This window comes from Chiloscyllium punctatum, chromosome 39 (assembly GCF_047496795.1).
Source record: "Chiloscyllium punctatum isolate Juve2018m chromosome 39, sChiPun1.3, whole genome shotgun sequence".
NCBI classification, from domain to species: Eukaryota; Metazoa; Chordata; class Chondrichthyes; order Orectolobiformes; family Hemiscylliidae; genus Chiloscyllium; species Chiloscyllium punctatum.
The window spans coordinates 30,263,046-30,395,200 of NC_092777.1; positions in this window are offsets into that span (position 1 = coordinate 30,263,046).

Sequence of the window (132,155 nt, forward strand, 5' to 3'; positions counted from 1 at the left end):
CTAAACTCTTCTTTTCTTTTCTCTCCTTTCTCTTTCTCTTCTTTTCTCTTCCTTTCTCTTCTTTTCTCTTTTCTCTTTACTCCTCTTTTCTTTTCTCTCCTTTCTCTTTCTCTTCTTTTCTCTTCCTTTCTCTTCTTTTCTCTTCTTTGCTCTTCTTTTCTCATTTCTCTTGTTTGCTCTTCTTTTCTCTTCGGATCACTTTTCATTTCTCTTCCTTTCTCTTCTTTTCTCTTTTCTCTTTACTCCTCTTTTCTTTTCTCTCCTTTCTCTTTCTCTTCTTTTCTCGTACTTTCTCTTCTTTTCTCTTTTCTCTTTAATGTTCTTTTCTTTTCTCTCCTTTCTCTTTCTCTTCTTTACTCTTCTTTTCTCTTTTCTCTTTACTCTTCTTGTCTTTTTTCTTCTTTTCTCTTTTCTCTTGTTTTCCCTTCTTTTCTCCTTTCTCTTCTCTCTTCTTTTCTCTTCATTTCTCTTTTCTCTTGTTTTCTCTGCTTTACCCCTATCTCTTTTCTCTTTTCTCTTCTTTTCTCTTTTCTCTTGTTTTCTCTTCTTTTCTCTTTTCTCTTGTTTTCTCTGCTTTACCCCTTTCTCTTTTCTCTTCTTTTCTCTTTTCTCTTGTTTTCTCTTCTTTTCTCATTTCTCTTTTCTCTTCTTTTCTCTTCATTTCTCTTCTTTTGTCTTTTCTCTTGTTTTCTCTTGTTTTCTCTTTTCTCTTGTTTTGTCTTCTTTTCCCTTTTCTCTTCTTTTCTCTTCTTTTCTCTTTTCTCTTTTCTCTTCATTTCTCTTCTTTTCTCTTCTTTTCTCTTTTCTCTTCATTTCTCTTCTTTCTTTTTCTAATTCTCTTCTTTTCTCATTTCTCTTTTCTCTTCTTTTCTATTCTTTTCTTTTTCTCTTCTTTTCTCTTCTTTGGCCCTTTCATTTTTCTCTTTTCTCTTGTTTTCTCTTCTTTTCTCTTTTCTCTTTGCTCTTGTTTTCTTTTCTTTTCTCTTTTCTCTTCATTTCTCTTCTTTTCTCTTTTCTCTTCTTTTCTCTTCTTTCCCCCTTTCTCCTTTCTCTTCTTTTCTCTTCTTTTCTCTTCTTTTCTCTTTTCTCTTTTCTCTTGTTTTCTCTTCTTTCACCCTTTCTCTTTTCTCTTTTCTCTTATTTTCACTTTTTTCTCTTTTCTCTTTTAGCTTTTTTTTCTCTTTTAGCTTCTTTTCTCTTCTTTACCCCTTTCTCTTTTCACTTCTTTTCTCTTCTTTTCTCTTTTCTCTTTGCTCTTGTTTTCTCTTCTTTTGTCTTTTCTCTTCATTTCTCTTCTTTTCTCTTCTTTACCCCTTTCTCCTTTCTCTTCTTTTCTCTTCTTTTCTCTCCTCATCTCTTCTTTTCTCTTTTCTCTTGTTTTCTCTTCTTTCACCCTTTCTCTTTTCTCTTTTCTCTTCTTTTCACTTTTTTCTCTTTTCTCTTTTAGCTTTTTTTTCTCTTTTAGCTTCTTTTCTCTTCTTTACCCCTTTCTCTTTTCTCTTCTTTTCTCTTTTCTCTTGTTTTCCCTTCTTGAACCCTTTCTCTTTTCTCTTTTCTCTTCTTTTCTTTTCTCTTCTTTTCTCTTTTCTCCTCTTTTCGCTTTTCTAATTTCATCTTTTCTCTTCTTTTCTCTTTTTTCATCTCTCTGCTTTTCTCTTCTGTTCTCTTTTCTCTTTTCTATTCTTTTCTATGTCTTCTCTTTTCTCTTTTCGCTTGTTTTCTTTCTATTTTCTCTTTTCTCGTCATTTCTCTTCCTGTCTCTTCTTTTCTCTTTTCTCTAAACTCTTCTTTCCTTTTCTCTCCTTTCTCTTTCTCTTCTTTTCTCTTCCTTTCTCTTCTTTTCTCTTTTCTCTTTACTCTTCTTTTCTCTCCTTTCTCTTTCTCTTCTTTTCTCTTCATTTCTCTTCTTTTCTCTTCTTTGCTCTTCTTTTCTCATTTCTCTTGTTTGCTCTTCTTTTCTCTTCGGATCTCTTTTCTCTTCATTTCTCTTCTTTCCTTTTCGAATTCTATTCTTTTCTCATTTCTCTTTTCTCTTTTCTCTTCTTTTCTATTCTTTTCTTTTTCTCTTCTTTTCTCTTCTTTACCCCTTTCATTTTTCTCTTTTCACTTCTTTTCTCTTCTTTAACCCTTTCTCTTTTCTCTTTTCTCTACTTTTCTCTTCTTTTCTATTCTTTTCTTTTTCTCTTCTTTTCTCTTCTTTACCCCTTTCTTTTTTCTCTTTTCTCTTCTTTTCTCTTCATTTCTCTTCTTTTCTCTTTTCACTTCTTTTCTCTTCTTTACCCTTTCTCTTTTCTCTTTTCTCTTCTTTTCTCTTCATTTCCCTTCTTTTCTCTTTTCTCTTCTTTTCTCTTCTTTACCCCTTTCTCCTTTCTCTTCTTTTCTCTTCTTTTCTCATTTCTCTTTTCTCTTGTTTTCTCTTCTTTACCCTTTCTCTTTTCTCTTTTCTCTTCTTTTCTCTTCATTTGCCTTCTTTTCTCTTTTCACTTCTTTTCTCTTCTTTAACCCTTTCTCTTTTCTCTTTTCTCTACTTTTCTCTTCTTTTCTATTCTTTTCTTTTTCTCTTCTTTTCTCTTCTTTACCCCTTTCTTTTTTCTCTTTTCACTTCCTTTCTTTTCTTTAACCCTTTCTCTTTTCTCTTTTCTCTACTTTTCTCTTCTTTTCTATTCTTTTCTTTTTCTCTTCTTTTCTCTTCTTTACCCCTTTCTTTTTTCTCTTTTCTCTTCTTTTCTCTTCATTTCTCTTCTTTTCTCTTTTCTCTTGTTTTCTCTTCTTTAACCCTTTCTCTTTTCTCTTTTCTCTTGTTTTCTCTTCTTTTCTCCTTTCTCTTCTCTCTTCTTTTCTCTTCATTTCTCTTTTCTCTTTTCTCTTGTTTTTTCTGCTTTACCCCTTTCTCTTTTCTCTTTTCTCTTCTTTTCTCTTTTCTCTTGTTTTCTCTTCTTTTCTCATTTCTCTTTTCTCTTCTTTTCTCTTCATTTCTCTTCTTTTGTCTTTTCTCTTGTTTTCTCTTCTTTTCTCTTTTCTCTTCTTTTCTCTTTTCTCTTGTTTTCTCTTCTTTTCTCATTTCTCTTTTCTCTTCTTTTCTCTTCATTTCTCTTCTTTTGTCTTTTCTCTTCTTTTCTCTTCTTTTCTCTTTTCACTTTTCTCTTCATTTCTCTTCTTTTCTCTTCTTTTCTCTTTTCTCTTCTTTTCTCTTCTTTACCCCTTTCTCCTTTCTCTTCTTTTCTCTTCTTTTCTCTATTCTCTTTTCTCTTGTTTTCTCTTCTTTAACCCTTTCTCTTTTCTCTTTTCTCTTCTTTTCACTTTTTTCTCTTTTCTCTTTTAGCTTTTTTTTCTCTTTTAGCTTCTTTTCTCTTCTTTACCCCTTTCGCTTTTCACTTCTTTTCTCTTCTTTTCTCTTTTCTCTTGTTTTCCCTTCTTTAACCCTTTCTCTTTTCTCTTTCTCTTCTTTTCTCTTTTCTCCTCTTTTCGCTTTTCTAATTTCATCTTTTCTCCTCTTTTCTCTTTTTTCATCTCTCTGCTTTTCTCTTCTGATCTCTTTTCTCTTTTCTATTCTTTTCTATGTCTTCTCTTTTCTCTTTTCGCTTGTTTTCTTTCTATTTTCTCTTCTCTCGTCATTTCTCTTCCTGTCTCTTCTTTTCTCTTTTCTCTAAACTCTTCTTTTCTTTTCTCTCCTTTCTCTTTCTCTTCTTTTCTCTTCCTTTCTCTTCTTTTCTCTTTTCTCTTTACTCCTCTTTTCTTTTCTCTCCTTTCTCTTTCTCTTCTTTTCTCTTCTTTTCTCTTTTCTCTTTACTCTTCTTGTCTTTTTTCTTGTTTTCTCTTTTCTCTTGTTTTCCCTTCTTTTCTCCTTTCTCTTCTCTCTTCTTTTCTCTTCATTTCTCTTTTCTCTTGTTTTCTCTGCTTTACCCCTTTCTCTTTTCTCTTTTCTCTTCTTTTCTCTTCTTTTCTCTTTTCTCTTGTTTTCCCTTCTTGAACTCTTTCTCTTTTGTCTTTTCTCTTCTTTTCTTTTCTCTTCTTTTCTCTTTTCTCCTCTTTTCGCTTTTCTAATTTCATCTTTTCTCTTTTTTCATCTCGCTGCTTTTCTCTTCTGTTCTCTTTTCTCTTTTCTATTCTTTTCTATGTCTTTTCTTTTCTCTTTTCGCTTGTTTTCTTTCTATTTTCTCTTTTCTCGTCATTTCTCTTCCTGTCTCTTCTTTTCTCTTTTCTCTAAACTCTTCTTTCCTTTTCTCTCCTTTCTCTTTCTCTTCTTTTCTCTTCCTTTCTCGTCTTTTCTCTTTTCTCTTTACTCTTCTTTTCTTTTCTCTCCTTTCTCTTTCTCTTCTTTTCTCTTCATTTCTCTTCTTTTCTCTTCTTTGCTCTTCTTTTCTCATTTCTCTTGTTTGCTCTTCTTTTCTCTTCGGATCTCTTTTCTCTTCATTTCTCTTCTTTCCTTTTCGAATTCTCTTCTTTTCTCATTTCTCTTTTCTCTTTTCTCTTCTTTTCTATTCTTTTCTTTTTCTCTTCTTTTCTCTTCTTTACCCCTTTCATTTTTCTCATTTCACTTCTTTTCTCTTCTTTAACCCTTTCTCTTTTCTCTTTTCTCTACTTTTCTATTCTTTTCTATTATTTTCTTTTTCTCTTCTTTACCCCTTTCTTTTTTCTCTTTTCTCTTCTTTTCTCTTCATTTCTCTTCTTTTCTCTTTTCACTTCTTTTCTCTTCTTTACCCTTTCTCTTTTCTCTTTTCTCTTCTTTTCTCTTCATTTCCCTTCTTTTCTCTTTTCTCTTCTTTTCTCTTCTTTACCCCTTTCTCCTTTCTCTTCTTTTCTCTTCTTTTCTCGTTTCTCTTTTCCCTTGTTTTCTCTTCTTTAACCCTTTCTCATTTCTCTTTTCTCTTCTTTTCTCTTTTCTCTTCTTTTCTCTTCATTTCTCTTCTTTTCTCTTTTCACTTCTTTTCTCTTCTTTACCCTTTCTCTTTTCTCTTTTCTCTTCATTTCTCTTCTTTTCTCTTTTCTCTTCTTTTCTCTTCTTTACCCCTTTCTACTTTCTCTTCTTTTCTCTTCTTTTCTCTATTCTCTTTTCTCTTGTTTTCTCTTCTTTGACCCTTTCTCTTTTCTCTTTTCTCTTCTTTTCACTTTTTTCTCTTTTAGGTTTTTTTTCTCTTTTAGCTTCTTTTCTCTTCTTTACCCCTTTCTCTTTTCACTTCTTTTCTCTTCTTTTCTCTTTTCTCTTGTTTTCTCTTCTTTAACCCTTTCTCTTTTCTCTTTTCTCTTCTTTTCTCTTTTCTCCTCTTTTCGCTTTTCTAATTTCATCTTTTCTCCTCTTTTCTCTTTTTTCATCTCTCTGCTTTTCTCTTCTGTTCTCTTTTCTCTTTTCTATTCTTTTCTATGTCTTCTCTTTTCTCTTTTCGCTTGTTTTCTTTCTATTTTCTCTTCTCTCGTCATTTCTCTTCCTGTCTCTTCTTTTCTCTTTTCTCTTTACTCTTCTTTTCTTTTCTCTCCTTTCTCTTTCTCTTCTTTTCTCTTCCTTTCTCTTCTTTTCTCTTTTCTCTTTACTCTTCTTTTCTTTTCTCTCCTTTCTCTTTCTCTTCTTTTCTCTTCATTTCTCTTCTTTTCTCTTCTTTGCTCTTCTTTTCTCATTTCTCTTGTTTGCTCTTCTTTTCTCTTCGGATCACTTTTCTCTTCATTTCTCTTCTTTTCTCTTCTTTTCTCTTTTCTCTTTACTCTTCTTGTCTTTTTTCTTCTTTTCTCTTTTCTCTTGTTTTCCCTTCTTTTCTCCTTTCTCTTCTCTCTTCTTTTCTCTTCATTTCTCTTTTCTCTTGTTTTCTCTGCTTTACCCCTTTCTCTTTTCTCTTCTTTTCTCTTTTCTCTTGTTTTCTCTTCTTTTCTCTTTTCTCTTGTTTTCTCTGCTTTACCCCTTTCTCTTTTCTCTTTCCTCTTCTTTTCTCTTCTTTTCTCTTTTCTCTTGTTTTCTCTTCTTTTCTCATTGCTCTTTTCTCTTCTTTTCTCTTCATTTCTCTTCTTTTGTCTTTTCTCTTGTTTTCTCTTTTCTCTTGTTTTGTCTTCTTTTCCCTTTTCTCTTCTTTTCTCTTCTTTTCTCTTTTCTCTTTTCTCTTCATTTCTCTTCTTTTCTCTTTTCTCTTCATTTCTCTTCTTTCCTTTTCTAATTCTCTTCTTTTCTCATTTCTCTTTTCTCTTCTTTTCTATTCTTTTCTTTTCTCTTCTTTTCTCTTCTTTGGCCCTTTCATTTTTCTCTTTTCTCTTGTTTTCTCGTCTTTTCTCTTTTCTCTTTGCTCTTGTTTTCTCTTCTTTTCTCTTTTCTCTTCATTTCTCTTCTTTTCTCTTCTTTTCTCTTTTCTCTTCTTTTCTCTTCTTTACCCCTTTCTCCTTTCTCTTCTTTTCTCTTCTTTTCTCTTTTCCCTTTTCTCTTGTTTTCTCTTCTTTCACCCTTTCTCTTTTCTCTTTTCTCTTCTTTTCACTTTTTTCTCTTTTCTCTTTTAGCTTTTTTTTCTCTTTTAGCTTCTTTTCTCTTCTTTACCCCTTTCTCTTTTCACTTCTTTTCTCTTCTTTTCTCTTTTCTCTTGTTTACCCTTCTTTAACCCTTTCTCTTTTCTCTTTTCTCTTCTTTTCTTTTCTCTTCTTTTCTCTTTTCTCCTCTTTTCGCTTTTCTAATTTCATCTTTTCTCTTCTTTTCTCTTTTTTCATCTCGCTGCTTTTCTCTTCTGTTCTCTTTTCTCTTTTCTATTCTTTTCTATGTCTTCTCTTTTCTCTTTTCGCTTGTTTTCTTTCTATTTTCTCTTTTCTCGTCATTTCTCTTCCTGTCTCTTCTTTTCTCTTTTCTCTAAACTCTTCTTTCCTTTTCTCTCCTTTCTCTTTCTCTTCTTTTCTCTTCCTTTCTCTTCTTTTCTCTTTTCTCTTTACTCTTCTTTTCTTTTCTCTCCTTTCTCTTTCTCTTCTTTTCTCTTCATTTCTCTTCTTTTCTCTTCTTTGCTCTTCTTTTCTCATTTCTCTTGTTTGCTCTTCTTTTCTCTTCGGATCTCTTTTCTCTTCATTTCTCTTCTTTCCTTTTCGAATTCTCTTCTTTTCTCATTTCTCTTTTCTCTTCTTTTCTATTCTTTTCTTTTTCTCTTCTTTTCTCTTCTTTACCCCTTTCATTTTTCTCTTTTCACTTCTTTTCTCTTCTTTAACCCTTTCTCTTTTCTCTTTTCTCTACTTTTCTCTTCTTTTCTATTATTTTCTTTTTCTCTTCTTTACCCCTTTCTTTTTTCTCTTTTCTCTTCTTTTCTCTTCATTTCTCTTCTTTTCTCTTTTCACTTCTTTTCTCTTCTTTACCCTTTCTCTTTTCTCTTTTCTCTTCTTTTCTCTTCATTTCTCTTCTTTTCTCTTTTCACTTCTTTTCTCTTCTTTACCCCTTTCTCTTTTCTCTTTTCTCTTCTTTTCTCTTCTTTTCTCTTTTCTCTTGTTTTCTCTTCTTTTCTCTTTTCTCTTGTTTTCTCTGCTTTACCCCTTTCTCTTTTCTCTTTTCTCTTCTTTTCTCTTTTGTCTTGTTTTCTCTTCTTTTCTCATTTCTCTTTTCTCTTCTTTTCTCTTCATTTCTCTTCTTTTGTCTTTTCCCTTGTTTTCTCTTCTTTTCTCTTTTATCTTGTTTTGTCTTCTTTTCCCTTTTCTCTTCTTTTCTCTTTTCTCTTTTCTCTTCATTTCTCTTCTTTTCTCTTTTCTCTTCTTTACCCCTTTCTTTTTTCTCTTTTCTCTTCTTTTCTCTTCATTTCTCTTCTTTTCTCTTTTCACTTCTTTTCTCTTCTTTACCCTTTCTCTTTTCTCTTTTCTCTTCTTTTCTCTTCATTTCCCTTCTTTTCTCTTTTCTCTTCTTTTCTCTTCGGATCACTTTTCTCTTCATTTCTCTTCTTTACTCTTCTTTTCTCTTTTCTCTTTACTCTTCTTGTCTTTTTTCTTCTTTTCTCTTTTCTCTTGTTTTCCCTTCTTTTCTCCTTTCTCTTCTCTCTTCTTTTCTCTTCATTTCTCTTTTCTCTTGTTTTCTCTGCTTTACCCCTTTCTCTTTTCTCTTTTCTCTTCTTTTTCTATTTTTCTCTTTTCTCTTGTTTTCTCTTCTTTTCTCTTTTCTCTTGTTTTCTCTGCTTTACCCCTTTCTCTTTTCTCTTTTCTCTTCTTTTCTCTTCTTTTCTCTTTTCTCTTGTTTTCTCTTCTTTTCTCATTTCTCTTTTCTCTTCTTTTCTCTTCATTTCTCTTCTTTTGTCTTTTCTCTTGTTTTCTCTTTTCTCTTGTTTTGTCTTCTTTTCCCTTTTCTCTTCTTTTCTCTTCTTTTCTCTTTTCTCTTTTCTCTTCATTTCTCTTCTTTTCTCTTTTCTCTTCATTTCTCTTCTTTCCTTTTCTAATTCTCTTCTTTTCTCATTTCTCTTTTCTCTTCTTTTCTATTCTTTTCTTTTTCTCTTCTTTTCTCTTCTTTGGCCCTTTCATTTTTCTCTTTTCTCTTGTTTTCTCTTCTTTTCTCTTTTCTCTTTGCTCTTGTTTTCTCTTCTTTTCTCTTTTCTCTTCATTTCTCTTCTTTTCTCTTCTTTTCTCTTTTCTCTTCTCTTCTCTTCTTTACCCCTTTCTCCTTTCTCTTCTTTTCTCTTCTTTTCTCTTCTTTTCTCTTTTCCCTTTTCTCTTGTTTTCTCTTCTTTCACCCTTTCTCTTTTCTCTTTTCTCTTCTTTTCACATTTTTCTCTTTTCTCTTTTAGCTTTTTTTTCTCTTTTAGCTTCTTTTCTCTTCTTTACCCCTTTCTCTTTTCACTTCTTTTCTCTTCTTTTCTCTTTTCTCTTGTTTACCCTTCTTTAACCCTTTCTCTTTTCTCTTTTCTCTTCTTTTCTTTTCTCTTCTTTTCTCTTTTTTCATCTCGCTGCTTTTCTCTTCTGTTCTCTTTTCTCTTTTCTATTCTTTTCTATGTCTTCTCTTTTCTCTTTTCGCTTGTTTTCTTTCTATTTTCTCTTTTCTCGTCATTTCTCTTCCTGTCTCTTCTTTTCTCTTTTCTCTAAACTCTTCTTTCCTTTTCTCTCCTTTCTCTTTCTCTTCTTTTCTCTTCCTTTCTCTTCTTTTCTCTTTTCTCTTTACTCTTCTTTTCTTTTCTCTCCTTTCTCTTTCTCTTCTTTTCTCTTCATTTCTCTTCTTTTCTCTTCTTTGCTCTTCTTTTCTCATTTCTCTTGTTTGCTCTTCTTTTCTCTTCGGATCTCTTTTCTCTTCATTTCTCTTCTTTCCTTTTCGAATTCTCTTCTTTTCTCATTTCTCTTTTCTCTTTTCTCTTCTTTTCTATTCTTTTCTTTTTCTCTTCTTTTCTCTTCTTTACCCCTTTCATTTTTCTCATTTCACTTCTTTTCTCTTCTTTAACCCTTTCTCTTTTCTCTTTTCTCTACTTTTCTATTCTTTTCTATTATTTTCTTTTTCTCTTCTTTACCCCTTTCTTTTTTCTCTTTTCTCTTCTTTTCTCTTCATTTCTCTTCTTTTCTCTTTTCACTTCTTTTCTCTTCTTTACCCTTTCTCTTTTCTCTTTTCTCTTCTTTTCTCTTCATTTCCCTTCTTTTCTCTTTTCTCTTCTTTTCTCTTCTTTACCCCTTTCTCCTTTCTCTTCTTTTCTCTTCTTTTCTCATTTCTCTTTTCTCTTGTTTTCTCTTCTTTAACCCTTTCTCATTTCTCTTTTCTCTTCTTTTCCCTTTTCTCTTCTTTTCTCTTCATTTCTCTTCTTTTCTCTTTTCACTTCTTTTCTCTTCTTTACCCTTTCTCTTTTCTCTTTTCTCTTCATTTCTCTTCTTTTCTCTTTTCTCTTCTTTTCTCTTCTTTACCCCTTTCTACTTTCTCTTCTTTTCTCTTCTTTTCTCTTCTTTTCTCTATTCTCTTTTCTCTTGTTTTCTCTTCTTTACCCCTTTCTCCTTTCTCTTCTTTTCTCTTCTTTTCTCTATTCTCTTTTCTCTTGTTTTCTCTTCTTTAACCCTTTCTCTTTTCTCTTTTCTCTTCTTTTCTCTTTTCTCCTCTTTTCGCTTTTCTAATTTCATCTTTTCTCCTCTTTTCTCTTTTTTCATCTCTCTGCTTTTCTCTTCTGTTCTCTTTTCTCTTTTCTATTCTTTTCTATGTCTTCTCTTTTCTCTTTTCGCTTGTTTTCTTTCAATTTTCTCTTCTCTCGTCATTTCTCTTCCTGTCTCTTCTTTTCTCTTTTCTCTTTACTCTTCTTTTCTTTTCTCTCCTTTCTCTTTCTCTTCTTTTCTCTTCCTTTCTCTTCTTTTCTCTTTTCTCTTTACTCTTCTTTTCTTTTCTCTCCTTTCTCTTTCTCTTCTTTTCTCTTCATTTCTCTTCTTTTCTCTTCTTTGCTCTTCTTTTCTCATTTCTCTTGTTTGCTCTTCTTTTCTCTTCGGATCACTTTTCTCTTCATTTCTCTTCTTTTCTCTTCTTTTCTCTTTTCTCTTTACTCTTCTTGTCTTTTTTCTTCTTTTCTCTTTTCTCTTGTTTTCCCTTCTTTTCTCCTTTCTCTTCTCTCTTCTTTTCTCTTCATTTCTCTTTTCTCTTGTTTTCTCTGCTTTACCCCTTTCTCTTTTCTCTTTTCTCTTCTTTTCTCTTCTTTTCTCTTTTCTCTTGTTTTCCCTTCTTGAACTCTTTCTCTTTTGTCTTTTCTCTTCTTTTCTTTTCTCTTCTTTTCTCTTTTCTCCTCTTTTCGCTTTTCTAATTTCATCTTTTCTCTTCTTTTCTCTTTTTTCATCTCGCTGCTTTTCTCTTCTGTTCTCTTTTCTCTTTTCTATTCTTTTCTATGTCTTCTCTTTTCTCTTTTCGCTTGTTTTCTTTCTATTTTCTCTTTTCTCGTCATTTCTCTTCCTGTCTCTTCTTTTCTCTTTTCTCTAAACTCTTCTTTCCTTTTCTCTCCTTTCTCTTTCTCTTCTTTTCTCTTCCTTTCTCGTCTTTTCTCTTTTCTCTTTACTCTTCTTTTCTTTTCTCTCCTTTCTCTTTCTCTTCTTTTCTCTTCATTTCTCTTCTTTTCTCTTCTTTGCTCTTCTTTTCTCATTTCTCTTGTTTGCTCTTCTTTTCTCTTCGGATCTCTTTTCTCTTCATTTCTCTTCTTTCCTTTTCGAATTCTCTTCTTTTCTCATTTCTCTTTTCTCTTTTCTCTTCTTTTCTATTCTTTTCTTTTTCTCTTCTTTTCTCTTCTTTACCCCTTTCATTTTTCTCATTTCACTTCTTTTCTCTTCTTTAACCCTTTCTCTTTTCTCTTTTCTCTACTTTTCTATTCTTTTCTATTATTTTCTTTTTCTCTTCTTTACCCCTTTCTTTTTTCTCTTTTCTCTTCTTTTCTCTTCATTTCTCTTCTTTTCTCTTTTCACTTCTTTTCTCTTCTTTACCCTTTCTCTTTTCTCTTTTCTCTTCTTTTCTCTTCATTTCCCTTCTTTTCTCTTTTCTCTTCTTTTCTCTTCTTTACCCCTTTCTCCTTTCTCTTCTTTTCTCTTCTTTTCTCGTTTCTCTTTTCCCTTGTTTTCTCTTCTTTAACCCTTTCTCATTTCTCTTTTCTCTTCTTTTCTCTTTTCTCTTCTTTTCTCTTCATTTCTCTTCTTTTCTCTTTTCACTTCTTTTCTCTTCTTTACCCTTTCTCTTTTCTCTTTTCTCTTCATTTCTCTTCTTTTCTCTTTTCTCTTCTTTTCTCTTCTTTACCCCTTTCTACTTTCTCTTCTTTTCTCTTCTTTTCTCTATTCTCTTTTCTCTTGTTTTCTCTTCTTTGACCCTTTCTCTTTTCTCTTTTCTCTTCTTTTCACTTTTTTCTCTTTTAGGTTTTTTTTCTCTTTTAGCTTCTTTTCTCTTCTTTACCCCTTTCTCTTTTCACTTCTTTTCTCTTCTTTTCTCTTTTCTCATGTTTTCTCTTCTTTAACCCTTTCTCTTTTCTCTTTTCTCTTCTTTTCTCTTTTCTCCTCTTTTCGCTTTTCTAATTTCATCTTTTCTCCTCTTTTCTCTTTTTTCATCTCTCTGCTTTTCTCTTCTGTTCTCTTTTCTCTTTTCTATTCTTTTCTATGTCTTCTCTTTTCTCTTTTCGCTTGTTTTCTTTCTATTTTCTCTTCTCTCGTCATTTCTCTTCCTGTCTCTTCTTTTCTCTTTTCTCTTTACTCTTCTTTTCTTTTCTCTCCTTTCTCTTTCTCTTCTTTTCTCTTCCTTTCTCTTCTTTTCTCTTTTCTCTTTACTCTTCTTTTCTTTTCTCTCCTTTCTCTTTCTCTTCTTTTCTCTTCATTTCTCTTCTTTTCTCTTCTTTGCTCTTCTTTTCTCATTTCTCTTGTTTGCTCTTCTTTTCTCTTCGGATCACTTTTCTCTTCATTTCTCTTCTTTTCTCTTCTTTTCTCTTTTCTCTTTACTCTTCTTGTCTTTTTTCTTCTTTTCTCTTTTCTCTTGATTTCCCTTCTTTTCTCCTTTCTCTTCTCTCTTCTTTTCTCTTCATTTCTCTTTTCTCTTGTTTTCTCTGCTTTACCCCTTTCTCTTTTCTCTTCTTTTCTCTTTTCTCTTGTTTTCTCTTCTTTTCTCTTTTCTCTTGTTTTCTCTGCTTTACCCCTTTCTCTTTTCTCTTTCCTCTTCTTTTCTCTTCTTTTCTCTTTTCTCTTGTTTTCTCTTCTTTTCTCATTGCTCTTTTCTCTTCTTTTCTCTTCATTTCTCTTCTTTTGTCTTTTCTCTTGTTTTCTCTTTTCTCTTGTTTTGTCTTCTTTTCCCTTTTCTCTTCTTTTCTCTTCTTTTCTCTTTTCTCTTCATTTCTCTTCTTTTCTCTTTTCTCTTCATTTCTCTTCTTTCCTTTTCTAATTCTCTTCTTTTCTCATTTCTCTTTTCTCTTCTTTTCTATTCTTTTCTTTTCTCTTCTTTTCTCTTCTTTGGCCCTTTCATTTTTCTCTTTTCTCTTGTTTTCTCGTCTTTTCTCTTTTCTCTTTGCTCTTGTTTTCTCTTCTTTTCTCTTTTCTCTTCATTTCTCTTCTTTTCTCTTCTTTTCTCTTTTCTCTTCTTTTCTCTTCTTTACCCCTTTCTCCTTTCTCTTCTTTTCTCTTCTTTTCTCTTCTTTTCTCTTTTCCCTTTTCTCTTGTTTTCTCTTCTTTCACCCTTTCTCTTTTCTCTTTTCTCTTCTTTTCACTTTTTTCTCTTTTCTCTTTTAGCTTTTTTTTCTCTTTTAGCTTCTTTTCTCTTCTTTACCCCTTTCTCTTTTCACTTCTTTTCTCTTCTTTTCTCTTTTCTCTTGTTTACCCTTCTTTAACCCTTTCTCTTTTCTCTTTTCTCTTCTTTTCTTTTCTCTTCTTTTCTCTTTTCTCCTCTTTTCGCTTTTCTAATTTCATCTTTTCTCTTCTTTTCTCTTTTTTCATCTCGCTGCTTTTCTCTTCTGTTCTCTTTTCTCTTTTCTATTCTTTTCTATGTCTTCTCTTTTCTCTTTTCGCTTGTTTTCTTTCTATTTTCTCTTTTCTCGTCATTTCTCTTCCTGTCTCTTCTTTTCTCTTTTCTCTAAACTCTTCTTTCCTTTTCTCTCCTTTCTCTTTCTCTTCTTTTCTCTTCCTTTCTCTTCTTTTCTCTTTTCTCTTTACTCTTCTTTTCTTTTCTCTCCTTTCTCTTTCTCTTCTTTTCTCTTCATTTCTCTTCTTTTCTCTTCTTTGCTCTTCTTTTCTCATTTCTCTTGTTTGCTCTTCTTTTCTCTTCGGATCTCTTTTCTCTTCATTTCTCTTCTTTCCTTTTCGAATTCTCTTCTTTTCTCATTTCTCTTTTCTCTTCTTTTCTATTCTTTTCTTTTTCTCTTCTTTTCTCTTCTTTACCCCTTTCATTTTTCTCTTTTCACTTCTTTTCTCTTCTTTAACCCTTTCTCTTTTCTCTTTTCTCTACTTTTCTCTTCTTTTCTATTATTTTCTTTTTCTCTTCTTTACCCCTTTCTTTTTTCTCTTTTCTCTTCTTTTCTCTTCATTTCTCTTCTTTTCTCTTTTCACTTCTTTTCTCTTCTTTACCCTTTCTCTTTTCTCTTTTCTCTTCTTTTCTCTTCATTTCTCTTCTTTTCTCTTTTCACTTCTTTTCTCTTCTTTACCCCTTTCTCTTTTCTCTTTTCTCTTCTTTTCTCTTCTTTTCTCTTTTCTCTTGTTTTCTCTTCTTTTCTCTTTTCTCTTGTTTTCTCTGCTTTACCCCTTTCTCTTTTCTCTTTTCTCTTCTTTTCTCTTTTGTCTTGTTTTCTCTTCTTTTCTCATTTCTCTTTTCTCTTCTTTTCTCTTCATTTCTCTTCTTTTGTCTTTTCCCTTGTTTTCTCTTCTTTTCTCTTTTATCTTGTTTTGTCTTCTTTTCCCTTTTCTCTTCTTTTCTCTTTTCTCTTTTCTCTTCATTTCTCTTCTTTTCTCTTTTCTCTTCTTTACCCCTTTCTTTTTTCTCTTTTCTCTTCTTTTCTCTTCATTTCTCTTCTTTTCTCTTTTCACTTCTTTTCTCTTCTTTACCCTTTCTCTTTTCAATTTCTCTTCTTTTCTCTTCATTTCCCTTCTTTTCTCTTTTCTCTTCTTTTCTCTTCGGATCACTTTTCTCTTCATTTCTCTTCTTTACTCTTCTTTTCTCTTTTCTCTTTACTCTTCTTGTCTTTTTTCTTCTTTTCTCTTTTCTCTTGTTTTCCCTTCTTTTCTCCTTTCTCTTCTCTCTTCTTTTCTCTTCATTTCTCTTTTCTCTTGTTTTCTCTGCTTTACCCCTTTCTCTTTTCTCTTTTCTCTTCTTTTCTCTATTTTTCTCTTTTCTCTTGTTTTCTCTTCTTTTCTCTTTTCTCTTGTTTTCTCTGCTTTACCCCTTTCTCTTTTCTCTTTTCTCTTCTTTTCTCTTCTTTTCTCTTTTCTCTTGTTTTCTCTTCTTTTCTCATTTCTCTTTTCTCTTCTTTTCTCTTCATTTCTCTTCTTTTGTCTTTTCTCTTGTTTTCTCTTTTCTCTTGTTTTGTCTTCTTTTCCCTTTTCTCTTCTTTTCTCTTCTTTTCTCTTTTCTCTTTTCTCTTCATTTCTCTTCTTTTCTCTTTTCTCTTCATTTCTCTTCTTTCCTTTTCTAATTCTCTTCTTTTCTCATTTCTCTTTTCTCTTCTTTTCTATTCTTTTCTTTTTCTCTTCTTTTCTCTTCTTTGGCCCTTTCATTTTTCTCTTTTCTCTTGTTTTCTCTTCTTTTCTCTTTTCTCTTTGCTCTTGTTTTCTCTTCTTTTCTCTTTTCTCTTCATTTCTCTTCTTTTCTCTTCTTTTCTCTTTTCTCTTCTCTTCTCTTCTTTACCCCTTTCTCCTTTCTCTTCTTTTCTCTTCTTTTCTCTTCTTTTCTCTTTTCCCTTTTCTCTTGTTTTCTCTTCTTTCACCCTTTCTCTTTTCTCTTTTCTCTTCTTTTCACATTTTTCTCTTTTCTCTTTTAGCTTTTTTTTCTCTTTTAGCTTCTTTTCTCTTCTTTACCCCTTTCTCTTTTCACTTCTTTTCTCTTCTTTTCTCTTTTCTCTTGTTTACCCTTCTTTAACCCTTTCTCTTTTCTCTTTTCTCTTCTTTTCTTTTCTCTTCTTTTCTCTTTTTTCATCTCGCTGCTTTTCTCTTCTGTTCTCTTTTCTCTTTTCTATTCTTTTCTATGTCTTCTCTTTTCTCTTTTCGCTTGTTTTCTTTCTATTTTCTCTTTTCTCGTCATTTCTCTTCCTGTCTCTTCTTTTCTCTTTTCTCTAAACTCTTCTTTCCTTTTCTCTCCTTTCTCTTTCTCTTCTTTTCTCTTCCTTTCTCTTCTTTTCTCTTTTCTCTTTACTCTTCTTTTCTTTTCTCTCCTTTCTCTTTCTCTTCTTTTCTCTTCATTTCTCTTCTTTTCTCTTCTTTGCTCTTCTTTTCTCATTTCTCTTGTTTGCTCTTCTTTTCTCTTCGGATCTCTTTTCTCTTCATTTCTCTTCTTTCCTTTTCGAATTCTCTTCTTTTCTCATTTCTCTTTTCTCTTTTCTCTTCTTTTCTATTCTTTTCTTTTTCTCTTCTTTTCTCTTCTTTACCCCTTTCATTTTTCTCATTTCACTTCTTTTCTCTTCTTTAACCCTTTCTCTTTTCTCTTTTCTCTACTTTTCTATTCTTTTCTATTATTTTCTTTTTCTCTTCTTTACCCCTTTCTTTTTTCTCTTTTCTCTTCTTTTCTCTTCATTTCTCTTCTTTTCTCTTTTCACTTCTTTTCTCTTCTTTACCCTTTCTCTTTTCTCTTTTCTCTTCTTTTCTCTTCATTTCCCTTCTTTTCTCTTTTCTCTTCTTTTCTCTTCTTTACCCCTTTCTCCTTTCTCTTCTTTTCTCTTCTTTTCTCATTTCTCTTTTCTCTTGTTTTCTCTTCTTTAACCCTTTCTCATTTCTCTTTTCTCTTCTTTTCTCTTTTCTCTTCTTTTCTCTTCATTTCTCTTCTTTTCTCTTTTCACTTCTTTTCTCTTCTTTACCCTTTCTCTTTTCTCTTTTCTCTTCATTTCTCTTCTTTTCTCTTTTCTCTTCTTTTCTCTTCTTTACCCCTTTCTACTTTCTCTTCTTTTCTCTTCTTTTCTCTTCTTTTCTCTATTCTCTTTTCTCTTGTTTTCTCTTCTTTACCCCTTTCTCCTTTCTCTTCTTTTCTCTTCTTTTCTCTATTCTCTTTTCTCTTGTTTTCTCTTCTTTAACCCTTTCTCTTTTCTCTTTTCTCTTCTTTTCTCTTTTCTCCTCTTTTCGCTTTTCTAATTTCATCTTTTCTCCTCTTTTCTCTTTTTTCATCTCTCTGCTTTTCTCTTCTGTTCTCTTTTCTCTTTTCTATTCTTTTCTATGTCTTCTCTTTTCTCTTTTCGCTTGTTTTCTTTCAATTTTCTCTTCTCTCGTCATTTCTCTTCCTGTCTCTTCTTTTCTCTTTTCTCTTTACTCTTCTTTTCTTTTCTCTCCTTTCTCTTTCTCTTCTTTTCTCTTCCTTTCTCTTCTTTTCTCTTTTCTCTTTACTCTTCTTTTCTTTTCTCTCCTTTCTCTTTCTCTTCTTTTCTCTTCATTTCTCTTCTTTTCTCTTCTTTGCTCTTCTTTTCTCATTTCTCTTGTTTGCTCTTCTTTTCTCTTCGGATCACTTTTCTCTTCATTTCTCTTCTTTTCTCTTCTTTTCTCTTTTCTCTTTACTCTTCTTGTCTTTTTTCTTCTTTTCTCTTTTCTCTTGTTTTCCCTTCTTTTCTCCTTTCTCTTCTCTCTTCTTTTCTCTTCATTTCTCTTTTCTCTTGTTTTCTCTGCTTTACACCTTTCTCTTTTCTCTTCTTTTCTCTTCTTTTCTCTTTTCTCTTGTTTTCTCTTCTTTTCTCTTTTCTCTTGTTTTCTCTGCTTTACCCCTTTCTCTTTTCTCTTTTCTCTTCTTTTCTCTTCTTTTCTCTTTTCTCTTGTTTTCTCTTCTTTTCTCTTTTCTCTTGTTTTCTCTGCTTTACCCCTTTCTCTTTCCTCTTCTTTTCTCTTCTTTTCTCTTTTCTCTTGTTTTCTCTTCTTTTCTCATTGCTCTTTTCTCTTCTTTTCTCTTCATTTCTCTTCTTTTGTCTTTTCTCTTGTTTTCTCTTTTCTCTTGTTTTGTCTTCTTTTCCCTTTTCTCTTCTTTTCTCTTCTTTTCTCTTTTCTCTTTTCTCTTCATTTCTCTTCTTTTCTCTTTTCTCTTCATTTCTCTTCTTTCCTTTTCTAATTCTCTTCTTTTCTCATTTCTCTTTTCTCTTCTTTTCTATTCTTTTCTTTTCTCTTCTTTTCTCTTCTTTGGCCCTTTCATTTTTCTCTTTTCTCTTGTTTTCTCGTCTTTTCTCTTTTCTCTTTGCTCTTGTTTTCTCTTCTTTTCTCTTTTCTCTTCATTTCTCTTCTTTTCTTTCTTTTCTCTTTTCTCTTCTTTTCTCTTCTTTACCCCTTTCTCCTTTCTCTTCTTTTCTCTTCTTTTCTCTTCTTTTCTCTTTTCCCTTTTCTCTTGTTTTCTCTTCTTTCACCCTTTCTCTTTTCTCTTTTCTCTTCTTTTCACTTTTTTCTCTTTTCTCTTTTAGCTTTTTTTTCTCTTTTAGCTTCTTTTCTCTTCTTTACCCCTTTCTCTTTTCACTTCTTTTCTCTTCTTTTCTCTTTTCTCTTGTTTACCCTTCTTTAACCCTTTCTCTTTTCTCTTTTCTCTTCTTTTCTTTTCTCTTCTTTTCTCTTTTCTCCTCTTTTCGCTTTTCTAATTTCATCTTTTCTCTTCTTTTCTCTTTTTTCATCTCGCTGCTTTTCTCTTCTGTTCTCTTTTCTCTTTTCTATTCTTTTCTATGTCTTCTCTTTTCTCTTTTCGCTTGTTTTCTTTCTATTTTCTCTTTTCTCGTCATTTCTCTTCCTGTCTCTTCTTTTCTCTTTTCTCTAAACTCTTCTTTCCTTTTCTCTCCTTTCTCTTTCTCTTCTTTTCTCTTCCTTTCTCTTCTTTTCTCTTTTCTCTTTACTCTTCTTTTCTTTTCTCTCCTTTCTCTTTCTCTTCTTTTCTCTTCATTTCTCTTCTTTTCTCTTCTTTGCTCTTCTTTTCTCATTTCTCTTGTTTGCTCTTCTTTTCTCTTCGGATCTCTTTTCTCTTCATTTCTCTTCTTTCCTTTTCGAATTCTCTTCTTTTCTCATTTCTCTTTTCTCTTCTTTTCTATTCTTTTCTTTTTCTCTTCTTTTCTCTTCTTTACCCCTTTCATTTTTCTCATTTCACTTCTTTTCTCTTCTTTAACCCTTTCTCTTTTCTCTTTTCTCTACTTTTCTCTTCTTTTCTATTATTTTCTTTTTCTCTTCTTTACCCCTTTCTTTTTTCTCTTTTCTCTTCTTTTCTCTTCATTTCTCTTCTTTTCTCTTTTCACTTCTTTTCTCTTCTTTACCCTTTCTCTTTTCTCTTTTCTCTTCTTTTCTCTTCATTTCTCTTCTTTTCTCTTTTCACTTCTTTTCTCTTCTTTACCCCTTTCTCTTTTCTCTTTTCTCTTCTTTTCTCTTCTTTTCTCTTTTCTCTTGTTTTCTCTTCTTTTCTCTTTTCTCTTGTTTTCTCTGCTTTACCCCTTTCTCTTTTCTCTTTTCTCTTCTTTTCTCTTCTTTTCTCTTTTGTCTTGTTTTCTCTTCTTTTCTCATTTCTCTTTTCTCTTCTTTTCTCTTCATTTCTCTTCTTTTGTCATTTCCCTTGTTTTCTCTTCTTTTCTCTTTTCTCTTGTTTTGTCTTCTTTTCCCTTTTCTCTTCTTTTCTCTTCTTTTCTCTTTTCTCTTTTCTCTTCATTTCTCTTCTTTTCTCTTTTCTCTTCTTTACCCCTTTCTTTTTTCTCTTTTCTCTTCTTTTTTCTTCATTTCTCTTCTTTTCTCTTTTCACTTCTTTTTTCTTCTTTACCCTTTCTCTTTTCTCTTTTCTCTTCTTTTCTCTTCATTTCCCTTCTTTTCTCTTTTCTCTTCTTTTCTCTTCATTTCCCTTCTTTTCTCTTTTCTCTTCTTTTCTCTTCGGATCACTTTTCTCTTCATTTCTCTTCTTTACTCTTCTTTTCTCTTTTCTCTTTACTCTTCTTGTCTTTTTTCTTCTTTTCTCTTTTCTCTTGTTTTCCCTTCTTTTCTCCTTTCTCTTCTCTCTTCTTTTCTCTTCATTTCTCTTTTCTCTTGTTTTCTCTGCTTTACCCCTTTCTCTTTTCTCTTTTCTCTTCTTTTCTCTTCTTTTCTCTTTTCTCTTGTTTTCTCTTTTCTCTTGTTTTCTCTGCTTTACCCCTTTCTCTTTTCTCTTTTCTCTTCTTTTCTCTTCTTTTCTCTTTTCTCTTGTTTTCTCTTCTTTTCTCATTTCTCTTTTCTCTTCTTTTCTCTTCATTTCTCTTCTTTTGTCTTTTCTCTTGTTTTCTCTTTTCTCTTGTTTTGTCTTCTTTTCCCTTTTCTCTTCTTTTCTCTTCTTTTCTCTTTTCTCTTTTCTCTTCATTTCTCTTCTTTTCTCTTTTCTCTTCATTTCTCTTCTTTCCTTTTCTAATTCTCTTCTTTTCTCATTTCTCTTTTCTCTTCTTTTCTATTCTTTTCTTTTTCTCTTCTTTTCTCTTCTTTGGCCCTTTCATTTTTCTCTTTTCTCTTGTTTTCTCTTCTTTTCTCTTTTCTCTTTGCTCTTGTTTTCTCTTCTTTTCTCTTTTCTCTTCATTTCTCTTCTTTTCTCTTCTTTTCTCTTTTCTCTTCTCTTCTCTTCTTTACCCCTTTCTCCTTTCTCTTCTTTTCTCTTCTTTTCTCTTCTTTTCTCTTTTCCCTTTTCTCTTGTTTTCTCTTCTTTCACCCTTTCTCTTTTCTCTTTTCTCTTCTTTTCACATTTTTCTCTTTTCTCTTTTAGCTTTTTTTTCTCTTTTAGCTTCTTTTCTCTTCTTTACCCCTTTCTCTTTTCACTTCTTTTCTCTTCTTTTCTCTTTTCTCTTGTTTACCCTTCTTTAACCCTTTCTCTTTTCTCTTTTCTCTTCTTTTCTTTTCTCTTTTCTCCTCTTTTCGCTTTTCTAATTTCATCTTTTCTCTTCTTTTCTCTTTTTTCATCTCGCTGCTTTTCTCTTCTGTTCTCTTTTCTCTTTTCTATTCTTTTCTATGTCTTCTCTTTTCTCTTTTCGCTTGTTTTCTTTCTATTTTCTCTTTTCTCGTCATTTCTCTTCCTGTCTCTTCTTTTCTCTTTTCTCTAAACTCTTCTTTCCTTTTCTCTCCTTTCTCTTTCTCTTCTTTTCTCTTCCTTTCTCTTCTTTTCTCTTTTCTCTCCTTTCTCTTTCTCTTCTTTTCTCTTCATTTCTCTTCTTTTCTCTTCTTTGCTCTTCTTTTCTCATTTCTCTTGTTTGCTCTTCTTTTCTCTTCGGATCTCTTTTCTCTTCATTTCTCTTCTTTCCTTTTCGAATTCTCTTCTTTTCTCATTTCTCTTTTCTCTTTTCTCTTCTTTTCTATTCTTTTCTTTTTCTCTTCTTTTCTCTTCTTTACCCCTTTCATTTTTCTCATTTCACTTCTTTTCTCTTCTTTAACCCTTTCTCTTTTCTCTTTTCTCTACTTTTCTATTCTTTTCTATTATTTTCTTTTTCTCTTCTTTACCCCTTTCTTTTTTCTCTTTTCTCTTCTTTTCTCTTCATTTCTCTTCTTTTCTCTTTTCACTTCTTTTCTCTTCTTTACCCTTTCTCTTTTCTCTTTTCTCTTCTTTTCTCTTCATTTCCCTTCTTTTCTCTTTTCTCTTCTTTTCTCTTCTTTACCCCTTTCTCCTTTCTCTTCTTTTCTCATTTCTCTTTTCTCTTCTTTTCTCTTCTTTAACCCTTTCTCATTTCTCTTTTCTCTTCTTTTCTCTTTTCTCTTCTTTTCTCTTCTTTACCCCTTTCTACTTTCTCTTCTTTTCTCTTCTTTTCTCTTCTTTTCTCTATTCTCTTGTTTTCTCTTCTTTACCCCTTTCTCCTTTCTCTTCTTTTCTCTTCTTTTCTCTATTCTCTTTTCTCTTGTTTTCTCTTCTTTGACCCTTTCTCTTTTCTCTTTTCTCTTCTTTTCACTTTTTTCTCTTTTAGGTTTTTTTTCTCTTTTAGCTCCTTTTCTCTTCTTTACCCCTTTCTCTTTTCACTTCTTTTCTCTTCTTTTCTCTTTTCTCTTGTTTTCTCTTCTTTAACCCTTTCTCTTTTCTCTTTTCTCTTCTTTTCTCTTTTCTCCTCTTTTCGCTTTTCTAATTTCATCTTTTCTCCTCTTTTCTCTTTTTTCATCTCTCTGCTTTTCTCTTCTGTTCTCTTTTCTCTTTTCTATTCTTTTCTATGTCTTCTCTTTTCTCTTTTCGCTTGTTTTCTTTCTATTTTCTCTTCTCTCGTCATTTCTCTTCCTGTCTCTTCTTTTCTCTTTTCTCTTTACTCTTCTTTTCTTTTCTCTCCTTTCTCTTTCTCTTCTTTTCTCTTCCTTTCTCTTCTTTTCTCTTTTCTCTTTACTCTTCTTTTCTTTTCTCTCCTTTCTCTTTCTCTTCTTTTCTCTTCATTTCTCTTCTTTTCTCTTCTTTGCTCTTCTTTTCTCATTTCTCTTGTTTGCTCTTCTTTTCTCTTCGGATCACTTTTCTCTTCATTTCTCTTCTTTTCTCTTCTTTTCTCTTTTCTCTTTACTCTTCTTGTCTTTTTTCTTCTTTTCTCTTTTCTCTTGTTTTCCCTTCTTTTCTCCTTTCTCTTCTCTCTTCTTTTCTCTTCATTTCTCTTTTCTCTTGTTTTCTCTGCTTTACCCCTTTCTCTTTTCTCTTCTTTTCTCTTCTTTTCTCTTTTCTCTTGTTTTCTCTTCTTTTCTCTTTTCTCTTGTTTTCTCTGCTTTACCCCTTTCTCTTTTCTCTTTTCTCTTCTTTTCTCTTCTTTTCTCTTTTCTCTTGTTTTCTCTTCTTTTCTCTTTTCTCTTGTTTTCTCTGCTTTACCCCTTTCTCTTTCCTCTTCTTTTCTCTTCTTTTCTCTTTTCTCTTGTTTTCTCTTCTTTTCTCATTGCTCTTTTCTCTTCTTTTCTCTTCATTTCTCTTCTTTTGTCTTTTCTCTTGTTTTCTCTTTTCTCTTGTTTTGTCTTCTTTTCCCTTTTCTCTTCTTTTCTCTTCTTTTCTCTTTTCTCTTTTCTCTTCATTTCTCTTCTTTTCTCTTTTCTCTTCATTTCTCTTCTTTCCTTTTCTAATTCTCTTCTTTTCTCATTTCTCTTTTCTCTTCTTTTCTATTCTTTTCTTTTCTCTTCTTTTCTCTTCTTTGGCCCTTTCATTTTTCTCTTTTCTCTTGTTTTCTCGTCTTTTCTCTTTTCTCTTTGCTCTTGTTTTCTCTTCTTTTCTCTTTTCTCTTCTTTTCTCTTCTTTACCCCTTTCTCCTTTCTCTTCTTTTCTCTTCTTTTCTCTTCTTTTCTCTTTTCCCTTTTCTCTTGTTTTCTCTTCTTTCACCCTTTCTCTTTTCTCTTTTCTCTTCTTTTCACTTTTTTCTCTTTTCTCTTTTAGCTTTTTTTTCTCTTTTAGCTTCTTTTCTCTTCTTTACCCCTTTCTCTTTTCACTTCTTTTCTCTTCTTTTCTCTTTTCTCTTGTTTACCCTTCTTTAACCCTTTCTCTTTTCTCTTTTCTCTTCTTTTCTTTTCTCTTCTTTTCTCTTTTCTCCTCTTTTCGCTTTTCTAATTTCATCTTTTCTCTTCTTTTCTCTTTTTTCATCTCGCTGCTTTTCTCTTCTGTTCTCTTTTCTCTTTTCTATTCTTTTCTATGTCTTCTCTTTTCTCTTTTCGCTTGTTTTCTTTCTATTTTCTCTTTTCTCGTCATTTCTCTTCCTGTCTCTTCTTTTCTCTTTTCTCTAAACTCTTCTTTCCTTTTCTCTCCTTTCTCTTTCTCTTCTTTTCTCTTCCTTTCTCTTCTTTTCTCTTTTCTCTTTACTCTTCTTTTCTTTTCTCTCCTTTCTCTTTCTCTTCTTTTCTCTTCATTTCTCTTCTTTTCTCTTCTTTGCTCTTCTTTTCTCATTTCTCTTGTTTGCTCTTCTTTTCTCTTCGGATCTCTTTTCTCTTCATTTCTCTTCTTTCCTTTTCGAATTCTCTTCTTTTCTCATTTCTCTTTTCTCTTCTTTTCTATTCTTTTCTTTTTCTCTTCTTTTCTCTTCTTTACCCCTTTCATTTTTCTCATTTCACTTCTTTTCTCTTCTTTAACCCTTTCTCTTTTCTCTTTTCTCTACTTTTCTCTTCTTTTCTATTATTTTCTTTTTCTCTTCTTTACCCCTTTCTTTTTTCTCTTTTCTCTTCTTTTCTCTTCATTTCTCTTCTTTTCTCTTTTCACTTCTTTTCTCTTCTTTACCCTTTCTCTTTTCTCTTTTCTCTTCTTTTCTCTTCATTTCTCTTCTTTTCTCTTTTCACTTCTTTTCTCTTCTTTACCCCTTTCTCTTTTCTCTTTTCTCTTCTTTTCTCTTCTTTTCTCTTTTCTCTTGTTTTCTCTTCTTTTCTCTTTTCTCTTGTTTTCTCTGCTTTACCCCTTTCTCTTTTCTCTTTTCTCTTCTTTTCTCTTCTTTTCTCTTTTGTCTTGTTTTCTCTTCTTTTCTCATTTCTCTTTTCTCTTCTTTTCTCTTCATTTCTCTTCTTTTGTCATTTCCCTTGTTTTCTCTTCTTTTCTCTTTTCTCTTGTTTTGTCTTCTTTTCCCTTTTCTCTTCTTTTCTCTTCTTTTCTCTTTTCTCTTTTCTCTTCATTTCTCTTCTTTTCTCTTTTCTCTTCTTTACCCCTTTCTTTTTTCTCTTTTCTCTTCTTTTTTCTTCATTTCTCTTCTTTTCTCTTTTCACTTCTTTTTTCTTCTTTACCCTTTCTCTTTTCTCTTTTCTCTTCTTTTCTCTTCATTTCCCTTCTTTTCTCTTTTCTCTTCTTTTCTCTTCATTTCCCTTCTTTTCTCTTTTCTCTTCTTTTCTCTTCGGATCACTTTTCTCTTCATTTCTCTTCTTTACTCTTCTTTTCTCTTTTCTCTTTACTCTTCTTGTCTTTTTTCTTCTTTTCTCTTTTCTCTTGTTTTCCCTTCTTTTCTCCTTTCTCTTCTCTCTTCTTTTCTCTTCATTTCTCTTTTCTCTTGTTTTCTCTGCTTTACCCCTTTCTCTTTTCTCTTTTCTCTTCTTTTCTCTTCTTTTCTCTTTTCTCTTGTTTTCTCTTGTTTTCTCTTTTCTCTTGTTTTCTCTGCTTTACCCCTTTCTCTTTTCTCTTTTCTCTTCTTTTCTCTTCTTTTCTCTTTTCTCTTGTTTTCTCTTCTTTTCTCATTTCTCTTTTCTCTTCTTTTCTCTTCATTTCTCTTCTTTTGTCTTTTCTCTTGTTTTCTCTTTTCTCTTGTTTTGTCTTCTTTTCCCTTTTCTCTTCTTTTCTCTTCTTTTCTCTTTTCTCTTTTCTCTTCATTTCTCTTCTTTTCTCTTTTCTCTTCATTTCTCTTCTTTCCTTTTCTAATTCTCTTCTTTTCTCATTTCTCTTTTCTCTTCTTTTCTATTCTTTTCTTTTTCTCTTCTTTTCTCTTCTTTGGCCCTTTCATTTTTCTCTTTTCTCTTGTTTTCTCTTCTTTTCTCTTTTCTCTTTGCTCTTGTTTTCTCTTCTTTTCTCTTTTCTCTTCATTTCTCTTCTTTTCTCTTCTTTTCTCTTTTCTCTTCTCTTCTCTTCTTTACCCCTTTCTCCTTTCTCTTCTTTTCTCTTCTTTTCTCTTCTTTTCTCTTTTCCCTTTTCTCTTGTTTTCTCTTCTTTCACCCTTTCTCTTTTCTCTTTTCTCTTCTTTTCACATTTTTCTCTTTTCTCTTTTAGCTTTTTTTTCTCTTTTAGCTTCTTTTCTCTTCTTTACCCCTTTCTCTTTTCACTTCTTTTCTCTTCTTTTCTCTTTTCTCTTGTTTACCCTTCTTTAACCCTTTCTCTTTTCTCTTTTCTCTTCTTTTCTTTTCTCTTTTCTCCTCTTTTCGCTTTTCTAATTTCATCTTTTCTCTTCTTTTCTCTTTTTTCATCTCGCTGCTTTTCTCTTCTGTTCTCTTTTCTCTTTTCTATTCTTTTCTATGTCTTCTCTTTTCTCTTTTCGCTTGTTTTCTTTCTATTTTCTCTTTTCTCGTCATTTCTCTTCCTGTCTCTTCTTTTCTCTTTTCTCTAAACTCTTCTTTCCTTTTCTCTCCTTTCTCTTTCTCTTCTTTTCTCTTCCTTTCTCTTCTTTTCTCTTTTCTCTCCTTTCTCTTTCTCTTCTTTTCTCTTCATTTCTCTTCTTTTCTCTTCTTTGCTCTTCTTTTCTCATTTCTCTTGTTTGCTCTTCTTTTCTCTTCGGATCTCTTTTCTCTTCATTTCTCTTCTTTCCTTTTCGAATTCTCTTCTTTTCTCATTTCTCTTTTCTCTTTTCTCTTCTTTTCTATTCTTTTCTTTTTCTCTTCTTTTCTCTTCTTTACCCCTTTCATTTTTCTCATTTCACTTCTTTTCTCTTCTTTAACCCTTTCTCTTTTCTCTTTTCTCTACTTTTCTATTCTTTTCTATTATTTTCTTTTTCTCTTCTTTACCCCTTTCTTTTTTCTCTTTTCTCTTCTTTTCTCTTCATTTCTCTTCTTTTCTCTTTTCACTTCTTTTCTCTTCTTTACCCTTTCTCTTTTCTCTTTTCTCTTCTTTTCTCTTCATTTCCCTTCTTTTCTCTTTTCTCTTCTTTTCTCTTCTTTACCCCTTTCTCCTTTCTCTTCTTTTCTCATTTCTCTTTTCTCTTGTTTTCTCTTCTTTAACCCTTTCTCATTTCTCTTTTCTCTTCTTTTCTCTTTTCTCTTCTTTTCTCTTCTTTACCCCTTTCTACTTTCTCTTCTTTTCTCTTCTTTTCTCTTCTTTTCTCTATTCTCTTTTCTCTTGTTTTCTCTTCTTTACCCCTTTCTCCTTTCTCTTCTTTTCTCTTCTTTTCTCTATTCTCTTTTCTCTTGTTTTCTCTTCTTTGACCCTTTCTCTTTTCTCTTTTCTCTTCTTTTCACTTTTTTCTCTTTTAGGTTTTTTTTCTCTTTTAGCTTCTTTTCTCTTCTTTACCCCTTTCTCTTTTCACTTCTTTTCTCTTCTTTTCTCTTTTCTCTTGTTTTCTCTTCTTTAACCCTTTCTCTTTTCTCTTTTCTCTTCTTTTCTCTTTTCTCCTCTTTTCGCTTTTCTAATTTCATCTTTTCTCCTCTTTTCTCTTTTTTCATCTCTCTGCTTTTCTCTTCTGTTCTCTTTTCTCTTTTCTATTCTTTTCTATGTCTTCTCTTTTCTCTTTTCGCTTGTTTTCTTTCTATTTTCTCTTCTCTCGTCATTTCTCTTCCTGTCTCTTCTTTTCTCTTTTCTCTTTACTCTTCTTTTCTTTTCTCTCCTTTCTCTTTCTCTTCTTTTCTCTTCCTTTCTCTTCTTTTCTCTTTTCTCTTTACTCTTCTTTTCTTTTCTCTCCTTTCTCTTTCTCTTCTTTTCTCTTCATTTCTCTTCTTTTCTCTTCTTTGCTCTTCTTTTCTCATTTCTCTTGTTTGCTCTTCTTTTCTCTTCGGATCACTTTTCTCTTCATTTCTCTTCTTTTCTCTTCTTTTCTCTTTTCTCTTTACTCTTCTTGTCTTTTTTCTTCTTTTCTCTTTTCTCTTGTTTTCCCTTCTTTTCTCCTTTCTCTTCTCTCTTCTTTTCTCTTCATTTCTCTTTTCTCTTGTTTTCTCTGCTTTACCCCTTTCTCTTTTCTCTTCTTTTCTCTTCTTTTCTCTTTTCTCTTGTTTTCTCTTCTTTTCTCTTTTCTCTTGTTTTCTCTGCTTTACCCCTTTCTCTTTTCTCTTTTCTCTTCTTTTCTCTTCTTTTCTCTTTTCTCTTGTTTTCTCTTCTTTTCTCTTTTCTCTTGTTTTCTCTGCTTTACCCCTTTCTCTTTCCTCTTCTTTTCTCTTCTTTTCTCTTTTCTCTTGTTTTCTCTTCTTTTCTCATTGCTCTTTTCTCTTCTTTTCTCTTCATTTCTCTTCTTTTGTCTTTTCTCTTGTTTTCTCTTGTTTTGTCTTCTTTTCCCTTTTCTCTTCTTTTCTCTTCTTTTCTCTTTTCTCTTTTCTCTTCATTTCTCTTCTTTTCTCTTTTCTCTTCATTTCTCTTCTTTCCTTTTCTAATTCTCTTCTTTTCTCATTTCTCTTTTCTCTTCTTTTCTATTCTTTTCTTTTCTCTTCTTTTCTCTTCTTTGGCCCTTTCATTTTTCTCTTTTCTCTTGTTTTCTCGTCTTTTCTCTTTTCTCTTTGCTCTTGTTTTCTCTTCTTTTCTCTTTTCTCTTCTTTTCTCTTTTCTCTTCTTTTGTCTTCTTTACCCCTTTCTCCTTTCTCTTCTTTTCTCTTCTTTTCTCTTCTTTTCTCTTTTCCCTTTTCTCTTGTTTTCTCTTCTTTCACCCTTTCTCTTTTCTCTTTTCTCTTCTTTTCACTTTTTTCTCTTTTCTCTTTTAGCTTTTTTTTCTCTTTTAGCTTCTTTTCTCTTCTTTACCCCTTTCTCTTTTCACTTCTTTTCTCTTCTTTTCTCTTTTCTCTTGTTTACCCTTCTTTAACCCTTTCTCTTTTCTCTTTTCTCTTCTTTTCTTTTCTCTTCTTTTCTCTTTTCTCCTCTTTTCGCTTTTCTAATTTCATCTTTTCTCTTCTTTTCTCTTTTTTCATCTCGCTGCTTTTCTCTTCTGTTCTCTTTTCTCTTTTCTATTCTTTTCTATGTCTTCTCTTTTCTCTTTTCGCTTGTTTTCTTTCTATTTTCTCTTTTCTCGTCATTTCTCTTCCTGTCTCTTCTTTTCTCTTTTCTCTAAACTCTTCTTTCCTTTTCTCTCCTTTCTCTTTCTCTTCTTTTCTCTTCCTTTCTCTTCTTTTCTCTTTTCTCTTTACTCTTCTTTTCTTTTCTCTCCTTTCTCTTTCTCTTCTTTTCTCTTCATTTCTCTTCTTTTCTCTTCTTTGCTCTTCTTTTCTCATTTCTCTTGTTTGCTCTTCTTTTCTCTTCGGATCTCTTTTCTCTTCATTTCTCTTCTTTCCTTTTCGAATTCTCTTCTTTTCTCATTTCTCTTTTCTCTTCTTTTCTATTCTTTTCTTTTTCTCTTCTTTTCTCTTCTTTACCCCTTTCATTTTTCTCATTTCACTTCTTTTCTCTTCTTTAACCCTTTCTCTTTTCTCTTTTCTCTACTTTTCTCTTCTTTTCTATTATTTTCTTTTTCTCTTCTTTACCCCTTTCTTTTTTCTCTTTTCTCTTCTTTTCTCTTCATTTCTCTTCTTTTCTCTTTTCACTTCTTTTCTCTTCTTTACCCTTTCTCTTTTCTCTTTTCTCTTCTTTTCTCTTCATTTCTCTTCTTTTCTCTTTTCACTTCTTTTCTCTTCTTTACCCCTTTCTCTTTTCTCTTTTCTCTTCTTTTCTCTTCTTTTCTCTTTTCTCTTGTTTTCTCTTCTTTTCTCTTTTCTCTTGTTTTCTCTGCTTTACCCCTTTCTCTTTTCTCTTTTCTCTTCTTTTCTCTTCTTTTCTCTTTTGTCTTGTTTTCTCTTCTTTTCTCATTTCTCTTTTCTCTTCTTTTCTCTTCATTTCTCTTCTTTTGTCTTTTCCCTTGTTTTCTCTTCTTTTCTCATTTCTCTTGTTTTGTCTTCTTTTCCCTTTTCTCTTCTTTTCTCTTCTTTTCTCTTTTCTCTTTTCTCTTCATTTCTCTTCTTTTCTCTTTTCTCTTCTTTACCCCTTTCTTTTTTCTCTTTTCTCTTCTTTTCTCTTCATTTCTCTTCTTTTCTCTTTTCACTTCTTTTCTCTTCTTTACCCTTTCTCTTTTCTCTTTTCTCTTCTTTTCTCTTCATTTCCCTTCTTTTCTCTTTTCTCTTCTTTTCTCTTCGGATCACTTTTCTCTTCATTTCTCTTCTTTACTCTTCTTTTCTCTTTTCTCTTTACTCTTCTTGTCTTTTTTCTTCTTTTCTCTTTTCTCTTGTTTTCCCTTCTTTTCTCCTTTCTCTTCTCTCTTCTTTTCTCTTCATTTCTCTTTTCTCTTGTTTTCTCTTCTTTACCCCTTTCTCTTTTCTCTTTTCTCTTCTTTTCTCTTCATTTCCCTTCTTTTCTCTTCTTTACCCCTTTCTCCTTTCTCTTCTTTTCTCATTTCTCTTTTCTCTTGTTTTCTCTTCTTTAACCCTTTCTCATTTCTCTTTTCTCTTCTTTTCTCTTTTCTCTTCTTTTCTCTTCATTTCTCTTCTTTTCTCTTTTCACTTCTTTTCTCTTCTTTACCCTTTCTCTTTTCTCTTTTCTCTTCATTTCTCTTCTTTTCTCTTTTCTCTTCTTTTCTCTTCTTTACCCCTTTCTACTTTCTCTTCTTTTCTCTTCTTTTCTCTTCTTTTCTCTATTCTCTTTTCTCTTGTTTTCTCTTCTTTACCCCTTTCTCCTTTCTCTTCTTTTCTCTTCTTTTCTCTATTCTCTTTTCTCTTGTTTTCTCTTCTTTGACCCTTTCTCTTTTCTCTTCTTTTCACTTTTTTCTCTTTTAGGTTTTTTTTCTCTTTTAGCTTCTTTTCTCTTCTTTACCCCTTTCTCTTTTCACTTCTTTTCTCTTCTTTTCTCTTTTCTCTTGTTTTCTCTTCTTTAACCCTTTCTCTTTTCTCTTTTCTCTTCTTTTCTCTTTTCTCCTCTTTTCGCTTTTCTAATTTCATCTTTTCTCCTCTTTTCTCTTTTTTCATCTCTCTGCTTTTCTCTTCTGTTCTCTTTTCTCTTTTCTATTCTTTTCTATGTCTTCTCTTTTCTCTTTTCGCTTGTTTTCTTTCTATTTTCTCTTCTCTCGTCATTTCTCTTCCTGTCTCTTCTTTTCTCTTTTCTCTTTACTCTTCTTTTCTTTTCTCTCCTTTCTCTTTCTCTTCTTTTCTCTTCCTTTCTCTTCTTTTCTCTTTTCTCTTTACTCTTCTTTTCTTTTCTCTCCTTTCTCTTTCTCTTCTTTTCTCTTCATTTCTCTTCTTTTCTCTTCTTTGCTCTTCTTTTCTCATTTCTCTTGTTTGCTCTTCTTTTCTCTTCGGATCACTTTTCTCTTCATTTCTCTTCTTTTCTCTTTTCTCTTTACTCTTCTTGTCTTTTTTCTTCTTTTCTCTTTTCTCTTGTTTTCCCTTCTTTTCTCCTTTCTCTTCTCTCTTCTTTTCTCTTCATTTCTCTTTTCTCTTGTTTTCTCTGCTTTACCCCTTTCTCTTTTCTCTTCTTTTCTCTTCTTTTCTCTTTTCTCTTGTTTTCTCTTCTTTTCTCTTTTCTCTTGTTTTCTCTGCTTTACCCCTTTCTCTTTTCTCTTTTCTCTTCTTTTCTCTTCTTTTCTCTTTTCTCTTGTTTTCTCTTCTTTTCTCTTTTCTCTTGTTTTCTCTGCTTTACCCCTTTCTCTTTTCTCTTCTTTTCTCTTCTTTTCTCTTTTCTCTTGTTTTCTCTTCTTTTCTCATTGCTCTTTTCTCTTCTTTTCTCTTCATTTCTCTTCTTTTGTCTTTTCTCTTGTTTTCTCTTTTCTCTTGTTTTGTCTTCTTTTCCCTTTTCTCTTCTTTTCTCTTCTTTTCTCTTTTCTCTTTTCTCTTCATTTCTCTTCTTTTCTCTTTTCTCTTCATTTCTCTTCTTTCCTTTTCTAATTCTCTTCTTTTCTCATTTCTCTTTTCTCTTCTTTTCTATTCTTTTCTTTTCTCTTCTTTTCTCTTCTTTGGCCCTTTCATTTTTCTCTTTTCTCTTCTTTTCTCTTCATTTCTCTTCTTTTGTCTTTTCTCTTGTTTTCTCTTTTCTCTTGTTTTGTCTTCTTTTCCCTTTTCTCTTCTTTTCTCTTCTTTTCTCTTTTCTCTTTTCTCTTCATTTCTCTTCTTTTCTCTTTTCTCTTCATTTCTCTTCTTTCCTTTTCTAATTCTCTTCTTTTCTCATTTCTCTTTTCTCTTCTTTTCTATTCTTTTCTTTTTCTCTTCTTTTCTCTTCTTTGGCCCTTTCATTTTTCTCTTTTCTCTTGTTTTCTCTTCTTTTCTCTTTTCTCTTTGCTCTTGTTTTCTCTTCTTTTCTCTTTTCTCTTCATTTCTCTTCTTTTCTCTTCTTTTCTCTTTTCTCTTCTCTTCTCTTCTTTACCCCTTTCTCCTTTCTCTTCTTTTCTCTTCTTTTCTCTTCTTTTCTCTTTTCCCTTTTCTCTTGTTTTCTCTTCTTTCACCCTTTCTCTTTTCTCTTTTCTCTTCTTTTCACATTTTTCTCTTTTCTCTTTTAGCTTTTTTTTCTCTTTTAGCTTCTTTTCTCTTCTTTACCCCTTTCTCTTTTCACTTCTTTTCTCTTCTTTTCTCTTTTCTCTTGTTTACCCTTCTTTAACCCTTTCTCTTTTCTCTTTTCTCTTCTTTTCTTTTCTCTTTTCTCCTCTTTTCGCTTTTCTAATTTCATCTTTTCTCTTCTTTTCTCTTTTTTCATCTCGCTGCTTTTCTCTTCTGTTCTCTTTTCTCTTTTCTATTCTTTTCTATGTCTTCTCTTTTCTCTTTTCGCTTGTTTTCTTTCTATTTTCTCTTTTCTCGTCATTTCTCTTCCTGTCTCTTCTTTTCTCTTTTCTCTAAACTCTTCTTTCCTTTTCTCTCCTTTCTCTTTCTCTTCTTTTCTCTTCCTTTCTCTTCTTTTCTCTTTTCTCTCCTTTCTCTTTCTCTTCTTTTCTCTTCATTTCTCTTCTTTTCTCTTCTTTGCTCTTCTTTTCTCATTTCTCTTGTTTGCTCTTCTTTTCTCTTCGGATCTCTTTTCTCTTCATTTCTCTTCTTTCCTTTTCGAATTCTCTTCTTTTCTCATTTCTCTTTTCTCTTTTCTCTTCTTTTCTATTCTTTTCTTTTTCTCTTCTTTTCTCTTCTTTACCCCTTTCATTTTTCTCATTTCACTTCTTTTCTCTTCTTTAACCCTTTCTCTTTTCTCTTTTCTCTACTTTTCTATTCTTTTCTATTATTTTCTTTTTCTCTTCTTTACCCCTTTCTTTTTTCTCTTTTCTCTTCTTTTCTCTTCATTTCTCTTCTTTTCTCTTTTCACTTCTTTTCTCTTCTTTACCCTTTCTCTTTTCTCTTTTCTCTTCTTTTCTCTTCATTTCCCTTCTTTTCTCTTTTCTCTTCTTTTCTCTTCTTTACCCCTTTCTCCTTTCTCTTCTTTTCTCATTTCTCTTTTCTCTTGTTTTCTCTTCTTTAACCCTTTCTCATTTCTCTTTTCTCTTCTTTTCTCTTTTCTCTTCTTTTCTCTTCTTTACCCCTTTCTACTTTCTCTTCTTTTCTCTTCTTTTCTCTTCTTTTCTCTATTCTCTTTTCTCTTGTTTTCTCTTCTTTACCCCTTTCTCCTTTCTCTTCTTTTCTCTTCTTTTCTCTATTCTCTTTTCTCTTGTTTTCTCTTCTTTGACCCTTTCTCTTTTCTCTTTTCTCTTCTTTTCACTTTTTTCTCTTTTAGGTTTTTTTTCTCTTTTAGCTTCTTTTCTCTTCTTTACCCCTTTCTCTTTTCACTTCTTTTCTCTTCTTTTCTCTTTTCTCTTGTTTTCTCTTCTTTAACCCTTTCTCTTTTCTCTTTTCTCTTCTTTTCTCTTTTCTCCTCTTTTCGCTTTTCTAATTTCATCTTTTCTCCTCTTTTCTCTTTTTTCATCTCTCTGCTTTTCTCTTCTGTTCTCTTTTCTCTTTTCTATTCTTTTCTATGTCTTCTCTTTTCTCTTTTCGCTTGTTTTCTTTCTATTTTCTCTTCTCTCGTCATTTCTCTTCCTGTCTCTTCTTTTCTCTTTTCTCTTTACTCTTCTTTTCTTTTCTCTCCTTTCTCTTTCTCTTCTTTTCTCTTCCTTTCTCTTCTTTTCTCTTTTCTCTTTACTCTTCTTTTCTTTTCTCTCCTTTCTCTTTCTCTTCTTTTCTCTTCATTTCTCTTCTTTTCTCTTCTTTGCTCTTCTTTTCTCATTTCTCTTGTTTGCTCTTCTTTTCTCTTCGGATCACTTTTCTCTTCATTTCTCTTCTTTTCTCTTCTTTTCTCTTTTCTCTTTACTCTTCTTGTCTTTTTTCTTCTTTTCTCTTTTCTCTTGTTTTCCCTTCTTTTCTCCTTTCTCTTCTCTCTTCTTTTCTCTTCATTTCTCTTTTCTCTTGTTTTCTCTGCTTTACCCCTTTCTCTTTTCTCTTCTTTTCTCTTCTTTTCTCTTTTCTCTTGTTTTCTCTTCTTTTCTCTTTTCTCTTGTTTTCTCTGCTTTACCCCTTTCTCTTTTCTCTTTTCTCTTCTTTTCTCTTCTTTTCTCTTTTCTCTTGTTTTCTCTTCTTTTCTCTTTTCTCTTGTTTTCTCTGCTTTACCCCTTTCTCTTTCCTCTTCTTTTCTCTTCTTTTCTCTTTTCTCTTGTTTTCTCTTCTTTTCTCATTGCTCTTTTCTCTTCTTTTCTCTTCATTTCTCTTCTTTTGTCTTTTCTCTTGTTTTCTCTTGTTTTGTCTTCTTTTCCCTTTTCTCTTCTTTTCTCTTCTTTTCTCTTTTCTCTTTTCTCTTCATTTCTCTTCTTTTCTCTTTTCTCTTCATTTCTCTTCTTTCCTTTTCTAATTCTCTTCTTTTCTCATTTCTCTTTTCTCTTCTTTTCTATTCTTTTCTTTTCTCTTCTTTTCTCTTCTTTGGCCCTTTCATTTTTCTCTTTTCTCTTGTTTTCTCGTCTTTTCTCTTTTCTCTTTGCTCTTGTTTTCTCTTCTTTTCTCTTTTCTCTTCTTTTCTCTTTTCTCTTCTTTTGTCTTCTTTACCCCTTTCTCCTTTCTCTTCTTTTCTCTTCTTTTCTCTTCTTTTCTCTTTTCCCTTTTCTCTTGTTTTCTCTTCTTTCACCCTTTCTCTTTTCTCTTTTCTCTTCTTTTCACTTTTTTCTCTTTTCTCTTTTAGCTTTTTTTTCTCTTTTAGCTTCTTTTCTCTTCTTTACCCCTTTCTCTTTTCACTTCTTTTCTCTTCTTTTCTCTTTTCTCTTGTTTACCCTTCTTTAACCCTTTCTCTTTTCTCTTTTCTCTTCTTTTCTTTTCTCTTCTTTTCTCTTTTCTCCTCTTTTCGCTTTTCTAATTTCATCTTTTCTCTTCTTTTCTCTTTTTTCATCTCGCTGCTTTTCTCTTCTGTTCTCTTTTCTCTTTTCTATTCTTTTCTATGTCTTCTCTTTTCTCTTTTCGCTTGTTTTCTTTCTATTTTCTCTTTTCTCGTCATTTCTCTTCCTGTCTCTTCTTTTCTCTTTTCTCTAAACTCTTCTTTCCTTTTCTCTCCTTTCTCTTTCTCTTCTTTTCTCTTCCTTTCTCTTCTTTTCTCTTTTCTCTTTACTCTTCTTTTCTTTTCTCTCCTTTCTCTTTCTCTTCTTTTCTCTTCATTTCTCTTCTTTTCTCTTCTTTGCTCTTCTTTTCTCATTTCTCTTGTTTGCTCTTCTTTTCTCTTCGGATCTCTTTTCTCTTCATTTCTCTTCTTTCCTTTTCGAATTCTCTTCTTTTCTCATTTCTCTTTTCTCTTCTTTTCTATTCTTTTCTTTTTCTCTTCTTTTCTCTTCTTTACCCCTTTCATTTTTCTCATTTCACTTCTTTTCTCTTCTTTAACCCTTTCTCTTTTCTCTTTTCTCTACTTTTCTCTTCTTTTCTATTATTTTCTTTTTCTCTTCTTTACCCCTTTCTTTTTTCTCTTTTCTCTTCTTTTCTCTTCATTTCTCTTCTTTTCTCTTTTCACTTCTTTTCTCTTCTTTACCCTTTCTCTTTTCTCTTTTCTCTTCTTTTCTCTTCATTTCTCTTCTTTTCTCTTTTCACTTCTTTTCTCTTCTTTACCCCTTTCTCTTTTCTCTTTTCTCTTCTTTTCTCTTCTTTTCTCTTTTCTCTTGTTTTCTCTTCTTTTCTCTTTTCTCTTGTTTTCTCTGCTTTACCCCTTTCTCTTTTCTCTTTTCTCTTCTTTTCTCTTCTTTTCTCTTTTGTCTTGTTTTCTCTTCTTTTCTCATTTCTCTTTTCTCTTCTTTTCTCTTCATTTCTCTTCTTTTGTCTTTTCCCTTGTTTTCTCTTCTTTTCTCATTTCTCTTGTTTTGTCTTCTTTTCCCTTTTCTCTTCTTTTCTCTTCTTTTCTCTTTTCTCTTTTCTCTTCATTTCTCTTCTTTTCTCTTTTCTCTTCTTTACCCCTTTCTTTTTTCTCTTTTCTCTTCTTTTCTCTTCATTTCTCTTCTTTTCTCTTTTCACTTCTTTTCTCTTCTTTACCCTTTCTCTTTTCTCTTTTCTCTTCTTTTCTCTTCATTTCCCTTCTTTTCTCTTTTCTCTTCTTTTCTCTTCGGATCACTTTTCTCTTCATTTCTCTTCTTTACTCTTCTTTTCTCTTTTCTCTTTACTCTTCTTGTCTTTTTTCTTCTTTTCTCTTTTCTCTTGTTTTCCCTTCTTTTCTCCTTTCTCTTCTCTCTTCTTTTCTCTTCATTTCTCTTTTCTCTTGTTTTCTCTTCTTTACCCCTTTCTCTTTTCTCTTTTCTCTTCTTTTCTCTTCATTTCCCTTCTTTTCTCTTCTTTACCCCTTTCTCCTTTCTCTTCTTTTCTCATTTCTCTTTTCTCTTGTTTTCTCTTCTTTAACCCTTTCTCATTTCTCTTTTCTCTTCTTTTCTCTTTTCTCTTCTTTTCTCTTCATTTCTCTTCTTTTCTCTTTTCACTTCTTTTCTCTTCTTTACCCTTTCTCTTTTCTCTTTTCTCTTCATTTCTCTTCTTTTCTCTTTTCTCTTCTTTTCTCTTCTTTACCCCTTTCTACTTTCTCTTCTTTTCTCTTCTTTTCTCTTCTTTTCTCTATTCTCTTTTCTCTTGTTTTCTCTTCTTTACCCCTTTCTCCTTTCTCTTCTTTTCTCTTCTTTTCTCTATTCTCTTTTCTCTTGTTTTCTCTTCTTTGACCCTTTCTCTTTTCTCTTCTTTTCACTTTTTTCTCTTTTAGGTTTTTTTTCTCTTTTAGCTTCTTTTCTCTTCTTTACCCCTTTCTCTTTTCACTTCTTTTCTCTTCTTTTCTCTTTTCTCTTGTTTTCTCTTCTTTAACCCTTTCTCTTTTCTCTTTTCTCTTCTTTTCTCTTTTCTCCTCTTTTCGCTTTTCTAATTTCATCTTTTCTCCTCTTTTCTCTTTTTTCATCTCTCTGCTTTTCTCTTCTGTTCTCTTTTCTCTTTTCTATTCTTTTCTATGTCTTCTCTTTTCTCTTTTCGCTTGTTTTCTTTCTATTTTCTCTTCTCTCGTCATTTCTCTTCCTGTCTCTTCTTTTCTCTTTTCTCTTTACTCTTCTTTTCTTTTCTCTCCTTTCTCTTTCTCTTCTTTTCTCTTCCTTTCTCTTCTTTTCTCTTTTCTCTTTACTCTTCTTTTCTTTTCTCTCCTTTCTCTTTCTCTTCTTTTCTCTTCATTTCTCTTCTTTTCTCTTCTTTGCTCTTCTTTTCTCATTTCTCTTGTTTGCTCTTCTTTTCTCTTCGGATCACTTTTCTCTTCATTTCTCTTCTTTTCTCTTTTCTCTTTACTCTTCTTGTCTTTTTTCTTCTTTTCTCTTTTCTCTTGTTTTCCCTTCTTTTCTCCTTTCTCTTCTCTCTTCTTTTCTCTTCATTTCTCTTTTCTCTTGTTTTCTCTGCTTTACCCCTTTCTCTTTTCTCTTCTTTTCTCTTCTTTTCTCTTTTCTCTTGTTTTCTCTTCTTTTCTCTTTTCTCTTGTTTTCTCTGCTTTACCCCTTTCTCTTTTCTCTTTTCTCTTCTTTTCTCTTCTTTTCTCTTTTCTCTTGTTTTCTCTTCTTTTCTCTTTTCTCTTGTTTTCTCTGCTTTACCCCTTTCTCTTTTCTCTTCTTTTCTCTTCTTTTCTCTTTTCTCTTGTTTTCTCTTCTTTTCTCATTGCTCTTTTCTCTTCTTTTCTCTTCATTTCTCTTCTTTTGTCTTTTCTCTTGTTTTCTCTTTTCTCTTGTTTTGTCTTCTTTTCCCTTTTCTCTTCTTTTCTCTTCTTTTCTCTTTTCTCTTTTCTCTTCATTTCTCTTCTTTTCTCTTTTCTCTTCATTTCTCTTCTTTCCTTTTCTAATTCTCTTCTTTTCTCATTTCTCTTTTCTCTTCTTTTCTATTCTTTTCTTTTCTCTTCTTTTCTCTTCTTTGGCCCTTTCATTTTTCTCTTTTCTCTTGTTTTCTCGTCTTTTCTCTTTTCTCTTTGCTCTTGTTTTCTCTTCTTTTCTCTTTTCTCTTCATTTCTCTTCTTTTCTCTTCTTTTCTCTTTACTCTTCTTTTCTCTTCTTTACCCCTTTCTCCTTTCTCTTCTTTTCTCTTCTTTTCTCTTTTCCCTTTTCTCTTGTTTTCTCTTCTTTCACCCTTTCTCTTTTCTCTTTTCTCTTCTTTTCACTTTTTTCTCTTTGCTCTTTTAGCTTTTTTTTCTCTTTTAGCTTCTTTTCTCTTCTTTACCCCTTTCTCTTTTCACTTCTTTTCTCTTCTTTTCTCTTTTCTCTTGTTTACCCTTCTTTAACCCTTTCTCTTTTCTCTTTTCTCTTCTTTTCTTTTCTCTTCTTTTCTCTTTTCTCCTCTTTTCGCTTTTCTAATTTCATCTTTTCTCTTCTTTTCTCTTTTTTCATCTCGCTGCTTTTCTCTTCTGTTCTCTTTTCTCTTTTCTATTCTTTTCTATGTCTTCTCTTTTCTCTTTTCGCTTGTTTTCTTTCTATTTTCTCTTTTCTCGTCATTTCTCTTCCTGTCTCTTCTTTTCTCTTTTCTCTAAACTCTTCTTTCCTTTTCTCTCCTTTCTCTTTCTCTTCTTTTCTCTTCCTTTCTCTTCTTTTCTCTTTTCTCTTTACTCTTCTTTTCTTTTCTCTCCTTTCTCTTTCTCTTCTTTTCTCTTCATTTCTCTTCTTTTCTCTTCTTTGCTCTTCTTTTCTCATTTCTCTTGTTTGCTCTTCTTTTCTCTTCGGATCACTTTTCTCTTCATTTCTCTTCTTTTCTCTTCTTTTCTCTTTTCTCTTTACTCTTCTTGTCTTTTTTCTTCTTTTCTCTTTTCTCTTGTTTTCCCTTCTTTTCTCCTTTCTCTTCTCTCTTCTTTTCTCTTCATTTCTCTTTTCTCTTGTTTTCTCTGCTTTACCCCTTTCTCTTTTCTCTTCTTTTCTCTTCTTTTCTCTTTTCTCTTGTTTTCTCTTCTTTTCTCTTTTCTCTTGTTTTCTCTGCTTTACCCCTTTCTCTTTTCTCTTTTCTCTTCTTTTCTCTTCTTTTCTCTTTTCTCTTGTTTTCTCTTCTTTTCTCATTGCTCTTTTCTCTTCTTTTCTCTTCATTTCTCTTCTTTTGTCTTTTCTCTTGTTTTCTCTTTTCTCTTGTTTTGTCTTCTTTTCCCTTTTCTCTTCTTTTCTCTTCTTTTCTCTTTTCTCTTCATTTCTCTTCTTTCCTTTTCTAATTCTCTTCTTTTCTCATTTCTCTTTTCTCTTCTTTTCTATCTTTTCTTTTTCTCTTCTTTTCTCTTCTTTGGCCCTTTCATTTTTCTCTTTTCCCTTGTTTTCTCGTCTTTTCTCTTTTCTCTTTACTCTTCTTTTCTTTTCTCTCCTTTCTCTTTCTCTTCTTTTCTCTTCCTTTCTCTTCTTTTCTCTTTTCTCTTTACTCTTCTTTTCTTTTCTCTCCTTTCTCTTTCTCTTCTTTTCTCTTCATTTCTCTTCTTTTCTCTTCTTTGCTCTTCTTTTCTCATTTCTCTTGTTTGCTCTTCTTTTCTCTTCGGATCACTTTTCTCTTCATTTCTCTTCTTTTCTCTTTTCTCTTTACTCTTCTTGTCTTTTTTCTTCTTTTCTCTTTTCTCTTGTTTTCCCTTCTTTTCTCCTTTCTCTTCTCTCTTCTTTTCTCTTCATTTCTCTTTTCTCTTGTTTTCTCTGCTTTACCCCTTTCTCTTTTCTCTTCTTTTCTCTTCTTTTCTCTTTTCTCTTGTTTTCTCTTCTTTTCTCTTTTCTCTTGTTTTCTCTGCTTTACCCCTTTCTCTTTTCTCTTTTCTCTTCTTTTCTCTTCTTTTCTCTTTTCTCTTGTTTTCTCTTCTTTTCTCTTTTCTCTTGTTTTCTCTGCTTTACCCCTTTCTCTTTTCTCTTCTTTTCTCTTCTTTTCTCTTTTCTCTTGTTTTCTCTTCTTTTCTCATTGCTCTTTTCTCTTCTTTTCTCTTCATTTCTCTTCTTTTGTCTTTTCTCTTGTTTTCTCTTTTCTCTTGTTTTGTCTTCGTTTCCCTTTTCTCTTCTTTTCTCTTCTTTTCTCTTTTCTCTTTTCTCTTCATTTCTCTTCTTTTCTCTTTTCTCTTCATTTCTCTTCTTTCCTTTTCTAATTCTCTTCTTTTCTCATTTCTCTTTTCTCTTCTTTTCTATTCTTTTCTTTTCTCTTCTTTTCTCTTCTTTGGCCCTTTCATTTTTCTCTTTTCTCTTGTTTTCTCGTCTTTTCTCTTTTCTCTTTGCTCTTGTTTTCTCTTCTTTTCTCTTTTCTCTTCATTTCTCTTCTTTTCTCTTCTTTTCTCTTTTCTCTTCTTTTCTCTTCTTTACCCCTTTCTCCTTTCTCTTCTTTTCTCTTCTTTTCTCTTCTTTTCTCTTTTCCCTTTTCTCTTGTTTTCTCTTCTTTCACCCTTTCTCTTTTCTCTTTTCTCTTCTTTTCACTTTTTTCTCTTTTCTCTTTTAGCTTTTTTTTCTCTTTTAGCTTCTTTTCTCTTCTTTACCCCTTTCTCTTTTCACTTCTTTTCTCTTCTTTTCTCTTTTCTCTTGTTTACCCTTCTTTAACCCTTTCTCTTTTCTCTTTTCTCTTCTTTTCTTTTCTCTTCTTTTCTCTTTTCTCCTCTTTTCGCTTTTCTAATTTCATCTTTTCTCTTCTTTTCTCTTTTTTCATCTCGCTGCTTTTCTCTTCTGTTCTCTTTTCTCTTTTCTATTCTTTTCTATGTCTTCTCTTTTCTCTTTTCGCTTGTTTTCTTTCTATTTTCTCTTTTCTCGTCATTTCTCTTCCTGTCTCTTCTTTTCTCTTTTCTCTAAACTCTTCTTTCCTTTTCTCTCCTTTCTCTTTCTCTTCTTTTCTCTTCCTTTCTCTTCTTTTCTCTTTTCTCTTTACTCTTCTTTTCTTTTCTCTCCTTTCTCTTTCTCTTCTTTTCTCTTCATTTCTCTTCTTTTCTCTTCTTTGCTCTTCTTTTCTCATTTCTCTTGTTTGCTCTTCTTTTCTCTTCGGATCACTTTTCTCTTCATTTCTCTTCTTTTCTCTTCTTTTCTCTTTTCTCTTTACTCTTCCTGTCTTTTTTCTTCTTTTCTCTTTTCTCTTGTTTTCCCTTCTTTTCTCCTTTCTCTTCTCTCTTCTTTTCTCTTCATTTCTCTTTTCTCTTGTTTTCTCTGCTTTACCCCTTTCTCTTTTCTCTTCTTTTCTCTTCTTTTCTCTTTTCTCTTGTTTTCTCTTCTTTTCTCTTTTCTCTTGTTTTCTCTGCTTTACCCCTTTCTCTTTTCTCTTTTCTCTTCTTTTCTCTTCTTTTCTCTTTTCTCTTGTTTTCTCTTCTTTTCTCATTGCTCTTTTCTCTTCTTTTCTCTTCATTTCTCTTCTTTTGTCTTTTCTCTTGTTTTCTCTTTTCTCTTGTTTTGTCTTCTTTTCCCTTTTCTCTTCTTTTCTCTTCTTTTCTCTTTTCTCTTTTCTCTTCATTTCTCTTCTTTTCTCTTTTCTCTTCATTTCTCTTCTTTCCTTTTCTAATTCTCTTCTTTTCTCATTTCTCTTTTCTCTTCTTTTCTATTCTTTTCTTTTTCTCTTCTTTTCTCTTCTTTGGCCCTTTCATTTTTCTCTTTTCCCTTGTTTTCTCGTCTTTTCTCTTTTCTCTTTGCTCTTGTTTTCTCTTCTTTTCTCTTTTCTCTTTGCTCTTGTTTTCTCTTCTTTTCTCTTTTCTCTTCATTTCTCTTCTTTTCTCTTCTTTTCTCTTTTCTCTTCTCTTCTCTTCTTTACCCCTTTCTCCTTTCTCTTCTTTTCTCTTCTTTTCTCTTCTTTTCTCTGTTCCCTTTTCTCTTGTTTTCTCTTCTTTCACCCTTTCTCTTTTCTCTTTTGTCTTCTTTTCACTTTTTTCTCTTTTCTCTTTTAGCTTTTTTTTCTCTTTTAGCTTCTTTTCTCTTCTTTACCCCTTTCTCTTTTCTCTTCTTTTCTCTTCTTTTCTCTTTTCTCTTGTTTTCTCTTCTTTTCTCATTGCACTTTTCTCTTCTTTTCTCTTCATTTCTCTTCTTTTGTCTTTTCTCTTGTTTTCTCTTTTCTCTTGTTTTGTCTTCTTTTCCCTTTTCTCTTCTTTTCTCTTCTTTTCTCTTTTCTCTTTTCTCTTCATTTCTCTTCTTTTCTCTTTTCTCTTCATTTCTCTTCTTTCCTTTTCTAATTCTCTTCTTTTCTCATTTCTCTTTTCTCTTCTTTTCTATTCTTTTCTTTTTCTCTTCTTTTCTCTTCTTTGGCCCTTTCATTTTTCTCTTTTCCCTTGTTTTCTCGTCTTTTCTCTTTTCTCTTTGCTCTTGTTTTCTCTTCTTTTCTCTTTTCTCTTTGCTCTTGTTTTCTCTTCTTTTCTCTTTTCTCTTCATTTCTCTTCTTTTCTCTTCTTTTCTCTTTTCTCTTCTTTTGTCTTCTTTACCCCTTTCTCCTTTCTCTTCTTTTCTCTTCTTTTCTCTTCTTTTCTCTTTTCCCTTTTCTCTTGTTTTCTCTTCTTTCACCCTTTCTCTTTTCTCTTTTGTCTTCTTTTCACTTTTTTCTCTTTTCTCTTTTAGCTTTTTTTTCTCTTTTAGCTTCTTTTCTCTTCTTTACCCCTTTCTCTTTTCACTTCTTTTCTCTTCTTTTCTCTTTTCTCTTGTTTACCCTTCTTTAACCCTTTCTCTTTTCTCTTCTTTTCTTTTCTCTTCTTTTCTCTTTTCTCCTCTTTTCGCTTTTCTAATTTCATCTTTTCTCTTCTTTTCTCTTTTTTATCTCGCTGCTTTTCTCTTCTGTTCTCTTTTCTCTTTTCTATTCTTTTCTATGTCTTCTCTTTTCTCTTTTCGCTTGTTTTCTTTCTATTTTCTCTTCTCTCGTCATTTCTCTTCCTGTCTCTTCTTTTCTCTTTTCTCTAAACTCTTCTTTTCTTTTCTCTCCTTTCTCTTTCTCTTCTTTTCTCTTCCTTTCTCTTCTTTTCTCTTTTCTCTTTACTCTTCTTTTCTTTTCTCTCCTTTCTCTTTCTCTTCTTTTCTCTTCATTTCTCTTCTTTTCTCTTCTTTGCTCTTCTTTTCTCATTTCTCTTGTTTGCTCTTCTTTTCTCTTCGGATCACTTTTCTCTTCATTTCTCTTCTTTTCTCTTCTTTTCTCTTTTCTCTTTACACTTCTTGTCTTTTTTCTTCTTTTCTCTTTTCTCTTGTTTTCCCTTCTTTTCTCCTTTCTCTTCTCTCTTCTTTTCTCTTCATTTCTCTTTTCTCTTGTTTTCTCTGCTTTACCCCTTTCTCTTTTCTCTTTTCTCTTCTTTTCTCTTCTTTTCTCTTTTCTCTTGTTTTCTCTTCTTTTCTCTTTTCTCTTGTTTTCTCTGCTTTACCCCTTTCTCTTTTCTCTTTTCTCTTCTTTTCTCTTCTTTTCTCTTTTCTCTTGTTTTCTCTTCTTTTCTCATTTCTCTTTTCTCTTCTTTTCTCTTCATTTCTCTTCTTTTGTCTTTTCTCTTGTTTTCTCTTCTGTTCTCTTTTCTCCTGTTTTCTCTTCTTTTCTCATTTCTCTTTTCTCTTCTTTTCTCTTCATTTCTCTTCTTTTGTCTTTTCTCTTGTTTTCTCTTCTTTTCTCTTTTCACTTCTTTTCTCTTCTCTTCTCTTTTCTCTTTTCTCTTCATTTCTCTTCTTTTCTCTTCTTTTCTCTTTTCTCTTCATTTCTCTTCTTTCCTTTTCTAATTCTCTTCTTTTCTCATTTCTCTTTTCTCTTCTTTTCTATTCTTTTCTTTTTCTCTTCTTTTCTCTTCTTTGGCCCTTTCATGTTTCTATTTTCTCTTGTTTTCTCTTCTTTTCTCTTTTCTCTTTGCTCTTGTTTTCTCTTCTTTTCTCTTTTCTCTTCATTTCTCTTCTTTTCTCTTCTTTTCTCTTTTCTCTTCTTTTCTCTTCTTTACCCTTTTCTCCTTTCTCTTCTTTTCTCTTTTCTCTTTTCTCTTGTTTTCTCTTCTGTCACCCTTTCTCTTTTCTCTTTTCTCTTCTTTTCACTTTTTTCTCTTTTCTCTTTTAGCTTTTTTTTCTCTTTTAGCTTCTTTTCTCTTCTTTACCCCTTTCTCTTTTCACTTCTTTTCTCTTCTTTTCTCTTTTCTCTTGTTTTCTCTTTTCTCCTCTTTTCGCTTTTCTAATTTCATCTTTTCTCTTCTTTTCTCTTTTTTCATCTCTCTGCTTTTCTCTTCTGTTCTCTTTTCTCTTTTCTATTCTTTTCTATGTCTTCTCTTTTCTCTTTTCGCTTGTTTTCTTTCTATTTTCTCTTTTCTCGTCATTTCTCTTCCTGTCTCTTCTTTTCTCTTTTCTATGAACTCTTCTTTCCTTTTCTCTCCTTTCTCTTTCTCTTCTTTTCTCTTCCTTTCTCTTCTTTTCTCTTTTCTCTATACTCTTCTTTTCTTTTCTCTCCTTTCTCTTTCTCTTCTTTTCTCTTCATTTCTCTTCTTTTCTCTTCTTTGCTCTTCTTTTCTCATTTCTCTTGTTTGCTCTTCTTTTCTCTTCGGATCTCTTTTCTCTTCATTTCTCTTCTTTCCTTTTCTAATTCTCTTCTTTTCTCATTTCTCTTTTCTCTTTTCTCTTCTTTTCTATTCTTTTCTTTTTCTCTTCTTTTCTCTTCTTTACCCCTTTCATTTTTCTCTTTTCACTTCTTTTCTCTTCTTTACCCTTTCTCTTTTCTCTTTTCTCTTCTTTTCTCTTCATTTCCCTTCTTTTCTCTTTTCTCTTCTTTTCTCTTCTTTACCCCTTTCTCCTTTCTCTTCTTTTCTCTTCTTTTCTCATTTCTCTTTTCTCTTGTTTTCTCTTCTTTACCCTTTCTCTTTTCTCTTTTCTCTTCTTTTCTCTTCATTTGCCTTCTTTTCTCTTTTCACTTCTTTTCTCTTCTTTAACCCTTTCTCTTTTCTCTTTTCTCTACTTTTCTCTTCTTTTCTATTCTTTTCTTTTTCTCTTCTTTTCTCTTTTTTACCCCTTTCTTTTTTCTCTTTTCACTTCCTTTCTTTTCTTTAACCCTTTCTCTTTTCTCTTTTCTCTACTTTTCTCTTCTTTTCTATTCTTTTCTTTTTCTCTTCTTTTCTCTTCTTTACCCCTTTCTTTTTTCTCTTTTCTCTTCTTTTCTCTTCATTTCTCTTCTTTTCTCTTTTCTCTTGTTTTCTCTTCTTTAACCCTTTCTCTTTTCTCTTGTTTTCTCTTCTTTTCTCCTTTCTCTTCTCTCTTCTTTTCTCTTCATTTCTCTTTTCTCTTTTCTCTTGTTTTTTCTGCTTTAGCCCTTTCTCTTTTCTCTTTTCTCTTCTTTTCTCTTTTCTCTTGTTTTCTCTTCTTTTCTCATTTCTCTTTTCTCTTCTTTTCTCTTCATTTCTCTTCTTTTGTCTTTTCTCTTGTTTTCTCTTCTTTTCTCTTTTCTCTTCTTTTCTCTTTTCTCTTGTTTTCTATTCTTTTCTCATTTCTCTTTTCTCTTCTTTTCTCTTCATTTCTCTTCTTTTGTCTTTTCTCTTCTTTTCTCTTTTCACTTTTCTCTTCATTTCTCTTCTTTTCTCTTCTTTACCCCTTTCTCCTTTCTCTTCTTTTCTCTTCTTTTCTCTTCTTTTCTCTTTTCCCTTTTCTCTTGTTTTCTCTTCTTTCACCCTTTCTCTTTTCTCTTTTCTCTTCTTTTCACTTTTTTCTCTTTTCTCTTTTAGCTTTTTTTCTCTTTTAGCTTCTTTTCTCTTCTTTACCCCTTTCTCTTTTCTCTTCTTTTCTCTTTTCTCTTGTTTTCCCTTCTTGAACCCTTTCTCTTTTCTCTTTTCTCTTCTTTTCTTTTCTCTTCTTTTCTCTTTTCTCCTCTTTTCGCTTTTCTAATTTCATCTTTTCTCTTCTTTTCTCTTTTTTCATCTCGCTGCTTTTCTCTTCTGTTCTCTTTTCTCTTTTCTATTCTTTTCTATGTCTTCTCTTTTCTCTTTTCGCTTGTTTTCTTTCTATTTTCTCTTTTCTCGTCATTTCTCTTCCTGTCTCTTCTTTTCTCTTTTCTCTAAACTCTTCTTTCCTTTTCTCTCCTTTCTCTTTCTCTTCTTTTCTCTTCCTTTCTCTTCTTTTCTCTTTTCTCTTTACTCTTCTTTTCTTTTCTCTCCTTTCTCTTTCTCTTCTTTTCTCTTCATTTCTCTTCTTTTCTCTTCTTTGCTCTTCTTTTCTCATTTCTCTTGTTTGCTCTTCTTTTCTCTTCGGATCACTTTTCTCTTCATTTCTCTTCTTTTCTCTTCTTTTCTCTTTTCTCTTTACTCTTCTTGTCTTTTTTCTACTTTTCTCTTTTCTCTTGTTTTCCCTTCTTTTCTCCTTTCTCTTCTCTCTTCTTTTCTCTTCATTTCTCTTTTCTCTTGTTTTCTCTGCTTTACCCCTTTCTCTTTTCTCTTCTTTTCTCTTCTTTTCGCTTTTCTCTTGTTTTCTCTTCTTTTCTCTTTTCTCTTGTTTTCTCTGCTTTACCCCTTTCTCTTTTCTCTTTTCTCTTCTTTTCTCTTCTTTCCTCTTTTCTCTTGTTTTCTCTTCTTTTCTCATTGCTCTTTTCTCTTCTTTTCTCTTCATTTCTCTTCTTTTGTCTTTTCTCTTGTTTTCTCTTTTCTCTTGTTTTGTCTTCTTTTCCCTTTTCTCTTCTTTTCTCTTCTTTTCTCTTTTCTCTTTTCTCTTCATTTCTCTTCTTTTCTCTTTTCTCTTCATTTCTCTTCTTTCCTTTTCTAATTCTCTTCTTTTCTCATTTCTCTTTTCTCTTCTTTTCTATTCTTTTCTTTTTCTCTTCTTTTCTCTTCTTTGGCCCTTTCATTTTTCTCTTTTCCCTTGTTTTCTCGTCTTTTCTCTTTTCTCTTTGCTCTTGTTTTCTCTTCTTTTCTCTTTTCTCTTTGCTCTTGTTTTCTCTTCTTTTCTCTTTTCTCTTCATTTCTCTTCTTTTCTCTTCTTTTCTCTTTTCTCTTCTCTTCTCTTCTTTACCCCTTTCTCCTTTCTCTTCTTTTCTCTTCTTTTCTCTTCTTTTCTCTTTTCCCTTTTCTCTTGTTTTCTCTTCTTTCACCCTTTCTCTTTTCTCTTTTGTCTTCTTTTCACTTTTTTCTCTTTTCTCTTTTAGCTTTTTTTTCTCTTTTAGCTTCTTTTCTCTTCTTTACCCCTTTCTCTTTTCTCTTCTTTTCTCTTCTTTTCTCTTTTCTCTTGTTTTCTCTTCTTTTCTCATTGCACTTTTCTCTTCTTTTCTCTTCATTTCTCTTCTTTTGTCTTTTCTCTTGTTTTCTCTTTTCTCTTGTTTTGTCTTCTTTTCCCTTTTCTCTTCTTTTCTCTTCTTTTCTCTTTTCTCTTTTCTCTTCATTTCTCTTCTTTTCTCTTTTCTCTTCATTTCTCTTCTTTCCTTTTCTAATTCTCTTCTTTTCTCATTTCTCTTTTCTCTTCTTTTCTATTCTTTTCTTTTTCTCTTCTTTTCTCTTCTTTGGCCCTTTCATTTTTCTCTTTTCCCTTGTTTTCTCGTCTTTTCTCTTTTCTCTTTGCTCTTGTTTTCTCTTCTTTTCTCTTTTCTCTTTGCTCTTGTTTTCTCTTCTTTTCTCTTTTCTCTTCATTTCTCTTCTTTTCTCTTCTTTTCTCTTTTCTCTTCTTTTGTCTTCTTTACCCCTTTCTCCTTTCTCTTCTTTTCTCTTCTTTTCTCTTCTTTTCTCTTTTCCCTTTTCTCTTGTTTTCTCTTCTTTCACCCTTTCTCTTTTCTCTTTTGTCTTCTTTTCACTTTTTTCTCTTTTCTCTTTTAGCTTTTTTTTCTCTTTTAGCTTCTTTTCTCTTCTTTACCCCTTTCTCTTTTCACTTCTTTTCTCTTCTTTTCTCTTTTCTCTTGTTTACCCTTCTTTAACCCTTTCTCTTTTCTCTTCTTTTCTTTTCTCTTCTTTTCTCTTTTCTCCTCTTTTCGCTTTTCTAATTTCATCTTTTCTCTTCTTTTCTCTTTTTTCATCTCGCTGCTTTTCTCTTCTGTTCTCTTTTCTCTTTTCTATTCTTTTCTATGTCTTCTCTTTTCTCTTTTCGCTTGTTTTCTTTCTATTTTCTCTTCTCTCGTCATTTCTCTTCCTGTCTCTTCTTTTCTCTTTTCTCTAAACTCTTCTTTTCTTTTCTCTCCTTTCTCTTTCTCTTCTTTTCTCTTCCTTTCTCTTCTTTTCTCTTTTCTCTTTACTCTTCTTTTCTTTTCTCTCCTTTCTCTTTCTCTTCTTTTCTCTTCATTTCTCTTCTTTTCTCTTCTTTGCTCTTCTTTTCTCATTTCTCTTGTTTGCTCTTCTTTTCTCTTCCGATCACTTTTCTCTTCATTTCTCTTCTTTTCTCTTTTCTCTTTACACTTCTTGTCTTTTTTCTTCTTTTCTCTTTTCTCTTGTTTTCCCTTCTTTTCTCTTTTCTCTTTTCTCTTCTTTTCTCTTCTTTTCTCTTTTCTCTTGTTTTCTCTGCTTTACCCCTTTCTCTTTTCTCTTTTCTCTTCTTTTCTCTTCTTTTCTCTTTTCTCTTGTTTTCTCTTCTTTTCTCTTTTCTCTTGTTTTCTCTGCTTTACCCCTTTCTCTTTTCTCTTTTCTCTTCTTTTCTCTTTTCTCTTGTTTTCTCTTCTTTTCTCATTTCTCTTTTCTCTTCTTTTCTCTTCATTTCTCTTCTTTTGTCTTTTCTCTTGTTTTCTCTTCTGTTCTCTTTTCTCCTGTTTTCTCTTCTTTTCTCATTTCTCTTTTCTCTTCTTTTCTCTTCATTTCTCTTCTTTTGTCTTTTCTCTTGTTTTCTCTTCTTTTCTCTTTTCACTTCTTTTCTCTTCTCTTCTCTTTTCTCTTTTCTCTTCATTTCTCTTCTTTTCTCTTCTTTTCTCTTTTCTCTTCATTTCTCTTCTTTCCTTTTCTAATTCTCTTCTTTTCTCATTTCTCTTTTCTCTTCTTTTCTATTCTTTTCTTTTTCTCTTCTTTTCTCTTCTTTGGCCCTTTCATGTTTCTCTTTTCTCTTGTTTTCTCTTCTTTTCTCTTTTCTCTTTGCTCTTGTTTTCTCTTCTTTTCTCTTTTCTCTTCATTTCTCTTCTTTTCTCTTCTTTTCTCTTTTCTCTTCTTTTCTCTTCTTTACCCTTTTCTCCTTTCTCTTCTTTTCTCTTCTTTTCTCTTGTTTTCTCTTCTGTCACCCTTTCTCTTTTCTCTTTTCTCTTCTTTTCACTTTTTTCTCTTTTCTCTTTTAGCTTTTTTTTCTCTTTTAGCTTCTTTTCTCTTCTTTACCCCTTTCTCTTTTCACTTCTTTTCTCTTCTTTTCTCTTTTCTCTTGTTTTCTCTTTTCTCCTCTTTTCGCTTTTCTAATTTCATCTTTTCTCTTCTTTTCTCTTTTTTCATCTCTCTGCTTTTCTCTTCTGTTCTCTTTTCTCTTTTCTATTCTTTTCTATGTCTTCTCTTTTCTCTTTTCGCTTGTTTTCTTTCTATTTTCTCTTTTCTCGTCATTTCTCTTCCTGTCTCTTCTTTTCTCTTTTCTCTGAACTCTTCTTTCCTTTTCTCTCCTTTCTCTTTCTCTTCTTTTCTCTTCCTTTCTCTTCTTTTCTCTTTTCTCTATACTCTTCTTTTCTTTTCTCTCCTTTCTCTTTCTCTTCTTTTCTCTTCATTTCTCTTCTTTTCTCTTCTTTGCTCTTCTTTTCTCATTTCTCTTGTTTGCTCTTCTTTTCTCTTCGGATCTCTTTTCTCTTCATTTCTCTTCTTTCCTTTTCTAATTCTCTTTTTTTCTCATTTCTCTTTTCTCTTTTCTCTTCTTTTCTATTCTTTTCTTTTTCTCTTCTTTTCTCTTCTTTACCCCTTTCATTTTTCTCTTTTCACTTCTTTTCTCTTCTTTACCCTTTCTCTTTTCTCTTTTCTCTTCTTTTCTCTTCATTTCCCTTCTTTTCTCTTTTCTCTTCTTTTCTCTTCTTTACCCCTTTCTCCTTTCTCTTCTTTTCTCATTTCTCTTTTCTCTTGTTTTCTCTTCTTTAACCCTTTCTCATTTCTCTTTTCTCTTCTTTTCTCATTTCTCTGCTTTTCTCTTCATTTCTCTTCTTTTCTCTTTTCACTTCTTTTCTCTTCTTTACCCTTTCTCTTTTCTCTTTTCTCTTCATTTCTCTTCTTTTCTCTTTTCTCTTCTTTTCTCTTCTTTACCCCTTTCTACTTTCTCTTCTTTTCTCTTCTTTTCTCTTCTTTTCTCTATTCTCTTTTCTCTTGTTTTCTCTTCTTTAACCCTTTCTCTTTTCTCTTTTCTCTTCTTTTCACTTTTTTCTCTTTTCTCTTTTAGGTTTTTTTTCTCTTTTATTTTCTTTTCTCTTCTCTACCCCTTTCTCTTTTCACTTCTTTTCTCTTCTTTTCTCTTTTCTCTTGTTTTCCCTTCTTTAACCCTTTCTCTTTTCTCTTTTCTCTTCTTTTCTCTTTTCTCCTCTTTTCGCTTTTCTAATTTCATCTTTTCTCTTTTTTCATCTCTCTGCTTTTCTCTTCTGTTCTCTTTTCTCTTTTCTCTTCTTTTCTATTCTTTTCTTTTTCTCTTCTTTTCTCTTCTTTGGCCCTTTCATTTTTCTCTTTTCCCTTGTTTTCTCGTCTTTTCTCTTTTCTCTTTGCTCTTGTTTTCTCTTCTTTTCTCTTTTCTCTTTGCTCTTGTTTTCTCTTCTTTTCTCTTTTCTCTTCATTTCTCTTCTTTTCTCTTCTTTTCTCTTTTCTCTTCTCTTCTTTACCCCTTTCTCCTTTCTCTTCTTTTCTCTTCTTTTCTCTTCTTTTCTCTTTTCCCTTTTCTCTTGTTTTCTCTTCTTTCACCCTTTCTCTTTTCTCTTTTCTCTTCTTTTCACTTTTTTCTCTTTTCTCTTTTAGCTTTTTTTTCTCTTTTAGCTTCTTTTCTCTTCTTTACCCCTTTCTCTTTTCACTTCTTTTCTCTTCTTTTCTCTTTTCTCTTGTTTACCCTTCTTTAACCCTTTCTCTTTTCTCTTCTTTTCTTTTCTCTTCTTTTCTCTTTTCTCCTCTTTTCGCTTTTCTAATTTCATCTTTTCTCTTCTTTTCTCTTTTTTCATCTCGCTGCTTTTCTCTTCTGTTCTCTTTTCTCTTTTCTATTCTTTTCTATGTCTTCTCTTTTCTCTTTTCGCTTGTTTTCTTTCTATTTTCTCTTCTCTCGTCATTTCTCTTCCTGTCTCTTCTTTTCTCTTTTCTCTAAACTCTTCTTTTCTTTTCTCTCCTTTCTCTTTCTCTTCTTTTCTCTTCCTTTCTCTTCTTTTCTCTTTTCTCTTTACTCTTCTTTTCTTTTCTCTCCTTTCTCTTTCTCTTCTTTTCTCTTCATTTCTCTTCTTTTCTCTTCTTTGCTCTTCTTTTCTCATTTCTCTTGTTTGCTCTTCTTTTCTCTTCGGATCACTTTTCTCTTCATTTCTCTTCTTTTCTCTTCTTTTCTCTTTTCTCTTTACACTTCTTGTCTTTTTTCTTCTTTTCTCTTTTCTCTTGTTTTCCCTTCTTTTCTCCTTTCTCTTCTCTCTTCTTTTCTCTTCATTTCTCTTTTCTCTTGTTTTCTCTGCTTTACCCCTTTCTCTTTTCTCTTTTCTCTTCTTTTCTCTTCTTTTCTCTTTTCTCTTGTTTTCTCTTCTTTTCTCTTTTCTCTTGTTTTCTCTGCTTTACCCCTTTCTCTTTTCTCTTTTCTCTTCTTTTCTCTTCTTTTCTCTTTTCTCTTGTTTTCTCTTCTTTTCTCATTTCTCTTTTCTCTTCTTTTCTCTTCATTTCTCTTCTTTTGTCTTTTCTCTTGTTTTCTCTTCTGTTCTCTTTTCTCCTGTTTTCTCTTCTTTTCTCATTTCTCTTTTCTCTTCTTTTCTCTTCATTTCTCTTCTTTTGTCTTTTCTCTTGTTTTCTCTTCTTTTCTCTTTTCACTTCTTTTCTCTTCTCTTCTCTTTTCTCTTTTCTCTTCATTTCTCTTCTTTTCTCTTCTTTTCTCTTTTCTCTTCATTTCTCTTCTTTCCTTTTCTAATTCTCTTCTTTTCTCATTTCTCTTTTCTCTTCTTTTCTATTCTTTTCTTTTTCTCTTCTTTTCTCTTCTTTGGCCCTTTCATGTTTCTATTTTCTCTTGTTTTCTCTTCTTTTCTCTTTTCTCTTTGCTCTTGTTTTCTCTTCTTTTCTCTTTTCTCTTCATTTCTCTTCTTTTCTCTTCTTTTCTCTTTTCTCTTCTTTTCTCTTCTTTACCCTTTTCTCCTTTCTCTTCTTTTCTCTTTTCTCTTTTCTCTTGTTTTCTCTTCTGTCACCCTTTCTCTTTTCTCTTTTCTCTTCTTTTCACTTTTTTCTCTTTTCTCTTTTAGCTTTTTTTTCTCTTTTAGCTTCTTTTCTCTTCTTTACCCCTTTCTCTTTTCACTTCTTTTCTCTTCTTTTCTCTTTTCTCTTGTTTTCTCTTTTCTCCTCTTTTCGCTTTTCTAATTTCATCTTTTCTCTTCTTTTCTCTTTTTTCATCTCTCTGCTTTTCTCTTCTGTTCTCTTTTCTCTTTTCTATTCTTTTCTATGTCTTCTCTTTTCTCTTTTCGCTTGTTTTCTTTCTATTTTCTCTTTTCTCGTCATTTCTCTTCCTGTCTCTTCTTTTCTCTTTTCTATGAACTCTTCTTTCCTTTTCTCTCCTTTCTCTTTCTCTTCTTTTCTCTTCCTTTCTCTTCTTTTCTCTTTTCTCTATACTCTTCTTTTCTTTTCTCTCCTTTCTCTTTCTCTTCTTTTCTCTTCATTTCTCTTCTTTTCTCTTCTTTGCTCTTCTTTTCTCATTTCTCTTGTTTGCTCTTCTTTTCTCTTCGGATCTCTTTTCTCTTCATTTCTCTTCTTTCCTTTTCTAATTCTCTTCTTTTCTCATTTCTCTTTTCTCTTTTCTCTTCTTTTCTATTCTTTTCTTTTTCTCTTCTTTTCTCTTCTTTACCCCTTTCATTTTTCTCTTTTCACTTCTTTTCTCTTCTTTACCCTTTCTCTTTTCTCTTTTCTCTTCTTTTCTCTTCATTTCCCTTCTTTTCTCTTTTCTCTTCTTTTCTCTTCTTTACCCCTTTCTCCTTTCTCTTCTTTTCTCTTCTTTTCTCATTTCTCTTTTCTCTTGTTTTCTCTTCTTTACCCTTTCTCTTTTCTCTTTTCTCTTCTTTTCTCTTCATTTGCCTTCTTTTCTCTTTTCACTTCTTTTCTCTTCTTTAACCCTTTCTCTTTTCTCTTTTCTCTACTTTTCTCTTCTTTTCTATTCTTTTCTTTTTCTCTTCTTTTCTCTTTTTTACCCCTTTCTTTTTTCTCTTTTCACTTCCTTTCTTTTCTTTAACCCTTTCTCTTTTCTCTTTTCTCTACTTTTCTCTTCTTTTCTATTCTTTTCTTTTTCTCTTCTTTTCTCTTCTTTACCCCTTTCTTTTTTCTCTTTTCTCTTCTTTTCTCTTCATTTCTCTTCTTTTCTCTTTTCTCTTGTTTTCTCTTCTTTAACCCTTTCTCTTTTCTCTTGTTTTCTCTTCTTTTCTCCTTTCTCTTCTCTCTTCTTTTCTCTTCATTTCTCTTTTCTCTTTTCTCTTGTTTTTTCTGCTTTAGCCCTTTCTCTTTTCTCTTTTCTCTTCTTTTCTCTTTTCTCTTGTTTTCTCTTCTTTTCTCATTTCTCTTTTCTCTTCTTTTCTCTTCATTTCTCTTCTTTTGTCTTTTCTCTTGTTTTCTCTTCTTTTCTCTTTTCTCTTCTTTTCTCTTTTCTCTTGTTTTCTATTCTTTTCTCATTTCTCTTTTCTCTTCTTTTCTCTTCATTTCTCTTCTTTTGTCTTTTCTCTTCTTTTCTCTTTTCACTTTTCTCTTCATTTCTCTTCTTTTCTCTTCTTTACCCCTTTCTCCTTTCTCTTCTTTTCTCTTCTTTTCTCTTCTTTTCTCTTTTCCCTTTTCTCTTGTTTTCTCTTCTTTCACCCTTTCTCTTTTCTCTTTTCTCTTCTTTTCACTTTTTTCTCTTTTCTCTTTTAGCTTTTTTTCTCTTTTAGCTTCTTTTCTCTTCTTTACCCCTTTCTCTTTTCTCTTCTTTTCTCTTTTCTCTTGTTTTCCCTTCTTGAACCCTTTCTCTTTTCTCTTTTCTCTTCTTTTCTTTTCTCTTCTTTTCTCTTTTCTCCTCTTTTCGCTTTTCTAATTTCATCTTTTCTCTTCTTTTCTCTTTTTTCATCTCGCTGCTTTTCTCTTCTGTTCTCTTTTCTCTTTTCTATTCTTTTCTATGTCTTCTCTTTTCTCTTTTCGCTTGTTTTCTTTCTATTTTCTCTTTTCTCGTCATTTCTCTTCCTGTCTCTTCTTTTCTCTTTTCTCTAAACTCTTCTTTCCTTTTCTCTCCTTTCTCTTTCTCTTCTTTTCTCTTCCTTTCTCTTCTTTTCTCTTTTCTCTTTACTCTTCTTTTCTTTTCTCTCCTTTCTCTTTCTCTTCTTTTCTCTTCATTTCTCTTCTTTTCTCTTCTTTGCTCTTCTTTTCTCATTTCTCTTGTTTGCTCTTCTTTTCTCTTCGGATCACTTTTCTCTTCATTTCTCTTCTTTTCTCTTCTTTTCTCTTTTCTCTTTACTCTTCTTGTCTTTTTTCTTCTTTTCTCTTTTCTCTTGTTTTCCCTTCTTTTCTCCTTTCTCTTCTCTCTTCTTTTCTCTTCATTTCTCTTTTCTCTTGTTTTCTCTGCTTTACCCCTTTCTCTTTTCTCTTCTTTTCTCTTCTTTTCTCTTTTCTCTTGTTTTCTCTTCTTTTCTCTTTTCTCTTGTTTTCTCTGCTTTACCCCTTTCTCTTTTCTCTTTTCTCTTCTTTTCTCTTCTTTCCTCTTTTCTCTTGTTTTCTCTTCTTTTCTCATTGCTCTTTTCTCTTCTTTTCTCTTCATTTCTCTTCTTTTGTCTTTTCTCTTGTTTTCTCTTTTCTCTTGTTTTGTCTTCTTTTCCCTTTTCTCTTCTTTTCTCTTCTTTTCTCTTTTCTCTTTTCTCTTCATTTCTCTTCTTTTCTCTTTTCTCTTCATTTCTCTTCTTTCCTTTTCTAATTCTCTTCTTTTCTCATTTCTCTTTTCTCTTCTTTTCTATTCTTTTCTTTTTCTCTTCTTTTCTCTTCTTTGGCCCTTTCATTTTTCTCTTTTCCCTTGTTTTCTCGTCTTTTCTCTTTTCTCTTTGCTCTTGTTTTCTCTTCTTTTCTCTTTTCTCTTTGCTCTTGTTTTCTCTTCTTTTCTCTTTTCTCTTCATTTCTCTTCTTTTCTCTTCTTTTCTCTTTTCTCTTCTCTTCTCTTCTTTACCCCTTTCTCCTTTCTCTTCTTTTCTCTTCTTTTCTCTTCTTTTCTCTTTTCCCTTTTCTCTTGTTTTCTCTTCTTTCACCCTTTCTCTTTTCTCTTTTGTCTTCTTTTCACTTTTTTCTCTTTTCTCTTTTAGCTTTTTTTTCTCTTTTAGCTTCTTTTCTCTTCTTTACCCCTTTCTCTTTTCTCTTCTTTTCTCTTCTTTTCTCTTTTCTCTTGTTTTCTCTTCTTTTCTCATTGCACTTTTCTCTTCTTTTCTCTTCATTTCTCTTCTTTTGTCTTTTCTCTTGTTTTCTCTTTTCTCTTGTTTTGTCTTCTTTTCCCTTTTCTCTTCTTTTCTCTTCTTTTCTCTTTTCTCTTTTCTCTTCATTTCTCTTCTTTTCTCTTTTCTCTTCATTTCTCTTCTTTCCTTTTCTAATTCTCTTCTTTTCTCATTTCTCTTTTCTCTTCTTTTCTATTCTTTTCTTTTTCTCTTCTTTTCTCTTCTTTGGCCCTTTCATTTTTCTCTTTTCCCTTGTTTTCTCGTCTTTTCTCTTTTCTCTTTGCTCTTGTTTTCTCTTCTTTTCTCTTTTCTCTTTGCTCTTGTTTTCTCTTCTTTTCTCTTTTCTCTTCATTTCTCTTCTTTTCTCTTCTTTTCTCTTTTCTCTTCTTTTGTCTTCTTTACCCCTTTCTCCTTTCTCTTCTTTTCTCTTCTTTTCTCTTCTTTTCTCTTTTCCCTTTTCTCTTGTTTTCTCTTCTTTCACCCTTTCTCTTTTCTCTTTTGTCTTCTTTTCACTTTTTTCTCTTTTCTCTTTTAGCTTTTTTTTCTCTTTTAGCTTCTTTTCTCTTCTTTACCCCTTTCTCTTTTCACTTCTTTTCTCTTCTTTTCTCTTTTCTCTTGTTTACCCTTCTTTAACCCTTTCTCTTTTCTCTTCTTTTCTTTTCTCTTCTTTTCTCTTTTCTCCTCTTTTCGCTTTTCTAATTTCATCTTTTCTCTTCTTTTCTCTTTTTTCATCTCGCTGCTTTTCTCTTCTGTTCTCTTTTCTCTTTTCTATTCTTTTCTATGTCTTCTCTTTTCTCTTTTCGCTTGTTTTCTTTCTATTTTCTCTTCTCTCGTCATTTCTCTTCCTGTCTCTTCTTTTCTCTTTTCTCTAAACTCTTCTTTTCTTTTCTCTCCTTTCTCTTTCTCTTCTTTTCTCTTCCTTTCTCTTCTTTTCTCTTTTCTCTTTACTCTTCTTTTCTTTTCTCTCCTTTCTCTTTCTCTTCTTTTCTCTTCATTTCTCTTCTTTTCTCTTCTTTGCTCTTCTTTTCTCATTTCTCTTGTTTGCTCTTCTTTTCTCTTCCGATCACTTTTCTCTTCATTTCTCTTCTTTTCTCTTTTCTCTTTACACTTCTTGTCTTTTTTCTTCTTTTCTCTTTTCTCTTGTTTTCCCTTCTTTTCTCCTTTCTCTTCTCTCTTCTTTTCTCTTCATTTCTCTTTTCTCTTGTTTTCTCTGCTTTACCCCTTTCTCTTTTCTCTTTTCTCTTCTTTTCTCTTCTTTTCTCTTTTCTCTTGTTTTCTCTTCTTTTCTCTTTTCTCTTGTTTTCTCTGCTTTACCCCTTTCTCTTTTCTCTTTTCTCTTCTTTTCTCTTTTCTCTTGTTTTCTCTTCTTTTCTCATTTCTCTTTTCTCTTCTTTTCTCTTCATTTCTCTTCTTTTGTCTTTTCTCTTGTTTTCTCTTCTGTTCTCTTTTCTCCTGTTTTCTCTTCTTTTCTCATTTCTCTTTTCTCTTCTTTTCTCTTCATTTCTCTTCTTTTGTCTTTTCTCTTGTTTTCTCTTCTTTTCTCTTTTCACTTCTTTTCTCTTCTCTTCTCTTTTCTCTTTTCTCTTCATTTCTCTTCTTTTCTCTTCTTTTCTCTTTTCTCTTCATTTCTCTTCTTTCCTTTTCTAATTCTCTTCTTTTCTCATTTCTCTTTTCTCTTCTTTTCTATTCTTTTCTTTTTCTCTTCTTTTCTCTTCTTTGGCCCTTTCATGTTTCTCTTTTCTCTTGTTTTCTCTTCTTTTCTCTTTTCTCTTTGCTCTTGTTTTCTCTTCTTTTCTCTTTTCTCTTCATTTCTCTTCTTTTCTCTTCTTTTCTCTTTTCTCTTCTTTTCTCTTCTTTACCCTTTTCTCCTTTCTCTTCTTTTCTCTTCTTTTCTCTTGTTTTCTCTTCTGTCACCCTTTCTCTTTTCTCTTTTCTCTTCTTTTCACTTTTTTCTCTTTTCTCTTTTAGCTTTTTTTTCTCTTTTAGCTTCTTTTCTCTTCTTTACCCCTTTCTCTTTTCACTTCTTTTCTCTTCTTTTCTCTTTTCTCTTGTTTTCTCTTTTCTCCTCTTTTCGCTTTTCTAATTTCATCTTTTCTCTTCTTTTCTCTTTTTTCATCTCTCTGCTTTTCTCTTCTGTTCTCTTTTCTCTTTTCTATTCTTTTCTATGTCTTCTCTTTTCTCTTTTCGCTTGTTTTCTTTCTATTTTCTCTTTTCTCGTCATTTCTCTTCCTGTCTCTTCTTTTCTCTTTTCTCTGAACTCTTCTTTCCTTTTCTCTCCTTTCTCTTTCTCTTCTTTTCTCTTCCTTTCTCTTCTTTTCTCTTTTCTCTATACTCTTCTTTTCTTTTCTCTCCTTTCTCTTTCTCTTCTTTTCTCTTCATTTCTCTTCTTTTCTCTTCTTTGCTCTTCTTTTCTCATTTCTCTTGTTTGCTCTTCTTTTCTCTTCGGATCTCTTTTCTCTTCATTTCTCTTCTTTCCTTTTCTAATTCTCTTTTTTTCTCATTTCTCTTTTCTCTTTTCTCTTCTTTTCTATTCTTTTCTTTTTCTCTTCTTTTCTCTTCTTTACCCCTTTCATTTTTCTCTTTTCACTTCTTTTCTCTTCTTTACCCTTTCTCTTTTCTCTTTTCTCTTCTTTTCTCTTCATTTCCCTTCTTTTCTCTTTTCTCTTCTTTTCTCTTCTTTACCCCTTTCTCCTTTCTCTTCTTTTCTCATTTCTCTTTTCTCTTGTTTTCTCTTCTTTAACCCTTTCTCATTTCTCTTTTCTCTTCTTTTCTCATTTCTCTGCTTTTCTCTTCATTTCTCTTCTTTTCTCTTTTCACTTCTTTTCTCTTCTTTACCCTTTCTCTTTTCTCTTTTCTCTTCATTTCTCTTCTTTTCTCTTTTCTCTTCTTTACCCCTTTCTACTTTCTCTTCTTTTCTCTTCTTTTCTCTTCTTTTCTCTATTCTCTTTTCTCTTGTTTTCTCTTCTTTAACCCTTTCTCTTTTCTCTTTTCTCTTCTTTTCACTTTTTTCTCTTTTCTCTTTTAGGTTTTTTTTCTCTTTTATTTTCTTTTCTCTTCTCTACCCCTTTCTCTTTTCACTTCTTTTCTCTTCTTTTCTCTTTTCTCTTGTTTTCCCTTCTTTAACCCTTTCTCTTTTCTCTTTTCTCTTCTTTTCTCTTTTCTCCTCTTTTCGCTTTTCTAATTTCATCTTTTCTCTTTTTTCATCTCTCTGCTTTTCTCTTCTGTTCTCTTTTCTCTTTTCTATTCTTTTCTATGTCTTCTCTTTTCTCTTTTCGCTTGTTTTCTTTCTATTTTCTCTTCTCTCGTCATTTCTCTTCCTGTCTCTTCTTTTCTCTTTTCTCTTTACTCTTCTTTTCTTTTCTCTCCTTTCTCTTTCTCTTCTTTTCTCTTCCTTTCTCTTCTTTTCTCTTTTCTCTTTACTCTTCTTTTCTTTTCTCTCCTTTCTCTTTCTCTTCTTTTCTCTTCATTTCTCTTCTTTTCTCTTCTTTGCTCTTCTTTTCTCATTTCTCTTGTTTGCTCTTCTTTTCTCTTCGGATCACTTTTCTCTTCATTTCTCTTCTTTTCTCTTCTTTTCTCTTTTCTCTTTACTCTTCTTGTCTTTTTTCTTCTTTTCTCTTTTCTCTTGTTTTCCCTTCTTTTCTCCTTTCTCTTCTCTCTTCTTTTCTCTTCATTTCTCTTTTCTCTTGTTTTCTCTGCTTTACCCCTTTCTCTTTTCTCTTCTTTTCTCTTCTTTTCTCTTTTCTCTTGTTTTCTCTTCTTTTCTCTTTTCTCTTGTTTTCTCTGCTTTACCCCTTTCTCTTTTCTCTTTTCTCTTCTTTTCTCTTCTTTTCTCTTTTCTCTTGTTTTCTCTTCTTTTCTCTTTTCTCTTGTTTTCTCTGCTTTACCCCTTTCTCTTTCCTCTTCTTTTCTCTTTTCTCTTGTTTTCTCTTCTTTTCTCATTGCTCTTTTCTCTTCTTTTCTCTTCATTTCTCTTCTTTTGTCTTTTCTCTTGTTTTCTCTTTTCTCTTGTTTTGTCTTCTTTTCCCTTTTCTCTTCTTTTCTCTTCTTTTCTCTTTTCTCTTTTCTCTTCATTTCTCTTCTTTTCTCTTTTCTCTTCATTTCTCTTCTTTCCTTTTCTAATTCTCTTCTTTTCTCATTTCTCTTTTCTCTTCTTTTCTATTCTTTTCTTTTCTCTTCTTTTCTCTTCTTTGGCCCTTTCATTTTTCTCTTTTCTCTTGTTTTCTCGTCTTTTCTCTTTTCTCTTTGCTCTTGTTTTCTCTTCTTTTCTCTTTTCTCTTCATTTCTCTTCTTTTCTCTTTTCTCTTCATTTCTCTTCTTTCCTTTTCTAATTCTATTCTTTTCTCATTTCTCTTTTCTCTTCTTTTCTATTCTTTTCTTTTTCTCTTCTTTTCTCTTCTTTGGCCCTTTCTTTTTTCTCTTTTCCCTTGTTTTCTCGTCTTTTCTCTTTTCTCTTTGCTCTTGTTTTCTCTTCTTTTCTCTTTTCTCTTTGCTCTTGTTTTCTCTTCTTTTCTCTTTTCTCTTCATTTCTCTTCTTTTCTCTTCTTTTCTCTTTTCTCTTCTTTTGTCTTCTTTACCCCTTTCTCCTTTCTCTTCTTTTCTCTTCTTTTCTCTTCTTTTCTCTTTTCCCTTTTCTCTTGTTTTCTCTTCTTTCACCCTTTCTCTTTTCTCTTTTGTCTTCTTTTCACTTTTTTCTCTTTTCTCTTTTAGCTTTTTTTTCTCTTTTAGCTTCTTTTCTCTTCTTTACCCCTTTCTCTTTTCACTTCTTTTCTCTTCTTTTCTCTTTTCTCTTGTTTACCCTTCTTTAACCCTTTCTCTTTTCTCTTCTTTTCTTTTCTCTTCTTTTCTCTTTTCTCCTCTTTTCGCTTTTCTAATTTCATCTTTTCTCTTCTTTTCTCTTTTTTATCTCGCTGCTTTTCTCTTCTGTTCTCTTTTCTCTTTTCTATTCTTTTCTATGTCTTCTCTTTTCTCTTTTCGCTTGTTTTCTTTCTATTTTCTCTTCTCTCGTCATTTCTCTTCCTGTCTCTTCTTTTCTCTTTTCTCTAAACTCTTCTTTTCTTTTCTCTCCTTTCTCTTTCTCTTCTTTTCTCTTCCTTCCTCTTCTTTTCTCTTTTCTCTTTACTCTTCTTTTCTTTTCTCTCCTTTCTCTTTCTCTTCTTTTCTCTTCATTTCTCTTCTTTTCTCTTCTTTGCTCTTCTTTTCTCATTTCTCTTGTTTGCTCTTCTTTTCTCTTCGGATCACTTTTCTCTTCATTTCTCTTCTTTTCTCTTCTTTTCTCTTTTCTCTTTACACTTCTTGTCTTTTTTCTTCTTTTCTCTTTTCTCTTGTTTTCCCTTCTTTTCTCCTTTCTCTTCTCTCTTCTTTTCTCTTCATTTCTCTTTTCTCTTGTTTTCTCTGCTTTACCCCTTTCTCTTTTCTCTTTTCTCTTCTTTTCTCTTCTTTTCTCTTTTCTCTTGTTTTCTCTTCTTTTCTCTTTTCTCTTGTTTTCTCTGCTTTACCCCTTTCTCTTTTCTCTTTTCTCTTCTTTTCTCTTCTTTTCTCTTTTCTCTTGTTTTCTCTTCTTTTCTCATTTCTCTTTTCTCTTCTTTTCTCTTCATTTCTCTTCTTTTGTCTTTTCTCTTGTTTTCGCTTCTGTTCTCTTTTCTCCTGTTTTCTCTTCTTTTCTCATTTCTCTTTTCTCTTCTTTTCTCTTCATTTCTCTTCTTTTGTCTTTTCTCTTGTTTTCTCTTCTTTTCTCTTTTCACTTCTTTTCTCTTCTCTTCTCTTTTCTCTTTTCTCTTCATTTCTCTTCTTATCTCTTCTTTTCTCTTTTCTCTTCATTTCTCTTCTTTCCTTTTCTAATTCTCTTCTTTTCTCATTTCTCTTTTCTCTTCTTTTCTATTCTTTTCTTTTTCTCTTCTTTTCTCTTCTTTGGCCCTTTCATGTTTCTATTTTCTCTTGTTTTCTCTTCTTTTCTCTTTTCTCTTTGCTCTTGTTTTCTCTTCTTTTCTCTTTTCTCTTCATTTCTCTTCTTTTCTCTTCTTTTCTCTTTTCTCTTCTTTTCTCTTCTTTATCCTTTTCTCCTTTCTCTTCTTTTCTCTTTTCTCTTGTTTTCTCTTCTGTCACCCTTTCTCTTTTCTCTTTTCTCTTCTTTTCACTTTTTTCTCTTTTCTCTTTTAGCTTTTTTTTCTCTTTTAGCTTCTTTTCTCTTCTTTACCCCTTTCTCTTTTCACTTCTTTTCTCTTCTTTTCTCTTTTCTCTTGTTTTCTCTTTTCTCCTCTTTTCGCTTTTCTAATTTCATCTTTTCTCTTCTTTTCTCTTTTTTCATCTCTCTGCTTTTCTCTTCTGTTCTCTTTTCTCTTTTCTATTCTTTTCTATGTCTTCTCTTTTCTCTTTTCGCTTGTTTTCTTTCTATTTTCTCTTTTCTCGTCATTTCTCTTCCTGTCTCTTCTTTTCTCTTTTCTATGAACTCTTCTTTCCTTTTCTCTCCTTTCTCTTTCTCTTCTTTTCTCTTCCTTTCTCTTCTTTTCTCTTTTCTCTATACTCTTCTTTTCTTTTCTCTCCTTTCTCTTTCTCTTCTTTTCTCTTCATTTCTCTTCTTTTCTCTTCTTTGCTCTTCTTTTCTCATTTCTCTTGTTTGCTCTTCTTTTCTCTTCGGATCTCTTTTCTCTTCTTTCCTTTTCTAATTCTCTTCTTTTCTCATTTCTCTTTTCTCTTTTCTCTTCTTTTCTATTCTTTTCTTTTTCTCTTCTTTTCTCTTCTTTACCCCTTTCATTTTTCTCTTTTCACTTCTTTTCTCTTCTTTACCCTTTCTCTTTTCTCTTTTCTCTTCTTTTCTCTTCATTTCCCTTCTTTTCTCTTTTCTCTTCTTTTCTCTTCTTTACCCCTTTCTCCTTTCTCTTCTTTTCTCTTCTTTTCTCATTTCTCTTTTCTCTTGTTTTCTCTTCTTTACCCTTTCTCTTTTCTCTTTTCTCTTCTTTTCTCTTCATTTGCCTTCTTTTCTCTTTTCACTTCTTTTCTCTTCTTTAACCCTTTCTCTTTTCTCTTTTCTCTACTTTTCTCTTCTTTTCTATTCTTTTCTTTTTCTCTTCTTTTCTCTTTTTTACCCCTTTCTTTTTTCTCTTTTCACTTCCTTTCTTTTCTTTAACCCTTTCTCTTTTCTCTTTTCTCTACTTTTCTCTTCTTTTCTATTCTTTTCTTTTTCTCTTCTTTTCTCTTCTTTACCCCTTTCTTTTTTCTCTTTTCTCTTCTTTTCTCTTCATTTCTCTTCTTTTCTCTTTTCTCTTGTTTTCTCTTCTTTAACCCTTTCTCTTTTCTCTTTTCTCTTGTTTTCTCTTCTTTTCTCCTTTCTCTTCTCTCTTCTTTTCTCTTCATTTCTCTTTTCTCTTTTCTCTTGTTTTTTCTGCTTTAGCCCTTTCTCTTTTCTCTTTTCTCTTCTTTTCTCTTTTCTCTTGTTTTCTCTTCTTTTCTCATTTCTCTTTTCTCTTCTTTTCTCTTCATTTCTCTTCTTTTGTCTTTTCTCTTGTTTTCTCTTGTTTTCTCTTCTTTTCTCTTTTCTCTTGTTTTCTATTCTTTTCTCATTTCTCTTTTCTCTTCTTTTCTCTTCATTTCTCTTCTTTTGTCTTTTCTCTTCTTTTCTCTTCTTTTCTCTTTTCACTTTTCTCTTCATTTCTCTTCTTTTCTCTTCTTTACCCCTTTCTCCTTTCTCTTCTTTTCTCTTCTTTTCTCTTCTTTTCTCTTTTCCCTTTTCTCTTGTTTTCTCTTCTTTCACCCTTTCTCTTTTCTCTTTTCTCTTCTTTTCACTTTTTTCTCTTTTCTCTTTTAGCTTTTTTTTCTCTTTTAGCTTCTTTTCTCTTCTTTACCCCTTTCTCTTTTCTCTTCTTTTCTCTTTTCTCTTGTTTTCCCTTCTTGAACCCTTTCTCTTTTCTCTTTTCTCTTCTTTTCTTTTCTCTTCTTTTCTCTTTTCTCCTCTTTTCGCTTTTCTAATTTCATCTTTTCTCTTCTTTTCTCTTTTTTCATCTCGCTGCTTTTCTCTTCTGTTCTCTTTTCTCTTTTCTATTCTTTTCTATGTCTTCTCTTTTCTCTTTTCGCTTGTTTTCTTTCTATTTTCTCTTTTCTCGTCATTTCTCTTCCTGTCTCTTCTTTTCTCTTTTCTCTAAACTCTTCTTTCCTTTTCTCTCCTTTCTCTTTCTCTTCTTTTCTCTTCCTTTCTCTTCTTTTCTCTTTTCTCTTTACTCTTCTTTTCTTTTCTCTCCTTTCTCTTTCTCTTCTTTTCTCTTCATTTCTCTTCTTTTCTCTTCTTTGCTCTTCTTTTCTCATTTCTCTTGTTTGCTCTTCTTTTCTCTTCGGATCACTTTTCTCTTCATTTCTCTTCTTTTCTCTTCTTTTCTCTTTTCTCTTTACTCTTCTTGTCTTTTTTCTTCTTTTCTCTTTTCTCTTGTTTTCCCTTCTTTTCTCCTTTCTCTTCTCTCTTCTTTTCTCTTCATTTCTCTTTTCTCTTGTTTTCTCTGCTTTACCCCTTTCTCTTTTCTCTTCTTTTCTCTTCTTTTCTCTTTTCTCTTGTTTTCTCTTCTTTTCTCTTTTCTCTTGTTTTCTCTGCTTTACCCCTTTCTCTTTTCTCTTTTCTCTTCTTTTCTCTTCTTTTCTCTTTTCTCTTGTTTTCTCTTCTTTTCTCATTGCTCTTTTCTCTTCTTTTCTCTTCATTTCTCTTCTTTTGTCTTTTCTCTTGTTTTCTCTTTTCTCTTGTTTTGTCTTCTTTTCCCTTTTCTCTTCTTTTGTCTTCTTTTCTCTTTTCTCTTTTCTCTTCATTTCTCTTTTCTCTTCATTTCTCTTCTTTCCTTTTCTAATTCTCTTCTTTTCTCATTTCTCTTTTCTCTTCTTTTCTATTCTTTTCTTTTTCTCTTCTTTTCTCTTCTTTGGCCCTTTCATTTTTCTCTTTTCCCTTGTTTTCTCGTCTTTTCTCTTTTCTCTTTGCTCTTGTTTTCTCTTCTTTTCTCTTTTCTCTTTGCTCTTGTTTTCTCTTCTTTTCTCTTTTCTCTTCATTTCTCTTCTTTTCTCTTCTTTTCTCTTTTCTCTTCTCTTCTCTTCTTTACCCCTTTCTCCTTTCTCTTCTTTTCTCTTCTTTTCTCTTCTTTTCTCTTTTCCCTTTTCTCTTGTTTTCTCTTCTTTCACCCTTTCTCTTTTCTCTTTTGTCTTCTTTTCACTTTTTTCACTTTTCTCTTTTAGCTTTTTTTTCTCTTTTAGCTTCTTTTCTCTTCTTTACCCCTTTCTCTTTTCTCTTCTTTTCTCTTCTTTTCTCTTTTCTCTTGTTTTCTCTTCTTTTCTCATTGCACTTTTCTCTTCTTTTCTCTTCATTTCTCTTCTTTTGTCTTTTCTCTTGTTTTCTCTTTTCTCTTGTTTTGTCTTCTTTTCCCTTTTCTCTTCTTTTCTCTTCTTTTCTCTTTTCTCTTTTCTCTTCATTTCTCTTCTTTTCTCTTTTCTCTTCATTTCTCTTCTTTCCTTTTCTAATTCTCTTCTTTTCTCATTTCTCTTTTCTCTTCTTTTCTATTCTTTTCTTTTTCTCTTCTTTTCTCTTCTTTGGCCCTTTCATTTTTCTCTTTTCCCTTGTTTTCTCGTCTTTTCTCTTTTCTCTTTGCTCTTGTTTTCTCTTCTTTTCTCTTTTCTCTTTGCTCTTGTTTTCTCTTCTTTTCTCTTTTCTCTTCATTTCTCTTCTTTTCTCTTCTTTTCTCTTTTCTCTTCTTTTGTCTTCTTTACCCCTTTCTCCTTTCTCTTCTTTTCTCTTCTTTTCTCTTCTTTTCTCTTTTCCCTTTTCTCTTGTTTTCTCTTCTTTCACCCTTTCTCTTTTCTCTTTTGTCTTCTTTTCACTTTTTTCTCTTTTCTCTTTTAGCTTTTTTTTCTCTTTTAGCTTCTTTTCTCTTCTTTACCCCTTTCTCTTTTCACTTCTTTTCTCTTCTTTTCTCTTTTCTCTTGTTTACCCTTCTTTAACCCTTTCTCTTTTCTCTTCTTTTCTTTTCTCTTCTTTTCTCTTTTCTCCTCTTTTCGCTTTTCTAATTTCATCTTTTCTCTTCTTTTCTCTTTTTTCATCTCGCTGCTTTTCTCTTCTGTTCTCTTTTCTCTTTTCTATTCTTTTCTATGTCTTCTCTTTTCTCTTTTCGCTTGTTTTCTTTCTATTTTCTCTTCTCTCGTCATTTCTCTTCCTGTCTCTTCTTTTCTCTTTTCTCTAAACTCTTCTTTTCTTTTCTCTCCTTTCTCTTTCTCTTCTTTTCTCTTCCTTTCTCTTCTTTTCTCTTTTCTCTTTACTCTTCTTTTCTTTTCTCTCCTTTCTCTTTCTCTTCTTTTCTCTTCATTTCTCTTCTTTTCTCTTCTTTGCTCTTCTTTTCTCATTTCTCTTGTTTGCTCTTCTTTTCTCTTCCGATCACTTTTCTCTTCATTTCTCTTCTTTTCTCTTCTTTTCTCTTTTCTCTTTACACTTCTTGTCTTTTTTCTTCTTTTCTCTTTTCTCTTGTTTTCCCTTCTTTTCTCCTTTCTCTTCTCTCTTCTTTTCTCTTCATTTCTCTTTTCTCTTGTTTTCTCTGCTTTACCCCTTTCTCTTTTCTCTTTTCTCTTCTTTTCTCTTCTTTTCTCTTTTCTCTTGTTTTCTCTTCTTTTCTCTTTTCTCTTGTTTTCTCTGCTTTACCCCTTTCTCTTTTCTCTTTTCTCTTCTTTTCTCTTTTCTCTTGTTTTCTCTTCTTTTCTCATTTCTCTTTTCTCTTCTTTTCTCTTCATTTCTCTTCTTTTGTCTTTTCTCTTGTTTTCTCTTCTGTTCTCTTTTCTCCTGTTTTCTCTTCTTTTCTCATTTCTCTTTTCTCTTCTTTTCTCTTCATTTCTCTTCTTTTGTCTTTTCTCTTGTTTTCTCTTCTTTTCTCTTTTCACTTCTTTTCTCTTCTCTTCTCTTTTCTCTTTTCTCTTCATTTCTCTTCTTTTCTCTTCTTTTCTCTTTTCTCTTCATTTCTCTTCTTTCCTTTTCTAATTCTCTTCTTTTCTCATTTCTCTTTTCTCTTCTTTTCTATTCTTTTCTTTTTCTCTTCTTTTCTCTTCTTTGGCCCTTTCATGTTTCTCTTTTCTCTTGTTTTCTCTTCTTGTCTCTTTTCTCTTTGCTCTTGTTTTCTCTTCTTTTCTCTTTTCTCTTCATTTCTCTTCTTTTCTCTTCTTTTCTCTTTTCTCTTCTTTTCTCTTCTTTACCCTTTTCTCCTTTCTCTTCTTTTCTCTTCTTTTCTCTTTTCTCTTGTTTTCTCTTCTGTCACCCTTTCTCTTTTCTCTTTTCTCTTCTTTTCACTTTTTTCTCTTTTCTCTTTTAGCTTTTTTTTCTCTTTTAGCTTCTTTTCTCTTCTTTACCCCTTTCTCTTTTCACTTCTTTTCTCTTCTTTTCTCTTTTCTCTTGTTTTCTCTTTTCTCCTCTTTTCGCTTTTCTAATTTCATCTTTTCTCTTCTTTTCTCTTTTTTCATCTCTCTGCTTTTCTCTTCTGTTCTCTTTTCTCTTTTCTATTCTTTTCTATGTCTTCTCTTTTCTCTTTTCGCTTGTTTTCTTTCTATTTTCTCTTTTCTCGTCATTTCTCTTCCTGTCTCTTCTTTTCTCTTTTCTCTGAACTCTTCTTTCCTTTTCTCTCCTTTCTCTTTCTCTTCTTTTCTCTTCCTTTCTCTTCTTTTCTCTTTTCTCTATACTCTTCTTTTCTTTTCTCTCCTTTCTCTTTCTCTTCTTTTCTCTTCATTTCTCTTCTTTTCTCTTCTTTGCTCTTCTTTTCTCATTTCTCTTGTTTGCTCTTCTTTTCTCTTCGGATCTCTTTTCTCTTCATTTCTCTTCTTTCCTTTTCTAATTCTCTTCTTTTCTCATTTCTCTTTTCTCTTTTCTCTTCTTTTCTATTCTTTTCTTTTTCTCTTCTTTTCTCTTCTTTACCCCTTTCATTTTTCTCTTTTCACTTCTTTTCTCTTCTTTACCCTTTCTCTTTTCTCTTTTCTCTTCTTTTCTCTTCATTTCCCTTCTTTTCTCTTTTCTCTTCTTTTCTCTTCTTTACCCCTTTCTCCTTTCTCTTCTTTTCTCATTTCTCTTTTCTCTTGTTTTCTCTTCTTTAACCCTTTCTCATTTCTCTTTTCTCTTCTTTTCTCATTTCTCTTCTTTTCTCTTCATTTCTCTTCTTTTCTCTTTTCACTTCTTTTCTCTTCTTTACCCTTTCTCTTTTCTCTTTTCTCTTCATTTCTCTTCTTTTCTCTTTTCTCTTCTTTTCTCTTCTTTACCCCTTTCTACTTTCTCTTCTTTTCTCTTCTTTTCTCTTCTTTTCTCTATTCTCTTTTCTCTTGTTTTCTCTTCTTTAACCCTTTCTCTTTTCTCTTTTCTCTTCTTTTCACTTTTTTCTCTTTTCTCTTTTAGGTTTTTTTTCTCTTTTATTTTCTTTTCTCTTCTCTACCCCTTTCTCTTTTCACTTCTTTTCTCTTCTTTTCTCTTTTCTCTTGTTTTCCCTTCTTTAACCCTTTCTCTTTTCTCTTTTCTCTTCTTTTCTCTTTTCTCCTCTTGTCGCTTTTCTAATTTCATCTTTTCTCTTTTTTCATCTCTCTGCTTTTCTCTTCTGTTCTCTTTTCTCTTTTCTATTCTTTTCTATGTCTTCTCTTTTCTCTTTTCGCTTGTTTTCTTTCTATTTTCTCTTCTCTCGTCATTTCACTTCCTGTCTCTTCTTTTCTCTTTTCTCTAAACTCTTCTTTTCTTTTCTCTCCTTTCTCTTTCTCTTCTTTTCTCTTCCTTTCTCTTCTTTTCTCTTTTCTCTTTACTCTTCTTTTCTTTTCTCTCCTTTCTCTTTCTCTTCTTTTCTCTTCATTTCTCTTCTTTTCTCTTCTTTGCTCTTCTTTTCTCATTTCTCTTGTTTGCTCTTCTTTTCTCTTCGGATCACTTTTCTCTTCATTTCTCTTCTTTTCTCTTCTTTTCTCTTTTCTCTTTACACTTCTTGTCTTTTTTCTTCTTTTCTCTTTTCTCTTGTTTTCCCTTCTTTTCTCCTTTCTCTTCTCTCTTCTTTTCTCTTCATTTCTCTTTTCTCTTGTTTTCTCTGCTTTACCCCTTTCTCTTTTCTCTTTTCTCTTCTTTTCTCTTCTTTTCTCTTTTCTCTTGTTTTCTCTTCTTTTCTCTTTTCTCTTGTTTTCTCTGCTTTACCCCTTTCTCTTTTCTCTTTTCTCTTCTTTTCTCTTCTTTTCTCTTTTCTCTTGTTTTCTCTCCTTTTCTCATTTCTCTTTTCTCTTCTTTTCTCTTCATTTCTCTTCTTTTGTCTTTTCTCTTGTTTTCTCTTCTTTTCTCTTTTCTCTTGTTTTCTCTTCTTTTCTCATTTCTCTTTTCTCTTCTTTTCTCTTCATTTCTCTTCTTTTGTCTTTTCTCTTGTTTTCTCTTCTTTTCTCTTTTCTCTTGTTTTCCCTTCTTTTCTCCTTTCTCTTCTCTCTTCTTTTCTCTTCATTTCTCTTTTCTCTTGTTTTCTCTGCTTTACCCCTTTCTCTTTTCTCTTTTCTCTTCTTTTCTCTTCTTTTCTCTTTTCTCTTGTTTTCTCTTCTTTTCTCTTTTCTCTTGTTTTCTCTGCTTTACCCCTTTCTCTTTTCTCTTCTTTTCTCTTCTTTTCTCTTTTCTCTTGTTTTCTCTTCTTTTCTCATTTCTCTTTTCTCTTCTTTTCTCTTCATTTCTCTTCTTTTGTCTTTTCTCTTGTTTTCTCTTCTTTTCTCTTTTCTCTTGTTTTGTCTTCTTTTCCCTTTTCTCTTCTTTTCTCTTCTCTTCTCTTTTCTCTTTTCTCTTCATTTCTCTTCTTTTCTCTTCTTTTCTCTTTTCTCTTCATTTCTCTTCTTTCCTTTTCTAATTCTCTTCTTTTCTCATTTCTCTTTTCTCTTCTTTTCTATTCTTTTCTTTTTCTCTTCTTTGGCCCTTTCATGTTTCTCTTTTCTCTTGTTTTCTCTTCTTTTCTCTTTTCTCTTTGCTCTTGTTTTCTCTTCTTTTCTCTTTTCTCTTCATTTCTCTTCTTTTCTCTTCTTTTCTCTGTTCTCTTCTTTTCTCTTCTTTACCCCTTTCTCCTTTCTCTTCTTTTCTCTTCTTTTCACTTTTCTCTTTTCTCTTGTTTTCTCTTCTGTCACCCTTTCTCTTTTCTCTTTTCTCTTCTTTTCACTTTTTTCTCTTTTCTCTTTTAGCTTTTTTTTCTCTTTTAGCTTCTTTTCTCTTCTTTACCCCTTTCTCTTTTCACTTCTTTTCTCTTCTTTTCTCTTTTCTCTTGTTTTCTCTTTTCTCCTCTTTTCGCTTTTCTAATTTCATCTTTTCTCTTCTTTTCTCTTTTTTCATCTCTCTGCTTTTCTCTTCTGTTCTCTTTTCTCTTTTCTATTCTTTTCTATGTCTTCTCTTTTCTCTTTTCGCTTGTTTTCTTTCTATTTTCTCTTTTCTCGTCATTTCTCTTCCTGTCTCTTCTTTTCTCTTTTCTCTGAACTCTTCTTTCCTTTTCTCTCCTTTCTCTTTCTCTTCTTTTCTCTTCCTTTCTCTTCTTTTCTCTTTTCTCTATACTCTTCTTTTCTTTTCTCTCCTTTCTCTTTCTCTTCTTTTCTCTTCATTTCTCTTCTTTTCTCTTCTTTTCTCATTTCTCTTGTTTGCTCTTCTTTTCTCTTCGGATCTCTTTTCTCTTCATTTCTCTTCTTTCCTTTTCTAATTCTCTTCTTTTCTCATTTCTCTTTTCTCTTTTCTCTTCTTTTCTATTCTTTTCTTTTTCTCTTCTTTTCTCTTCTTTACCCCTTTCATTTTTCTCTTTTCACTTCTTTTCTCTTCTTTAACCCTTTCTCTTTTCTCTACTTTTCTCTTCTTTTCTATTCTTTTCTTTTTCTCTTCTTTACCCCTTTCTTTTTTCTCTTTTCTCTTCTTTTCTCTTCATTTCTCTTCTTTTCTCTTTTCACTTCTTTTCTCTTCTTTACCCTTTCTCTTTTCTCTTTTCTCTTCTTTTCATTTCCCTTCTTTTCTCTTTTCTCTTCTTTTCTCTTCTTTACCCCTTTCTCCTTTCTCTTCTTTTCTCTTCTTTTCTCATTTCTCTTTTCTCTTGTTTTCTCTTCTTTAACCATTTCTCATTTCTCTTTTCTCTTCTTTTCTCTTCTTTTCTCTTTTCTCTTCTTTTCTCTTCTCTTTTCTCTTTTCTCTTCTTTTCTCTTCATTTTTCTTCTTTTCTCTTTTCACTTCTTTTCTCTTCTTTACCCTTTCTCTTTTCTCTTTTCTCTTCATTTCTCTTCTTTTCTCTTTTCTCTTCTTTTCTCTTCTTTACCCGTTTCTCCTTTCTCTTCTTTTCTCTTCTTTTCTCTATTCTCTTTTCTCTTGTTTTCTCTTCTTTAACCCTTTCTCTTTTCTCTTTTCTCTTCTTTTCACTTTTTTCTCTTTTCTCTTTTAGGTTTTTTTTCTCTTTTAGCTTCTTTTCTCTTCTTTACCCCTTTCTCTTTTCACTTCTTTTCTCTTCTTTTCTCTTTTCTCCTGTTTTCTCTTCTTTAACCCTTTCTCTTTTCTCTTTTCTCTTCTTTTCTCTTTTCTCCTCTTTTCGCTTTTCTAATTTCATCTTTTCTCCTCTTTTCTCTTTTTTCATCTCTCTGCATTTCTCTTCTGTTCTCTTTTCTCTTTTCTATTCTTTTCTATGTCTTCTCTTTTCTCTTTTCGCTTGTTTTCTTTCTATTTTCTCTTCTCTCGTCATTTCTCTTCCTGTCTCTTCTTTTCTCTTTTCTCTAAACGCTTCTTTTCTTTTCTCTCCTTTCTCTTTCTCTTCTTTTCTCTTCATTTCTCTTCTTTTGTCTTTTCTCTTGTTTTCTCTTCTTTTCTCTTTTCTCTTGTTTTGTCTTCTTTTCTCTTTTCTCTTTTCTCTTCTTTTCCCTTCTTATCTCTTTTCTCTTTTCTCTTCTTTTCTCTTTTCTTTTCTCTTTTTTCGTTTTTTCCCTTTTCTCTTTTCTCTTTTTTCTCTTCTTTTCTCTTCTTTACCCCTTTCTCCTTTCTCTTCTTTTCTCTTCTTTTCTCTATTCTCTTTTCTCTTGTTTTCTCTTCTTTATCCCTTTCTCTTTTCTCTTTTCTCTTCTTTTCACTTTTTTCTCTTTTCTCTTTTAGCTTTTTTTTCTCTTTTAGCTTCTTTTCTCTTCTTTACCCCTTTCTCTTTTCTCTTCTTTTCTCTTTTCTCTTGTTTTCCCTTCTTTAACCCTTTCTCTTTTCTCTTTTCTCTTTTCTCCTCTTTTCGCTTTTCTAATTTCATCTTTTCTCCTCTTTTCTCTTTTTTCATCTCTCTGCTTTTCTCTTCTGATCTCTTTTCTCTTTTCTATTCTTTTCTATGTCTTCTCTTTTCTCTTTTCGCTTGTTTTCTTTCTATTTTCTCTTCTCTCGTCATTTCTCTTCCTTTCTGTTCTTTTCTCTTTTCTCTAAACTCTTCTTTTCTTTTCTCTCCTTTCTCTTTCTCTTCTTTTCTCGTACTTTCTCTTCTTTTCTCTTTTCTCTTTACTGTTCTTTTCTTTTCTCTCCTTTCTCTTTCTCTTCTTTTCTCTTCTTTTCTCTTTTCTCTTTACACTTCTTGTCTTTTTTCTTCTTTTCTCTTTTCTCTTGTTTTTCCTTCTTTTCTCCTTTCTCTTCTCTCTTCTTTTCTCTTCATTTCTCTTTTCTCTTGTTTTCTCTGCTTTACCCCTTTCTCTTCTGTTCTCTTCTTTTCTCTTTTCTCTTGTTTTCTCTTCTTTTCTCTTTTCTCTTGTTTTCTCTGCTTTACCCCTTTCTCTTTTCTCTTCTTTTCTCTTTTCTCTTGTTTTCTCTTCTTTTCTCATTTCTCTTTTCTCTTCTTTTCTCTTCATTTCTCTTCTTTTGTCTTTTCTCTTGTTTTCTCTTCTTTTCTCTTTTCTCTTGTTTTGTCTTCTTTTCCCTTTTCTCTTCTTTTCTCTTTTCTCTTTTCTCTTCATTTCTCTTCTTTTCTCTTCTTTTCTCTTTTCTCTTCATTTCTCTTCTTTCCTTTTCTAATTCTCTTCTTTTCTCATTTCTCTTTTCTCTTCTTTTCTATTCTTTTCTTTTTCTCTTCTTTGGCCCTTTCATTTTTCTCTTTTCTCTTGTTTTCTCTTCTTTTCTCTTTTCTCTTTGCTCTTGTTTTCTCTTCTTTTGTCTTTTCTCTTCATTTCTCTTCTTTTCTCTTCTTTACCCCTTTCTCCTTTCTCTTCTTTTCTCATTTCTCTTTTCTCTTGTTTTCTCTTCTTTAACCCTTTCTCATTTCTCTTTTCTCTTCTTTTCTCATTTCTCTTCTTTTCTCTTCATTTCTCTTCTTTTCTCTTTTCACTTCTTTTCTCTTCTTTACCCTTTCTCTTTTCTCTTTTCTCTTCATTTCTCTTCTTTTCTCTTTTCTCTTCTTTTCTCTTCTTTACCCCTTTCTACTTTCTCTTCTTTTCTCTTCTTTTCTCTTCTTTTCTCTATTCTCTTTTCTCTTGTTTTCTCTTCTTTAACCCTTTCTCTTTTCTCTTTTCTCTTCTTTTCACTTTTTTCTCTTTTCTCTTTTAGGTTTTTTTTCTCTTTTATTTTCTTTTCTCTTCTCTACCCCTTTCTCTTTTCACTTCTTTTCTCTTCTTTTCTCTTTTCTCTTGTTTTCCCTTCTTTAACCCTTTCTCTTTTCTCTTTTCTCTTCTTTTCTCTTTTCTCCTCTTGTCGCTTTTCTAATTTCATCTTTTCTCTTTTTTCATCTCTCTGCTTTTCTCTTCTGTTCTCTTTTCTCTTTTCTATTCTTTTCTATGTCTTCTCTTTTCTCTTTTCGCTTGTTTTCTTTCTATTTTCTCTTCTCTCGTCATTTCACTTCCTGTCTCTTCTTTTCTCTTTTCTCTAAACTCTTCTTTTCTTTTCTCTCCTTTCTCTTTCTCTTCTTTTCTCTTCCTTTCTCTTCTTTTCTCTTTTCTCTTTACTCTTCTTTTCTTTTCTCTCCTTTCTCTTTCTCTTCTTTTCTCTTCATTTCTCTTCTTTTCTCTTCTTTGCTCTTCTTTTCTCATTTCTCTTGTTTGCTCTTCTTTTCTCTTCGGATCACTTTTCTCTTCATTTCTCTTCTTTTCTCTTCTTTTCTCTTTTCTCTTTACACTTCTTGTCTTTTTTCTTCTTTTCTCTTTTCTCTTGTTTTCCCTTCTTTTCTCCTTTCTCTTCTCTCTTCTTTTCTCTTCATTTCTCTTTTCTCTTGTTTTCTCTGCTTTACCCCTTTCTCTTTTCTCTTTTCTCTTCTTTTCTCTTCTTTTCTCTTTTCTCTTGTTTTCTCTTCTTTTCTCTTTTCTCTTGTTTTCTCTGCTTTACCCCTTTCTCTTTTCTCTTTTCTCTTCTTTTCTCTTCTTTTCTCTTTTCTCTTGTTTTCTCTCCTTTTCTCATTTCTCTTTTCTCTTCTTTTCTCTTCATTTCTCTTCTTTTCTCTTTTCTCTTCTTTTCTCTTCTTTTCTCTTTTCTCTTGTTTTCTCTTCTTTTCTCATTTCTCTTTTCTCTTCTTTTCTCTTCATTTCTCTTCTTTTGTCTTTTCTCTTGTTTTCTCTTCTTTTCTCTTTTCTCTTGTTTTCCCTTCTTTTCTCCTTTCTCTTCTCTCTTCTTTTCTCTTCATTTCTCTTTTCTCTTGTTTTCTCTGCTTTACCCCTTTCTCTTTTCTCTTTTCTCTTCTTTTCTCTTCTTTTCTCTTTTCTCTTGTTTTCTCTTCTTTTCTCTTTTCTCTTGTTTTCTCTGCTTTACCCCTTTCTCTTTTCTCTTCTTTTCTCTTCTTTTCTCTTTTCTCTTGTTTTCTCTTCTTTTCTCATTTCTCTTTTCTCTTCTTTTCTCTTCATTTCTCTTCTTTTGTCTTTTCTCTTGTTTTCTCTTCTTTTCTCTTTTCTCTTGTTTTGTCTTCTTTTCCCTTTTCTCTTCTTTTCTCTTCTCTTCTCTTTTCTCTTTTCTCTTCATTTCTCTTCTTTTCTCTTCTTTTCTCTTTTCTCTTCATTTCTCTTCTTTCCTTTTCTAATTCTCTTCTTTTCTCATTTCTCTTTTCTCTTCTTTTCTATTCTTTTCTTTTTCTCTTCTTTGGCCCTTTCATGTTTCTCTTTTCTCTTGTTTTCTCTTCTTTTCTCTTTTCTCTTTGCTCTTGTTTTCTCTTCTTTTCTCTTTTCTCTTCATTTCTCTTCTTTTCTCTTCTTTTCTCTGTTCTCTTCTTTTCTCTTCTTTACCCCTTTCTCCTTTCTCTTCTTTTCTCTTCTTTTCACTTTTCTCTTTTCTCTTGTTTTCTCTTCTGTCACCCTTTCTCTTTTCTCTTTTCTCTTCTTTTCACTTTTTTCTCTTTTCTCTTTTAGCTTTTTTTTCTCTTTTAGCTTCTTTTCTCTTCTTTACCCCTTTCTCTTTTCACTTCTTTTCTCTTCTTTTCTCTTTTCTCTTGTTTTCTCTTTTCTCCTCTTTTCGCTTTTCTAATTTCATCTTTTCTCTTCTTTTCTCTTTTTTCATCTCTCTGCTTTTCTCTTCTGTTCTCTTTTCTCTTTTCTATTCTTTTCTATGTCTTCTCTTTTCTCTTTTCGCTTGTTTTCTTTCTATTTTCTCTTTTCTCGTCATTTCTCTTCCTGTCTCTTCTTTTCTCTTTTCTCTGAACTCTTCTTTCCTTTTCTCTCCTTTCTCTTTCTCTTCTTTTCTCTTCCTTTCTCTTCTTTTCTCTTTTCTCTATACTCTTCTTTTCTTTTCTCTCCTTTCTCTTTCTCTTCTTTTCTCTTCATTTCTCTTCTTTTCTCTTCTTTTCTCATTTCTCTTGTTTGCTCTTCTTTTCTCTTCGGATCTCTTTTCTCTTCATTTCTCTTCTTTCCTTTTCTAATTCTCTTCTTTTCTCATTTCTCTTTTCTCTTTTCTCTTCTTTTCTATTCTTTTCTTTTTCTCTTCTTTTCTCTTCTTTACCCCTTTCATTTTTCTCTTTTCACTTCTTTTCTCTTCTTTAACCCTTTCTCTTTTCTCTACTTTTCTCTTCTTTTCTATTCTTTTCTTTTTCTCTTCTTTACCCCTTTCTTTTTTCTCTTTTCTCTTCTTTTCTCTTCATTTCTCTTCTTTTCTCTTTTCACTTCTTTTCTCTTCTTTACCCTTTCTCTTTTCTCTTTTCTCTTCTTTTCATTTCCCTTCTTTTCTCTTTTCTCTTCTTTTCTCTTCTTTACCCCTTTCTCCTTTCTCTTCTTTTCTCTTCTTTTCTCATTTCTCTTTTCTCTTGTTTTCTCTTCTTTAACCATTTCTCATTTCTCTTTTCTCTTCTTTTCTCTTCTTTTCTCTTTTCTCTTCTTTTCTCTTCTCTTTTCTCTTTTCTCTTCTTTTCTCTTCATTTTTCTTCTTTTCTCTTTTCACTTCTTTTCTCTTCTTTACCCTTTCTCTTTTCTCTTTTCTCTTCATTTCTCTTCTTTTCTCTTTTCTCTTCTTTTCTCTTCTTTACCCGTTTCTCCTTTCTCTTCTTTTCTCTTCTTTTCTCTATTCTCTTTTCTCTTGTTTTCTCTTCTTTAACCCTTTCTCTTTTCTCTTTTCTCTTCTTTTCACTTTTTTCTCTTTTCTCTTTTAGGTTTTTTTTCTCTTTTAGCTTCTTTTCTCTTCTTTACCCCTTTCTCTTTTCACTTCTTTTCTCTTCTTTTCTCTTTTCTCCTGTTTTCTCTTCTTTAACCCTTTCTCTTTTCTCTTTTCTCTTCTTTTCTCTTTTCTCCTCTTTTCGCTTTTCTAATTTCATCTTTTCTCCTCTTTTCTCTTTTTTCATCTCTCTGCATTTCTCTTCTGTTCTCTTTTCTCTTTTCTATTCTTTTCTATGTCTTCTCTTTTCTCTTTTCGCTTGTTTTCTTTCTATTTTCTCTTCTCTCGTCATTTCTCTTCCTGTCTCTTCTTTTCTCTTTTCTCTAAACTCTTCTTTTCTTTTCTCTCCTTTCTCTTTCTCTTCTTTTCTCTTCATTTCTCTTCTTTTGTCTTTTCTCTTTACTCTTCTTTTCTTTTCTCTCCTTTCTCTTTCTCTTCTTTTCTCTTCATTTCTCTTCTTTTCTCATTTCTCTTGTTTGCTCTTCTTTTCTCTTCGGATCTCTTTTCTCTTCATTTCTCTTCTTTCCTTTTCTAATTCTCTTCTTTTCTCATTTCTCTTTTCTCTTTTCTCTTCTTTTCTATTCTTTTCTTTTTCTCTTCTTTTCTCTTCTTTACCCTTTTCATTTTTCTCTTTTCACTTCTTTTCTCTTCTTTAACCCTTTCTCTTTTCTCTTTTCTCTACTTTTCTCTTCTTTTCTATTCTTTTCTTTTTCTCTTCTTTACCCCTTTCTTTTTTCTCTTTTCTCTTCTTTTCTCTTCATTTCTCTTCTTTTCTCTTTTCACTTCTTTTCTCTTCTTTACCCTTTCTCATTTCTCTTTTCTCTTCTTTTCTCTTTTCTCTTCCTTTCTCTTCTTTTCTCTTTTCTCTTTACTCTTCTTTTCTTTTCTCTCCTTTCTCTTTCTCTTCTTTTCTCTTCATTTCTCTTCTTTTCTCTTCTTTGACCCTTTCTCTTTTCTCTTTTCTCTTCTTTTCACTTTTTTCTCTTTTAGGTTTTTTTTCTCTTTTCTCTTCCTGTCTCTTCTTTTCTCTTTTCTCTTTACTCTTCTTTTCTTTTCTCTCCTTTCTCTTTCTCTTCTTTTCTCTTCCTTTCTCTTCTTTTCTCTTTTCTCTTTACTCTTCTTTTCTTTTCTCTCCTTTCTCTTTCTCTTCTTTTCTCTTCATTTCTCTTCTTTTCTCTTCTTTGCTCTTCTTTTCTCATTTCTCTTGTTTGCTCTTCTTTTCTCTTCGGATCACTTTTCTCTTCATTTCTCTTCTTTTCTCTTGTTTTCTCTTTTCTCTTGTTTTGTCTTCTTTTCCCTTTTCTCTTCTTTTCTCTTTTCTCTTGTTTTCTCTTCTTTTCTCATTGCTCTTTTCTCTTCTTTTCTCTTCATTTCTCTTCTTTTGTCTTTTCTCTTGTTTTCTCTTTTCTCTTGTTTTGTCTTCTTTTCCCTTTTCTCTTCTTTTCTCTTCTTTTCTCTTTTCTCTTTTCTCTTCATTTCTCTTCTTTTCTCTTCATTTCTCTTCTTTCCTTTTCTAATTCTCTTCTTTTCTCATTTCTCTTTTCTCTTCTTTTCTATTCTTTTCTTTTTCTCTTCTTTTCTCTTCTTTGGCCCTTTCATTTTTCTCTTTTCCCTTGTTTTCTCGTCTTTTCTCTTTTCTCTTTGCTCTTGTTTTCTCTTCTTTTCTCTTTGCTCTTGTTTTCTCTTCTTTTCTCTTTTCTCTTCATTTCTCTTCTTTTCTCTTCTTTTCTCTTTTCTCTTCTCTTCTCTTCTTTACCCCTTTCTCCTTTCTCTTCTTTTCTCTTCTTTTCTCTTCTTTTCTCTTTTCCCTTTTCTCTTGTTTTCTCTTCTTTCACCCTTTCTCTTTTCTCTTTTCTCTTCTTTTCACTTTTTTCTCTTTTCTCTTTTAGCTTTTTTTTCTCTTTTAGCTTCTTTTCTCTTCTTTACCCCTTTCTCTTTTCACTTCTTTTCTCTTCTTTTCTCTTTTCTCTTGTTTACCCTTCTTTAACCCTTTCTCTTTTCTCTTCTTTTCTTTTCTCTTCTTTTCTCTTTTCTCCTCTTTTCGCTTTTCTAATTTCATCTTTTCTCTTCTTTTCTCTTTTTTCATCTCGCTGCTTTTCTCTTCTGTTCTCTTTTCTCTTTTCTATTCTTTTCTATGTCTTCTCTTTTCTCTTTTCGCTTGTTTTCTTTCTATTTTCTCTTCTCTCGTCATTTCTCTTCCTGTCTCTTCTTTTCTCTTTTCTCTAAACTCTTCTTTTCTTTTCTCTCCTTTCTCTTTCTCTTCTTTTCTCTTCCTTTCTCTTCTTTTCTCTTTTCTCTTTACTCTTCTTTTCTTTTCTCTCCTTTCTCTTTCTCTTCTTTTCTCTTCATTTCTCTTCTTTTCTCTTCTTTGCTCTTCTTTTCTCATTTCTCTTGTTTGCTCTTCTTTTCTCTTCGGATCACTTTTCTCTTCATTTCTCTTCTTTTCTCTTCTTTTCTCTTTTCTCTTTACACTTCTTGTCTTTTTTCTTCTTTTCTCTTTTCTCTTGTTTTCCCTTCTTTTCTCCTTTCTCTTCTCTCTTCTTTTCTCTTCATTTCTCTTTTCTCTTGTTTTCTCTGCTTTACCCCTTTCTCTTTTCTCTTTTCTCTTCTTTTCTCTTCTTTTCTCTTTTCTCTTGTTTTCTCTTCTTTTCTCTTTTCTCTTGTTTTCTCTGCTTTACCCCTTTCTCTTTTCTCTTTTCTCTTCTTTTCTCTTCTTTTCTCTTTTCTCTTGTTTTCTCTCCTTTTCTCATTTCTCTTTTCTCTTCTTTTCTCTTCATTTCTCTTCTTTTCTCTTTTCTCTTCTTTTCTCTTCTTTTCTCTTTTCTCTTGTTTTCTCTTCTTTTCTCATTTCTCTTTTCTCTTCTTTTCTCTTCATTTCTCTTCTTTTGTCTTTTCTCTTGTTTTCTCTTCTTTTCTCTTTTCTCTTGTTTTCCCTTCTTTTCTCCTTTCTCTTCTCTCTTCTTTTCTCTTCATTTCTCTTTTCTCTTGTTTTCTCTGCTTTACCCCTTTCTCTTTTCTCTTTTCTCTTCTTTTCTCTTCTTTTCTCTTTTCTCTTGTTTTCTCTTCTTTTCTCTTTTCTCTTGTTTTCTCTGCTTTACCCCTTTCTCTTTTCTCTTCTTTTCTCTTCTTTTCTCTTTTCTCTTGTTTTCTCTTCTTTTCTCATTTCTCTTTTCTCTTCTTTTCTCTTCATTTCTCTTCTTTTGTCTTTTCTCTTGTTTTCTCTTCTTTTCTCTTTTCTCTTGTTTTGTCTTCTTTTCCCTTTTCTCTTCTTTTCTCTTCTCTTCTCTTTCCTCTTTTCTCTTCATTTCTCTTCTTTTCTCTTCTTTTCTCTTTTCTCTTCATTTCTCTTCTTTCCTTTTCTAATTCTCTTCTTTTCTCATTTCTCTTTTCTCTTCTTTTCTATTCTTTTCTTTTTCTCTTCTTTGGCCCTTTCATGTTTCTCTTTTCTCTTGTTTTCTCGTCTTTTCTCTTTTCTCTTTGCTCTTGTTTTCTCTTCTTTTCTCTTTTCTCTTCATTTCTCTTCTTTTCTCTTCTTTTCTCTTCTTTACCCCTTTCTCCTTTCTCTTCTTTTCTCTTCTTTTCTCTTCTTTTCTCTTTTCCCTTTTCTCTTGTTTTCTCTTCTTTCACCCTTTCTCTTTTCTCTTTTGTCTTCTTTTCACTTTTTTCTCTTTTCTCTTTTAGCTTTTTTTTCTCTTTTAGCTTCTTTTCTCTTCTTTACCCCTTGCTCTTTTCACTTCTTTTCTCTTCTTTTCTCTTTTCTCTTGTTTACCCTTCTTTAACCCTTTCTCTTTTCTCTTCTTTTCTTTTCTCTTCTTTTCTCTTTTCTCCTCTTTTCGCTTTTCTAATTTCATCTTTTCTCTTCTTTTCTCTTTTTTCATCTCGCTGCTTTTCTCTTCTGTTCTCTTTTCTCTTTTCTATTCTTTTCTATGTCTTCTCTTTTCTCTTTTCGCTTGTTTTCTTTCTATTTTCTCTTCTCTCGTCATTTCTCTTCCTGTCTCTTCTTTTCTCTTTTCTCTAAACTCTTCTTTTCTTTTCTCTCCTTTCTCTTTCTCTTCTTTTCTCTTCCTTTCTCTTCTTTTCTCTTTTCTCTTTACTCTTCTTTTCTTTTCTCTCCTTTCTCTTTCTCTTCTTTTCTCTTCATTTCTCTTCTTTTCTCTTCTTTGCTCTTCTTTTCTCATTTCTCTTGTTTGCTCTTCTTTTCTCTTCGGATCACTTTTCTCTTCATTTCTCTTCTTTTCTCTTCTTTTCTCTTTTCTCTTTACACTTCTTGTCTTTTTTCTTCTTTTCTCTTTTCTCTTGTTTTCCCTTCTTTTCTCCTTTCTCTTCTCTCTTCTTTTCTCTTCATTTCTCTTTTCTCTTGTTTTCTCTGCTTTACCCCTTTCTCTTTTCTCTTTTCTCTTCTTTTCTCTTCTTTTCTCTTTTCTCTTGTTTTCTCTTCTTTTCTCTTTTCTCTTGTTTTCTCTGCTTTACCCCTTTCTCTTTTCTCTTTTCTCTTCTTTTCTCTTCTTTTCTCTTTTCTCTTGTTTTCTCTTCTTTTCTCATTTCTCTTTTCTCTTCTTTTCTCTTCATTTCTCTTCTTTTGTCTTTTCCCTTGTTTTCTCTTCTGTTCTCTTTTCTCCTGTTTTCTCTTCTTTTCTCATTTCTCTTTTCTCTTCTTTTCTCTTCATTTCTCTTCTTTTGTCTTTTCTCTTGTTTTCTCTTCTTTTCTCTTTTCACTTCTTTTCTCTTCTCTTCTCTTTTCTCTTTTCTCTTCATTTCTCTTCTTTTCTCTTCTTTTCTCTTTTCTCTTCATTTCTCTTCTTTCCTTTTCTAATTCTCTTCTTTTCTCATTTCTCTTTTCTCTTCTTTTCTATTCTTTTCTTTTTCTCTTCTTTTCTCTTCTTTGGCCCTTTCATGTTTCTCTTTTCTCTTGTTTTCTCTTCTTTTCTCTTTTCTCTTTGCTCTTGTTTTCTCTTCTTTTCTCTTTTCTCTTCATTTCTCTTCTTTTCTCTTCTTTTCTCTTTTCTCTTCTTTTCTCTTCTTTACCCTTTTCTCCTTTCTCTTCTTTTCTCTTCTTTTCTCTTTTCTCTTTTCTCTTGTTTTCTCTTCTGTCACCCTTTCTCTTTTCTCTTTTCTCTTCTTTTCACTTTTTTCTCTTTTCTCTTTTAGCTTTTTTTTCTCTTTTAGCTTCTTTTCTCTTCTTTACCCCTTTCTCTTTTCACTTCTTTTCTCTTCTTTTCTCATTTCTCTTCTTTTCTCTCCATTTCTCTTCTTTTCTCTTTTCACTTCTTTTCTCTTCTTTACCCTTTCTCTTTTCTCTTTTCTCTTCATTTCTCTTCTTTTCTCTTTTCAGTTCTTTTCTCTTCTTTACACTTTCTCTTTTCTCTTTTCTCTTCATTTCTCTTCTTTTCTCTTTTCTCTTCTTTTCTCTTCTTTACCCCTTTCTACTTTCTCTTCTTTTCTCTTCTTTTCTCTATTCTCTTTTCTCTTGTTTTCTCTTCTTTACCCTTTCTCTTTTCTCTTTTCTCTTCATTTCTCTTCTTTTCTCTTTTCTCTTCTTTTCTCTTCTTTACCCCTTTCTACTTTCTCTTCTTTTCTCTTCTTTTCTCTATTCTCTTTTCTCTTGTTTTCTCTTCTTTAACCCTTTCTCTTTTCTCTTTTCTCTTCTTTTCTCTTTTCTCCTCTTTTCGCTTTTCTAATTTCATCTTTTCTCCTCTTTTCTCTTTTTTCATCTCTCTGCTTTTCTCTTCTGTTCTCTTTTCTCTTTTCTATTCTTTTCTATGTCTTCTCTTTTCTCTTTTCGCTTGTTTTCTTTCTATTTTCTCTTCTCTCGTCATTTCTCTTCCTGTCTCTTCTTTTCTCTTTTCTCTAAACTCTTCTTTTCTTTTCTCTCCTTTCTCTTTCTCTTCTTTTCTCTTCCTTTCTCTTCTTTTCTCTTTTCTCTTTACTCTTCTTTTCTTTTCTCTCCTTTCTCTTTCTCTTCTTTTCTCTTCATTTCTCTTCTTTTCTCATTTCTCTTGTTTGCTCTTCTTTTCTCTTCGGATCTCTTTTCTCTTCATTTCTCTTCTTTCCTTTTCTAATTCTCTTCTTTTCTCATTTCTCTTTTCTCTTTTCTCTTCTTTTCTAGTCTTTTCTTTTTCTCTTCTTTTCTCTTCTTTACCCTTTTCATTTTTCTCTTTTCACTTCTTTTCTCTTCTTTAACCCTTTCTCTTTTCTCTTTTCTCTACTTTTCTCTTCTTTTCTATTCTTTTCTTTTTCTCTTCTTTACCCCTTTCTTTTTTCTCTTTTCTCTTCTTTTCTCTTCATTTCTCTTCTTTTCTCTTTTCACTTCTTTTCTCTTCTTTACCCTTTCTCATTTCTCTTTTCTCTTCTTTTCTCTTTTCTCTTGTTTTCTCTTCTTTTCTCATTTCTCTTTTCTCTTCTTTTCTCTTCATTTCTCTTCTTTTGTCTTTTCTCTTGTTTTCTCTTCTTTTCTCTTTTCTCTTGTTTTGTCTTCTTTTCCCTTTTCTCTTCTTTTCTCTTCTCTTCTCTTTCCTCTTTTCTCTTCATTTCTCTTCTTTTCTCTTCTTTTCTCTTTTCTCTTCATTTCTCTTCTTTCCTTTTCTAATTCTCTTCTTTTCTCATTTCTCTTTTCTCTTCTTTTCTATTCTTTTCTTTTTCTCTTCTTTGGCCCTTTCATGTTTCTCTTTTCTCTTGTTTTCTCGTCTTTTCTCTTTTCTCTTTGCTCTTGTTTTCTCTTCTTTTCTCTTTTCTCTTCATTTCTCTTCTTTTCTCTTCTTTTCTCTTCTTTACCCCTTTCTCCTTTCTCTTCTTTTCTCTTCTTTTCTCTTCTTTTCTCTTTTCCCTTTTCTCTTGTTTTCTCTTCTTTCACCCTTTCTCTTTTCTCTTTTGTCTTCTTTTCACTTTTTTCTCTTTTCTCTTTTAGCTTTTTTTTCTCTTTTAGCTTCTTTTCTCTTCTTTACCCCTTTCTCTTTTCACTTCTTTTCTCTTCTTTTCTCTTTTCTCTTGTTTACCCTTCTTTAACCCTTTCTCTTTTCTCTTCTTTTCTTTTCTCTTCTTTTCTCTTTTCTCCTCTTTTCGCTTTTCTAATTTCATCTTTTCTCTTCTTTTCTCTTTTTTCATCTCGCTGCTTTTCTCTTCTGTTCTCTTTTCTCTTTTCTATTCTTTTCTATGTCTTCTCTTTTCTCTTTTCGCTTGTTTTCTTTCTATTTTCTCTTCTCTCGTCATTTCTCTTCCTGTCTCTTCTTTTCTCTTTTCTCTAAACTCTTCTTTTCTTTTCTCTCCTTTCTCTTTCTCTTCTTTTCTCTTCCTTTCTCTTCTTTTCTCTTTTCTCTTTACTCTTCTTTTCTTTTCTCTCCTTTCTCTTTCTCTTCTTTTCTCTTCATTTCTCTTCTTTTCTCTTCTTTGCTCTTCTTTTCTCATTTCTCTTGTTTGCTCTTCTTTTCTCTTCGGATCACTTTTCTCTTCATTTCTCTTCTTTTCTCTTCTTTTCTCTTTTCTCTTTACACTTCTTGTCTTTTTTCTTCTTTTCTCTTTTCTCTTGTTTTCCCTTCTTTTCTCCTTTCTCTTCTCTCTTCTTTTCTCTTCATTTCTCTTTTCTCTTGTTTTCTCTGCTTTACCCCTTTCTCTTTTCTCTTTTCTCTTCTTTTCTCTTCTTTTCTCTTTTCTCTTGTTTTCTCTTCTTTTCTCTTTTCTCTTGTTTTCTCTGCTTTACCCCTTTCTCTTTTCTCTTTTCTCTTCTTTTCTCTTCTTTTCTCTTTTCTCTTGTTTTCTCTTCTTTTCTCATTTCTCTTTTCTCTTCTTTTCTCTTCATTTCTCTTCTTTTGTCTTTTCCCTTGTTTTCTCTTCTGTTCTCTTTTCTCCTGTTTTCTCTTCTTTTCTCATTTCTCTTTTCTCTTCTTTTCTCTTCATTTCTCTTCTTTTGTCTTTTCTCTTGTTTTCTCTTCTTTTCTCTTTTCACTTCTTTTCTCTTCTCTTCTCTTTTCTCTTTTCTCTTCATTTCTCTTCTTTTCTCTTCTTTTCTCTTTTCTCTTCATTTCTCTTCTTTCCTTTTCTAATTCTCTTCTTTTCTCATTTCTCTTTTCTCTTCTTTTCTATTCTTTTCTTTTTCTCTTCTTTTCTCTTCTTTGGCCCTTTCATGTTTCTCTTTTCTCTTGTTTTCTCTTCTTTTCTCTTTTCTCTTTGCTCTTGTTTTCTCTTCTTTTCTCTTTTCTCTTCATTTCTCTTCTTTTCTCTTCTTTTCTCTTTTCTCTTCTTTTCTCTTCTTTACCCTTTTCTCCTTTCTCTTCTTTTCTCTTCTTTTCTCTTTTCTCTTTTCTCTTGTTTTCTCTTCTGTCACCCTTTCTCTTTTCTCTTTTCTCTTCTTTTCACTTTTTTCTCTTTTCTCTTTTAGCTTTTTTTTCTCTTTTAGCTTCTTTTCTCTTCTTTACCCCTTTCTCTTTTCACTTCTTTTCTCTTCTTTTCTCATTTCTCTTCTTTTCTCTCCATTTCTCTTCTTTTCTCTTTTCACTTCTTTTCTCTTCTTTACCCTTTCTCTTTTCTCTTTTCTCTTCATTTCTCTTCTTTTCTCTTTTCAGTTCTTTTCTCTTCTTTACACTTTCTCTTTTCTCTTTTCTCTTCATTTCTCTTCTTTTCTCTTTTCTCTTCTTTTCTCTTCTTTACCCCTTTCTACTTTCTCTTCTTTTCTCTTCTTTTCTCTATTCTCTTTTCTCTTGTTTTCTCTTCTTTACCCTTTCTCTTTTCTCTTTTCTCTTCATTTCTCTTCTTTTCTCTTTTCTCTTCTTTTCTCTTCTTTACCCCTTTCTACTTTCTCTTCTTTTCTCTTCTTTTCTCTATTCTCTTTTCTCTTGTTTTCTCTTCTTTAACCCTTTCTCTTTTCTCTTTTCTCTTCTTTTCTCTTTTCTCCTCTTTTCGCTTTTCTAATTTCATCTTTTCTCCTCTTTTCTCTTTTTTCATCTCTCTGCTTTTCTCTTCTGTTCTCTTTTCTCTTTTCTATTCTTTTCTATGTCTTCTCTTTTCTCTTTTCGCTTGTTTTCTTTCTATTTTCTCTTCTCTCGTCATTTCTCTTCCTGTCTCTTCTTTTCTCTTTTCTCTAAACTCTTCTTTTCTTTTCTCTCCTTTCTCTTTCTCTTCTTTTCTCTTCCTTTCTCTTCTTTTCTCTTTTCTCTTTACTCTTCTTTTCTTTTCTCTCCTTTCTCTTTCTCTTCTTTTCTCTTCATTTCTCTTCTTTTCTCATTTCTCTTGTTTGCTCTTCTTTTCTCTTCGGATCTCTTTTCTCTTCATTTCTCTTCTTTCCTTTTCTAATTCTCTTCTTTTCTCATTTCTCTTTTCTCTTTTCTCTTCTTTTCTAGTCTTTTCTTTTTCTCTTCTTTTCTCTTCTTTACCCTTTTCATTTTTCTCTTTTCACTTCTTTTCTCTTCTTTAACCCTTTCTCTTTTCTCTTTTCTCTACTTTTCTCTTCTTTTCTATTCTTTTCTTTTTCTCTTCTTTACCCCTTTCTTTTTTCTCTTTTCTCTTCTTTTCTCTTCATTTCTCTTCTTTTCTCTTTTCACTTCTTTTCTCTTCTTTACCCTTTCTCATTTCTCTTTTCTCTTCTTTTCTCTTTTCTCTTCCTTTCTCTTCTTTTCTCTTTTCTCTTTACTCTTCTTTTCTTTTCTCTCCTTTCTCTTTCTCTTCTTTTCTCTTCATTTCTCTTCTTTTCTCTTCTTTGACCCTTTCTCTTTTCTCTTTTCTCTTCTTTTCACTTTTTTCTCTTTTAGGTTTTTTTTCTCTTTTAGCTTCTTTTCTCTTCTTTACCCCTTTCTCTTTTCACTTCTTTTCTCTTCTTTTCTCTTTTCTCTTGTTTTCTCTTCTTTAACCCTTTCTCTTTTCTCTTTTCTCTTCTTTTCTCTTTTCTCCTCTTTTCGCTTTTCTAATTTCATCTTTTCTCCTCTTTTCTCTTTTTTCATCTCTCTGCTTTTCTCTTCTGTTCTCTTTTCTCTTTTCTATTCTTTTCTATGTCTTCTCTTTTCTCTTTTCGCTTGTTTTCTTTCTATTTTCTCTTCTCTCGTCATTTCTCTTCCTGTCTCTTCTTTTCTCTTTTCTCTTTACTCTTCTTTTCTTTTCTCTCCTTTCTCTTTCTCTTCTTTTCTCTTCCTTTCTCTTCTTTTCTCTTTTCTCTTTACTCTTCTTTTCTTTTCTCTCCTTTCTCTTTCTCTTCTTTTCTCTTCATTTCTCTTCTTTTCTCTTCTTTGCTCTTCTTTTCTCATTTCTCTTGTTTGCTCTTCTTTTCTCTTCGGATCACTTTTCTCTTCATTTCTCTTCTTTTCTCTTGTTTTCTCTTTTCTCTTGTTTTGTCTTCTTTTCCCTTTTCTCTTCTTTTCTCTTTTCTCTTGTTTTCTCTTCTTTTCTCATTGCTCTTTTCTCTTCTTTTCTCTTCATTTCTCTTCTTTTGTCTTTTCTCTTGTTTTCTCTTTTCTCTTGTTTTGTCTTCTTTTCCCTTTTCTCTTCTTTTCTCTTCTTTTCTCTTTTCTCTTTTCTCTTCATTTCTCTTCTTTTCTCTTCATTTCTCTTCTTTCCTTTTCTAATTCTCTTCTTTTCTCATTTCTCTTTTCTCTTCTTTTCTATTCTTTTCTTTTTCTCTTCTTTTCTCTTCTTTGGCCCTTTCATTTTTCTCTTTTCCCTTGTTTTCTCGTCTTTTCTCTTTTCTCTTTGCTCTTGTTTTCTCTTCTTTTCTCTTTTCTCTTTGCTCTTGTTTTCTCTTCTTTTCTCTTTTCTCTTCATTTCTCTTCTTTTCTCTTCTTTTCTCTTTTCTCTTCTCTTCTCTTCTTTACCCCTTTCTCCTTTCTCTTCTTTTCTCTTCTTTTCTCTTCTTTTCTCTTTTCCCTTTTCTCTTGTTTTCTCTTCTTTCACCCTTTCTCTTTTCTCTTTTCTCTTCTTTTCACTTTTTTCTCTTTTCTCTTTTAGCTTTTTTTTCTCTTTTAGCTTCTTTTCTCTTCTTTACCCCTTTCTCTTTTCACTTCTTTTCTCTTCTTTTCTCTTTTCTCTTGTTTACCCTTCTTTAACCCTTTCTCTTTTCTCTTCTTTTCTTTTCTCTTCTTTTCTCTTTTCTCCTCTTTTCGCTTTTCTAATTTCATCTTTTCTCTTCTTTTCTCTTTTTTCATCTCGCTGCTTTTCTCTTCTGTTCTCTTTTCTCTTTTCTATTCTTTTCTATGTCTTCTCTTTTCTCTTTTCGCTTGTTTTCTTTCTATTTTCTCTTCTCTCGTCATTTCTCTTCCTGTCTCTTCTTTTCTCTTTTCTCTAAACTCTTCTTTTCTTTTCTCTCCTTTCTCTTTCTCTTCTTTTCTCTTCCTTTCTCTTCTTTTCTCTTTTCTCTTTACTCTTCTTTTCTTTTCTCTCCTTTCTCTTTCTCTTCTTTTCTCTTCATTTCTCTTCTTTTCTCTTCTTTGCTCTTCTTTTCTCATTTCTCTTGTTTGCTCTTCTTTTCTCTTCGGATCACTTTTCTCTTCATTTCTCTTCTTTTCTCTTCTTTTCTCTTTTCTCTTTACACTTCTTGTCTTTTTTCTTCTTTTCTCTTTTCTCTTGTTTTCCCTTCTTTTCTCCTTTCTCTTCTCTCTTCTTTTCTCTTCATTTCTCTTTTCTCTTGTTTTCTCTGCTTTACCCCTTTCTCTTTTCTCTTTTCTTTTCTCTTCTTTTCTCTTTTCTCTTGTTTTCTCTTCTTTTCTCTTTTCTCTTGTTTTCTCTGCTTTACCCCTTTCTCTTTTCTCTTTTCTCTTCTTTTCTCTTCTTTTCTCTTTTCTCTTGTTTTCTCTTCTTTTCTCATTTCTCTTTTCTCTTCTTTTCTCTTCATTTCTCTTCTTTTGTCTTTTCTCTTGTTTTCTCTTCTGTTCTCTTTTCTCCTGTTTTCTCTTCTTTTCTCATTTCTCTTTTCTCTTCTTTTCTCTTCATTTCTCTTCTTTTGTCTTTTCTCTTGTTTTCTCTTCTTTTCTCTTTTCACTTCTTTTCTCTTCTCTTCTCTTTTCTCTTTTCTCTTCATTTCTCTTCTTTTCTCTTCTTTTCTCTTTTCTCTTCATTTCTCTTCTTTCCTTTTCTAATTCTCTTCTTTTCTCATTTCTCTTTTCTCTTCTTTTCTATTCTTTTCTTTTTCTCTTCTTTGGCCCTTTCATGTTTCTCTTTTCTCTTGTTTTCTCTTCTTTTCTCTTTTCTCTTTGCTCTTGTTTTCTCTTCTTTTCTCTTTTCTCTTCATTTCTCTTCTTTTCTCTTCTTTTCTCTTTTCTCTTCTTTTCTCTTCTTTACCCTTTTCTCCTTTCTCTTCTTTTCTCTTCTTTTCTCTTTTCTCTTTTCTCTTGTTTTCTCTTCTGTCACCCTTTCTCTTTTCTCTTTTCTCTTCTTTTCACTTTTTTCTCTTTTCTCTTTTAGCTTTTTTTTCTCTTTTAGCTTCTTTTCTCTTCTTTACCCCTTTCTCTTTTCACTTCTTTTCTCTTCTTTTCTCATTTCTCTTCTTTTCTCTTCATTTCTCTTCTTTTCTCTTTTCACTTCTTTTCTCTTCTTTACCCTTTCTCTTTTCTCTTTTCTCTTCATTTCTCTTCTTTTCTCTTTTCACTTCTTTTCTCTTCTTTACCCTTTCTCTTTTCTCTTTTCTCTTCATTTCTCTTCTTTTCTCTTTTCTCTTCTTTTCTCTTCTTTACCCCTTTCTACTTTCTCTTCTTTTCTCTTCTTTTCTCTATTCTCTTTTCTCTTGTTTTCTCTTCTTTACCCTTTCTCTTTTCTCTTTTCTCTTCATTTCTCTTCTTTTCTCTTTTCTCTTCTTTTCTCTTCTTTACCCCTTTCTACTTTCTCTTCTTTTCTCTTCTTTTCTCTATTCTCTTTTCTCTTGTTTTCTCTTCTTTAACCCTTTCTCTTTTCTCTTTTCTCTTCTTTTCTCTTTTCTCCTCTTTTCGCTTTTCTAATTTCATCTTTTCTCCTCTTTTCTCTTTTTTCATCTCTCTGCTTTTCTCTTCTGTTCTCTTTTCTCTTTTCTATTCTTTTCTATGTCTTCTCTTTTCTCTTTTCGCTTGTTTTCTTTCTATTTTCTCTTCTCTCGTCATTTCTCTTCCTGTCTCTTCTTTTCTCTTTTCTCTAAACTCTTCTTTTCTTTTCTCTCCTTTCTCTTTCTCTTCTTTTCTCTTCCTTTCTCTTCTTTTCTCTTTTCTCTTTACTCTTCTTTTCTTTTCTCTCCTTTCTCTTTCTCTTCTTTTCTCTTCATTTCTCTTCTTTTCTCATTTCTCTTGTTTGCTCTTCTTTTCTCTTCGGATCTCTTTTCTCTTCATTTCTCTTCTTTCCTTTTCTAATTCTCTTCTTTTCTCATTTCTCTTTTCTCTTTTCTCTTCTTTTCTATTCTTTTCTTTTTCTCTTCTTTTCTCTTCTTTACCCTTTTCATTTTTCTCTTTTCACTTCTTTTCTCTTCTTTAACCCTTTCTCTTTTCTCTTTTCTCTACTTTTCTCTTCTTTTCTATTCTTTTCTTTTTCTCTTCTTTACCCCTTTCTTTTTTCTCTTTTCTCTTCTTTTCTCTTCATTTCTCTTCTTTTCTCTTTTCACTTCTTTTCTCTTCTTTACCCTTTCTCATTTCTCTTTTCTCTTCTTTTCTCTTTTCTCTTCCTTTCTCTTCTTTTCTCTTTTCTCTTTACTCTTCTTTTCTTTTCTCTCCTTTCTCTTTCTCTTCTTTTCTCTTCATTTCTCTTCTTTTCTCTTCTTTGACCCTTTCTCTTTTCTCTTTTCTCTTCTTTTCACTTTTTTCTCTTTTAGGTTTTTTTTCTCTTTTAGCTTCTTTTCTCTTCTTTACCCCTTTCTCTTTTCACTTCTTTTCTCTTCTTTTCTCTTTTCTCTTGTTTTCTCTTCTTTAACCCTTTCTCTTTTCTCTTTTCTCTTCTTTTCTCTTTTCTCCTCTTTTCGCTTTTCTAATTTCATCTTTTCTCCTCTTTTCTCTTTTTTCATCTCTCTGCTTTTCTCTTCTGTTCTCTTTTCTCTTTTCTATTCTTTTCTATGTCTTCTCTTTTCTCTTTTCGCTTGTTTTCTTTCTATTTTCTCTTCTCTCGTCATTTCTCTTCCTGTCTCTTCTTTTCTCTTTTCTCTTTACTCTTCTTTTCTTTTCTCTCCTTTCTCTTTCTCTTCTTTTCTCTTCCTTTCTCTTCTTTTCTCTTTTCTCTTTACTCTTCTTTTCTTTTCTCTCCTTTCTCTTTCTCTTCTTTTCTCTTCATTTCTCTTCTTTTCTCTTCTTTGCTCTTCTTTTCTCATTTCTCTTGTTTGCTCTTCTTTTCTCTTCGGATCACTTTTCTCTTCATTTCTCTTCTTTTCTCTTGTTTTCTCTTTTCTCTTGTTTTGTCTTCTTTTCCCTTTTCTCTTCTTTTCTCTTTTCTCTTGTTTTCTCTTCTTTTCTCATTGCTCTTTTCTCTTCTTTTCTCTTCATTTCTCTTCTTTTGTCTTTTCTCTTGTTTTCTCTTTTCTCTTGTTTTGTCTTCTTTTCCCTTTTCTCTTCTTTTCTCTTCTTTTCTCTTTTCTCTTTTCTCTTCATTTCTCTTCTTTTCTCTTCATTTCTCTTCTTTCCTTTTCTAATTCTCTTCTTTTCTCATTTCTCTTTTCTCTTCTTTTCTATTCTTTTCTTTTTCTCTTCTTTTCTCTTCTTTGGCCCTTTCATTTTTCTCTTTTCCCTTGTTTTCTCGTCTTTTCTCTTTTCTCTTTGCTCTTGTTTTCTCTTCTTTCCTCTTTTCTCTTTGCTCTTGTTTTCTCTTCTTTTCTCTTTTCTCTTCATTTCTCTTCTTTTCTCTTCTTTTCTCTTTTCTCTTCTCTTCTCTTCTTTACCCCTTTCTCCTTTCTCTTCTTTTCTCTTCTTTTCTCTTCTTTTCTCTTTTCCCTTTTCTCTTGTTTTCTCTTCTTTCACCCTTTCTCTTTTCTCTTTTCTCTTCTTTTCACTTTTTTCTCTTTTCTCTTTTAGCTTTTTTTTCTCTTTTAGCTTCTTTTCTCTTCTTTACCCCTTTCTCTTTTCACTTCTTTTCTCTTCTTTTCTCTTTTCTCTTGTTTACCCTTCTTTAACCCTTTCTCTTTTCTCTTCTTTTCTTTTCTCTTCTTTTCTCTTTTCTCCTCTTTTCGCTTTTCTAATTTCATCTTTTCTCTTCTTTTCTCTTTTTTCATCTCGCTGCTTTTCTCTTCTGTTCTCTTTTCTCTTTTCTATTCTTTTCTATGTCTTCTCTTTTCTCTTTTCGCTTGTTTTCTTTCTATTTTCTCTTCTCTCGTCATTTCTCTTCCTGTCTCTTCTTTTCTCTTTTCTCTAAACTCTTCTTTTCTTTTCTCTCCTTTCTCTTTCTCTTCTTTTCTCTTCCTTTCTCTTCTTTTCTCTTTTCTCTTTACTCTTCTTTTCTTTTCTCTCCTTTCTCTTTCTCTTCTTTTCTCTTCATTTCTCTTCTTTTCTCTTCTTTGCTCTTCTTTTCTCATTTCTCTTGTTTGCTCTTCTTTTCTCTTCGGATCACTTTTCTCTTCATTTCTCTTCTTTTCTCTTCTTTTCTCTTTTCTCTTTACACTTCTTGTCTTTTTTCTTCTTTTCTCTTTTCTCTTGTTTTCCCTTCTTTTCTCCTTTCTCTTCTCTCTTCTTTTCTCTTCATTTCTCTTTTCTCTTGTTTTCTCTGCTTTACCCCTTTCTCTTTTCTCTTTTCTCTTCTTTTCTCTTCTTTTCTCTTTTCTCTTGTTTTCTCTTCTTTTCTCTTTTCTCTTGTTTTCTCTGCTTTACCCCTTTCTCTTTTCTCTTTTCTCTTCTTTTCTCTTCTTTTCTCTTTTCTCTTGTTTTCTCTTCTTTTCTCATTTCTCTTTTCTCTTCTTTTCTCTTCATTTCTCTTCTTTTGTCTTTTCTCTTGTTTTCTCTTCTGTTCTCTTTTCTCCTGTTTTCTCTTCTTTTCTCATTTCTCTTTTCTCTTCTTTTCTCTTCATTTCTCTTCTTTTGTCTTTTCTCTTGTTTTCTCTTCTTTTCTCTTTTCACTTCTTTTCTCTTCTCTTCTCTTTTCTCTTTTCTCTTCATTTCTCTTCTTTTCTCTTCTTTTCTCTTTTCTCTTCATTTCTCTTCTTTCCTTTTCTAATTCTCTTCTTTTCTCATTTCTCTTTTCTCTTCTTTTCTATTCTTTTCTTTTTCTCTTCTTTTCTCTTCTTTGGCCCTTTCATGTTTCTCTTTTCTCTTGTTTTCTCTTCTTTTCTCTTTTCTCTTTGCTCTTGTTTTCTCTTCTTTTCTCTTTTCTCTTCATTTCTCTTCTTTTCTCTTCTTTTCTCTTTTCTCTTCTTTTCTCTTCTTTACCCTTTTCTCCTTTCTCTTCTTTTCTCTTCTTTTCTCTTTTCTCTTTTCTCTTGTTTTCTCTTCTGTCACCCTTTCTCTTTTCTCTTTTCTCTTCTTTTCACTTTTTTCTCTTTTCTCTTTTAGCTTTTTTTTCTCTTTTAGCTTCTTTTCTCTTCTTTACCCCTTTCTCTTTTCACTTCTTTTCTCTTCTTTTCTCATTTCTCTTCTTTTCTCTTCATTTCTCTTCTTTTCTCTTTTCACTTCTTTTCTCTTCTTTACCCTTTCTCTTTTCTCTTCATTTCTCTTCTTTTCTCTTTTCACTTCTTTTCTCTTCTTTACCCTTTCTCTTTTCTCTTTTCTCTTCATTTCTCTTCTTTTCTCTTTTCTCTTCTTTTCTCTTCTTTACCCCTTTCTACTTTCTCTTCTTTTCTCTTCTTTTCTCTATTCTCTTTTCTCTTGTTTTCTCTTCTGTCACCCTTTCTCTTTTCTCTTTTCTCTTCTTTTCACTTTTTTCTCTTTTCTCTTTACTCTTCTTTTCTTTTCTCTCCTTTCTCTTTCTCTTCTTTTCTCTTCATTTCTCTTCTTTTCTCATTTCTCTTGTTTGCTCTTCTTTTCTCTTCGGATCTCTTTTCTCTTCATTTCTCTTCTTTCCTTTTCTAATTCTCTTCTTTTCTCATTTCTCTTTTCTCTTTTCTCTTCTTTTCTATTCTTTTCTTTTTCTCTTCTTTTCTCTTCTTTACCCTTTTCATTTTTCTCTTTTCACTTCTTTTCTCTTCTTTAACCCTTTCTCTTTTCTCTTTTCTCTACTTTTCTCTTCTTTTCTATTCTTTTCTTTTTCTCTTCTTTACCCCTTTCTTTTTTCTCTTTTCTCTTCTTTTCTCTTCATTTCTCTTCTTTTCTCTTTTCACTTCTTTTTTCTTCTTTACCCTTTCTCATTTCTCTTTTCTCTTCTTTTCTCTTTTCTCTTCCTTTCTCTTCTTTTCTCTTTTCTCTTTACTCTTCTTTTCTTTTCTCTCCTTTCTCTTTCTCTTCTTTTCTCTTCATTTCTCTTCTTTTCTCTTCTTTGACCCTTTCTCTTTTCTCTTTTCTCTTCTTTTCACTTTTTTCTCTTTTAGGTTTTTTTTCTCTTTTAGCTTCTTTTCTCTTCTTTACCCCTTTCTCTTTTCACTTCTTTTCTCTTCTTTTCTCTTTTCTCTTGTTTTCTCTTCTTTAACCCTTTCTCTTTTCTCTTTTCTCTTCTTTTCTCTTTTCTCCTCTTTTCGCTTTTCTAATTTCATCTTTTCTCCTCTTTTCTCTTTTTTCATCTCTCTGCTTTTCTCTTCTGTTCTCTTTTCTCTTTTCTATTCTTTTCTATGTCTTCTCTTTTCTCTTTTCGCTTGTTTTCTTTCTATTTTCTCTTCTCTCGTCATTTCTCTTCCTGTCTCTTCTTTTCTCTTTTCTCTTTACTCTTCTTTTCTTTTCTCTCCTTTCTCTTTCTCTTCTTTTCTCTTCCTTTCTCTTCTTTTCTCTTTTCTCTTTACTCTTCTTTTCTTTTCTCTCCTTTCTCTTTCTCTTCTTTTCTCTTCATTTCTCTTCTTTTCTCTTCTTTGCTCTTCTTTTCTCATTTCTCTTGTTTGCTCTTCTTTTCTCTTCGGATCACTTTTCTCTTCATTTCTCTTCTTTTCTCTTGTTTTCTCTTTTCTCTTGTTTTGTCTTCTTTTCCCTTTTCTCTTCTTTTCTCTTTTCTCTTGTTTTCTCTTCTTTTCTCATTGCTCTTTTCTCTTCTTTTCTCTTCATTTCTCTTCTTTTGTCTTTTCTCTTGTTTTCTCTTTTCTCTTGTTTTGTCTTCTTTTCCCTTTTCTCTTCTTTTCTCTTCTTTTCTCTTTTCTCTTTTCTCTTCATTTCTCTTCTTTTCTCTTCTTTCCTTTTCTAATTCTCTTCTTTTCTCATTTCTCTTTTCTCTTCTTTTCTATTCTTTTCTTTTTCTCTTCTTTTCTCTTCTTTGGCCCTTTCATTTTTCTCTTTTCCCTTGTTTTCTCGTCTTTTCTCTTTTCTCTTTGCTCTTGTTTTCTCTTCTTTTCTCTTTTCTCTTTGCTCTTGTTTTCTCTTCTTTTCTCTTTTCTCTTCATTTCTCTTCTTTTCTCTTCTTTTCTCTTTTCTCTTCTCTTCTCTTCTTTACCCCTTTCTCCTTTCTCTTCTTTTCTCTTCTTTTCTCTTTTCCCTTTTCTCTTGTTTTCTCTTCTTTCACCCTTTCTCTTTTCTCTTTTCTCTTCTTTTCACTTTTTTCTCTTTTCTCTTTTAGCTTTTTTTTCTCTTTTAGCTTCTTTTCTCTTCTTTACCCCTTTCTCTTTTCACTTCTTTTCTCTTCTTTTCTCTTTTCTCTTGTTTACCCTTCTTTAACCCTTTCTCTTTTCTCTTCTTTTCTTTTCTCTTCTTTTCTCTTTTCTCCTCTTTTCGCTTTTCTAATTTCATCTTTTCTCTTCTTTTCTCTTTTTTCATCTCGCTGCTTTTCTCTTCTGTTCTCTTTTCTCTTTTCTATTCTTTTCTATGTCTTCTCTTTTCTCTTTTCGCTTGTTTTCTTTCTATTTTCTCTTCTCTCGTCATTTCTCTTCCTGTCTCTTCTTTTCTCTTTTCTCTAAACTCTTCTTTTCTTTTCTCTCCTTTCTCTTTCTCTTCTTTTCTCTTCCTTTCTCTTCTTTTCTCTTTTCTCTTTACTCTTCTTTTCTTTTCTCTCCTTTCTCTTTCTCTTCTTTTCTCTTCATTTCTCTTCTTTTCTCTTCTTTGCTCTTCTTTTCTCATTTCTCTTGTTTGCTCTTCTTTTCTCTTCGGATCACTTTTCTCTTCATTTCTCTTCTTTTCTCTTCTTTTCTCTTTTCTCTTTACACTTCTTGTCTTTTTTCTTCTTTTCTCTTTTCTCTTGTTTTCCCTTCTTTTCTCCTTTCTCTTCTCTCTTCTTTTCTCTTCATTTCTCTTTTCTCTTGTTTTCTCTGCTTTACCCCTTTCTCTTTTCTCTTTTCTCTTCTTTTCTCTTCTTTTCTCTTTTCTCTTGTTTTCTCTTCTTTTCTCTTTTCTCTTGTTTTCTCTTCTTTTCTCATTTCTCTTTTCTCTTCTTTTCTCTTCATTTCTCTTCTTTTCTCTTTTCTCTTCATTTCTCTTCTTTTGTCTTTTCTCTTGTTTTCTCTTCTTTTCTCTTTTCTCTTGTTTTCCCTTCTTTTCTCCTTTCTCTTCTCTCTTCTTTTCTCTTCATTTCTCTTTTCTCTTGTTTTCTCTGCTTTACCCCTTTCTCTTTTCTCTTTTCTCTTCTTTTCTCTTCTTTTCTCTTTTCTCTTGTTTTCTCTTCTTTTCTCTTTTCTCTTGTTTTCTCTGCTTTACCCCTTTCTCTTTTCTCTTCTTTTCTCTTCTTTTCTCTTTTCTCTTGTTTTCTCTTCTTTTCTCATTTCTCTTTTCTCTTCTTTTCTCTTCATTTCTCTTCTTTTGTCTTTTCTCTTGTTTTCTCTTGTTTTCTCTTTTCTCTTGTTTTGTCTTCTTTTCCCTTTTCTCTTCTTTTCTCTTCTCTTCTCTTTCCTCTTTTCTCTTCATTTCTCTTCTTTTCTCTTCTTTTCTCTTTTCTCTTCATTTCTCTTCTTTCCTTTTCTAATTCTCTTCTTTTCTCATTTCTCTTTTCTCTTCTTTTCTATTCTTTTCTTTTTCTCTTCTTTGGCCCTTTCATGTTTCTCTTTTCTCTTGTTTTCTCGTCTTTTCTCTTTTCTCTTTGCTCTTGTTTTCTCTTCTTTTCTCTTTTCTCTTCATTTCTCTTCTTTTCTCTTCTTTTCTCTTTTCTCTTCTTTACCCCTTTCTCCTTTCTCTTCTTTTCTCTTCTTTTCTCTTTTCCCTTTTCTCTTGTTTTCTCTTCTTTCACCCTTTCTCTTTTCTCTTTTGTCTTCTTTTCACTTTTTTCTCTTTTCTCTTTTAGCTTTTTTTTCTCTTTTAGCTTCTTTTCTCTTCTTTACCCCTTTCTCTTTTCACTTCTTTTCTCTTCTTTTCTCTTTTCTCTTGTTTACCCTTCTTTAACCCTTTCTCTTTTCTCTTCTTTTCTTTTCTCTTCTTTTCTCTTTTCTCCTCTTTTCGCTTTTCTAATTTCATCTTTTCTCTTCTTTTCTCTTTTTTCATCTCGCTGCTTTTCTCTTCTGTTCTCTTTTCTCTTTTCTATTCTTTTCTATGTCTTCTCTTTTCTCTTTTCGCTTGTTTTCTTTCTATTTTCTCTTCTCTCGTCATTTCTCTTCCTGTCTCTTCTTTTCTCTTTTCTCTAAACTCTTCTTTTCTTTTCTCTCCTTTCTCTTTCTCTTCTTTTCTCTTCCTTTCTCTTCTTTTCTCTTTTCTCTTTACTCTTCTTTTCTTTTCTCTCCTTTCTCTTTCTCTTCTTTTCTCTTCATTTCTCTTCTTTTCTCTTCTTTGCTCTTCTTTTCTCATTTCTCTTGTTTGCTCTTCTTTTCTCTTCGGATCTCTTTTCTCTTCATTTCTCTTCTTTCCTTTTCTAATTCTCTTTTTTTCTCATTTCTCTTTTCTCTTTTCTCTTCTTTTCTATTCTTTTCTTTTTCTCTTCTTTTCTCTTCTTTACCCCTTTCATTTTTCTCTTTTCACTTCTTTTCTCTTCTTTACCCTTTCTCTTTTCTCTTTTCTCTTCTTTTCTCTTCATTTCCCTTCTTTTCTCTTTTCTCTTCTTTTCTCTTCTTTACCCCTTTCTCCTTTCTCTTCTTTTCTCATTTCTCTTTTCTCTTGTTTTCTCTTCTTTAACCCTTTCTCATTTCTCTTTTCTCTTCTTTTCTCATTTCTCTTCTTTTCTCTTCATTTCTCTTCTTTTCTCTTTTCACTTCTTTTCTCTTCTTTACCCTTTCTCTTTTCTCTTTTCTCTTCATTTCTCTTCTTTTCTCTTTTCTCTTCTTTTCTCTTCTTTACCCCTTTCTACTTTCTCTTCTTTTCTCTTCTTTTCTCTATTCTCTTTTCTCTTGTTTTCTCTTCTTTAACCCTTTCTCTTTTCTCTTTTCTCTTCTTTTCACTTTTTTCTCTTTTCTCTTTTAGGTTTTTTTTCTCTTTTATTTTCTTTTCTCTTCTCTACCCCTTTCTCTTTTCACTTCTTTTCTCTTCTTTTCTCTTTTCTCTTGTTTTCCCTTCTTTAACCCTTTCTCTTTTCTCTTTTCTCTTCTTTTCTCTTTTCTCCTCTTTTCGCTTTTCTAATTTCATCTTTTCTCTTTTTTCATCTCTCTGCTTTTCTCTTCTGTTCTCTTTTCTCTTTTCTATTCTTTTCTATGTCTTCTCTTTTCTCTTTTCGCTTGTTTTCTTTCTATTTTCTCTTCTCTCGTCATTTCTCTTCCTGTCTCTTCTTTTCTCTTTTCTCTAAACTCTTCTTTTCTTTTCTCTCCTTTCTCTTTCTCTTCTTTTCTCTTCCTTTCTCTTCTTTTCTCTTTTCTCTTTACTCTTCTTTTCTTTTCTCTCCTTTCTCTTTCTCTTCTTTTCTCTTCATTTCTCTTCTTTTCTCTTCTTTGCTCTTCTTTTCTCATTTCTCTTGTTTGCTCTTCTTTTCTCTTCGGATCACTTTTCTCTTCATTTCTCTTCTTTTCTCTTCTTTTCTCTTTTCTCTTTACACTTCTTGTCGTTTTTCTTCTTTTCTCTTTTCTCTTGTTTTCCCTTCTTTTCTCCTTTCTCTTCTCTCTTCTTTTCTCTTCATTTCTCTTTTCTCTTGTTTTCTCTGCTTTACCCCTTTCTCTTTTCTCTTTTCTCTTCTTTTCTCTTCTTTTCTCTTTTCTCTTGTTTTCTCTTCTTTTCTCTTTTCTCTTGTTTTCTCTGCTTTACACCTTTCTCTTTTCTCTTTTCTCTTCTTTTCTCTTCTTTTCTCTTTTCTCTTGTTTTCTCTCCTTTTCTCATTTCTCTTTTCTCTTCTTTTCTCTTCATTTCTCTTCTTTTGTCTTTTCTCTTGTTTTCTCTTCTTTTCTCTTTTCTCTTGTTTTCTCTTCTTTTCTCATTTCTCTTTTCTCTTCTTTTCTCTTCATTTCTCTTCTTTTGTCTTTTCTCTTGTTTTCTCTTCTTTTCTCTTTTCTCTTGTTTTCCCTTCTTTTCTCCTTTCTCTTCTCTCTTCTTTTCTCTTCATTTCTCTTTTCTCTTGTTTTCTCTGCTTTACCCCTTTCTCTTTTCGCTTTTCTCTTCTTTTCTCTTCTTTTCTCTTTTCTCTTGTTTTCTCTTCTTTTCTCTTTTCTCTTGTTTTCTCTGCTTTACCCCTTTCTCTTTTCTCTTCTTTTCTCTTCTTTTCTCTTTTCTCTTGTTTTCTCTTCTTTTCTCATTTCTCTTTTCTCTTCTTTTCTCTTCATTTCTCTTCTTTTGTCTTTTCTCTTGTTTTCTCTTCTTTTCTCTTTTCTCTTGTTTTGTCTTCTTTTCCCTTTTCTCTTCTTTTCTCTTCTCTTCTCTTTTCTCTTTTCTCTTCATTTCTCTTCTTTTCTCTTCTTTTCTCTTTTCTCTTCATTTCTCTTCTTTCCTTTTCTAATTCTCTTCTTTTCTCATTTCTCTTTTCTCTTCTTTTCTATTCTTTTCTTTTTCTCTTCTTTGGCCCTTTCATGTTTCTCTTTTCTCTTGTTTTCTCTTCTTTTCTCTTTTCTCTTTGCTCTTGTTTTCTCTTCTTTTCTCTTTTCTCTTCATTTCTCTTCTTTTCTCTTCTTTTCTCTGTTCTCTTCTTTTCTCTTCTTTACCCCTTTCTCCTTTCTCTTCTTTTCTCTTCTTTTCACCTTTCTCTTTTCTCTTGTTTTCTCTTCTGTCACCCTTTCTCTTTTCTCTTTTTTCTTCTTTTCACTTTTTTCTCTTTTCTCTTTTAGCTTTTTTTTCTCTTTTAGCTTCTTTTCTCTTCTTTACCCCTTTCTCTTTTCACTTCTTTTCTCTTCTTTTCTCTTTTCTCTTGTTTTCTCTTTTCTCCTCTTTTCGCTTTTCTAATTTCATCTTTTCTCTTCTTTTCTCTTTTTTCATCTCGCTGCTTTTCTCTTCTGTTCTCTTTTCTCTTTTCTATTCTTTTCTATGTCTTCTCTTTTCTCTTTTCGCTTGTTTTCTTTCTATTTTCTCTTTTCTCGTCATTTCTCTTCCTGTCTCTTCTTTTCTCTTTTCTCTGAACTCTTCTTTCCTTTTCTCTCCTTTCTCTTTCTCTTCTTTTCTCTTCCTTTCTCTTCTTTTCTATTTTCTCTATACTCTTCTTTTCTTTTCTCTCCTTTCTCTTTCTCTTCTTTTCTCTTCATTTCTCTTCTTTTCTCTTCTTTGCTCTTCTTTTCTCATTTCTCTTGTTTGCTCTTCTTTTCTCTTCGGATCTCTTTTCTCTTCATTTCTCTTCTTTCCTTTTCTAATTCTCTTCTTTTCTCATTTCTCTTTTCTCTTTTCTCTTCTTTTCTATTCTTTCCTTTTCTAATTCTCTTCTTTTCTCTTCTTTACCCCTTTCATTTTTCTCTTTTCACTTCTTTTCTCTTCTTTAACCCTTTCTCTTTTCTCTACTTTTCTCTTCTTTTCTATTCTTTTCTTTTTCTCTTCTTTACCCCTTTCTTTTTTCTCTTTTCTCTTCTTTTCTCTTCATTTCTCTTCTTTTCTCTTTTCACTTCTTTTCTCTTCTTTACCCTTTCTCTTTTCTCTTTTCTCTTCTTTTCATTTCCCTTCTTTTCTCTTTTCTCTTCTTTTCTCTTCTTTACCCCTTTCTCCTTTCTCTTCTTTTCTCTTCTTTTCTCATTTCTCTTTTCTCTTGTTTTCTCTTCTTTAACCATTTCTCATTTCTCTTTTCTCTTCTTTTCTCTTCTTTTCTCTTTTCTCTTCTTTTCTCTTCTCTTTTCTCTTTTCTCTTCTTTTCTCTTCATTTTTCTTCTTTTCTCTTTTCACTTCTTTTCTCTTCTTTACCCTTTCTCTTTTCTCTTTTCTCTTCATTTCTCTTCTTTTCTCTTTTCTCTTCTTTTCTCTTCTTTACCCGTTTCTCCTTTCTCTTCTTTTCTCTTCTTTTCTCTATTCTCTTTTCTCTTGTTTTCTCTTCTTTAACCCTTTCTCTTTTCTCTTTTCTCTTCTTTTCACTTTTTTCTCTTTTCTCTTTTAGGTTTTTTTTCTCTTTTAGCTTCTTTTCTCTTCTTTACCCCTTTCTCTTTTCACTTCTTTTCTCTTTTCTCCTGTTTTCTCTTCTTTAACCCTTTCTCTTTTCTCTTTTCTCTTCTTTTCTCTTTTCTCCTCTTTTCGCTTTTCTAATTTCATCTTTTCTCCTCTTTTCTCTTTTTTCATCTCTCTGCATTTCTCTTCTGTTCTCTTTTCTATTCTTTTCTATGTCTTCTCTTTTCTCTTTTCGCTTGTTTTTTTTCTATTTTCTCTTCTCTCGTCATTTCTCTTCCTGTCTCTTCTTTTCTCTTTTCTCTAAACTCTTCTTTTCTTTTCTCTCCTTTCTCTTTCTCTTCTTTTCTCTTCATTTCTCTTCTTTTGTCTTTTCTCTTGTTTTCTCTTCTTTTCTCTTTTCTCTTGTTTTGTCTTCTTTTCTCTTTTCTCTTTTCTCTTCTTTTCCCTTCTTATCTCTTTTCTCTTTTCTCTTCTTTTCTCTTTTCTTTTCTCTTTTTTCGTTTTTTCCCTTTTCTCTTTTCTCTTTTTTCTCTTCTTTTCTCTTCTTTACCCCTTTCTCCTTTCTCTTCTTTTCTCTTCTTTTCTCTATTCTCTTTTCTCTTGTTTTCTCTTCTTTATCCCTTTCTCTTTTCTCTTTTCTCTTCTTTTCACTTTTTTCTCTTTTCTCTTTTAGCTTTTTTTTCTCTTTTAGCTTCTTTTCTCTTCTTTACCCCTTTCTCTTTTCTCTTCTTTTCTCTTTTCTCTTGTTTTCCCTTCTTTAACCCTTTCTCTTTTCTCTTTTCTCTTTTCTCCTCTTTTCGCTTTTCTAATTTCATCTTTTCTCCTCTTTTCTCTTTTTTCATCTCTCTGCTTTTCTCTTCTGATCTCTTTTCTCTTTTCTATTCTTTTCTATGTCTTCTCTTTTCTCTTTTCGCTTGTTTTCTTTCTATTTTCTCTTCTCTCGTCATTTCTCTTCCTGTCTGTTCTTTTCTCTTTTCTCTAAACTCTTCTTTTCTTTTCTCTCCTTTCTCTTTCTCTTCTTTTCTCGTACTTTCTCTTCTTTTCTCTTTTCTCTTTACTGTTCTTTTCTTTTCTCTCCTTTCTCTTTCTCTTCTTTTCTCTTCTTTTCTCTTTTCTCTTTACACTTCTTGTCTTTTTTCTTCTTTTCTCTTTTCTCTTGTTTTCCCTTCTTTTCTCCTTTCTCTTCTCTCTTCTTTTCTCTTCATTTCTCTTTTCTCTTGTTTTCTCTGCTTTACCCCTTTCTCTTCTGTTCTCTTCTTTTCTCTTTTCTCTTGTTTTCTCTTCTTTTCTCTTTTCTCTTGTTTTCTCTGCTTTACCCCTTTCTCTTTTCTCTTCTTTTCTCTTTTCTCTTGTTTTCTCTTCTTTTCTCATTTCTCTTTTCTCTTCTTTTCTCTTCATTTCTCTTCTTTTGTCTTTTCTCTTGTTTTCTCTTCTTTTCTCTTTTCTCTTGTTTTGTCTTCTTTTCCCTTTTCTCTTCTTTTCTCTTCTTTTCTCTTTTCTCTTTTCTCTTCATTTCTCTTCTTTTCTCTTCTTTTCTCTTTTCTCTTCATTTCTCTTCTTTCCTTTTCTAATTCTCTTCTTTTCTCATTTCTCTTTTCTCTTCTTTTCTATTCTTTTCTTTTTCTCTTCTTTTCTCTTCTTTGGCCCTTTCATTTTTCTCTTTTCTCTTGTTTTCTCTTCTTTTCTCTTTTCTCTTTGCTCTTGTTTTCTCTTCTTTTGTCTTTTCTCTTCATTTCTCTTCTTTTCTCTTCTTTACCCCTTTCTCCTTTCTCTTCTTTTCTCTTCTTTTCTCTTTTCTCTTTTCTCTTGTTTTCTCTTCTTTCACCCTTTCTCTTTTCTCTTTTCTCTTCTTTTCACTTTTTTCTCTTTTCTCTTTTAGCTTTTTTTTCTCTTTTAGCTTCTTTTCTCTTCTTTACCCCTTTCTCTTTTCTCTTCTTTTCTCTTTTCTCTTGTTTTCCCTTCATGAACCCTTTCTCTTTTCTCTTTTCACTTCTTTTCTTTTCTCTTCTTTTCTCTTTTCTCCTCTTTTCGCTTTTCTAATTTCATCTTTTCTCTTCTTTTCTCTTTTTTCATCTCTCTGCTTTTCTCTTCTGTTCTCTTTTCTCTTTTCTCTTCTTTTCTCTTCAATTCTCTTCTTTTGTCTTTTCCCTTGTTTTCTCTTCTTTTCTCTTTTCTCTTGTTTTGTCTTCTTTTCCCTTTTCTCTTCTTTTCTCTTCTTTTCTCTTTTCTCTTTTCTCTTCATTTCTCTTCTTTTCTCTTCTTTTCTCTTTTCTCTTCTTTACCCCTTTCTTTTTTCTCTTTTCTCTTCTTTTCTCTTCATTTCTCTTCTTTTCTCTTTTCACTTCTTTTCTCTTCTTTACCCTTTCTCTTTTCTCTTTTCTCTTCTTTTCTCTTCATTTCCCTTCTTTTCTCTTTTCTCTTCTTTTCTCTTCTTTACCCCTTTCTCCTTTCTCTTCTTTTCTCTTCTTTTCTCATTTCTCTTTTCTCTTGTTTTCTCTTCTTTAAACCTTTCTCATTTCTCTTTTCTCTTCTTTTCTCTTCTCTTTTCTCTTTTCTCTTCTTTTCTCTTCTCTTTTCTCTTTTCACTTCTTTTCTCTTCTTTACCCCTTTCTCCTTTCTCTTCTTTTCTCTTCTTTTCTCTATTCTCTTTTCTCTTGTTTTCTCTTCTTTGACCCTTTCTCTTTTCTCTTTTCTCTTCTTTTCACTTTTTTCTCTTTTAGGTTTTTTTTCTCTTTTAGCTTCTTTTCTCTTCTTTACCCCTTTCTCTTTTCACTTCTTTTCTCTTTTCTCTTGTTTTCTCTTCTTTATCCCTTTCTCTTTTCTCTTTTCTCTTCTTTTCTCTTTTCTCCTCTTTTCGCTTTTCTAATTTCATCTTTTCTCCTCTTTTCTCTTTTTTCATCTCTCTGCTTTTCTCTTCTGTTCTCTTTTCTCTTTTCTATTCTTTTCTATGTCTTCTCTTTTCTCTTTTCGCTTGTTTTCTTTCTATTTTCTCTTCTCTCGTCATTTCTCTTCCTGTCTCTTCTTTTCTCTTTTCTCTAAACTCTTCTTTTCTTTTCTCTCCTTTCTCTTTCTCTTCTTTTCTCTTCCTTTCTCTTCTTTTCTCTTTTCTCTTTACTCTTCTTTTCTTTTCTCTCCTTTCTCTTTCTCTTCTTTTCTCTTCATTTCTCTTCTTTTCTCATTTCTCTTGTTTGCTCTTCTTTTCTCTTCGGATCTCTTTTCTCTTCATTTCTCTTCTTTCCTTTTCTAATTCTCTTCTTTTCTCATTTCTCTTTTCTCTTCTTTTCTATTCTTTTCTTTTTCTCTTCTTTTCTCTTCTTTACCCTTTTCATTTTTCTCTTTTCACTTCTTTTCTCTTCTTTAACCCTTTCTCTTTTCTCTTTTCTCTACTTTTCTCTTCTTTTCTATTCTTTTCTTTTTCTCTTCTTTACCCCTTTCTTTTTTCTCTTTTCTCTTCTTTTCTCTTCATTTCTCTTCTTTTCTCTTTTCACTTCTTTTCTCTTCTTTACCCTTTCTCATTTCTCTTTTCTCTTCTTTTCTCTTTTCTCTTCCTTAATCTTCTTTTCTCTTTTCTCTTTACTCTTCTTTTCTTTTCTCTCCTTTCTCTTTCTCTTCTTTTCTCTTCATTTCTCTTCTTTTCTCTTCTTTGACCCTTTCTCTTTTCTCTTTTCTCTTCTTTTCACTTTTTTCTCTTTTAGGTTTTTTTTCTCTTTTAGCTTCTTTTCTCTTCTTTACCCCTTTCTCTTTTCACTTCTTTTCTCTTCTTTTCTCTTTTCTCTTGTTTTCTCTTCTTTAACCCTTTCTCTTTTCTCTTTTCTCTTCTTTTCTCTTTTCTCCTCTTTTCGCTTTTCTAATTTCATCTTTTCTCCTCTTTTCTCTTTTTTCATCTCTCTGCTTTTCTCTTCTGTTCTCTTTTCTCTTTTCTATTCTTTTCTATGTCTTCTCTTTTCTCTTTTCGCTTGTTTTCTTTCTATTTTCTCTTCTCTCGTCATTTCTCTTCCTGTCTCTTCTTTTCTCTTTTCTCTTTACTCTTCTTTTCTTTTCTCTCCTTTCTCTTTCTCTTCTTTTCTCTTTTCTCTTTACTCTTCTTTTCTTTTCTCTCCTTTCTCTTTCTCTTCTTTTCTCTTCATTTCTCTTCTTTTCTCTTCTTTGCTCTTCTTTTCTCATTTCTCTTGTTTGCTCTTCTTTTCTCTTCGGATCACTTTTCTCTTCATTTCTCTTCTTTTCTCTTCTTTTCTCTTTTCTCTTTACTCTTCTTGTCTTTTTTCTTCTTTTCTCTTTTCTCTTGTTTTCCCTTCTTTTCTCCTTTCTCTTCTCTCTTCTTTTCTCTTCATTTCTCTTTTCTCTTGTTTTCTCTGCTTTACCCCTTTCTCTTTTCTCTTCTTTTCTCTTCTTTTCTCTTTTCTCTTGTTTTCTCTTCTTTTCTCTTTTCTCTTGTTTTCTCTGCTTTACCCCTTTCTCTTTTCTCTTTTCTCTTCTTTTCTCTTCTTTTCTCTTTTCTCTTGTTTTCTCTTCTTTTCTCATTTCTCTTTTCTCTTCTTTTCTCTTCATTTCTCTTCTTTTGTCTTTTCTCTTGTTTTCTCTTCTGTTCTCTTTTCTCCTGTTTTCTCTTCTTTTCTCATTTCTCTTTTCTCTTCTTTTCTCTTCATTTCTCTTCTTTTGTCTTTTCTCTTGTTTTCTCTTCTTTTCTCTTTTCACTTCTTTTCTCTTCTCTTCTCTTTTCTCTTTTCTCTTCATTTCTCTTCTTTTCTCTTCTTTTCTCTTTTCTCTTCATTTCTCTTCTTTCCTTTTCTAATTCTCTTCTTTTCTCATTTCTCTTTTCTCTTCTTTTCTATTCTTTTCTTTTTCTCTTCTTTTCTCTTCTTTGGCCCTTTCATGTTTCTCTTTTCTCTTGTTTTCTCTTCTTTTCTCTTTTCTCTTTGCTCTTGTTTTCTCTTCTTTTCTCTTTTCTCTTCATTTCTCTTCTTTTCTCTTCTTTTCTCTTTTCTCTTCTTTTCTCTTCTTTACCCTTTTCTCCTTTCTCTTCTTTTCTCTTCTTTTCTCTTTTCTCTTTTCTCTTGTTTTCTCTTCTGTCACCCTTTCTCTTTTCTCTTTTCTCTTCTTTTCACTTTTTTCTCTTTTCTCTTTTAGCTTTTTTTTCTCTTTTAGCTTCTTTTCTCTTCTTTACCCCTTTCTCTTTTCACTTCTTTTCTCTTCTTTTCTCTTTTCTCTTGTTTTCTCTTTTCTCCTCTTTTCGCTTTTCTAATTTCATCTTTTCTCTTCTTTTCTCTTTTTTCATCTCTCTGCTTTTCTCTTCTGTTCTCTTTTCTCTTTTCTATTCTTTTCTATGTCTTCTCTTTTCTCTTTTCGCTTGTTTTCTTTCTATTTTCTCTTTTCTCGTCATTTCTCTTCCTGTCTCTTCTTTTCTCTTTTCTCTGAACTCTTCTTTCCTTTTCTCTCCTTTCTCTTTCTCTTCTTTTCTCTTCCTTTCTCTTCTTTTCTCTTTTCTCTATACTCTTCTTTTCTTTTCTCTCCTTTCTCTTTCTCTTCTTTTCTCTTCTTTTCTCTTTTCTCTTTACTCTTCTTGTCTTTTTTCTTCTTTTCTCTTTTCTCTTGTTTTCCCTTCTTTTCTCCTTTCTCTTCTCTCTTCTTTTCTCTTCATTTCTCTTTTCTCTTGTTTTCTCGTCTTTTCTCTTTTCTCTTTGCTCTTGTTTTCTCTTCTTTTCTCTTTTCTCTTCATTTCTCTTCTTTTCTCTTCTTTTCTCTTTTCTCTTGTTTTCTCTTCTTTTCTCATTTCTCTTTTCTCTTCTTTTCTCTTCATTTCTCTTCTTTTGTCTTTTCTCTTGTTTTCTCTTCTGTTCTCTTTTCTCCTGTTTTCTCTTCTTTTCTCATTTCTCTTTTCTCTTCTTTTCTCTTCATTTCTCTTCTTTTGTCTTTTCTCTTGTTTTCTCTTCTTTTCTCTTTTCACTTCTTTTCTCTTCTCTTCTCTTTTCTCTTTTCTCTTCATTTCTCTTCTTTTCTCTTCTTTTCTCTTTTCTCTTCATTTCTCTTCTTTCCTTTTCTAATTCTCTTCTTTTCTCATTTCTCTTTTCTCTTCTTTTCTATTCTTTTCTTTTTCTCTTCTTTTCTCTTCTTTGGCCCTTTCATGTTTCTCTTTTCTCTTGTTTTCTCTTCTTTTCTCTTTTCTCTTTGCTCTTGTTTTCTCTTCTTTTCTCTTTTCTCTTCATTTCTCTTCTTTTCTCTTCTTTTCTCTTTTCTCTTCTTTTCTCTTCTTTACCCTTTTCTCCTTTCTCTTCTTTTCTCTTCTTTTCTCTTTTCTCTTTTCTCTTGTTTTCTCTTCTGTCACCCTTTCTCTTTTCTCTTTTCTCTTCTTTTCACTTTTTTCTCTTTTCTCTTTTAGCTTTTTTTTCTCTTTTAGCTTCTTTTCTCTTCTTTACCCCTTTCTCTTTTCACTTCTTTTCTCTTCTTTTCTCTTTTCTCTTGTTTTCTCTTTTCTCCTCTTTTCGCTTTTCTAATTTCATCTTTTCTCTTCTTTTCTCTTTTTTCATCTCTCTGCTTTTCTCTTCTGTTCTCTTTTCTCTTTTCTATTCTTTTCTATGTCTTCTCTTTTCTCTTTTCGCTTGTTTTCTTTCTATTTTCTCTTTTCTCGTCATTTCTCTTCCTGTCTCTTCTTTTCTCTTTTCTCTGAACTCTTCTTTCCTTTTCTCTCCTTTCTCTTTCTCTTCTTTTCTCTTCCTTTCTCTTCTTTTCTCTTTTCTCTATACTCTTCTTTTCTTTTCTCTCCTTTCTCTTTCTCTTCTTTTCTCTTCTTTTCTCTTTTCTCTTTACTCTTCTTGTCTTTTTTCTTCTTTTCTCTTTTCTCTTGTTTTCCCTTCTTTTCTCCTTTCTCTTCTCTCTTCTTTTCTCTTCATTTCTCTTTTCTCTTGTTTTCTCGTCTTTTCTCTTTTCTCTTTGCTCTTGTTTTCTCTTCTTTTCTCTTTTCTCTTCATTTCTCTTCTTTTCTCTTCTTTTCTCTTTTCTCTTCTTTTCTCTTCTTTACCCCTTTCTCCTTTCTCTTCTTTTCTCTTCTTTTCTCTTCTTTTCTCTTTTCCCTTTTCTCTTGTTTTCTCTTCTTTCACCCTTTCTCTTTTCTCTTTTCTCTTCTTTTCACTTTTTTCTCTTTTCTCTTTTAGCTTTTTTTTCTCTTTTAGCTTCTTTTCTCTTCTTTACCCCTTTCTCTTTTCACTTCTTTTCTCTTCTTTTCTCTTTTCTCTTGTTTACCCTTCTTTAACCCTTTCTCTTTTCTCTTTTCTCTTCTTTTCTTTTCTCTTCTTTTCTCTTTTCTCCTCTTTTCGCTTTTCTAATTTCATCTTTTCTCTTCTTTTCTCTTTTTTCATCTCGCTGCTTTTCTCTTCTGTTCTCTTTTCTCTTTTCTATTCTTTTCTATGTCTTCTCTTTTCTCTTTTCGCTTGTTTTCTTTCTATTTTCTCTTTTCTCGTCATTTCTCTTCCTGTCTCTTCTTTTCTCTTTTCTCTAAACTCTTCTTTCCTTTTCTCTCCTTTCTCTTTCTCTTCTTTTCTCTTCCTTTCTCTTCTTTTCTCTTTTCTCTTTACTCTTCTTTTCTTTTCTCTCCTTTCTCTTTCTCTTCTTTTCTCTTCATTTCTCTTCTTTTCTCTTCTTTGCTCTTCTTTTCTCATTTCTCTTGTTTGCTCTTCTTTTCTCTTCGGATCACTTTTCTCTTCATTTCTCTTCTTTTCTCTTCTTTTCTCTTTTCTCTTTACTCTTCTTGTCTTTTTTCTTCTTTTCTCTTTTCTCTTGTTTTCCCTTCTTTTCTCCTTTCTCTTCTCTCTTCTTTTCTCTTCATTTCTCTTTTCTCTTGTTTTCTCTGCTTTACCCCTTTCTCTTTTCTCTTCTTTTCTCTTCTTTTCTCTTTTCTCTTGTTTTCTCTTCTTTTCTCTTTTCTCTTGTTTTCTCTGCTTTACCCCTTTCTCTTTTCTCTTTTCTCTTCTTTTCTCTTCTTTTCTCTTTTCTCTTGTTTTCTCTTCTTTTCTCATTGCTCTTTTCTCTTCTTTTCTCTTCATTTCTCTTCTTTTGTCTTTTCTCTTGTTTTCTCTTTTCTCTTGTTTTGTCTTCTTTTCCCTTTTCTCTTCTTTTCTCTTCTTTTCTCTTTTCTCTTTTCTCTTCATTTCTCTTCTTTCCTTTTCTAATTCTCTTCTTTTCTCATTTCTCTTTTCTCTTCTTTTCTATTCTTTTCTCTTTTCTCTTCTCTTCTCTTCTTTACCCCTTTCTCCTTTCTCTTCTTTTCTCTTCTTTTCTCTTCTTTTCTCTTTTCCCTTTTCTCTTGTTTTCTCTTCTTTCACCCTTTCTCTTTTCTCTTTTGTCTTCTTTTCACTTTTTTCTCTTTTCTCTTTTAGCTTTTTTTTCTCTTTTAGCTTCTTTTCTCTTCTTTACCCCTTTCTCTTTTCACTTCTTTTCTCTTCTTTTCTCTTTTCTCTTGTTTACCCTTCTTTAACCCTTTCTCTTTTCTCTTCTTTTCTTTTCTCTTCTTTTCTCTTTTCTCCTCTTTTCGCTTTTCTAATTTCATCTTTTCTCTTCTTTTCTCTTTTTTCATCTCGCTGCTTTTCTCTTCTGTTCTCTTTTCTCTTTTCTATTCTTTTCTATGTCTTCTCTTTTCTCTTTTCGCTTGTTTTCTTTCTATTTTCTCTTCTCTCGTCATTTCTCTTCCTGTCTCTTCTTTTCTCTTTTCTCTAAACTCTTCTTTTCTTTTCTCTCCTTTCTCTTTCTCTTCTTTTCTCTTCCTTTCTCTTCTTTTCTCTTTTCTCTTTACTCTTCTTTTCTTTTCTCTCCTTTCTCTTTCTCTTCTTTTCTCTTCATTTCTCTTCTTTTCTCTTCTTTGCTCTTCTTTTCTCATTTCTCTTGTTTGCTCTTCTTTTCTCTTCGGATCACTTTTCTCTTCATTTCTCTTCTTTTCTCTTCTTTTCTCTTTTCTCTTTACACTTCTTGTCTTTTTTCTTCTTTTCTCTTTTCTCTTGTTTTCCCTTCTTTTCTCCTTTCTCTTCTCTCTTCTTTTCTCTTCATTTCTCTTTTCTCTTGTTTTCTCTGCTTTACCCCTTTCTCTTTTCTCTTTTCTCTTCTTTTCTCTTCTTTTCTCTTTTCTCTTGTTTTCTCTTCTTTTCTCTTTTCTCTTGTTTTCTCTGCTTTACCCCTTTCTCTTTTCTCTTTTCTCTTCTTTTCTCTTCTTTTCTCTTTTCTCTTGTTTTCTCTTCTTTTCTCATTTCTCTTTTCTCTTCTTTTCTCTTCATTTCTCTTCTTTTGTCTTTTCTCTTGTTTTCTCTTCTGTTCTCTTTTCTCCTGTTTTCTCTTCTTTTCTCATTTCTCTTTTCTCTTCTTTTCTCTTCATTTCTCTTCTTTTGTCTTTTCTCTTGTTTTCTCTTCTTTTCTCTTTTCACTTCTTTTCTCTTCTCTTCTCTTTTCTCTTTTCTCTTCATTTCTCTTCTTTTCTCTTCTTTTCTCTTTTCTCTTCATTTCTCTTCTTTCCTTTTCTAATTCTCTTCTTTTCTCATTTCTCTTTTCTCTTCTTTTCTATTCTTTTCTTTTTCTCTTCTTTTCTCTTCTTTGGCCCTTTCATGTTTCTCTTTTCTCTTGTTTTCTCTTCTTTTCTCTTTTCTCTTTGCTCTTGTTTTCTCTTCTTTTCTCTTTTCTCTTCATTTCTCTTCTTTTCTCTTCTTTTCTCTTTTCTCTTCTTTTCTCTTCTTTACCCTTTTCTCCTTTCTCTTCTTTTCTCTTCTTTTCTCTTTTCTCTTTTCTCTTGTTTTCTCTTCTGTCACCCTTTCTCTTTTCTCTTTTCTCTTCTTTTCACTTTTTTCTCTTTTCTCTTTTAGCTTTTTTTTCTCTTTTAGCTTCTTTTCTCTTCTTTACCCCTTTCTCTTTTCACTTCTTTTCTCTTCTTTTCTCTTTTCTCTTGTTTTCTCTTTTCTCCTCTTTTCGCTTTTCTAATTTCATCTTTTCTCTTCTTTTCTCTTTTTTCATCTCTCTGCTTTTCTCTTCTGTTCTCTTTTCTCTTTTCTATTCTTTTCTATGTCTTCTCTTTTCTCTTTTCGCTTGTTTTCTTTCTATTTTCTCTTTTCTCGTCATTTCTCTTCCTGTCTCTTCTTTTCTCTTTTCTCTGAACTCTTCTTTCCTTTTCTCTCCTTTCTCTTTCTCTTCTTTTCTCTTCCTTTCTCTTCTTTTCTCTTTTCTCTATACTCTTCTTTTCTTTTCTCTCCTTTCTCTTTCTCTTCTTTTCTCTTCTTTTCTCTTTTCTCTTTACTCTTCTTGTCTTTTTTCTTCTTTTCTCTTTTCTCTTGTTTTCCCTTCTTTTCTCCTTTCTCTTCTCTCTTCTTTTCTCTTCATTTCTCTTTTCTCTTGTTTTCTCTGCTTTACCCCTTTCTCTTTTCGCTTTTCTCTTCTTTTCTCTTCTTTTCTCTTTTCTCTTGTTTTCTCTTCTTTTCTCTTTTCTCTTGTTTTCTCTGCTTTACCCCTTTCTCTTTTCTCTTTTCTCTTCTTTTCTCTTCTTTTCTCTTTTCTCTTGTTTTCTCTTCTTTTCTCTTTTCTCTTGTTTTCTCTGCTTTACCCCTTTCTCTTTTCTCTTCTTTTCTCTTCTTTTCTCTTCTTTTCTCTTTTCTCTTGTTTTCTCTTCTTTTCTCATTGCTCTTTTCTCTTCTTTTCTCTTCATTTCTCTTCTTTTCTCTTTTCTCTTGTTTTCTCTTCTTTTCTCATTGCTCTTTTCTCTTCTTTTCTCATCATTTCTCTTCTTTTGTCTTTTCTCTTGTTTTCCCTTTTCTCTTCTTTTCTCTTCTTTTCTCTTTTCTCTTTTCTCTTCATTTCTCTTCTTTTCTCTTTTCTCTTCATTTCTCTTCTTTCCTTTTCTAATTCTCTTCTTTTCTCATTTCTCTTTTCTCTTCTTTTCTATTCTTTTCTTTTCTCTTCTTTTCTCTTCTTTGGCCCTTTCATTTTTCTCTTTTCTCTTGTTTTCTCGTCTTTTCTCTTTTCTCTTTGCTCTTGTTTTCTCTTCTTTTCTCTTTTCTCTTCTTTTCTCTTCTTTTCTCTTTTCTCTTGTTTTCTCTTCTTTTCTCTTTTCTCTTGTTTTCTCTGCTTTACCCCTTTCTCTTTTCTCTTTTCTCTTCTTTTCTCTTCTTTTCTCTTTTCTCTTGTTTTCTCTTCTTTTCTCATTTCTCTTTTCTCTTCTTTTCTCTTCATTTCTCTTCTTTTGTCTTTTCTCTTGTTTTCTCTTCTGTTCTCTTTTCTCCTGTTTTCTCTTCTTTTCTCATTTCTCTTTTCTCTTCTTTTCTCTTCATTTCTCTTCTTTTGTCTTTTCTCTTGTTTTCTCTTCTTTTCTCTTTTCACTTCTTTTCTCTTCTCTTCTCTTTTCTCTTTTCTCTTCATTTCTCTTCTTTTCTCTTCTTTTCTCTTTTCTCTTCATTTCTCTTCTTTCCTTTTCTAATTCTCTTCTTTTCTCATTTCTCTTTTCTCTTCTTTTCTATTCTTTTCTTTTTCTCTTCTTTTCTCTTCTTTGGCCCTTTCATGTTTCTCTTTTCTCTTGTTTTCTCTTCTTTTCTCTTTTCTCTTTGCTCTTGTTTTCTCTTCTTTTCTCTTTTCTCTTCATTTCTCTTCTTTTCTCTTTTCTCTTCTTTTCTCTTCTTTACCCTTTTCTCCTTTCTCTTCTTTTCTCTTTTCTCTTGTTTTCTCTTCTGTCACCCTTTCTCTTTTCTCTTTTCTCTTCTTTTCACTTTTTTCTCTTTTCTCTTTTAGCTTTTTTTTCTCTTTTAGCTTCTTTTCTCTTCTTTACCCCTTTCTCTTTTCACTTCTTTTCTCTTCTTTTCTCTTTTCTCTTGTTTTCTCTTTTCTCCTCTTTTCGCTTTTCTAATTTCATCTTTTCTCTTCTTTTCTCTTTTTTCATCTCTCTGCTTTTCTCTTCTGTTCTCTTTTCTCTTTTCTATTCTTTTCTATGTCTTCTCTTTTCTCTTTTCGCTTGTTTTCTTTCTATTTTCTCTTTTCTCGTCATTTCTCTTCCTGTCTCTTCTTTTCTCTTTTCTCTGAACTCTTCTTTCCTTTTCTCTCCTTTCTCTTTCTCTTCTTTTCTCTTCCTTTCTCTTCTTTTCTCTTTTCTCTATACTCTTCTTTTCTTTTCTCTCCTTTCTCTTTCTCTTCTTTTCTCTTCATTTCTCTTCTTTTCTCTTCTTTGCTCTTCTTTTCTCATTTCTCTTGTTTGCTCTTCTTTTCTCTTCGGATCTCTTTTCTCTTCATTTCTCTTCTTTCCTTTTCTAATTCTCTTCTTTTCTCATTTCTCTTTTCTCTTCTTTTCTATTCTTTTCTTTTTCTCTTCTTTTCTCTTCTTTGGCCCTTTCATGTTTCTCTTTTCTCTTGTTTTCTCTTCTTTTCTCTTTTCTCTTTGCTCTTGTTTTCTCTTCTTTTCTCTTTTCTCTTCATTTCTCTTCTTTTCTCTTCTTTTCTCTTTTTTCTTCTTTTCTCTTCTTTACCCTTTTCTCCTTTCTCTTCTTTTCTCTTCTTTTCTCTTTTCTCTTTTCTCTTGTTTTCTCTTCTGTCACCCTTTCTCTTTTCTCTTTTCTCTTCTTTTCACTTTTTTCTCTTTTCTCTTTTAGCTTTTTTTTCTCTTTTAGCTTCTTTTCTCTTCTTTACCCCTTTCTCTTTTCACTTCTTTTCTCTTCTTTTCTCTTTTCTCTTGTTTTCTCTTTTCTCCGCTTTTCGCTTTTCTAATTTCATCTTTTCTCTTCTTTTCTCTTTTTTCATCTCTCTGCTTTTCTCTTCTGTTCTCTTTTCTCTTTTCTATTCTTTTCTATGTCTTCTCTTTTCTCTTTTCGCTTGTTTTCTTTCTATTTTCTCTTTTCTCGTCATTTCTCTTCCTGTCTCTTCTTTTCTCTTTTCTCTGAACTCTTCTTTCCTTTTCTCTCCTTTCTCTTTCTCTTCTTTTCTCTTCCTTTCTCTTCTTTTCTCTTTTCTCTATACTCTTCTTTTCTTTTCTCTCCTTTCTCTTTCTCTTCTTTTCTCTTCATTTCTCTTCTTTTCTCTTCTTTGCTCTTCTTTTCTCATTTCTCTTGTTTGCTCTTCTTTTCTCTTCGGATCTCTTTTCTCTTCATTTCTCTTCTTTCCTTTTCTAATTCTCTTCTTTTCTCATTTCTCTTTTCTCTTTTCTCTTCTTTTCTATTCTTTTCTTTTTCTCTTCTTTTCTCTTCTTTACCCCTTTCATTTTTCTCTTTTCACTTCTTTTCTCTTCTTTACCCTTTCTCTTTTCTCTTTTCTCTTCTTTTCTCTTCATTTCCCTTCTTTTCTCTTTTCTCTTCTTTTCTCTTCTTTACCCCTTTCTCCTTTCTCTTCTTTTCTCATTTCTCTTTTCTCTTGTTTTCTCTTCTTTAACCCTTTCTCATTTCTCTTTTCTCTTCTTTTCTCATTTCTCTTCTTTTCTCTTCATTTCTCTTCTTTTCTCTTTTCACTTCTTTTCTCTTCTTTACCCCTTTCTCTTTTCACTTCTTTTCTCTTCTTTTCTCTTTTCTCTTGTTTACCCTTCTTTAACCCTTTCTCTTTTCTCTTTTCTCTTCTTTTCTTTTCTCTTCTTTTCTCTTTTCTCCTCTTTTCGCTTTTCTAATTTCATCTTTTCTCTTCTTTTCTCTTTTTTCATCTCGCTGCTTTTCTCTTCTGTTCTCTTTTCTCTTTTCTATTCTTTTCTATGTCTTCTCTTTTCTCTTTTCGCTTGTTTTCTTTCTATTTTCTCTTTTCTCGTCATTTCTCTTCCTGTCTCTTCTTTTCTCTTTTCTCTAAACTCTTCTTTCCTTTTCTCTCCTTTCTCTTTCTCTTCTTTTCTCTTCCTTTCTCTTCTTTTCTCTTTTCTCTTTACTCTTCTTTTCTTTTCTCTCCTTTCTCTTTCTCTTCTTTTCTCTTCATTTCTCTTCTTTTCTCTTCTTTGCTCTTCTTTTCTCATTTCTCTTGTTTGCTCTTCTTTTCTCTTCGGATCACTTTTCTCTTCATTTCTCTTCTTTTCTCTTCTTTTCTCTTTTCTCTTTACTCTTCTTGTCTTTTTTCTTCTTTTCTCTTTTCTCTTGTTTTCCCTTCTTTTCTCCTTTCTCTTCTCTCTTCTTTTCTCTTCATTTCTCTTTTCTCTTGTTTTCTCTGCTTTACCCCTTTCTCTTTTCTCTTCTTTTCTCTTCTTTTCTCTTTTCTCTTGTTTTCTCTTCTTTTCTCTTTTCTCTTGTTTTCTCTGCTTTACCCCTTTCTCTTTTCTCTTTTCTCTTCTTTTCTCTTCTTTTCTCTTTTCTCTTGTTTTCTCTTCTTTTCTCATTGCTCTTTTCTCTTCTTTTCTCTTCATTTCTCTTCTTTTGTCTTTTCTCTTGTTTTCTCTTTTCTCTTGTTTTGTCTTCTTTTCCCTTTTCTCTTCTTTTCTCTTCTTTTCTCTTTTCTCTTTTCTCTTCATTTCTCTTCTTTCCTTTTCTAATTCTCTTCTTTTCTCATTTCTCTTTTCTCTTCTTTTCTATTCTTTTCTCTTTTCTCTTCTCTTCTCTTCTTTACCCCTTTCTCCTTTCTCTTCTTTTCTCTTCTTTTCTCTTCTTTTCTCTTTTCCCTTTTCTCTTGTTTTCTCTTCTTTCACCCTTTCTCTTTTCTCTTTTGTCTTCTTTTCACTTTTTTCTCTTTTCTCTTTTAGCTTTTTTTTCTCTTTTAGCTTCTTTTCTCTTCTTTACCCCTTTCTCTTTTCACTTCTTTTCTCTTCTTTTCTCTTTTCTCTTGTTTACCCTTCTTTAACCCTTTCTCTTTTCTCTTCTTTTCTTTTCTCTTCTTTTCTCTTTTCTCCTCTTTTCGCTTTTCTAATTTCATCTTTTCTCTTCTTTTCTCTTTTTTCATCTCGCTGCTTTTCTCTTCTGTTCTCTTTTCTCTTTTCTATTCTTTTCTATGTCTTCTCTTTTCTCTTTTCGCTTGTTTTCTTTCTATTTTCTCTTCTCTCGTCATTTCTCTTCCTGTCTCTTCTTTTCTCTTTTCTCTAAACTCTTCTTTTCTTTTCTCTCCTTTCTCTTTCTCTTCTTTTCTCTTCCTTTCTCTTCTTTTCTCTTTTCTCTTTACTCTTCTTTTCTTTTCTCTCCTTTCTCTTTCTCTTCTTTTCTCTTCATTTCTCTTCTTTTCTCTTCTTTGCTCTTCTTTTCTCATTTCTCTTGTTTGCTCTTCTTTTCTCTTCGGATCACTTTTCTCTTCATTTCTCTTCTTTTCTCTTCTTTTCTCTTTTCTCTTTACACTTCTTGTCTTTTTTCTTCTTTTCTCTTTTCTCTTGTTTTCCCTTCTTTTCTCCTTTCTCTTCTCTCTTCTTTTCTCTTCATTTCTCTTTTCTCTTGTTTTCTCTGCTTTACCCCTTTCTCTTTTCTCTTTTCTCTTCTTTTCTCTTCTTTTCTCTTTTCTCTTGTTTTCTCTTCTTTTCTCTTTTCTCTTGTTTTCTCTGCTTTACCCCTTTCTCTTTTCTCTTTTCTCTTCTTTTCTCTTCTTTTCTCTTTTCTCTTGTTTTCTCTTCTTTTCTCATTTCTCTTTTCTCTTCTTTTCTCTTCATTTCTCTTCTTTTGTCTTTTCTCTTGTTTTCTCTTCTGTTCTCTTTTCTCCTGTTTTCTCTTCTTTTCTCATTTCTCTTTTCTCTTCTTTTCTCTTCATTTCTCTTCTTTTGTCTTTTCTCTTGTTTTCTCTTCTTTTCTCTTTTCACTTCTTTTCTCTTCTCTTCTCTTTTCTCTTTTCTCTTCATTTCTCTTCTTTTCTCTTCTTTTCTCTTTTCTCTTCATTTCTCTTCTTTCCTTTTCTAATTCTCTTCTTTTCTCATTTCTCTTTTCTCTTCTTTTCTATTCTTTTCTTTTTCTCTTCTTTTCTCTTCTTTGGCCCTTTCATGTTTCTCTTTTCTCTTGTTTTCTCTTCTTTTCTCTTTTCTCTTTGCTCTTGTTTTCTCTTCTTTTCTCTTTTCTCTTCATTTCTCTTCTTTTCTCTTCTTTTCTCTTTTCTCTTCTTTTCTCTTCTTTACCCTTTTCTCCTTTCTCTTCTTTTCTCTTCTTTTCTCTTTTCTCTTTTCTCTTGTTTTCTCTTCTGTCACCCTTTCTCTTTTCTCTTTTCTCTTCTTTTCACTTTTTTCTCTTTTCTCTTTTAGCTTTTTTTTCTCTTTTAGCTTCTTTTCTCTTCTTTACCCCTTTCTCTTTTCACTTCTTTTCTCTTCTTTTCTCTTTTCTCTTGTTTTCTCTTTTCTCCTCTTTTCGCTTTTCTAATTTCATCTTTTCTCTTCTTTTCTCTTTTTTCATCTCTCTGCTTTTCTCTTCTGTTCTCTTTTCTCTTTTCTATTCTTTTCTATGTCTTCTCTTTTCTCTTTTCGCTTGTTTTCTTTCTATTTTCTCTTTTCTCGTCATTTCTCTTCCTGTCTCTTCTTTTCTCTTTTCTCTGAACTCTTCTTTCCTTTTCTCTCCTTTCTCTTTCTCTTCTTTTCTCTTCCTTTCTCTTCTTTTCTCTTTTCTCTATACTCTTCTTTTCTTTTCTCTCCTTTCTCTTTCTCTTCTTTTCTCTTCTTTTCTCTTTTCTCTTTACTCTTCTTGTCTTTTTTCTTCTTTTCTCTTTTCTCTTGTTTTCCCTTCTTTTCTCCTTTCTCTTCTCTCTTCTTTTCTCTTCATTTCTCTTTTCTCTTGTTTTCTCTGCTTTACCCCTTTCTCTTTTCTCTTCTTTTCTCTTCTTTTCTCTTTTCTCTTGTTTTCTCTTCTTTTCTCTTTTCTCTTGTTTTCTCTGCTTTACCCCTTTCTCTTTTCTCTTTTCTCTTCTTTTCTCTTCTTTTCTCTTTTCTCTTGTTTTCTCTTCTTTTCTCTTTTCTCTTGTTTTCTCTGCTTTACCCCTTTCTCTTTTCTCTTCTTTTCTCTTCTTTTCTCTTCTTTTCTCTTTTCTCTTGTTTTCTCTTCTTTTCTCATTGCTCTTTTCTCTTCTTTTCTCTTCATTTCTCTTCTTTTCTCTTTTCTCTTGTTTTCTCTTCTTTTCTCATTGCTCTTTTCTCTTCTTTTCTCATCATTTCTCTTCTTTTGTCTTTTCTCTTGTTTTCCCTTTTCTCTTCTTTTCTCTTCTTTTCTCTTTTCTCTTTTCTCTTCATTTCTCTTCTTTTCTCTTTTCTCTTCATTTCTCTTCTTTCCTTTTCTAATTCTCTTCTTTTCTCATTTCTCTTTTCTCTTCTTTTCTATTCTTTTCTTTTCTCTTCTTTTCTCTTCTTTGGCCCTTTCATTTTTCTCTTTTCTCTTGTTTTCTCGTCTTTTCTCTTTTCTCTTTGCTCTTGTTTTCTCTTCTTTTCTCTTTTCTCTTCTTTTCTCTTCTTTTCTCTTTTCTCTTGTTTTCTCTTCTTTTCTCTTTTCTCTTGTTTTCTCTGCTTTACCCCTTTCTCTTTTCTCTTTTCTCTTCTTTTCTCTTCTTTTCTCTTTTCTCTTGTTTTCTCTTCTTTTCTCATTTCTCTTTTCTCTTCTTTTCTCTTCATTTCTCTTCTTTTGTCTTTTCTCTTGTTTTCTCTTCTGTTCTCTTTTCTCCTGTTTTCTCTTCTTTTCTCATTTCTCTTTTCTCTTCTTTTCTCTTCATTTCTCTTCTTTTGTCTTTTCTCTTGTTTTCTCTTCTTTTCTCTTTTCACTTCTTTTCTCTTCTCTTCTCTTTTCTCTTTTCTCTTCATTTCTCTTCTTTTCTCTTCTTTTCTCTTTTCTCTTCATTTCTCTTCTTTCCTTTTCTAATTCTCTTCTTTTCTCATTTCTCTTTTCTCTTCTTTTCTATTCTTTTCTTTTTCTCTTCTTTTCTCTTCTTTGGCCCTTTCATGTTTCTCTTTTCTCTTGTTTTCTCTTCTTTTCTCTTTTCTCTTTGCTCTTGTTTTCTCTTCTTTTCTCTTTTCTCTTCATTTCTCTTCTTTTCTCTTTTCTCTTCTTTTCTCTTCTTTACCCTTTTCTCCTTTCTCTTCTTTTCTCTTCTTTTCTCTTTTCTCTTTTCTCTTGTTTTCTCTTCTGTCACCCTTTCTCTTTTCTCTTTTCTCTTCTTTTCACTTTTTTCTCTTTTCTCTTTTAGCTTTTTTTTCTCTTTTAGCTTCTTTTCTCTTCTTTACCCCTTTCTCTTTTCACTTCTTTTCTCTTCTTTTGTCTTTTCTCTTGTTTTCTCTTTTCTCCTCTTTTCGCTTTTCTAATTTCATCTTTTCTCTTCTTTTCTCTTTTTTCATCTCTCTGCTTTTCTCTTCTGTTCTCTTTTCTCTTTTCTATTCTTTTCTATGTCTTCTCTTTTCTCTTTTCGCTTGTTTTCTTTCTATTTTCTCTTTTCTCGTCATTTCTCTTCCTGTCTCTTCTTTTCTCTTTTCTCTGAACTCTTCTTTCCTTTTCTCTCCTTTCTCTTTCTCTTCTTTTCTCTTCCTTTCTCTTCTTTTCTCTTTTCTCTATACTCTTCTTTTCTTTTCTCTCCTTTCTCTTTCTCTTCTTTTCTCTTCATTTCTCTTCTTTTCTCTTCTTTGCTCTTCTTTTCTCATTTCTCTTGTTTGCTCTTCTTTTCTCTTCGGATCTCTTTTCTCTTCATTTCTCTTCTTTCCTTTTCTAATTCTCTTCTTTTCTCATTTCTCTTTTCTCTTCTTTTCTATTCTTTTCTTTTTCTCTTCTTTTCTCTTCTTTGGCCCTTTCATGTTTCTCTTTTCTCTTGTTTTCTCTTCTTTTCTCTTTTCTCTTTGCTCTTGTTTTCTCTTCTTTTCTCTTTTCTCTTCATTTCTCTTCTTTTCTCTTCTTTTCTCTTTTCTCTTCTTTTCTCTTCTTTACCCTTTTCTCCTTTCTCTTCTTTTCTCTTCTTTTCTCTTTTCTCTTTTCTCTTGTTTTCTCTTCTGTCACCCTTTCTCTTTTCTCTTTTCTCTTCTTATCACTTTTTTCTCTTTTCTCTTTTAGCTTTTTTTTCTCTTTTAGCTTCTTTTCTCTTCTTTACCCCTTTCTCTTTTCACTTCTTTTCTCTTCTTTTCTCTTTTCTCTTGTTTTCTCTTTTCTCCTCTTTTCGCTTTTCTAATTTCATCTTTTCTCTTCTTTTCTCTTTTTTCATCTCTCTGCTTTTCTCTTCTGTTCTCTTTTCTCTTTTCTATTCTTTTCTATGTCTTCTCTTTTCTCTTTTCGCTTGTTTTCTTTCTATTTTATCTTTTCTCGTCATTTCTCTTCCTGTCTCTTCTTTTCTCTTTTCTCTGAACTCTTCTTTCCTTTTCTCTCCTTTCTCTTTCTCTTCTTTTCTCTTCCTTTCTCTTCTTTTCTCTTTTCTCTATACTCTTCTTTTCTTTTCTCTCCTTTCTCTTTCTCTTCTTTTCTCTTCATTTCTCTTCTTTTCTCTTCTTTGCTCTTCTTTTCTCATTTCTCTTGTTTGCTCTTCTTTTCTCTTCGGATCTCTTTTCTCTTCATTTCTCTTCTTTCCTTTTCTAATTCTCTTCTTTTCTCATTTCTCTTTTCTCTTTTCTCTTCTTTTCTATTCTTTTCTTTTTCTCTTCTTTTCTCTTCTTTACCCCTTTCATTTTTCTCTTTTCACTTCTTTTCTCTTCTTTACCCTTTCTCTTTTCTCTTTTCTCTTCTTTTCTCTTCATTTCCCTTCTTTTCTCTTTTCTTTTCTTTTCTCTTCTTTACCCCTTTCTCCTTTCTCTTCTTTTCTCATTTCTCTTTTCTCTTGTTTTCTCTTCTTTAACCCTTTCTCATTTCTCTTTTCTCTTCTTTTCTCATTTCTCTTCTTTTCTCTTCATTTCTCTTCTTTTCTCTTTTCACTTCTTTTCTCTTCTTTACCCTTTCTCTTTTCTCTTTTCTCTTCATTTCTCTTCTTTTCTCTTTTCTCTTCTTTTCTCTTCTTTACCCCTTTCTACTTTCTCTTCTTTTCTCTTCTTTTCTCTTCTTTTCTCTATTCTCTTTTCTCTTGTTTTCTCTTCTTTAACCCTTTCTCTTTTCTCTTTTCTCTTCTTTTCACTTTTTTCTCTTTTCTCTTTTAGGTTTTTTTTCTCTTTTATTTTCTTTTCTCTTCTCTACCCCTTTCTCTTTTCACTTCTTTTCTCTTCTTTTCTCTTTTCTCTTGTTTTCCCTTCTTTAACCCTTTCTCTTTTCTCTTTTCTCTTCTTTTCTCTTTTCTCCTCTTTTCGCTTTTCTAATTTCATCTTTTCTCTTTTTTCATCTCTCTGCTTTTCTCTTCTGTTCTCTTTTCTCTTTTCTATTCTTTTCTATGTCTTCTCTTTTCTCTTTTCGCTTGTTTTCTTTCTATTTTCTCTTCTCTCGTCATTTCTCTTCCTGTCTCTTCTTTTCTCTTTTCTCTAAACTCTTCTTTTCTTTTCTCTCCTTTCTCTTTCTCTTCTTTTCTCTTCCTTTCTCTTCTTTTCTCTTTTCTCTTTACTCTTCTTTTCTTTTCTCTCCTTTCTCTTTCTCTTCTTTTCTCTTCATTTCTCTTCTTTTCTCTTCTTTGCTCTTCTTTTCTCATTTCTCTTGTTTGCTCTTCTTTTCTCTTCGGATCACTTTTCTCTTCATTTCTCTTCTTTTCTCTTCTTTTCTCTTTTCTCTTTACACTTCTTGTCTTTTTTCTTCTTTTCTCTTTTCTCTTGTTTTCCCTTCTTTTCTCCTTTCTCTTCTCTCTTCTTTTCTCTTCATTTCTCTTTTCTCTTGTTTTCTCTGCTTTACCCCTTTCTCTTTTCTCTTCTTTTCTCTTCTTTTCTCTTTTCTCTTGTTTTCTCTTCATTTCTCTTTTCTCTTGTTTTCTCTGCTTTACCCCTTTCTCTTTTCTCTTTTCTCTTCTTTTCTCTTCTTTTCTCTTTTCTCTTGTTTTCTCTCCTTTTCTCATTTCTCTTTTCTCTTCTTTTCTCTTCATTTCTCTTCTTTTGTCTTTTCTCTTGTTTTCTCTTCTTTTCTCTTTTCTCTTGTTTTCTCTTCTTTTCTCATTTCTCTTTTCTCTTCTTTTCTCTTCATTTCTCTTCTTTTGTCTTTTCTCTTGTTTTCTCTTCTTTTCTCTTTTCTCTTGTTTTCCCTTCTTTTCTCCTTTCTCTTCTCTCTTCTTTTCTCTTCATTTCTCTTTTCTCTTGTTTTCTCTGCTTTACCCCTTTCTCTTTTCGCTTTTCTCTTCTTTTCTCTTCTTTTCTCTTTTCTCTTGTTTTCTCTTCTTTTCTCTTTTCTCTTGTTTTCTCTGCTTTACCCCTTTCTCTTTTCTCTTCTTTTCTCTTCTTTTCTCTTTTCTCTTGTTTTCTCTTCTTTTCTCATTTCTCTTTTCTCTTCTTTTCTCTTCATTTCTCTTCTTTTGTCTTTTCTCTTGTTTTCTCTTCTTTTCTCTTTTCTCTTGTTTTGTCTTCTTTTCCCTTTTCTCTTCTTTTCTCTTCTCTTCTCTTTTCTCTTTTCTCTTCATTTCTCTTCTTTTCTCTTTTCTCTTCATTTCTCTTCTTTCCTTTTCTAATTCTCTTCTTTTCTCATTTCTCTTTTCTCTTCTTTTCTATTCTTTTCTTTTTCTCTTCTTTGGCCCTTTCATGTTTCTCTTTTCTCTTGTTTTCTCTTCTTTTCTCTTTTCTCTTTGCTCTTGTTTTCTCTTCTTTTCTCTTTTCTCTTCATTTCTCTTCTTTTCTCTTCTTTTCTCTGTTCTCTTCTTTTCTCTTCTTTACCCCTTTCTCCTTTCTCTTCTTTTCTCTTCTTTTCACTTTTCTCTTTTCTCTTGTTTTCTCTTCTGTCACCCTTTCTCTTTTCTCTTTTTTCTTCTTTTCACTTTTTTCTCTTTTCTCTTTTAGCTTTTTTTTCTCTTTTAGCTTCTTTTCTCTTCTTTACCCCTTTCTCTTTTCACTTCTTTTCTCTTCTTTTCTCTTTTCTCTTGTTTTCTCTTTTCTTCTCTTTTCGCTTTTCTAATTTCATCTTTTCTCTTCTTTTCTCTTTTTTCATCTCTCTGCTTTTCTCTTCTGTTCTCTTTTCTCTTTTCTATTCTTTTCTATGTCTTCTCTTTTCTCTTTTCGCTTGTTTTCTTTCTATTTTCTCTTTTCTCGTCATTTCTCTTCCTGTCTCTTCTTTTCTCTTTTCTCTAAACTCTTCTTTCCTTTTCTCTCCTTTCTCTTTCTCTTCTTTTCTCTTCCTTTCTCTTCTTTTCTCTTTTCTCTTTACTCTTCTTTTCTTTTCTCTCCTTTCTCTTTCTCTTCTTTTCTCTTCATTTCTCTTCTTTTCTCTTCTTTGCTCTTCTTTTCTCATTTCTCTTGTTTGCTCTTCTTTTCTCTTCGGATCACTTTTCTCTTCATTTCTCTTCTTTTCTCTTCTTTTCTCTTTTCTCTTTACTCTTCTTGTCTTTTTTCTTCTTTTCTCTTTTCTCTTGTTTTCCCTTCTTTTCTCCTTTCTCTTCTCTCTTCTTTTCTCTTCATTTCTCTTTTCTCTTGTTTTCTCTGCTTTACCCCTTTCTCTTTTCTCTTCTTTTCTCTTCTTTTCTCTTTTCTCTTGTTTTCTCTTCTTTTCTCTTTTCTCTTGTTTTCTCTGCTTTACCCCTTTCTCTTTTCTCTTTTCTCTTCTTTTCTCTTTTCTCTTGTTTTCTCTTCTTTTCTCTTTTCTCTTGTTTTCTCTGCTTTACCCCTTTCTCTTTTCTCTTCTTTTCTCTTCTTTTCTCTTCTTTTCTCTTTTCTCTTGTTTTCTCTTCTTTTCTCATTGCTCTTTTCTCTTCTTTTCTCTTCATTTCTCTTCTTTTGTCTTTTCTCTTGTTTTCTCTTTTCTCTTGTTTTGTCTTCTTTTCCCTTTTCTCTTCTTTTCTCTTCTTTTCTCTTTTCTCTTGTTTTCTCTTCTTTTCTCTTCTTTTCTCTTTTCTCTTCATTTCTCTTCTTTCCTTTTCTAATTCTCTTCTTTTCTCATTTCTCTTTTCTCTTCTTTTCTCTTCTTTTCTTTTCTCTTCTTTTCTCTTCTTTGGCCCTTTCATTTTTCTCTTTTCTCTTGTTTTCTCGTCTTTTCTCTTTTCTCTTTGCTCTTGTTTTCTCTTCTTTTCTCTTTTCTCTTCATTTCTCTTCTTTTCTCTTTTCTCTTCTTTTCTCTTCTTTACCCCTTTCTCCTTTCTCTTCTTTTCTCTTCTTTTCTCTTCTTTTCTCTTTTCCCTTTTCTCTTGTTTTCTCTTCTTTCACCCTTTCTCTTTTCTCTTTTCTCTTCTTTTCACTTTTTTCTCTTTTCTCTTTTAGCTTTTTTTTCTCTTTTAGCTTCTTTTCTCTTCTTTACCCCTTTCTCTTTTCACTTCTTTTCTCTTCTTTTCTCTTTTCTCTTGTTTACCCTTCTTTAACCCTTTCTCTTTTCTCTTTTCTCTTCTTTTCTTTTCTCTTCTTTTCTCTTTTCTCCTCTTTTCGCTTTTCTAATTTCATCTTTTCTCTTCTTTTCTCTTTTTTCATCTCGCTGCTTTTCTCTTCTGTTCTCTTTTCTCTTTTCTATTCTTTTCTATGTCTTCTCTTTTCTCTTTTCGCTTGTTTTCTTTCTATTTTCTCTTTTCTCGTCATTTCTCTTCCTGTCTCTTCTTTTCTCTTTTCTCTAAACTCTTCTTTCCTTTTCTCTCCTTTCTCTTTCTCTTCTTTTCTCTTCCTTTCTCTTCTTTTCTCTTTTCTCTTTACTCTTCTTTTCTTTTCTCTCCTTTCTCTTTCTCTTCTTTTCTCTTCATTTCTCTTCTTTTCTCTTCTTTGCTCTTCTTTTCTCATTTCTCTTGTTTGCTCTTCTTTTCTCTTCGGATCACTTTTCTCTTCATTTCTCTTCTTTTCTCTTCTTTTCTCTTTTCTCTTTACTCTTCTTGTCTTTTTTCTTCTTTTCTCTTTTCTCTTGTTTTCCCTTCTTTTCTCCTTTCTCTTTTCTCTTGTTTTCTCTTCTTTTCTCTTTTCTCTTGTTTTCTCTGCTTTACCCCTTTCTCTTTTCTCTTTTCTCTTCTTTTCTCTTCTTTTCTCTTTTCTCTTGTTTTCTCTTCTTTTCTCATTGCTCTTTTCTCTTCTTTTCTCTTCATTTCTCTTCTTTTGTCTTTTCTCTTGTTTTCTCTTTTCTCTTGTTTTGTCTTCTTTTCCCTTTTCTCTTCTTTTCTCTTCTTTTCTCTTTTCTCTTTTCTCTTCATTTCTCTTCTTTTCTCTTTTCTCTTCATTTCTCTTCTTTCCTTTTCTAATTCTCTTCTTTTCTCATTTCTCTTTTCTCTTCTTTTCTATTCTTTTCTCTTTTCTCTTCTCTTCTCTTCTTTACCCCTTTCTCCTTTCTCTTCTTTTCTCTTCTTTTCTCTTCTTTTCTCTTTTCCCTTTTCTCTTGTTTTCTCTTCTTTCACCCTTTCTCTTTTCTCTTTTCTCTTCTTTTCACTTTTTTCTCTTTTCTCTTTTAGCTTTTTTTTCTCTTTTAGCTTCTTTTCTCTTCTTTACCCCTTTCTCTTTTCACTTCTTTTCTCTTCTTTTCTCTTTTCTCTTGTTTACCCTTCTTTAACCCTTTCTCTTTTCTCTTCTTTTCTTTTCTCTTCTTTTCTCTTTTCTCCTCTTTTCGCTTTTCTAATTTCATCTTTTCTCTTCTTTTCTCTTTTTTCATCTCGCTGCTTTTCTCTTCTGTTCTCTTTTTTCTTTTCTATTCTTTTCTATGTCTTCTCTTTTCTCTTTTCGCTTGTTTTCTTTCTATTTTCTCTTCTCTCGTCATTTCTCTTCCTGTCTCTTCTTTTCTCTTTTCTCTAAACTCTTCTTTTCTTTTCTCTCCTTTCTCTTTCTCTTCTTTTCTCTTCCTTTCTCTTCTTTTCTCTTTTCTCTTTACTCTTCTTTTCTTTTCTCTCCTTTCTCTTTCTCTTCTTTTCTCTTCATTTCTCTTCTTTTCTCTTCTTTGCTCTTCTTTTCTCATTTCTCTTGTTTGCTCTTCTTTTCTCTTCGGATCACTTTTCTCTTCATTTCTCTTCTTTTCTCTTCTTTTCTCTTTTCTCTTTACACTTCTTGTCTTTTTTCTTCTTTTCTCTTTTCTCTTGTTTTCCCTTCTTTTCTCCTTTCTCTTCTCTCTTCTTTTCTCTTCATTTCTCTTTTCTCTTGTTTTCTCTGCTTTACCCCTTTCTCTTTTCTCTTTTCTCTTCTTTTCTCTTTTCTCTTGTTTTCTCTTCTTTTCTCTTTTCTCTTGTTTTCTCTGCTTTACCCCTTTCTCTTTTCTCTTTTCTCTTCTTTTCTCTTCTTTTCTCTTTTCTCTTGTTTTCTCTTCTTTTCTCATTTCTCTTTTCTCTTCTTTTCTCTTCATTTCTCTTCTTTTGTCTTTTCTCTTGTTTTCTCTTCTGTTCTCTTTTCTCCTGTTTTCTCTTCTTTTCTCATTTCTCTTTTCTCTTCTTTTCTCTTCATTTCTCTTCTTTTGTCTTTTCTCTTGTTTTCTCTTCTTTTCTCTTTTCACTTCTTTTCTCTTCTCTTCTCTTTTCTCTTTTCTCTTCATTTCTCTTCTTTTCTCTTCTTTTCTCTTTTCTCTTCATTTCTCTTCTTTCCTTTTCTAATTCTCTTCTTTTCTCATTTCTCTTTTCTCTTCTTTTCTATTCTTTTCTTTTTCTCTTCTTTTCTCTTCTTTGGCCCTTTCAAGTTTCTCTTTTCTCTTGTTTTCTCTTCTTTTCTCTTTTCTCTTTGCTCTTGTTTTCTCTTCTTTTCTCTTTTCTCTTCATTTCTCTTCTTTTCTCTTCTTTTCTCTTTTCTCTTCTTTTCTCTTCTTTACCCTTTTCTCCTTTCTCTTCTTTTCTCTTCTTTTCTCTTTTCTCTTTTCTCTTGTTTTCTCTTCTGTCACCCTTTCTCTTTTCTCTTTTCTCTTCTTTTCACTTTTTTCTCTTTTCTCTTTTAGCTTTTTTTTCTCTTTTAGCTTCTTTTCTCTTCTTTACCCCTTTCTCTTTTCACTTCTTTTCTCTTCTTTTCTCTTTTCTCTTGTTTTCTCTTTTCTCCTCTTTTCGCTTTTCTAATTTCATCTTTTCTCTTCTTTTCTCTTTTTTCATCTCTCTGCTTTTCTCTTCTGTTCTCTTTTCTCTTTTCTATTCTTTTCTATGTCTTCTCTTTTCTCTTTTCGCTTGTTTTCTTTCTATTTTCTCTTTTCTCGTCATTTCTCTTCCTGTCTCTTCTTTTCTCTTTTCTCTGAACTCTTCTTTCCTTTTCTCTCCTTTCTCTTTCTCTTCTTTTCTCTTCCTTTCTCTTCTTTTCTCTTTTCTCTATACTCTTCTTTTCTTTTCTCTCCTTTCTCTTTCTCTTCTTTTCTCTTCATTTCTCTTCTTTTCTCTTCTTTGCTCTTCTTTTCTCATTTCTCTTGTTTGCTCTTCTTTTCTCTTCGGATCTCTTTTCTCTTCATTTCTCTTCTTTCCTTTTCTAATTCTCTTCTTTTCTCATTTCTCTTTTCTCTTTTCTCTTCTTTTCTATTCTTTTCTTTTTCTCTTCTTTTCTCTTCTTTACCCCTTTCATTTTTCTCTTTTCACTTCTTTTCTCTTCTTTACCCTTTCTCTTTTCTCTTTTCTCTTCTTTTCTCTTCATTTCCCTTCTTTTCTCTTTTCTCTTCTTTTCTCTTCTTTACCCCTTTCTCCTTTCTCTTCTTTTCTCATTTCTCTTTTCTCTTGTTTTCTCTTCTTTAACCCTTTCTCATTTCTCTTTTCTCTTCTTTTCTCATTTTTCTTCTTTTCTCTTCATTTCTCTTCTTTTCTCTTTTCACTTCTTTTCTCTTCTTTACCCTTTCTCTTTTCTCTTTTCTCTTCATTTCTCTTCTTTTCTCTTTTCTCTTCTTTTCTCTTCTTTACCCCTTTCTACTTTCTCTTCTTTTCTCTTCTTTTCTCTTCTTTTCTCTATTCTCTTTTCTCTTGTTTTCTCTTCTTTAACCCTTTCTCTTTTCTCTTTTCTCTTCTTTTCACTTTTTTCTCTTTTCTCTTTTAGGTTTTTTTTCACTTTTATTTTCTTTTCTCTTCTCTACCCCTTTCTCTTTTCACTTCTTTTCTCTTCTTTTCTCTTTTCTCTTGTTTTCCCTTCTTTAACCCTTTCTCTTTTCTCTTTTCTCTTCTTTTCTCTTTTCTCCCCTTTTCGCTTTTCTAATTTCATCTTTTCTCTTTTTTCATCTCTCTGCTTTTCTCTTCTGTTCTCTTTTCTCTTTTCTATTCTTTTCTATGTCTTCTCTTTTCTCTTTTCGCTTGTTTTCTTTCTATTTTCTCTTCTCTCGTCATTTCTCTTCCTGTCTCTTCTTTTCTCTTTTCTCTAAACTCTTCTTTTCTTTTCTCTCCTTTCTCTTTCTCTTCTTTTCTCTTCCTTTCTCTTCTTTTCTCTTTTCTCTTTACTCTTCTTTTCTTTTCTCTCCTTTCTCTTTCTCTTCTTTTCTCTTCATTTCTCTTCTTTTCTCTTCTTTGCTCTTCTTTTCTCATTTCTCTTGTTTGCTCTTCTTTTCTCTTCGGATCACTTTTCTCTTCATTTCTCTTCTTTTCTCTTCTTTTCTCTTTTCTCTTTACACTTCTTGTCTTTTTTCTTCTTTTCTCTTTTCTCTTGTTTTCCCTTCTTTTCTCCTTTCTCTTCTCTCTTCTTTTCTCTTCATTTCTCTTTTCTCTTGTTTTCTCTGCTTTACCCCTTTCTCTTTTCTCTTTTCTCTTCTTTTCTCTTCTTTTCTCTTTTCTCTTGTTTTCTCTTCTTTTCTCTTTTCTCTTGTTTTCTCTGCTTTACCCCTTTCTCTTTTCTCTTTTCTCTTCTTTTCTCTTCTTTTCTCTTTTCTCTTGTTTTCTCTCCTTTTCTCATTTCTCTTTTCTCTTCTTTTCTCTTCATTTCTCTTCTTTTGTCTTTTCTCTTGTTTTCTCTTCTTTTCTCTTTTCTCTTGTTTTCTCTTCTTTTCTCATTTCTCTTTTCTCTTCTTTTCTCTTCATTTCTCTTCTTTTGTCTTTTCTCTTGTTTTCTCTTCTTTTCTCTTTTCTCTTGTTTTCCCTTCTTTTCTCCTTTCTCTTCTCTCTTCTTTTCTCTTCATTTCTCTTTTCTCTTGTTTTCTCTGCTTTACCCCTTTCTCTTTTCGCTTTTCTCTTCTTTTCTCTTCTTTTCTCTTTTCTCTTGTTTTCTCTTCTTTTCTCTTTTCTCTTGTTTTCTCTGCTTTACCCCTTTCTCTTTTCTCTTCTTTTCTCTTCTTTTCTCTTTTCTCTTGTTTTCTCTTCTTTTCTCATTTCTCTTTTCTCTTCTTTTCTCTTCATTTCTCTTCTTTTGTCTTTTCTCTTGTTTTCTCTTCTTTTCTCTTTTCTCTTGTTTTGTCTTCTTTTCCCTTTTCTCTTCTTTTCTCTTCTCTTCTCTTTTCTCTTTTTTCTTCATTTCTCTTCTTTTCTCTTTTCTCTTCATTTCTCTTCTTTCCTTTTCTAATTCTCTTCTTTTCTCATTTCTCTTTTCTCTTCTTTTCTATTCTTTTCTTTTTCTCTTCTTTGGCCCTTTCAAGTTTCTCTTTTCTCTTGTTTTCTCTTCTTTTCTCTTTTCTCTTTGCTCTTGTTTTCTCTTCTTTTCTCTTTTCTCTTCATTTCTCTTCTTTTCTCTTCTTTTCTCTGTTCTCTTCTTTTCTCTTCTTTACCCCTTTCTCCTTTCTCTTCTTTTCTCTTCTTTTCACTTTTCTCTTTTCTCTTGTTTTCTCTTCTGTCACCCTTTCTCTTTTCTCTTTTTTCTTCTTTTCACTTTTTTCTCTTTTCTCTTTTAGCTTTTTTTTCTCTTTTAGCTTCTTTTCTCTTCTTTACCCCTTTCTCTTTTCACTTCTTTTCTCTTCTTTTCTCTTTTCTCTTGTTTTCTCTTTTCTTCTCTTTTCGCTTTTCTAATTTCATCTTTTCTCTTCTTTTCTCTTTTTTCATCTCTCTGCTTTTCTCTTCTGTTCTCTTTTCTCTTTTCTATTCTTTTCTATGTCTTCTCTTTTCTCTTTTCGCTTGTTTTCTTTCTATTTTCTCTTTTCTCGTCATTTCTCTTCCTGTCTCTTCTTTTCTCTTTTCTCTGAACTCTTCTTTCCTTTTCTCTCCTTTCTCTTTCTCTTCTTTTCTCTTCCTTTCTCTTCTTTTCTCTTTTCTCTATACTCTTCTTTTCTTTTCTCTCCTTTCTCTTTCTCTTCTTTTCTCTTCATTTCTCTTCTTTTCTCTTCTTTGCTCTTCTTTTCTCATTTCTCTTGTTTGCTCTTCTTTTCTCTTCGGATCTCTTTTCTCTTCATTTCTCTTCTTTCCTTTTCTAATTCTCTTCTTTTCTCATTTCTCTTTTCTCTTTTCTCTTCTTTTCTATTCTTTCCTTTTGTAATTCTCTTCTTTTCTCTTCTTTACCCCTTTCATTTTTCTCTTTTCACTTCTTTTCTCTTCTTTAACCCTTTCTCTTTTCTCTACTTTTCTCTTCTTTTCTATTCTTTTCTTTTTCTCTTCTTTACCCCTTTCTTTTTTCTCTTTTCTCTTCTTTTCTCTTCATTTCTCTTCTTTTCTCTTTTCACTTCTTTTCTCTTCTTTACCCTTTCTCTTTTCTCTTTTCTCTTCTTTTCATTTCCCTTCTTTTCTCTTTTCTCTTCTTTTCTCTTCTTTACCCCTTTCTCCTTTCTCTTCTTTTCTCTTCTTTTCTCATTTCTCTTTTCTCTTGTTTTCTCTTCTTTAACCATTTCTCATTTCTCTTTTCTCTTCTTTTCTCTTCTTTTCTCTTTTCTCTTCTTTTCTCTTCTCTTTTCTCTTTTCTCTTCTTTTCTCTTCATTTTTCTTCTTTTCTCTTTTCACTTCTTTTCTCTTCTTTACCCTTTCTCTTTTCTCTTTTCTCTTCATTTCTCTTCTTATCTCTTTTCTCTTCTTTTCTCTTCTTTACCCGTTTCTCCTTTCTCTTCTTTTCTCTTCTTTTCTCTATTCTCTTTTCTCTTGTTTTCTCTTCTTTAACCCTTTCTCTTTTCTCTTTTCTCTTCTTTTCACTTTTTTCTCTTTTCTCTTTTAGGTTTTTTTTCTCTTTTAGCTTCTTTTCTCTTCTTTACCCCTTTCTCTTTTCACTTCTTTTCTCTTTTCTCCTGTTTTCTCTTCTTTAACCCTTTCTCTTTTCTCTTTTCTCTTCTTTTCTCTTTTCTCCTCTTTTCGCTTTTCTAATTTCATCTTTTCTCCTCTTTTCTCTTTTTTCATCTCTCTGCATTTCTCTTCTGTTCTCTTTTCTATTCTTTTCTATGTCTTCTCTTTTCTCTTTTCGCTTGTTTTCTTTCTATTTTCTCTTCTCTCGTCATTTCTCTTCCTGTCTCTTCTTTTCTCTTTTCTCTAAACTCTTCTTTTCTTTTCTCTCCTTTCTCTTTCTCTTCTTTTCTCTTCATTTCTCTTCTTTTGTCTTTTCTCTTGTTTTCTCTTCTTTTCTCTTTTCTCTTGTTTTGTCTTCTTTTCTCTTTTCTCTTTTCTCTTCTTTTCCCTTCTTATCTCTTTTCTCTTTTCTCTTCTTTTCTCTTTTCTTTTCTCTTTTTTCGTTTTTTCCCCTTTCTCTTTTCTCTTTTTTCTCTTCTTTTCTCTTCTTTACCCCTTTCTCCTTTCTCTTCTTTTCTCTTCTTTTCTCTATTCTCTTTTCTCTTGTTTTCTCTTCTTTATCCCTTTCTCTTTTCTCTTTTCTCTTCTTTTCACTTTTTTCTCTTTTCTCTTTTAGCTTTTTTTTCTCTTTTAGCTTCTTTTCTCTTCTTTACCCCTTTCTCTTTTCTCTTCTTTTCTCTTTTCTCTTGTTTTCCCTTCTTTAACCCTTTCTCTTTTCTCTTTTCTCTTTTCTCCTCTTTTCGCTTTTCTAATTTCATCTTTTCTCCTCTTTTCTCTTTTTTCATCTCTCTGCTTTTCTCTTCTGATCTCTTTTCTCTTTTCTATTCTTTTCTATGTCTTCTCTTTTCTCTTTTCGCTTGTTTTCTTTCTATTTTCTCTTCTCTCGTCATTTCTCTTCCTGTCTGTTCTTTTCTCTTTTCTCTAAACTCTTCTTTTCTTTTCTCTCCTTTCTCTTTCTCTTCTTTTCTCGTACTTTCTCTTCTTTTCTCTTTTCTCTTTACTGTTCTTTTCTTTTCTCTCCTTTCTCTTTCTCTTCTTTTCTCTTCTTTTCTCTTTTCTCTTTACACTTCTTGTCTTTTTTCTTCTTTTCTCTTTTCTCTTGTTTTCCCTTCTTTTCTCCTTTCTCTTCTCTCTTCTTTTCTCTTCATTTCTCTTTTCTCTTGTTTTCTCTACTTTACCCCTTTCTCTTCTGTTCTCTTCTTTTCTCTTTTCTCTTGTTTTCTCTTCTTTTCTCTTTTCTCTTGTTTTCTCTGTATTACCCCTTTCTCTTTTCTCTTCTTTTCTCTTTTCTCTTGTTTTCTCTTCTTTTCTCATTTCTCTTTTCTCTTCTTTTCTCTTCATTTCTCTTCTTTTGTCTTTTCTCTTGTTTTCTCTTCTTTTCACTTTTCTCTTGTTTTGTCTTCTTTTCCCTTTTCTCTTCTTTTCTCTTCTTTTCTCTTTTCTCTTTTCTCTTCATTTCTCTTCTTTTCTCTTCTTTTCTCTTTTCTCTTCATTTCTCTTCTTTCCTTTTCTAATTCTCTTCTTTTCTCATTTCTCTTTTCTCTTCTTTTCTATTCTTTTCTTTTTCTCTTCTTTTCTCTTCTTTGGCCCTTTCATTTTTCTCTTTTCTCTTGTTTTCTCTTCTTTTCTCTTTTCTCTTTGCTCTTGTTTTCTCTTCTTTTGTCTTTTCTCTTCATTTCTCTTCTTTTCTCTTCTTTACCCCTTTCTCCTTTCTCTTCTTTTCTCTTCTTTTCTCTTTTCTCTTTTCTCTTGTTTTCTCTTCTTTCACCCTTTCTCTTTTCTCTTTTCTCTTCTTTTCACTTTTTTCTCTTTTCTCTTTTAGCTTTTTTTTCTCTTTTCGCTTCTTTTCTCTTCTTTACCCCTTTCTCTTTTCTCTTCTTTTCTCTTTTCTCTTGTTTTCCCTTCATGAACCCTTTCTCTTTTCTCTTTTCACTTCTTTTCTTTTCTCTTCTTTTCTCTTTTCTCCTCTTTTCGCTTTTCTAATTTCATCTTTTCTCTTCTTTTCTCTTTTTTCATCTCTCTGCTTTTCTCTTCTGTTCTCTTTTCTCTTTTCTCTTCTTTTCTCTTCATTTCTCTTCTTTTGTCTTTTCCCTTGTTTTCTCTTCTTTTCTCTTTTCTCTTGTTTTGTCTTCTTTTCCCTTTTCTCTTCTTTTCTCTTCTTTTCTCTTTTCTCTTTTCTCTTCATTTCTCTTCTTTTCTCTTCTTTTCTCTTTTCTCTTCTTTACCCCTTTCTTTTTTCTCTTTTCTCTTCTTTTCTCTTCATTTCTCTTCTTTTCTCTTTTCACTTCTTTTCTCTTCTTTCCCCTTTCTCTTTTCTCTTTTCTCTTCTTTTCTCTTCATTTCCCTTCTTTTCTCTTTTCTCTTCTTTTCTCTTCTTTACCCCTTTCTCCTTTCTCTTCTTTTCTCTTCTTTTCTCATTTCTCTTTTCTCTTGTTTTCTCTTCTTTAACCCTTTCTCATTTCTCTTTTCTCTTCTTTTCTCTTCTCTTTTCTCTTTTCTCTTCTTTTCTCTTCTCTTTTCTCTTTTCACTTCTTTTCTCTTCTTTACCCCTTTCTCCTTTCTCTTCTTTTCTCTTCTTTTCTCTATTCTCTTTTCTCTTGTTTTCTCTTCTT